Source organism: Myotis daubentonii, chromosome 14 (assembly GCF_963259705.1).
Source record: "Myotis daubentonii chromosome 14, mMyoDau2.1, whole genome shotgun sequence".
Lineage (NCBI taxonomy): Eukaryota > Metazoa > Chordata > Mammalia > Chiroptera > Vespertilionidae > Myotis > Myotis daubentonii.
In genome coordinates, this window is record NC_081853.1 from 52,302,499 (window position 1) to 52,424,394 (window position 121,896).

General features: G+C 43.5%; 1 protein-coding gene across 2 annotated transcripts; it reads right to left on the reverse strand.

Annotated features, from left to right (window-relative positions):
* Positions 1-22,282: 22,282 nt before the first annotated feature.
* Positions 22,283-112,526, reverse strand: SCN11A (sodium voltage-gated channel alpha subunit 11). 2 transcript variants are annotated; one of them, XM_059664435.1, is made up of 27 exons: positions 112,405-112,526; positions 88,883-89,156; positions 85,553-85,671; positions 84,251-84,349; positions 73,152-73,280; positions 71,497-71,597; positions 66,777-66,950; positions 65,932-65,995; positions 63,485-63,626; positions 62,736-62,933; positions 61,628-61,801; positions 58,910-59,039; positions 57,692-57,930; positions 54,045-54,212; positions 51,710-52,081; positions 49,292-49,717; positions 45,215-45,325; positions 44,356-44,470; positions 42,052-42,206; positions 38,164-38,337; positions 37,239-37,340; positions 36,504-36,776; positions 35,771-35,824; positions 33,992-34,133; positions 28,865-28,965; positions 27,117-27,387; positions 22,283-23,877 (listed from the first exon to the last, which is right to left on the reverse strand). In XM_059664435.1, exons 1-27 carry the CDS (start codon positions 112,470-112,472, stop codon positions 22,841-22,843), a joined length of 5,412 nt encoding a protein of 1,803 aa, XP_059520418.1. In that variant the 5' UTR covers positions 112,473-112,526; the 3' UTR covers positions 22,283-22,840. The 2 variants fall into 2 exon arrangements, with proteins under 2 accessions (XP_059520418.1, XP_059520417.1); XM_059664434.1 differs by lacking the exons at positions 73,152-73,280; positions 84,251-84,349; positions 85,553-85,671; positions 88,883-89,156; positions 112,405-112,526 and adding an exon at positions 66,419-66,496 and having other exon boundaries at positions 28,865-28,969; positions 33,996-34,133; positions 71,497-71,591.
* Between the last annotated feature and the right edge of the window lie 9,370 nt (positions 112,527-121,896).

Genomic DNA, 121,896 nt, shown 5'->3' on the forward strand with positions numbered 1-121,896 from the left:
TGCAGCGAGCTCAGCAACCGTGGAACTTGGGACAGGAGACAGGAAGGATTGGTTCACTCTGGGCAAGTTTTCTCCAGGCAGAACGGCCTCCTTCCTCATTGCAGCTTTCACAGCTGAGCCGAGGCCCCCGAGTCGCAGGAAGACTTGGGGGATGACCATGTGACTATCACGGGAGCGTGGGTCTGTAAACAAGGCTCCTCCACCTGTCAGGAGCCCCATGTACCAGGGGTGAGGCTGGCGGCAAAAGTGGGAGAGAGATGGGGCGCTGAGCCTAGCACCGGAACGTTAATTCCTGTGGTTGATCTTCCTCCAGTGCCACCATCCCCTTCTCTTCCCTTGTGAGTACCCTCGGGAGGTAGACTCTGTTTCTCCCTCTCCACCTCCTGACGGCTCATGGCTTAGCAGCCAGGACATGCCAGGCATGTGCCAGGACCTCATCTCAGTCCTGCCACAGCCCTGCTGCCATCTCCACTTCACAGAGGAGGAGATCGAGTCTCAAAGGCATTAAGGCCTGTGCCTGGATCTCAACACCATCGTAGGGCAGGACTTGAATTAGACAAGTCTATCTCACAACCAGGATGTCAGGAGAGTGAGGGAGGGTCTGGAAAAAGGGACCAGGATTACAGATGGACAGAAGGACAGTCTTGTGGGCTCCAGCGGGAAGGAGAGGGAAGTCGCACAGAGCCAGGGGGATGTTGGGCCTGGTTAAGCCAATGGCAAGGGGAGTTCCTGAAGCAGAGTCTTGAGAGGGGAGGTGGAGTGTGGAGAAGGACAGGGTGGCTGAGCTGGCCCAGTAACTGTTAGAGGGAGTCTCGGAACGGGTTTAAAGGCAGTGCTGAGTGACACTCCACCGGGGACCAGGAGACCCCATCTGTTGTCTCCTGGGTCTCAGGGTCAAAATGGCTGGGGTGTGGGTGAGGAGAAGGTGAGAAAATGGTTTGGAACAATGGTTCTCAAACCTCGAGTGCATGAGAATCACCTGGAGAGCTTGTTAAACACAGATTCCTGGGCCCCACCCTGGGATTCTGACTCCAGAGGTCAGGGGAGGGGGGAGGTTCCTCCATTCCTGACAAGCCCAGGGGATGCAGGAGGAGCAGGGGCTCACGGCCACCCCAGCTTTCTGAGGCTTTGAGATGAGCTTCCCCAGCAGACTCCTCTCCCTGTGATGGGTGCTGCTGACTCCGGCGGGGAGAGGGGTCCCTCTCACTTCAGGAGCCACGACTGAGAATGGCTACCGCTCTCAGTCGGCTTTTGGTGCCAACTTTACAGATAATAGACCTGGAGGTCAGGGCGGGGATCCCAGAGGTTACAGCTAATAAGTGCTGAAGCCAAGACTAAACCCAGGAGCTTCACTGAGACCCAAGAGGAGGAGGCCCTCCAGGACCTGCAGTGCCCACTGCACGGCGGGAAGGTGGAACAGGGTATTTGGGAGGCCTGGCGCTCTGCAGGCATGAGAGGCACGGACCCACCTCCCACCCAGAACTCCTTAGACCAGCGGCTCTCAACCTGTGGGTCGGGACCCCTTTGGCGGTCGAACGACCTTTTCACAGGGGTCGCCTAAGACCATCCTGCATATCAAATATTTACATGACGATTCATAACAGTAGCAACATTACAGTTATGAAATAGCAACGAAAATAATTTTATGGTTGAGTCACAACATGAGGAACTGTATTTAAAGGGCCAGAAGGTTGAGAACCACTGCCTTAGACAGGAAGGTCACTGAGATGAGAGAGGCACTCTGCTTCGGGGACAGTCACCTGGGAGGAAATGGGTTCATACCACGACTTTTCCCCTTGGGGTTCAAACGTACCAGGCCACACACGGACCACGTACAGTGAACATCATTGGGATCCTTGAACTTTGCATGAGCAGGCGGCACTAGGAAAGAAAGACGCCCTCGCAGAGAACAGAACAGAGCTTGGAGCCACATGGATTTGAATATTAAAGGAGATGGGAGTTTATTCTCCACCTCAAGCTCCGGGTTACAGTAGGATCGGATGGGGGCAGTGCTGGCAGGAGACACGTGCATTATCGCTCACATTCTCTGTGAAATAGATTCCCACTCATTTAAATGACAATTGTTTTTTAGAGTCATAATTGATACCTGTTTTCATCATTTCAAAGTCAAGAGGGGGGGGAAATCAGGTAGAAGAAAAGATGCCTAAATTCAGCACGAGCAACGAGATCTGAAGGCCTCGCGCTAGACAATAGCTTTCCCTTTGCAGAGCGAGGTGCAAAGGAAAATGTGTCACCCGACGTGGATTCGGTAGAAGTTGGGCGAAGAGATTTTTATAAGAAGAGAAAGCATTTGGGATCTCAGACCTCTTAGCCCGGAGCTGAAGGAAGAACTCCAAGATGGCTGAGAGGCAGGGAGTGCTCTGAGAGCAGCATGCCCAGGAGAATCGGGAGCTCAGAATACAATTCCATCTAAATGGACAAAGGAAATTCAGAATGGCTGCTAATGGACATTTCAATCCAAGATGAAATGTGAGCCCAAGGAGCATTTCAATATAATATATATTTAATTGAAATCAACATGTAGTTCCATGCAGAGTGAGAATTGCTCTGGGACCTGTATTTTCTCCCTCTCTCATGCTTATTTTGGGAGAGAACTGTTAGCTCAAGTATTTGCTGAAGGATTGATTGATTGAATGAATGAATGAAGAAGAGATTTTTGAAAATATACTTTGAATAATGCAGTTTATTTCCTGTGTTCCCCAGGTTTTCTGCAATGAAAAGATATTATTTTGATAACTACAATAAGGTTAGAACTAGGTGGAGGACTGGTGAGGAGTGTGTTCCCTTGAGAGAGAGTTTCCTGAGGAGGGCAGTGAGATGCCCGAGCTCGCTGACCAGAAATGGTACCCTCCTGACCGGGGAAAGATGAAGGCAGATGCCGGTGGGCAAGGCTGGGGCAGTGGCTGGCTGGGATGGAGTCTCATCTCCCTGTACCAGGAGCTGTGCACAGAGCCGGATTCTAGGGGAGCCACTCAGACTGCCTCTCCCTCAACAAGCTCATGGTTTGGGACGTGAAGGTGCACGCACTTAGCGCGTGTAATGCTAAGACAACCTGACTGCGCCAGTGGCCAGTAAAGACCGCAGAGCCGGGACGGAGCTGAGGGGCTGTGTGGATGGTGGGAGCTGTGTCTACTGAGAGACTGCAGTTGGTGCAAAGGAGAAGTGTGTGTGCTGGCCACGACCCCTCTCACGGCTCAGAAATGACTGGGACAGGGCAGAGCATCTCAGACCCTCCCCCGGGTACGCTTCCTCCACTCAGAGCAGAACGTTCACCTGAGGGCTTCACCCGGGAAGTCGGGGAGGGAGGTCAGGGTGAGCTGGGGCTGTATCTGGGCTCCTCCAGATGGGGAGGGTGGAGAGGTGGGATGGGGGAGACCCAGCAATGGATGGGCAGGAGGGCAGCCAGATGTCATTGGCAAGGTTATCCTGGCCAGCAGCACCTGTGAAACCCCAGGAGTTGCCTGGTGTGGTTGTAACATGCACAGTCCAGACCCCCTACTCCTGTCTCTTCTTTCGGCAGGTCTGGAATTAATTTTAAGAATCTTCCCTTTTCACGAGCGCTCTGGATGACTGGCGATCAGATACATGGTATCACCCTTCCCTGCTGAGGACAGAGCCACTGTGTCAGCCGGAATTTCCCCCCAATGGCTTGAAACAGAGGCCCCCTGAAGAGTCGCAGCCATGCCCTAGCCCGTTTGACTCAGTGGGTGGAGCGTCGGCCCGTGGACTGAAACGGTCCAGGTTCGATTTGGGTCAAGGGCATGTACCTCAGTTGCAGGCTCCATCCCAGGCCCCAGTTGGGGTGCATGTGGGAACCAACCAATCGATGTGTGTCTCTCACATCAATGTTTCTCTCTCTCTCCCCCTCCCTTCCACTCTATCTAAAAATCAATGGGAAAATATCCTCAGGTGAGAATTAACAAAAGAAAAAGAGAAGAGTGGTAGCTGAAAGGCTTGGGTCCGTGGTCAGCCCCTTAAGTGTGGCTCTTCCACAAAATACCACGTGCGGGCACGCACGTACAGTGCGATTGAAACTTCGTGGCCCATGTGCATAAGTCTGTATTTTGTGGAAGAGCCACACTCAAGGGACCAAAGAGCCACGGTTTGCCAACCACTGGCTTGGGGGATTCCTCTGGAGCTGGCTGGGGACCTGCAGACGGAGCAGGAGTTGCGGGCGGGCCCTGGGGATGGCTCTGGACCACGCTCTCCTCCTCCCCTTCTCTCTCTGCAGCGGGTGGGCACCCCTGCGGTGCTGGGGGAACACTGAGCACACCACTGAGTCAATGCCACTGGCTTTCAGCAGCAGAAGGGGGCAGAGCCTACCTTACCAGTCTCCTTGCCACTGAGCACTTGGTTATTGAAAAGAACCCTTTCAGGGTGGTGTTTTGGATTAAATAAGGCTGCACTCCCATTCCAGCTGAGCTCATAATGGAGTCTAATTGTATAAAAAGTCCAATTAATGGCTTTGTAAACATAAAAGAAAGGATCCCTGCTTTTTTTCTTGACCAAAAGGCCCCAGAAGTTCGTCCTGTAAAAATGTCAAATCTTGCTTTAAAGAATGGCAGGATTTCTGTGAGCAGAGCAACAGGAAATGACTCACAGAGGGTACCCCGAGGCCACTCCGCTGTACAAAGGGGCCCCCTGCGCAGTAATGGGAGGCTGCTGGCCCACTGCGGGGAGCAGAGTGCCCCACCCCCGGAGGGCGCTGTCCACTCCCGGCTGGGGTCCTCCGTGGGCCGAGCACTGCTGGCACGCTGGCTCAGGGGCAGAGCACACGCTGAGGCCGGGAGCACGGCAGTTAGGAACTGGCGCTTCATGGAAAACTCACCTCGGAATCAAGCTAAATTAACCTCATAAAACTGTCAGTCCGGGACTCTCCCCGGTACTGGACTCTCAGGATCTCACCTTGACTCCTTCGGTGAGCAGGTGGAGACTGGCAGGTGCCTCTCCTGGATTCTTGTGGACTAACTCGGGCCTGAATCTCCTATCCCGACTCCCTATCAGCCTCCCCTCACTTCCCTTCTCCTTCTCCTCCCTCTCCTCCCGCTTCTCCTATTTCCTCCTCAGTCCCTAGGCTTGTCCTGTTCAAGGCCCCAAGAAGGACAGCGGACCTACCCCAAACCCAGATCTTCAGAGGGGGACCTGTCAGAAAATGCTCAAATGGAACATGCCAGAACAAGCACAGCATTGTTAAGATAGCAAACTTTCTCTATGTCAGGTAAGTGGCTGCTGCCTGGAGCCCTTGTTAGTCAGAAAGCAGAATGGATGTGACTGTGTTTGTTACCTACTGCTGTGTAACAAGTTACCCCCACAGTTTGCCACTTAACCACCAGACACTTATGACCTCACGGAGGTATGAGCATCTGGGAGTGGCTTAGCTAGGTGGCTGGGACGCCGTGTCTTTCATGAGGTTGCAGCCAAGCTATCCATAGGGGCTGCAGATCTACTTCCAGACTCATTCAGGGGATTGTTGGCCAGCCACGATCCTTGCTGACTGTGCGAGATGTCAGTATTTTGCCCTGTGGGCCTCTCCATAGGGCTACTCACGACCCAGCAGCCTGCCTCCCCCAGAATGAGTGACTTAAGAGAAAGAGGCAGAGGGAACTCAAGACTGAAACTGCAGACTCTTGTGACCTAATCCCCAAAGTGGCATGCTGTCACGCCTGCTGCGTGCTGTTGGGTGTGCCGAGCAAACCCAGGACAGTGTAGGAGGGGTCACCAGGAGGCAACGATGCCTGAGGGCTACCCTGCAGGCACCCAGCGACCAGCAATGGCAGCCACATTCCAGCCCTAGACTGGAAGGGGCCGGGGGAAGGATGCTAGCGGGAGCTGTGTGGTATTAGAGGAGCATGGCACTGCTGGAAACAGCCCCCAAGCAAGCAGGAGGTGGGGCCATACCCTACTCTGCCTCTTCCCTCCCTTCAGTCTCCTGCTGGCGCCTCCTATCGGTGAACCCAACTGGAAGTTAGGCAGCAAGTGAGTCCAACTCGGCTCTGTCTCCCTGGATCCCAGTCAGAGAGGAGACGGGCAGGAAGGGATCTCAGGTGAGGGTGTGGGCACACGGATTCTAACCAGTCCCCCCAAATGTTCTCCAGCTGCCCAAGCTCCTCCCCTGTGGACTCCCTCCCCCCAGTATGTCTTGTGGCCCAACAACTGAGGAGTCGCAGTGGCCGTACCTCTAATCCCCCCTTCCTACATCTCCTTTGGCCACTTCCAAGGACTCTCTCTGGGAGTCAGTGACACCCATCCTGTCCGGTCAGTGCCCACGCCTCATCAGGTTCAATGTTTTCAATACCATCCTGTCAACACACAGCAAAGGAGGTCACTGGGGTCAGAGTGGAAAACAAGAGTCCGAGGAGAGTCAAAAGAGGGAGTCCTGTCTAGAAAGAGGGGACCCCTGGTTCACACACTGCTCACCTTTCTGAAGCAGCCTCCACCCCGAGCAGAAACGGGGTCCTGTGTCCCCGGGGGAAGGGCTCCCCTATCTCAAAAGAGCCACCTCTTTTTGCACTTGGAATGAACCTCCCGGGGCCCCCAGCATTGGACCTGTGGGGGGTGGGGGCAGGTACAGATCACAGGCAGCAGACAGAGCCGGTGTTCCAGACAGAGCCTCCTCCACGCTGGGTCCACCCTGCTTCCCGCACAGGGATGGGATACATGGAGACGGGGGAGGGAGGGCCAGGAATCCTAAGCCATCTCGGAGTGAAGCAGAGAAGCTTCCAGAGCTCTTTGGGAAGGAGACAAGAAGGGGAGGGCACTCCAGGGGAGGGAATTGAGGGAGGATGTGAGAGCAGGAGCCACCAGAAATATGCAAAGGCCAGCCTGGGGACTGGCAGGGCCTGGGCGGGAAGCAATGAGTGGCCAGAGGAGTGGTGGATTGTGCCTCACTGGCCTGCACAGGACAACCCGGCCGCCTTCCTTCCTTCTCTCCCCAGGGCCTGCCTGAGCCCGTAGCCAGTGCCCCAAGCCAGCAGTCCCGCATCCAGGGCACATCTGGGGCCGGCTAATGAAAGGGGCCAAGCTGTGGTGGAGCTGGACGCCACGCAGGAGAGGCGGCCAGGCCCCTGTAGCCGGGACTGTGTGCTGGATGACTCTTCGCATGTCTCTTATAAGGTGTTTTCCCACTCGATGAGCCAAAGCCCATCCAGAATCTCTCCCCTTTAACAACAACTCTGCTTTTTGGCACTTCTGCCCCTACAGACCTCGAACGTGGATGTGTCCTCCCGCTCCTGCTCGGCTCCCCCAGAGATGAGGGGCTGGAGGGACGAACATGCCGAGCACAGGCCTCGGAGAGCATCCACGGCAGCCCTTCCTTTTGTTAAGGTCAAAGCCAGGCCCACAGAGGGGATGGGATGGGCCTCGCTCAAGGTCAGCAGCAAGCTGGGGGCCCGGTGGAGCTCAGGCCCCTGCTGCCCCCAGGAAGGGCAGGAAGGGCAGGACGTTTTCTCAGCAGCTGTGGGGGGAGCGGGAAGCAGCCGCAGGCCGGAATGGCCCTGAGAAAAGGCTGCTGTGGGGCTCATCAGAGCATCCTTAAGTGTAATTGACTTTTAGGCATTAAACTTTTACCAGAATGAGCTCACAAGGTCTGCAGGGAGATGGAAAGTGCCTGGCATTTACTGCCTCTCGGGGCAGCGTCTGGGGTGCAGAAAGCCCATCCTCCACGTGGCAGGATGGAGCCCGCCCCTGGGGGCCAGGAGAGGGGTGAGGCCCCAGGCGAGTGCAGGCCAGGATACACTGTGCAGCAGCCACAGTTCTCGCTCATTCTGGGGGGGTAGAGGCGAGGGGGAGGGGCCTAAGACCACCCGCCCAGCAGCCCTCAAGCAGTCACGCCTGTGTGTGAGTGGCTCCTGCAGGGGTAGGAGAGAAGAGACAGAGAAGTCCATCTGTGCTCACGGGACCCCTTCCCTCCCCTGAACACGCTCACGCACCATTTTGTCCCTAAACCTGTCCTTGGGCCTTGTTTAAATCACCTCCGATCTCTGCGCATCAGCTTTCTTTTCTGTATGAGGCTGGACAAGGCAATGTCTTGAATGTGCTTTGAGCTTTGTCATTCTTCAATGAGGGAGTTATTTATCCCAGTTCTTAGTCCAAGGGCTGCTTTCCAAGTGTGGGGGCAGCCACACCTTTGTTTGGGGATCACCTTTGTTTGAAGTGTCTCCCCAGGTAGGTGGGCAGGTGCCTTGGCTTAGAATAGCAGCAGCCTCTCCCTTCAGACCTTAGTGCTCAAACAGAGATCCAGAGGCTTGAGACTTCCATTAAAGAAATCAAGAACTGAACTTTTTTTTAAAAAAAGGTGTGTTGAATGATAATTGACATACCATAAACTGCACATATTTAAAGTGCTCAATTTGATAAATTTTGACATGTATTAGTCACTTGTTATATAAAAAACCTATCAGCACAATCAAAATGGTGAACATATTCATCATCCCCAAAGGTGTTTTCTCACTCCCTTTTATCCTCTCTTTTAACCCTCTCCCCACCCCCAGGTTACCACTGGTTTACTTCCTGTCACTACACTTTAGTGTACCTTTTATGTAAATGGAATCACACAGTCAGTACCTGTTTTTATTTAGTTCCTTTCACTTATCAGAAAGTTTTTGAAAATCTTTCATATCATTGCATGTGCCAGTAGTTCATTCCTTCATACTGAGTAGCAGAGCATTAAATGGATAACCACAATTTATTTGTTATTCACCTGTTAATGGACATTTGGGTTATTGGCAGTTTGGGCTGTTAAAAATAAAGCTGCTATTAATATTTGTGGACAAGTCTTTGTCTGGGCATATACTTTCATTTCCATTGGATAAATAGGAGTGGAATGATTGAGTTGTGTTATAGGTGTGTGTTTAACTTCATAAAAAGTAACTACACTATCTTGCAAAATATCTGCACCAATTTTCCAACCAGCCATGCATGATGGTCCCAGTTGCTCCACATTCTCACCCACCTGGATGCGGTTAGTGATAGTCTTTTCTCTGTTTTTCCCTCTTTTCTTTTCTTTTCGCCATACTCATAGACATGTAGTGGCGTCTCATTGAGGTTTTAATTTGCGTTTGTCTAATGACTAGTGATGCTGAACATCTTGTCATGCACTTGTTTTCTGCCATCTATTCAAACCTTTTACTATTTCTATTTTTTTTATTCGATTGCTTTCCTTCTTATTATTGAGCTGGTAGAACCACTTGTATATTCTAGAAAAAAAGTCCTTTGTCTGATATATGTTTTGAAAATATTTTCTCCCAGTCTGTGGCTTCCTGTTCATTCTCTTAATAGTGTTTTTTAAGAGCAAATGTTTTAATTTTGGAGTCCAAGAATACTATATCCAGTAAAACTGGGCTTTAGAAATGAGACAGATAAAGACATGCCCAAATAAACAAAAGCTAACAAAGTTTATCACCACTAGGACTACCTTACAGAAAAAGCTAAAGGGAGTTCTTCAGGTTGAAATAGAAGGATGCTAAGTCCCAACATGAAAATGTATGAAAACGTAAAACTCACTGGTATATATAAAGTCAAATTCGGAATACTCTAACACTGGAGTTGTGTGTAAAAAACCTTTTATCTCTAGTATAAAAGTTAAAAGTCAACATTATTAAAAATAACTATAACTATAATAATTTGTTAATTGGTGCACAATATAAAAAGACAAAGTGTGACATCAATATCATAAAACACAGAGGAAGGAAAAGTGAAACTACAGTGGGGTTTTTTGCGATTGAAGATAAGTTGTTATTAGTTTAAAATAGACTGTTATAACTATGTCTTATGTAAACCCACAGAAAAAGAAACCTCTAGTAGATATAGAAAATATATGAGGAAAGGAATTAAACCATACCACAACCAAAAACAAACCACAAAGGAAGAAAGTAAGAGAGAAAGAAATGAACAAAGGAACAACACAACAGTGAAAAACCCATCAGCAAAATGGCAATAATAAATCCTTACTTACTAATAATTACTTAAGTGCAATTGGATTAGTTCATTAACTTCTCTAATCAAAGAGTAGATTAAGAAAACATCAAAAGATATGCTGCCTATAAGAGACTAACTTTAAGGACACCCACAGGCTGAAAGTGAAGGAGATAGTATCTGCAAATAATACAAAATAGAGCCAGCGTGGTTATACTTATATCAATAAAATAGACTTTCATCAAAATTGATCAAAGAGACAACGAAGGTCACTATATAATGATAAAGTGGTCAATTCGTTAGGAGGATATAAGGAGCGTAAATACATATGCGCCCAACATTGGAGTACCTAAATATTTAAAGCAAATACTAACAGAACTGAGAGGAGAAATAAATAGCAGTATAATAACGGTAGGGGATTTTCATACTCCACTTTTAACATTGGATAGATCATCTAGACAGAAAATCAATAAGGAAACAGAGGACTTGCATAACCCTATAGTGCAAATAGACCTAGCAGACGTACACTGTATAGGTCACATTCTATCCAACAGCACCAGAATACACATTCTTCTCAAGTACACACTGAACATTCTCCAGGATATATTATATGTTGGGGGGCAAAGCAAGTCTTAACAAATTTAAGAAGATTAGAATCATATAAAGTGTCTTTCAAACCATAATGGCATGAAACTGGGAGTCAATAATAGGGGGGAAATTAGAAAATTCACAGATAATGTGACTTAGGAAATTAAATAATACACTCCAGAACAACCAGTGGGTCAAGTATGAAATCAAAGTGGAAATCAATATTTGACTAGAGACAAACAAAAATGGAGGCAAAACTTATCAAAATGTATGAGATGCTGCAAAAGTAGTTCTAAAAGCAAAGTTTAGAGTGACAAATGCCTACATTAATAATAATAACAAAAGACTCAAGTAAACCACCTAGCTTTGCACCTCAAAGAACTAGAAAAAGAATAAACTGAGCCCAAAGTTAGCAAAAGGAAGGAAATAAAGATTAGAGCAGAAATTAATGAACTAAAGACTAAAAAGTTAATAGGAAAAAAAATCAACAAAACCAAGAGTTGGTTTGGTGAAAAGATAAACAAAGCTGACAAGTGCTAGCTGGATTCACCAGGAAAAAAGGGAGAGGACACGGATGAACATAATTACAAATGAAAGAAGAGACACTACAAGTTTACCACAGAAATACAAACCATCCTAAGAGACTGCTGTGAACAATTATACATCAATAAATTGGATAGCTTTGAAGAAATGGATAAATTCCTAGAAACATGCAACCTACCAAGAATGAATAATGAAGAAATAGAAAACCTGAACAGACCAATAATGAATAAGGACATTAGATCAGTAATCAAAAACTTTCCAACAAAGAAAAGCCCAGAATCTGGTGAATTCTACCAAACATTTAAAAAAGAATTAATGCCAATCCTTCTCAAACTCTTCCATAAATTTGAAGTGGAGGGAACACTTCTAAACTTATTCTATAAAGCCAGCATTATTATGATACCAAAGCCAGACAAGGACACTTTAAGAAAATAAAATAACAGGCAAATATCTCTGATGAAAATAGATGCAAATATCCTTAACAAAATACTACCAAACCAAATTCAACAGCACATTAAAAGGGTCAAATGGGCCCTAGCTGGTTTGGCTCAGTGGATACAGCGTCGGCATGCAGACTGAAGGGTCCCGGGGCAGAGTTCAGTAAAGGGCACATGCCCGGGTTTCGGGCTCGGTTCCTGCACGCCAATCAGTGATTCTCATCATTGATGTTTCTAACTCTTACTCTCCCTTCCTCTCTGAAATCAATTAAAAAAAATTTTTTTTAAAAAAGGATCAAGTGGGATTTATCCTTGGGATGCAAGGATGGTTCAACATATGCAAGCCAATAAACTTGACACAGCACATTAATAAAATGAAGGATACAAATCATATCATCATCTCAATAGATTGCAGAAAAAGCATTTGAAAAATTCAACATCCTTTCATGACAATAGCTCTCAACAAATTAGGTGTGGAAGGAATGTACCTCAAGAGGATAAAGGCCGTATATGACAAGCCTACAGTTAACATCATACTCAATGGTAAAAAGCTGAAAGCTTTTTCTTTAAGATCAGAAACAAGATAAGGTTTCCCACTCTCATCACTTCTATTCAGCACAGTATTGGAAGGTCTACCCAGAGCAATTAGGCAAAAATAAATAAATAAGAGTCATCCAAATCAGAAAGAAAGTTAAATCGTCTCTATTTGCAGGTGACGTAATCATATAGAAAATCCAAGAAACTATTAGAACTAACAAATGAATTCTGTAAGTTGCAGGTTGCAAAAGTAGCATAGAAAAATCAGTTATGTTTCCATACACTAACAACAAACTGCCCAAAAAAGAAATTAAGAAAACTTCATTTATAATATTACAAACAATAAAATAGGAATAAATATAACAAAGGAGGTGAAAGACCTGTACACTGAAAAGCATTAGACACTGATTAAATAAATAGAAGGAAACACAATTAAATGAAAAAAATATCCTGTTCTCCGATTGGAAGAATTAATATTGTGAAAATGTCCACACTACCCAAAGTAAGGTACAGATTCAATAAAATCCATATTAAAATTCCAATGGCATTGTTTCCACAGAAACAGAAAAAATAACCTTAAAATATGTATGAAACTGCAAAAGACTCCAAATAACCCAAGCAAGATTGAGAAAGAAGAACAAAGCTGGAGGCATAACACTTGCCAATTTCAAGCTATATTTCAAAGTTATAATAATTAAAACAGTATGGTACTGGCATAAAAACAGTCACATAGTTCAAAAATTCATGTGGGAGAACCAAGATGGCGGCATAGGTTAACGCCGGAGTTTGCTGCTTTGAACAACTACTTCAAAAGGGAAACCAAAAAACGGAAGGGACATCACCCAGAACCACAGGAATGCTGGCTGAGTGGAAGTCCTACAACTAGGAGGAAAGAGAAACGCATACGGACACTCAGAGGAGGCGCAGTGCTGAAGTCAAATTCTGAGGTACAGAGTGCGCGGAGCGGGCTGGCGGCAGAGGGCGCGGTTGTTTTCAATCGGGAGGGAGTCAGACTCTGAGCACCAGATCCGGGCGAGTCTTTAGGGACCCAGACTCAAACGGGAGAAGCGGGACTGTCTGGCTTCGGTCAGAGCGAGTGCAGCTTTCTCTCCGAGCTTTGCAGCGGGTGCTGGGACTCAGAGAGGCAGAGCCCCCTGCGACAGGACTGAGAGCCGCCATAACTGCTCTCTCCGGCCCACCCTGTTGATCCTGTGCGACCCGCCCCGCCCAAGCCCTGCACAGACGCATTTGCCGTATAGCCTCAGGCAAAGGCTAGATTAGCACCTCCCTAGAGGACAGAAGTTCTCTCACTGCTGACACAGCTGATTCTCATAGCCACTTGGCCTGGAGGTCAAACCCTCCCTGGAATTAGCTACAACAATCAAGATTTATCTATAAGACTGCGAACAAAGACCACTAGGGAGTGCACCAAGGAAGCATAACAAAATTCGGAGACAAAGAAACAGGACAAAATTGTCAATGGAAGAAATAGAGTTCAGAACCACACTTTTAAGGTCTCTCAAGAACTGTTTAGAAGCTGCCGATAAACTTAATGAGCTCTACACGAAAACTAATAAGACCCTCGATCTTATATTGGGGAACCGACTAGAAATTAAGCACACACGGACTGAAATAACGAATATTATACAGACGCCCGACAGCAGACCAGAGGAGCGCAAGAATCAAGTCAATGATTTGAAATGCGAGGAAGCAAAAAACATCCAACCGGAAAAGCAAAATGAAAAAAGAATCCAAAAATGCGAGGATAGTGTAAGGAGCCTCTGGGACAGCTTCAAGCGTACCAACATCAGAATTATAGGGGTGCCAGAAGATGAGAGAGACCAAGATATTGAAAACCTATTTGAAGAAATAATGACAGAAAACTTCCCCCACCTGGTGAAAAAAATGGACTTACAGGTCCAAGAAGCGCGGAGAACCCCAAACAAAAGGAATCCAAAGAGGACCACACCAAGACACATCATAATTAAAATGCCAAGAGCAAAAGATAAAGAGAGAATCTTAAAAACAGCAAGAGAAAGAAACTCAGTTACCTACAAGGGAGTACCCATACGACTGTCAGCTGATTTCTCAACAGAAACTTTGCAGGCCAGAAGGGAGTGGCAAGAAATATTCAAAGTGATGAATACCAAGAACCTACAACCAAGATTACTTTATCCAGCAAAGCTATCATTCAGAATTGAAGGTCAGATAAAGAGCTTCACAGATAAGGAAAAGCTAAAGGAGTTCATCACCACCAAACCAGGATTATATGAAATGCTGAAAGGTATCCTTTAAGAAGAGGAAGAGGAAGAAAAAGGTAAAGATACAAATTATGAACAACAAATATGCATCTATCAACAAGTGAATCTAAGAATCAAGTGAATAAATAATCTGATGAACAGAATGAACTGTTGATTATAATAGAATCAGGGACATAGAAAGGGAATGGACTGACTATTCTTGGGGGGGAAAGGGGTGTGGGAGATGTGGGAAGAGACTGGACAAAAATCGTGCACCTATGGATGAGGACAGTGGGTGGGGAATGAGGGCGGAGGGTGGGGCTGGAACTGGGAGGAGGGGAGTTATGGGGGGGGAAAAAAAAGGAACAAATGTAATAATCTGAACAATAAAGATTTAATTAAAAAAAAACAAAACAGTCACATAGACCAATGGAAGGGAATCTATTGTCCTGAAATAAACCCACACATGTTCAGTCAATTAATCTGATAAGGGTGCCAAGAATACACAATGGGGAAAGGGTAGTCACTTGAATAAATGGTTTGGGGAAAACTGAATATCCACATGCAAAAGAATGACATTACACCCTTATCTCACACCATATACCAAAAAAAACACACACAAAAAACAAAAAACAGAAAAACAAAAACCTCACAATAGGTTAAGGACTTAAACCAGGGGTCCTCAAACTTTTTAAACAGGGGGCCAGTTCACTGTCCCTCAGACCGTTGGAGGGCCGGACTATAGTTTTAAAAAAAACTATGAACAAATTCCTATGCACACTGCACATATCTTATTTTGAAATAATAAAAAAAAAACGGAACAAATACAACATTTGTATTTGCATGTGGCCCGCTGGCCGTAGTTTGAGGACCCCTGACTTAAACCTAAAACCAGAAACCATAAAACTCTTAAAAGAAAACAAAGGGGCAAAGCTGTTTGACACTGGCCTTGGCAATAACTTTTTTGGATACGACACCAAAACCAAAGGCAACAAAAGTAAAAATAAACGGATGGCACTACGTCAAACTCAAAAGCTTCTGCAAAGAAAAAAAAATCAACAGAAAGACAACATATAGAATGGGAGAAAATATTTGCAAACTATATATCAGATAAGGAGTTAATATCCAGAATATATAAAGAACTTATACAACTCAATGGCAAAAATCCACATAACCCAATTAAAAAAGGGGCAAAGGACCTGAAGAGATATTTTCCCAAAGAAGACATACAAATGGCCAACAGGTATATGAAAAAGTGCTCCATCTCACTAATCATCAGGGAAATGCAAATGAAAACCACAATGAGATAACTAAATGTGATACCATTCGCATGACTATTGCAAAAAACACAAGCTATAACAAGTGTTGATGAGGGAGCAAAGGGAATCTTTGTACCCTGTAGAATGGGAATGTAAATTGATGCAGCCATGACGAAAAACAGTACGGAGTTTCCTCAAAAAGTCAAAAATAGGACAACCATACAATGCAGCAAACCCACTACTGGATATAAATCCAAACAAAATGAAGTCGGTATCTCAAAGAGATATCTGCACTCCAGGGTTCACTGCCGCGTTATTCACAATAGACAAGATATGGAAACAACCAAATGTCTATCCATAAATGAATACATAAAGAAAATGTAGATGGCAGCTCGTAGGCAAATGTGGTGCTCGAACCTCCCTCAACCACATCAAAATTACAACTAAATTCCTGAAAAACCATCATTCAGAAGGTCTGAAACCTAGCTAAACAGAAATCCAGTAATCAAGGATAAAGAAGAAGCCAAAATGGAGACTGGAAGGAAGGGTAGAGACCCACATCCACGTGTGGACGATAAAAATCGAGAGGAATATCTCTGCTGAGGAGACTCCCCCCCTAAGGAGCCAGGGGTCCCAGCCTCTCATCAGAACCCCACCCAGGTTCCAGTGCTGGGAAGAAAAGCCCCCATAACTTCTGGAAGTAAAACCAGATTGTGGGTGAGTGAAACAAAGGCTGCTGGCCTACTAGGCGTTCCTCCGCAGGGCCCACGCATGGACTTACTCCGACTCACTTGCTCTGAGCTCCAGCGCTGGGATGGCAGCTCCAAAGGCCCCAGGGACACGGGGGAGAGACTGAATTGAGAGCCGGAGGGGCAGCTTTCTCCCAGACAGAAGTGCTGGCAGAGGCCATTGTTGCTTTGCTGAGCCCTCCGCCTACAGAGCCGGCAGGCGGACGCCAATCTGAGTCTCCGTCGACCTGGCTAACACAGTCAGCCCCACTCTGGTGATTACCTGAAATCCCGCTCCACCCAATTTGCAGGCCCACCCAAGTGTTTCCAATTGCTTTTCCATACAGACGGTCTCTCGTGCCTCATGCTTTGGACTTTTCTAAAAGTCTCTCAAACAAGCAGCACCTGCCCTTGGCATACCTCAGACCTCTTGCTGAGTGATCCCTCCAGAGCCAGTGTGCCCAGGGGTCAGCTTCAGACCATATCAGATTATAACCCATCCACCTCCTTGAGCTATACACTCAAGGGGCAGACTTGGTAGGCACCAAAGCCCCACTGAAGCAAGTCCTGCTCCTGGGGTTGGCCCCGGCACAGCAGCTCCTCCTGTGTAGTAGCAGCTGATCCTTGTAGTTGATTGGCCTAGGGATCAGTCCCTCCCAGTGATGTGCCAACAGCAATCAAGGCTCAACTACAACAGGAGGGTGCACACAGCCCACACGGGGGTTGCACATGGAGTGCCCAGCTTGGGTGACCTGGGAAGCTGCACAACTGAGCCCTGCAGGACACCAGCTGCATAAGGCCACTCTTCCAAGTCCAGGAGGTATAGCAGCTCTACTTAATACAAACACAGGGAAGCAGCCACAATGAGGGGACAAAGAAACAGGTCTCAAATGAAAAAGCATGAGTAATCTCCAGAAAACTAAATTAGCCCTGACCGGTTTGGCTCAGTGGATAGAGCGTCGACCTGCAGACTGAAGGGTCCCAGGTTCGATTCTGGTCAAGGGCATTTACCTCGGTTGCGGGCACATCCCCAGTGGGGGGGGGGGGAGGGAGGGGGTGCGGGAGGCAGCTGATCAATGTTTCTCTCTCATTGATGTTTCTAGCTCTCTATCCCTCTCCCTTCCTCTCTGTAAAAAATCGATAAAATATATTAAAAAAATAAAAAAGTCGGATTCATGGAACCAGAGAGTAGAATGGCGGTTACCAGCAGCTAGGGGATTGGAAGGGGATGGGAAAAATGGGGAGATGTTGGTCAAAGGGTACAAACGTTCTGGGGGTCTAATGTGCAGTACAGTGACCCTAATTAATACTGTATTATATACTAGAAATTCTCGAAGAGAGTAGAGCTTAAGTTTTCTCAGCACACCAAAACCCAAACTAACTATGGGACACGGTGGATGTGTGGACTGGCATGATTGCCATACTTATTTCACAATGTATATGGATATCAAACCATTACATTGCGCACCCTATACATATACAATTTTTATTTGTCAATTATACCTCCATAAAGCTGGGGAAAAGTAGAATATGAGCCATCGGTGTGATTTGGCTCCAGAAGTGATTTTAAAATATGGAAAGAGCTTACTCGCAGTGATTCTCAACCTTCCTAATGCCGCAATCCTTTAATCCAGTTCCTCATGTTGTGACCCAACCATAAAATTATTTTCGTTGCTACTTCATAACTGTAATTTTGCTACTGTTATGAATCGTAATGTAAATATCTGATATGCAGGATGTACAGGATGGATTTTCATTGTTCGCGACCCACAGGTTGAGAACCGCTGGAGGGGCAGGGAAGGAGGGAGGGGCTTGCAGCTGCGCAGGCACAGCACACAGTGCTCTTAGTTAGACTGTGCTCGTCCGGGGTGACTTGGGTTGGGGGACTGGTGGAGATGAAGGGAAACTAAATCAGCTCCCTCGTGATACCTCTTGGAACCACCTGTGTCAGACTAGCATGTTTGATGTCTACATTGATGGACGTATATTGTCTGAAAGGAGAGGTAGCCCCTCCAGTCCCCAGGGCACCAGGTGCTAGAGGAGAAACATGAACCAGAGTTTGCCTGGAGGAAGGAGAGAATGGTCAAAGAACAGAAGCTACGTCAAACTATTGGGGAAGTGAGTACGTCGACAGAACAGACGTTAAATTTGGAGACAGAGCACAGCATCTCCCCAGGCAGAGGAAGTTTCCACAAAGTCAGAACTTTGAGGAAATTAATGCATTACCTCCAGAGGAGAAGAAATGGGTGGTGAAAGGTTTGCAGAGAAAACCAGGAAAACTCTGTACCCTCTCTCCAACCTCAACTGCCTGTGAGCAGTGTGGTGCAGTGGTGCATAGCTTGAGCGCCGAAGCTAGACGAGTTGAGTTCGAGTCTTGTCAGGGCCATTGGTTGGCTGTGTGGCCTTGGACAAGCCTCCGGTTCCCACTACATGCCTCAGTGTTCTCATCAGAATAGTGGAGATTAAACATAGTTGGTCTTTCTTCAAAATAGAGCTGTTGTGGAGATGAAAGGAGGCAATACCAGTAAAGTGGCTACCGAGCCCAGAGTAAGTGCTCAGTAAATGTTCGCCCTTGTGTTCTCGCGCCTCTCTGATTACTGCTTGTGCAGTGAGGAACAGGACTGCCCACTGAATGACCCTGGAGTTTCTACCTGGGTTGCCAGGCAACAAGCTATCTGGGACCAGTGGCCCCCCCTCCTTGAGCCAGAGGAGCTGTACAGGATTTCAACTTCCTTAAGAGCACTGGTCAATGGTAGCTGACATTCCAGGACAGCTCCAGTGGGAGGGGGGCGGGGGGGGGGGGTAAGGGGGGAGGAGACGGGGAGCAGCTGCCTCCTGAGCCCGGTTGTTTATGAGGCAAGCTCCCATGCTGACTCAATAAAGAAGTAGAGGAAGAGAGAGTGGGAATTTTCCTGGAACATGGCCTGCTGTGCCCAGGTTGCTTGCACACTTCTTGGGGGAAGGGATGAAAAGGGGGGACCCTGATCTCATCTTGTTGGCTGTGAATTTCTAGTGAAGCCTGCTGTGTGCCCACACTGCACGGTGTGGTGCTTACCTTCACCTACCTCCCCACACCCGCCTCTGAACTGTCTCACTCCTCATCTGTGGTCCCTGAGTGTGTGCCCACAAGATGAGCCCTCTGCCTCCTCCTAGGCCTGGCTATGCTTGCTTCTCCTTGATTTTATCTGCTGCTGGGGGTTTCTTGTGTTCAGGACTCCTGTCCATGCCTTGTCCTCAGGTTCCAGGCCTGGTTGGACATTGTCATGCGGACCTGGCATATGAACCATTTCTATGCCATAAACGTCTACAGCCGTAAGCTGGGGGCCTTTTTTAATCAAATTCAAAATATCGTGGTAGTTAATGGGTTAAACCTTCAACATGAATTAATTTTCCCTTGAACATAAAGGTTCCCCCTGGACGCCTACCCCCAGGCCAGTCATTGGGCACACGCACCCCAGTCACAGCAGTGCCCCTGCCTCCCTCCTCACTCAGCCTCTTCCCCACCGGGATCAGTGCTCTGGTCTCTCCTCTGCTCTGCCCTGATACTCTGTCTGATTTTCCTCCCCCGCCCAAACACCGTCAGTGCCCCCCTGGTACCTCAATCTGTTGTAACGCCTCGCCGGCTGTCCAGGCTCTCCACGAAACAGTCCATGGCTAAGCTAAGACTCAGCTCTGCTGATTCCCTGTCCATACTCTGCAGCTGCACTTCCTTCACGTTCTACACTCCTTCCACCCTGCACTGTCTCCTCCACTTCAGACACGCCCCCAAACCCCTCCCCATCACAGTCCCCCACATCTACTGAGCTCATATTGATGCCCCTCTCTCTGGTGCCCCCATGAGCCTGCCTCCATTCACACTCTCAGTGGTTGATGGCACTGGTCATACTGCATTGTATTATCATCCCATGAATACTTGTCTAAGTCCCCCATTAGCATGTACGCACTTGAGGTTAAGGACCAGAAGTGAGAAGCAGTTTACACAAGGTGGTACCCACATGGCCCTCAGGCACGTCTGTTGATTGGATGAGCAGAGGCTGATGTGCCTGGAGAAGAGCAGACTCAGAGAAGAGACTGGCTTCAGGGGCTGTAGGGGTTTGCAGGGCCCTGCAGGGCAGAGCTCAGCCCAGCCTCTCTGCCTCCTGGGGGCATCCTGGGTCCCAGCACAGTGAGAGCTACCTTTGGGGAGTATGCGCTTTCTAGCACCCATCCAGGGTTTGGATAACTCACATTTCCTGTCCCCTTGCTCGGGCTCTTTGACCGCCAGGCTCATGGTCAGGCGTTTGCTGCCCTCTAGTGAACAAAGCATGGCTCAGCCTCTCGCAAAAGCCAAGCAGACCCTGTGCTCTCGCCAGGAGCTGGCTCCAGGAATCCAGCCATGGCCAAAGGTGATATCTGGGGGTGAACAGGTGTCCGAGGGAAGGGCCAAAGCTTCTGCCCAGAACAGATCATATCTAAGCCCCTAAATTGTTATCTGAATAGCCAAGACCGTACCTTCCCAGATCCCCCCCTGCCTCTACCCAGCAGGTATCCCTGTTGGAACGATGGCCAGCCATCTCTTTCAGATAACTTGGTAGGGATCTGTAAGACACCCAGAGTTCGTAATCCAAGGCAGCTCTTATGGAATACAAGGGCCATCCCCAATGCTGCAGGCAGAACTGGCCACATTAGAACGGTGATTTCCACGGCCCTGTAGCCCTTCATGAGGGGCCTGTGGCCTTGCCTCAAAGGTTTACTGCTTCTGGGACACCCCTCCCCCTTCCCAGCACAGCACAAAAGCTCAGGCTCCACCAGGGAGTGACCGCACACTCCCCGGGTTATTGTGAGGGTCAAATGAGATTACTCATGACAAATGCTTAGCCAGTGCCTGGTGCACAGCAGCCACTAAGTAAAAATTAGATATTGACCATGATTAGATAATGCGATTATTGGTTTTGCCAACGCTCCGGAACACAAGGCTGCCTACAAAACTCAGGAAACCCAGGCCCATGAATTCCCTGTGTCATGGTGAGATCTTGCACGCGTTGAAAATGATCGCCCCTCGGTGTGCCACAGCGTCCGGCACTGGCCTTCCCTCCATGGGACAGAGGCTCAACCCTCAGACCCCAGGCTGCTGGTAGAAACATCAGCTCCTCCAGGCTGTGTGAGGCACAGGGCTCCAGGGATATTTCTGCAGGGGTTCCCTCCACACTTAGATGATCACAATGTAGGTTCTTTGCCCCCAGTCCAGGTTCTGGGAGCTGCTGGCCTAATGTCTTGTTGGCCTCGGGGTGTCTCCAGTTTTTAGGGAGGTCCTGAGCTACCCCTGGGCCAGGCCCTCTTGATGGGCCTGGGTTGTTCTCTGGGCTGCTTTTCAAGCAGACATTCAGCCAGAGCTAAGTGTAGGGTCCATCAGGTGGCTAAGGCCACCAGCTAACCACCATGTCTCATGGCGTCTGCACCCTGGCATCCTGCTGCTGAGAGGTGCTCTCTCCACCGAAGGGGCACACTGCATATTTGTTACCAAAGTCACAGGAGCCTTTCTCATTGGTTCCGATGTGCTGGAGCCAGCTCGGGCCAGCCTGTGAGACCAGATGCTGGACACTTCTTCCCAACTCCATCTGCAGAGACATCATGTCAGTAGCTTGAAATCAGCCAGGATGGAGGTATTTGCCACAGAGATCAGCAAATACTACAAATCCTGGCTTTTATTTTTTTTTTCTCCTGAAGAGCCAACCGTTAGACCCTTATCAGTATACCACTTGTTTCCACCTTTAATTTTTTTTATTTTTTAGTGAACTGCTTATTTATTTTTTTTATTGATTAAGGTATTACAAATGTGTGGTTATCCCATTGCCCCCCCCATCCCCCAAACCTGCCTTCACCCTCACCCTTTGTTTCCACCTTTATTCCAAGCAAAGCACCACACTGAAACCATTGCTGACACAACCACTGAACAATAGGCTTTTTAGTGTAATTCCTGAATAAAATGCAAAATGAAAGCCTCATTTGTTTGTTTGTTTATTTATCCAAATATATATATAACAGAGATTGCAGCTGGTGAAAGATATGGTGGTAATTGACAAGTCAAGATCATGCTTTTGTGTTTGACATAAACTCCAAATATCTAATGTTGGTAAAAATATCTTCAGTGACCTATTTTTTTTATTGGCAGGTTTTGAATTTTCACTTAGCATGCAAAAGAGCTCTATGTGATAAGCCCCATACTTGCATTGGGGAAAACATTAAACGCAGATATTAGATAATGTACCTCAAAACATATGGAAAAACAATTAAAAATTTTAATGTTTTTTGCTTCTTTTTTATTCTTTTGTTTTGACATGATTCGAACTGTGTTTCAATCCTAACATTAATGTGTCCTCTACAGCCCTTTCTAGTTAAAACAGTGCCAGTGGTTACAGTCAGGCAGCCTCATCTTATAGCACTGTAGAAACCATTTGAAGTGAACCCTGAAATAGCACTTCTTTCATCCAAGAAAATGGAATAACTATGAGTCCACTGTTTGCTCACACCCGGGGCTGTGAGTCCCTGGTGCTCACAGACTGTGAGGCTGTAAGGTAGGGGTGGCAGTGAGGGGCTCAGTCACAGTGGACCTTGCCCTCGGCCACCCCGGAGCTAGACAAGTCTCCGTTGCAGAGTGTCTGGAGAGGTGAACGAGGCCTGTCTTCCAAGGCACACTTGTTCGTCTTCACCATCACTATGTACTTTCGAAAGGCCTTTTGAATGACAGCAGCGCACCGCTCCTCTTCCGTCCTCTTGGTGGTGGTGACTATGGGTTCGTATAACTTCTTCAGAGGGTTGGCTTCCATGAACTTCTCCTCCATCATCGCTTTCATGCTGTCCAGGCCAGTGGAGTCACCCAGTACCCTCGTGGTGAACGCGAAGAGAATGTCCAGGCAGTGGAGGCGATCTCCACTTACCATGGGCAAGTCCATTACTAGGAATTGGAATTTATTTGGCTTTGCCACACGCAAAGGCTCAGGAAGGGCATCGGCAAAGTCAGAAAGGGCAGAATATTTGATAAACTGTGTGGCTTCTGGGTCAAACTTTTCCCAGACTTCGTAGAACATTTCAAAGTCATCTTCACCCAAAGGGTCCTCACTTTCTTCAGTGGCTGTATTGAAGTTTTCTAAAATCACAGCAATGTACATGTTGACAACAATGAGAAAGGAGATGATGATGTAACTGACAAAGTAGGCTATGGCTATGGTAGAGAGGTGACAGTTCTCTTTCTTGGGGTCACATGAAGCTTCAGATTTCAACATGGGGTTGAGGAGGGTGTCCCAACCAGCTGAGGTGGTTATTTGGAAGAGACAGAGCAAGCTACCTGCAAACGTTTCGAAGTTGAATATGTCATCAATTCCAGAGTCTTGCTTCACTCTACAGAAAGAGTTCATTCCAAAAATGGCATAAATAAACATAACCAGAAAGAGTAGAAGACCGATGTTGAACAGAGAGGGAAGGGACATCATCAGAGCAAAAAGGAGAGTCCTGATTCCTCGTGCCGCCCGGACAAGCCTCAGGATCCTACCGATCCGAGCCAAGCGGACAATTCTGAAGAGTGTTGGAGGGAAAGGAATGTGCTCCTGGTGTTCCAAGAGAGAAATCATGGTACCTGAGGAAGAGAAGAGTCAGTCCATTTCTAGCAGGCCTCGTTTCAGACCAGGCTGTCTCGCCTGCCTTGGAATCTTAGTGGGACTGACTTTTATCAATACCTTTTAATTTATGCACAAAATTAAGAATTTTCTTTACCCATATAAGGGGAAATATCTATCTGTACCTTAACTTGGAAAATAATTTCCAAGGGCCATACAGTTTTAGGTGGGACCTTAGATGGGATAGGATGTCTAAAATACTAAAGACTCAAAGAAAGGAAAGAAATGTAGCTTATGAAAGGCTATTTTGTGAGTTATCTCATGAACTTGAAATATATTATCTATGTTGGGCATTTAAAGTCATTTGTGGGGTAATAGTATAATAGTTTTCCACATTTATTGGATGTATAGAGTGGAAAACATGATCTATAGATGGAGTTTTTTAGATTAGAGTATAAAGAGAAATTTCTGCTAATGAAGGCTGGCTTGAGCCTGAGTTATCAATAGAAATTGTGGGAAACCTAACCTCAAAATTCCTTAAAGAAACAGAATCTTATTTGTATAGAGCAGTGGTCGGCAAACTCATTAGTCAACAGAACCAAATATCAACAGTATGATGATTGAAATTTCTTTTGAGAGCCAAATGTTTTAAACTTAAACTATATAGGTAGGTACATTGTTATTAACTTAATTAGGGTACTCCTAAGGCTTAGGAAGAGCCACACTCAGGGGGGCAAAAAGCCTCATGTGGCTTGCGAGCCGCAGTTTGCCAACCACGGGTATAGAGGAATTTGAGCACAGCTTGCCATAGGTATGGTCACGAGATGGTAGTGTCAGAATGCTCATCTTTGGGCTAAAGCTGCCATGGATCTCTCATATTTGTTAATATGTTAATTCTAAGGACGCCTGAGTCCAAACTCAAAAAATTTCAGGGACTAAATTAGAGATACTCTCTTTGTTGTGGTAGACACTCAGAAACGGCGTCTCAAGCAGAGGTTTCTGAAAACTGCCTAAAATGTCACTCTCTTCTCTCACTGCCTACTCTGTGGGCAAGTGAAACAAAGATTTAAGACAACTCACATTTTGGCCCCGGTATTATAGAATGGTTGGAATGTGTAGACATGGCCTTGCTATGGTGGTCCTCTAAGGTCCTTCAGGGTGATAGGCAGCCAAAACTATCTGCCATCGCCTACTCACTAAATGAGCTAATTGATGACATGTTTCACTGACTGCCCAATTGTGCCCAAGAAGTTTAATTCACATGTTAGTTGGGCAGCCAACCCTGGTGAGATGTGGAATTCATTAAGTACCAATTTAGCAACCACTGGAGGAGGTCCATCCTTTAAGGCCCACCTCCTCCAGGAATAGTTCTTTAAGTAATCAAGTCCACAGTAATCTGTCCCATCTCTGAAATCAATCATCTGTGTACCATGTAGTTTGGTGTTCAATTAATTTCTCTGTTTCTGACTCTTTAAGGCAGCGGTTCTCAACCTGTGGGTCATACAACCCTTTCACAGGGGTCGCCTAAGACCATCGGAAAACACATATATAATTACATATTGTTTTTGTGATTAATCACTATGTTTTAATTATGTTCAATTTGTAACAATGAAATTGGGGGTCACCATAACATGAGGAACTGTATTAAAGGGTCGTGGCATTAGGAAGGTTGAGAACCACTGCTTTAAGGCGAGTAGGTCTTAACAACTGGCTTGTTATCTCCTAGAGAGAGACTCACTGTGGCTCACTCTCATTGTATATTTCTCTAAAAGCTTAGGAAAGAGCTTGAGAAAGTGTAGAGGCTAAGAATTGAATGGCAGACCTACTGGCAAAGGAATAAAAAATGCTGCCTTTGGTGAGCAGGATTTGGCTCAATGTGCATATTTCCTCAACCACTACAACAAAATGTTATCCAGTGCTATGCAGTGTAACTGCAATTGCCTAATATTTGTTTAAGGAACAGAAATCAGAGATGTTTCCACAAACTGTACGATGCCTGGCACCGCCTGGAAGGAGTTCAGTAGAGAGTGGAGTGAACGAGCTGCTCTCTGCATCCTGGAGAACGGGCTCTGTCAGCTACAAGAGGGCTGCCCCAGAATCATCCAACCTCCACTTTCTAACACAGTTGCTTCTGTCAATTTTACCAGGATTTATGATTGGAACTGACTAATAAAAATTAAAGATCTATGTAACTGCAAGCACATGGAAGGATCTATTGGTACACTTTATCTACATGGCTTAGAAGCCAGAATAGCCTATGAACTTGCCCTCTGAAAAGTGGCACTGCTGCAGTGATAGGAACCAAAATATTTTTATCCAAAATATCTGTTTAATGCATCCTTTCTGAAATAGCACAAAAGCTTCCACCTGTGAAATCCATTGTTATTGCTCCCACTGCTTTTTGAACTATAAGAAGGGGCCCTGGCAATTTTACACAATTATAAAAAGTCAAATTATTGGTTTAGTTAAAAGCAGACTTCAAAAACTCAGAGTAAACTCGATGGTTAAGCATGAAGAATAAAGGTATATGGCAAAAACCCTCTCCCCCAACCCATTCTTCTTTCATAAACCTTATAGTTAATCCTGCCAGTGGTTAGGGAAAATAAGCTGATTATAGAGTGAGCCTAGCTGGTGAATGGGGTCCAAGCAGTAGAGACAAGCATAGTTCATGCTGTGGTTTAAGGTAACATACGATACAGGGTAAAGAGGAAGTACTGCTTGGCCACAGACACACCTGTGGAAGCCCAATCTAGGATGGGTCATAGAGGCCTTGCATAGGAGGTGAGGGAAGGCCTGACAATGTCAAGGGGCATAATAATTGTCATCTGACATCACATGGATTTTGAACTAAAGAAAAATATGGAAACTAAATGCCAAATCCTTAAAGTTATATAATGTTCATTAGGGCTTATAGTTAGTTTCACAGGGAAGGTAGAACTCAGACTCAGTTACCAAGATTAACCAGGTAACCCCACCGAAACTTTTAAGTCACCTTGATTTTGTCTATCTCCATTGACTAAATAACCTACATTATTATTTACCTCTCTACTCCAATTGGGTAGACAGTCGAGGGAGTGGAAATTACTCTATCACCTAGCAACTTCCCAGTAAAGAGTGGCATGAGCACACCTATGTTTTCAGAAATCACATTAAGCCTCATTTGTTGCTTTATGGATAGTTTGGACATACTTCCAAATAATAATACCAATTTACTCCTGGCTCTCAGATTCACATCCCTCTGGCTGCTGATTTTACTTACTAACGATAGAAATGACCACGATCAAACAGTCAAATAAATTCCAGCCATTGGTGAAGTAGTATTGCCTCAAAGCAAAGATCTTGATGAGACACTCAATTGTGAAGATGACCACAAAGGCCAGGTTGAGATTCTCAAGGATGGATTTCATGGTCTTAGACTGGTCATATGACTCAGCCATCATGCTAATCATGTTGAGGAGAATGAAGATGATGATGAAGACATCAAAGAACTGGTTTGTGACCAGGTCAAATACGAGACCCTGGCATTTGTTCTGAGAGAGAAAAAGAAAGAAATCATAGTTCACTTTGAGTTGTAAGGATGAAATAACAAATAAAAAAGGCATATACAGGAGGTGGTCAATTGGGGGAAAAGGAGAGATATGTAAACTTTAGACAATAAATAAATAAATAAATAAATAAATAAATAAATAAAATATAATATGAAAAGCAAATACACACACACACACACACACACACACACACACACACACACACGACACACTTGATGCCAGGCTCTCTTCTGAGTGCTGGGAATAGCAGTAAATTTAACACACTTTTGATACTTTGGGGTCTATGTTCAAATGAAAATCTCAAAATCCTCCACACACTTCAATTCTCAAGCCCTTCTTCCATTCTGCTGCCCTGGCTGACCCTCTCCACCTTGAAAGCCTTCAAACTCACTTGTCAGAGCTACCAACGGTGCTTGCTGTATTACTTTATCATTGAATGCTCTCAAATCCCAGCCCTTCAATTAGCCTGTGAGCACTGAGCAGCCCTTTCATACCAGTTAAAGCAGGATCAGCAAACTACGCCCATAGACCAAACTTGGCCCACCGCCTGTTTTTTGTATAACCTGGGAGCTCAGAATGGATTTCATGTTTTTAAATGTTTGAGAAAAACCTCAAAAGAAGAAAGTGTTGACATATGAAACATATATGAAATCCACGTGTCAGTGTCTCTACATCAAGGTGTACTGGAATACAGTCATGCACGTATGTTCTGTGCCGTCTGTGGCTGCTTTTCTGGCACAACGGCAGAGAGAGCAGTAGCAGCCGAGACCATAAGGCCTGCAAAGCCGAAAATATTTACTGCCTGACCTTTTACAGGAAATGTTTGCCAATGCCTGACACAGAAAGTCTATCATAAACATTTGTGAAGTGAAAGGGAGTATGCATGGCCTCAACTTCACAGCAGAAAAATTTGACAAAATATATTATAAATACATTTTAAACTAGTCAAGGTGAAATTAAAACAGTCGGCTAACAGACACAGACAACAGTGTGGTGACAGCCAGAGGGAAAGGGGGTGGGGGTAGGTGGAGGTGGGCACAGGCGGGAGGAGATAGAGACGGAAGGAGTCTTTGCTTGGGGGGATGGGTGCACGATGCAGTGTGCAGATGATGTTGTGTTGAGTTGTACACTCAAAACCTGGATGGTTTTGTGAACCAATGTAATCCCAATAAATTCAATGGGAAAAAAAGTCTGCTAACATCTCATCACTGCAATGAGTATATACTAAGTGCCTGTTGTGTGCTCACTAAAAAGCTACAGTTGTTACCCAGACTCTTACTACTGAATATGTGTCTAATTTTCCTAAGGACTTGAGCCATACACCTATACATCTGGGTTTTTATTGTTCTTGGAAAAAGTCTGTAAATTTTAAAAATTAAAGAAGAGCAGCAGTGTTGACATCTGAGATCCTCATAACCACATAATGAGCTGTGTATTTAGAATCAATGACTTCTCTTACCAGAGGTCTTGGAATAGGCTTTTGAGGTTTTTTGGATCCTAACTTTTTCATTGCATTATAGTATTTCTTCTGTTCTTCTGTCATAAAAATGTCTTGGCCACCTAAGTATATGAAGAAGAGGAGAGTTAATTATTAACAGAGTTTTAGAAACACATTCTAAATTGTCAGAAATAAAAGTATATCCCATGTCTATCATTAATTCCTACAATTGCAATGGGAAGCAAAAGAGGCTGGACTCTAGGGGAGGGCTGAAAGGAACCCGGGTTTAAATTAAGGAATAGGAGAGAAATATTACAATTACATTTCATTTTTTAGAATATAAGCAAAGGTAACAAATTATTTGCAAACATCTACAGAATCTTTACAAAACTGGAAATATTTCAGGTTGCATAAATCAAACCACAGTGCAACAAAAATATAAATGAGTGACACAATTTAAACAAAAAATTCCACTCAGTGGCAATGAAAATTCTCCTAAATAAATGAACATATAGATCACTACTAATAAAATTTCACAGAATCTGTCCAGAGCCATTTGCAGAAATCAAAATTAGACAGCTTTAAGGGTTTTCACTACTGAGCAAGAAAGAATAGGAAAATGAACGAGATTTTTCATTTCTGATAGTTTTAGAGGACTTAAGGTAAAATATCTAGACATCCTGGATAAAACAGAAGAGAATTCCTTTAAATTGTATGGCTGAACAATACCATTTTCCTTACCAAAGTAAGGAAAATCTCCAGGGTCTGAAAATCAAGAGAGATTTTAAAAAATAAGACAGAGCAGTAAATTAGTTCTAAAGCCACAATTGGTCTAGGAGCATTTTCTAATCTCTGTAAAACAAACTAGAATCGTGGGCTTTAATAAACACAAAGGGTCATGGGTGAAAAGGCAGTGGGCTTCTGCTGAAGTCCCTGGATGAATCTGGACTTTCAAAGTGCTGCCAATGAAGAGGTGAAGACGACAGAATTTGTTGGCAATGAAAGACAACTAGGAAGCTGTCTCAGTGTGCACTATGGGTAAAAACCTAATCTTCCCTGATAATTTGTGAATCCAGGCCTGCCATGATGTGGGTATGGGATTTGAATTTACACCACCAGTATGGACCAAATATACAGGCCTAGGTCAACCTTTTCAAAGACTGGGAAAACCGGCACTGGGAAAATGGATATCTGCATGCAAAAGAATAAAGGTGAATTCTTACCTGACACCATATATAAAAATTAACTCAAAATGGATCAAAGACATAAATATAAAACCTAAAACAGCAAAACTCTAAGAAGAAAACAAGACAAAAGCTTCATCACATTGGATTTGTCAATAAATTCTTTAGTATGACACCAAAGGTAGAAGAAAAAATAAATTAAACGTCATAAAAATTTAGTGCATCATCAAAGGATGCTTAGGTTGTTTCCATGTCTTAGCCAGCATGAATAATGCTGTAATGAACACAGATACATATATCTTTATGAATAAATGTTTTCAAATTTTTTGGGTAGGTACCCAGAAGAGGGATTGCTGGTCATATGGTGCTTTATTCGTAATTTTTTTAGGAACCTCCATGCTGTTTTCCATAGTGGCTGTACCAATTTCCATTCCTTTGATGGATGATTGGATAAAGATGTTTTACATATATATAATGGAGTACTACCCAGCCACACAAACAGATGAAATACTGCTGTTTCCGACAGCATGGATGGATCTTGAGAATATCATGCTAAGCGAAGTAAGTCAGATGGAAAAAATCAAGAACCGTATGACTTCACTCACATGTAAATACAAAACAGAAAGCAACAAATGAACAAATAAGACAAATAAACAAACAAAATGAACTCAAGGACATTATGCTAAATGAAATAAGACAGTCACGAAAAGACAAATACTGTATGATTTCACTTATATGAGATACTTAGAGCAGTCAAAGTCATAGAGACAGAAAGTAGAAGAGTGGTTGCTAGGGGCTGGGAATGAAGGATGGGAGTTATTGTTTAATGGGTACAGAGTTTCAATTTTACAAGATGAAAAGAGTTATGAAGATAGATAGTGGTGATGAATGTATTTAATACCACTGAACTGTACAATAAAAAATGGTTAAGATGGTAAATTTTGTGCTATGTGTATTGTACCAAAGTAAAAATAAAATAAAAACAGAGCCCCAGAAGTTAATCAGGTTGTTTCAGGATGCCTGGCAGACACAAGTGTCTTCAGTAATCATATGCATTATGATAGTATTAACACTGTTTTTCTGAGCCTGTCCTAGGTGTGTGTTGTGGGATAAAGAAAATGAGTAAGTATGGAAAATTATACTGCTATCATCTCCTGTGCCCATGAGAACCAGGATCCTCAGTGTAGAGGAGAGGAGGTACAGCTGTATCAGTTAAATGAGAACCTTAGGGTCCTGAATTTGAATGATCAGCATTCATATTTCCACGTATATCTCCCAGGAGTGCTAAATGTGAAGTAGCTCTGTCCACTGAGGAAGCCTTGAAGCAAAGACAATGAGCATTCCCAATGGCGGTCTTGGAACACCACCGCACATAACGAACCCAGCACTCCTCAGAGAAATGGCTGGTTCCAGCTCGGGGACAGGAAGGGTCTGACTAGGCCTCGCACATCTCATTATTCCAGAGAGATGTCAAATGGGAGGACCTTATTTGAATCCTGATTTGAAAAGAAACAAACTTTAATACACATGATTTAATCAATGAAAGAACAAATAAGTATTTTAAGAAAATGAAAGACTGGAGGAAATTTGAACATGGACTGGGTATTTGACAAATTTAAAGAATTCATGTTCATCTTTTTAGGTGAGATAATAAATTTGTGGTTATGCTTAAAAAGAGCTACGTTCTCAAATATCTGTGGATGAAATGATATGATGTGTCTGATTAGTTCTACCAAAAACCAACAACCCAGTGGCAGGTTTGGGTGAGGCCACAGATAGCATACGGATGTTCTTAAAGCAATAAATGTTGTGATGGGTGATAGGTAGTTTGGGTTCATTTTAGTATACTCTTGTGCATGTTTGAAATTTTCTATAATAAAAAGTAAAACAAAACAAAATTGCTATAGACTAATCAGAATAGTGATTTCAAATGTAAGCTGAAACCTAAAATCATAAGGCCTGACACCCAAATTGCAGGTATTGATTGCAATCAAGTTGCACATTACAGAGGTGACTCCACATAGCACACTCCCGAGTAACAGCAGTGACTAGTAGTTGCGTAAAGGTAGTGACTGGCTCTCTCTGCAGACACTAGGAGGGCTCATCAGTATCCAGGTATATTCTAGATGGGTTAAAAAAGTTCAACAGAAAAATAAAAAAAGAGCGTCCCAAAACTGGGAAAACCAAAGATGAATAATATTTAGTTACCTGTTTTTAGAATTCAGAAATGCAAGAGAAGAAGTCAAAAAGGTCAAGAGTGGGAGTTTGACTCCATGAATATGCTAAATGTCTGTAAGTCAAAAAGGTCACTACAAAAATACAAGAAGCAAGTCACAAATTGGACTTACTATATAAAAATATAAGAAAAAGATGACAATCTCAATTTTAAAAAGAGACAAAGTCTAAAAACATAACTCTTAAGAGAAAAATACTTATGGCCACCATCCTGTGAAACCATGTATAACCTCACAAACAATCAAGTAAATGAATATAAAGCAATGAGATAACACTGTTATCCATCAAGCTAGAAAAGATTTAAAAAATTATAAAAACCAGAATGATGAGAAAAGAACAAAGAGGCATTTTCATATCTTGCAAAAGGAGTGTACCCAGCACTGTCTCTAAAAGGTTATTTGATAGTATATCTTTAATTCCTTAAATTTAAGAACTTATCCTGAGGAAATAATCAGATACACAGAGAGAAATTCAAGAATGTTTGTGACAGTGTTAGAAGAGCAAGAAATTTAGAACTGAACTAAATATCTAGGCAAGGGGAAAATGATCAGGATAAATTATGATCTATCCATAGTATGGGATGTAATTCAGCGCCCAAAATTCTAACAACAAAGATGATTTCATGACATGGGCTCATGACTAATGAGAAGGGGGTGGGGGCTACAAAATTAAAAATATCATGCATGTAAAAGGAATACATATTTAGTTGGGAAGTAACTGGAAGGGATTGTACCAACGTGATGAGGCTTAATCCCAAATGGCTATCATTTGGTGGTCACCTTATGGATGATTTAAATTTTCTTTTTATCTTCCACATTTACTATGAACAGTAAAAATCAGGAAAAAAAGCATGTTTATTACAATGCATGGGGAACCTCCCTATAACAATCTGCCTCTTCGCCAACCATCTTCTTTTCCAGTTGTTCCAATGAATCTGCTGAATTTGGGTGTTGGGAGCCAGGACACAGTTTGCTATAGGGGAGAGTATTTTTTTCTTTCCTTTCTTTTTCTTTTTTTCTTTTCCTCCCTCCCTCCCTCCCTCCCTCCCTCCCTCCCTTCCTTCCTTCCTTCCTTCCTTCCTTCCTTCCTTCCTCCCTCCCTCCCTCCCTCTCTCCCTCCCTCCCTTCCTTCCTGTTTTTATTGATTTCAGAGAGGAAGGGAGAGGGAGAGAGATAGAAACAACAATGAGAGGGAATCATTGACTGGCTGCCTCCTGCATGCCCCCTACTGGGGATCGAGTCCACAAGCCAGGTATGTGCCCTTGACCAGAATTGAACCTAGGACGCTTCCAGTCCACAGGCTGACACTCTATCCACTGAGCCAAACCAGCTAGGGCTTTTAAAAATTATTTATTCATTCATTTATTTGTTTGTTTGTTTTTATAGAGAGTATTCTTTTTATTCTGGGTAACAACTTACAATTGAAAGATTACTAAAATATCACTGTAGTGTCATAAATACTGATCCTGGTAATTGCCTTTTTATCAGGGTTCAACAATGTCCTTTGTGTTAAAGAGTAGAATGGAGAAATAAAACAATGGTTTAATAAAACCCAGTTGTTTTTAGTCCCTTTTCAGCCACATCTTCAAGCTTTGTCTCTAGGTGGCCCCCTCTTTGTTCTCATGCTGATGATAAAGGCTACTTTGCACAACCATCTAGACCAGAATTATGTTTCACTCAAGTGCTTTGGAGAAGAGAAGTAAAATACCAAACCAGAACAACCCCGATACTTATCTTTTTCTGCTGATGATTGAAGTTATCAATTATAACACCAATAAAGAGATTTAGAGTGAAGAATGAGCCAAAGATGATAAAAAATACAAAGTAAAGGTACATGTATATGTTCGTCTCAAATGCTGGCTGGTCTTCCTTCTAGGAATTTTTTAATGAGAGAAGAAAATAATTACTGGAGAGAAATATAAGCCATATTAGCTACCTCATCTAGAAGACCAAGTATTTCTCAGCAGCAGCATTAACTCCTCAGCCCACTCCAGACAGCCATGGCGCCTGCAGAAAGCCCCTCAGTTTCCCCTCGCTCAGGGTACAATGCCGTGGGAGGAAGTCAGACTGGAGGTGAGACTACCAGAGGCAGACAAACTGCCAACTCTTGTTGAACAATTACATCCTTCATACACAGCCCACATCGTATTTAGTTTATGCTTATGTCCTGTTACTCTTAAATCCCTGATGCCTAGCATACCTTGTGACATGTAGCATATCATGAATGAATGAATGAATGAATGAATGAATGATCAAGCTCCAGAATGGTCACAAATGAATTAAAACCAAGCTCCCCAGCTCAAAGTGTGACTCAAAGCATCAGACACTAGGGATAGAGAAAGGCCATTCAAACTTTTTTCAGTTCTCATGTGACGTAGACATGGGGTTGACAGCCATGTGTTTGCCATGGTGGGCTTCACAGCAAGGAATGGAGTAGACTGCTGGACCAGGAAACCATGTGGGGAATATGGCAGCAAGTCAGTATTTGAGACCAGGAAGAGTTGAGGGGGTAGAAATGCCCATTGTTAACCACTTATAATTTTAATATTTGAGACTAGCAGGATTCTCCACAACTACATAGAGAATGGCCATGATGCTAGAAGCCAGCACACATCAACTAGAATGTCCCAGGACCAGCATCAGGACAGATATCCCTCCACATACTTCCACCCACATATGTGAGCCACACACCTTTTCTATCACGCATCTGCATAAGATTTCCTCCCCATCCCCAAGCTCCACCTCAAGGCAGATGGATGCTCAAAGTAAACTAGGAGGAAGGCCATTTACTCAGACAAAAAAAAAATGAGCACATTAATATTTTTAAATATTTCCTTGGTTACAAATTGCCTCTACCACTCATGTAACTACCCATAGCACTTCTAGTGCTACTACCAGCTCACATGTAAAGAACACCTACTATGTGCCAGACATCAACTCTAAAGACTCTCAAATGGAACATCAGACACACACGTGTGTGATGATAGAAAAAAACTAACAATGCTGATTCCATTCTTGATTCAACCATCTGTTCACAGTATGACTTTGGACAACACTCATCCTTTTAATTCCTCAATTTTCCAATTGAGAAATAGAAATAAATGAGATCGCTGAGTATTCTTCTAACTTTTGGAATCCATGACCACTTTCTATTTAACTAGAATTCAACGGCTGACAATCACCAGAAACCCCTTTAGTCTTGGGAGAGCCTGAAGCCATGAGAGGGGTTGTTGTGCTCACACCTAGTCCCATCTTACAATTTTCCCACAGCCAAGGGCAGGACCTTTGAAAAGTGGCTCTGCCTACCCACTCATTTGGAGAAAAGGTGAGAGAAGAAAATCAAGGCATCCTGTGATTCTGTTGCTGTTTCTGGCTCCATGTCCTACATGAGTGGTTTCTCCTTGGCCACTATGGAGAAAGAGGACTGGACTTTGGAGCATGCTAGGATGTAATCATAACATCCCTGTTTTGACCCCGGCACTCGAGAGCATGGTAAAACACAAGCTCACCTCTCTGGCATCGACAGCTGCATGCATAATATCTGTCCAGCCCTTAAATGTTGCCTGCAACAAAAAGTATATAAACATGAACACAATTACAGACTTGCCATCAACAGACAGATGCCAGGGAAAAGCAAGCAAGGCCAGTGGGCAGATGTGTGTAAGGTGATGCAGCACCCTTCCAGGACAGAATGTCCAAGTAAAAGGACAGTAGGAAGGAATGCAAGGATGGGTGTCTTGGATTTTTCTTATTATTAATTTACACAAAATATAAAGTTTATAAACAAGAAAGTTCTGCCTTAAAAATTGCTAGAAAAGCTACCAATCAATTGTTGGAAAGAGGCTGTTTAAGGCTTCTCCTGGTGCTATGTTTGTCTGCACTGTCAGCCCAAGACCTGGCAGCTGTGGCTTGACCTGGGACTGACTTCCAACAAGAAGCCATTTCTAATGGCGCAGCCAGGCCTCCAAGGTTCCTCTCCTCTCTGACTGGAGCTCTGAAGAACAAGGCACCACCCATGGCAGAGTAGGAGGGACAGACCCTACAGGGGCACCACCTGAAGGTTGAGGCTCAGTAGACAATAAAGTTGGAGATGCTTAGTGAAGAGCAATTCCAGAGGGCCCTGGCTCTCACATGAGGGATTGGGATTTGATTCTCTTACCTAAGGGGAGTCACTGTATTTTTATTCGTTGAGAAATAATTTATGGTTTTCCTAAGAGTGACAAACATGCTGACAGCACTTACCACTTGCAGCAGGGCGAGGTAAGCCATTCCCACATTGTCAAAGTTGACTTTCAGGTTGTCCCAGGTGAAATTTTCACTTATACATTGACTTCGGTTTGCAATAATGGTGTAATTTATAAGTAAAGCCGGGCTAGCTGTTTTATTCATGCATCTTCCAAATTTTCCGGAAAACAAGTTTACTCCCAGGATACAAAATATAAGCCAGAAAATGAGGCAGACAAGCAAAACATTGAGAATGGCAGGTATGGCACCTATGAGAGCATTAACTACCACCTTAAGGAAACAAAACAGAAGAAAAACATAACAGATATAAGACTCATCATGCTCTTGTTTGTCCCAGGATAGGCCTGGGGCTCATAGAGCTCCTGTCTTTACCTGCCACTCTAACCCTCCCCACACTCCACGACAAGCCCTGCTCTCAGCTGCATAGGTAATGGGTCCTTTCAGGTGCCACTGAGGATCTCTTGAGAAGTGTCCTCTGATGACGGTGTTGGGGACTCATGGAACACCTGCCTTTGGATTAAAGGGAAGCCATAGTCCATGTCACAGCAGCTCTTTTAGGATGGTGGCTTTCTCTTACACTTTTCTCCATTTCTCAAATTCTAAGCAATGGGCTGGATGAGGAGTCCAAGGAAAGCTTGGCCATTTAAGGAAAGCCCTCTTAGCCCCGGGAGAAATGCTCTGCCTTTCCCTGCTGGCTGAAGAAAGTCCCTCCTGTGCACCTGAAGAATGTACCTTCATTCCTTCAAACTGGGACAGAGCTCGCAGGGGCCTCAGTGCACGAAGAGTCCGGAAGGATTTCAAGCCCTTTACGTCAATGAGAGTAGTCACAGACACCTGGTGGGAAGAGAAGCCTGCTGGGTAGTATGCCTGCCTGGATGCCCAGAGAAGATAATGTGAGGGTGAGAGCCCTCATTCTAAGAGGCAGGTGGATTATCCAGACACACAGACACTGCTGGAAGGGGAAGAACGGATGGAGAGGATCTTTCCTCCTTGTCTGGCAAAACTATAGTTCGTGCAGGTAAGAACGAAGCATTTATGTTAGTTGTTTAACAAAAGACAAAGGAAAGCTGAGAAATTGTTGTGAATTAAAGGAAACCAAAGAGTCATGTCAATGATATGTCATGTGGGGTCCTGAATTGGATACTGGATTGGGGTGTGGTGTGTAATGGATGGGATACAGAAAATAAAGGACTTTGTTGCAACAATTGACAAAATCTGAAAATAGATTTTTTTAGTATTGGATCTTGTTAAATTTACTGTCAAAATTGCACCATGACTATGTGAGATAATATCTTTGTTCTTAGAAATACACACTGATGGCCCTAGCTGGTTTTGCTCAGTGGATAGAGCGTCAGCCTGCGAACTGAAGGGTCCCTGGTTCAATTCCAGTCAAGGGTACATACCCGGGTTGTGGGCTCTAGTGCAGGAGGCAGCCAATCAATGATTCTCTCTCATCACTGACGTTTCTATCTCTCCCTCTCCCTTCTTCTCTGAAATCAATAAAAATATATTTTTAAAAATAAAAGAAATACACACTGATGATTAACATTTCACCCCATCAGCTTTGTCATTTTCTCTCTTATTTTTTTCCTAAGTTGCTGGAGATAAAGTTGCAGACACCACCCTCCTTTACCCTTTAAGAGAGTTGTACACTTACAATCACAATGGTGAAATCAAGCCAGCACCAGGCACTGGTGAAATATTTCCGAAATCCAAAGGCCACCCATTTCAAACCCATCTCCAGGATAAAAATGTGTGTGAAAATATTGTCAGTACACTTAAGTAATTCTTGGATTTTGGGTTGTTTACCAAGGTGAATATCTTCAAATACCTGAAATGATAAAGCCATAGGCCAGGTTGAATATTTGCATAGGTCTCCTTGATGACTTTACTTTTTCTTTTTTCTTTCTTATTTGAATAAACTAGTATCTCTCTTGGTGATAAAGTTTTGCTCAACAGGTATTAAGGCTGAATTTTTCCAATGGAAAAATTCCTTAAGTAAAACTGGAAGAAGAAAAATCAATTCCTTAAGTAAAACTGGAAGAAGAAAAATCCTATTTCTAGACTTCTGTTGCCACTATGTTCCCCAGGCTCTCATCACTGGCCCCTGGAGTATAAAAACATCTTCCTAACAAATCACCATACCATTTCCTGGTCTTCCTAATCCTTTCAACTCTTGCCAACAAAATCCTGCTCACTTTTCTAAAACCACTGAATGGCACACACACACCATCTCTTTTGTCCTCCTAGTTACCTTAGGGGCTCTATTCAGTGGCTCTCTGTTGCTTTTAACATCAAATCCAAACACCTTAGTCCACATTCTTGATCTGGCCCACCCCGAGGCCCATCATCTCCTACCACAAACAGCCTTATCTATTTGCCTTAGTGTTCCCTACACACCTGATCATTTTGAATGTGCACCATGTCATGCAAAAGTTCGAGACACTATGGACTAGAGCTCCCAGTATAAATTACTTTGAAAACTAAACATTCATAAATTGTGACTATGAAAACGAGACACCCTAGCTTTCAGAGAGACCCATTTTCATGCTACGTACAAACATTTCCTTCAGCCCAAGTGTGTGGGTGCTGCTTCAGGGTCTATAGAAAGAGGGTGCACACTGTTTATTTTTTTGGCCTTCACAGAGTTACTAAAGATGAAAGGAAGGAGAAAAGGGGCCTTGACACTAAATCTGCCAGGACATTTGGGCAAACACCGAGAGCAAGAAAGCAAGCAGCCCTGCTGTCTGGACCAAGGTTTCCACAGCTCCATGGCTCTGGGGGAAAAGAAAGCAAAAGAGTAAGTTTCGTTTCCAACTCCCCAATGGGATTGAGTAGGGAAGGACCTCCATCTCTGCTCTGCCTCCACCCCATAGGCTCCTTGTCAGCCCTCCGATCTAAAAGATTAGCTCATCTTTTCTATAGGAAACTGTCCTTCTTCCATCAAGACTGGGTTAGCCGCCACCCTACACGGCCCCATGTCACTCACTGCTTCTCTGAGTATATCACTGTGGTCCTGGTCTCCAATTGCCAGACTCCTTTAAGAGGAACAAGCATGAATGGCTTTGGAAGCTCATTTTCTCTCTCATTTTGGAAGCTTGGCAACAAGCCAGCTCCGCAGGTCTGAGTTAGCGCAATGGAAGAGCAAGCTGATAATCAGCAACTGCTCTTTGGGGGCTCCCACATTGTAATGAGGCCATTTACTAATCCAGGGAGCTCCCATTATTACACAGTTTCCCAGACCAGAGCTTCTCAAACTCTGGTGAGTCCCAAATCACCTAGGTTCTGATTTAGCAGGTCTGGGGTGGGCTCAAGACTCTGCATTTTTAATAAGCTTCCATGTGATAACTAAGGCTGCTGGCAATCAACGAGGTGTTTCTTTTCTCTATTTCTCTGCAAATAATGTACAGTGAAACAGGGCCTGGATCCCTCTCCTGGAACTCCCTGCTTGTGTGTTCAACTCACTCTGCCCAGCCTACACTTGCCTCAGCTGAAGGCAGATGAGAAAGAGGATTGTGTGTCATCTGCTATTTCTCTGATTATACTTTTTCTCACATGGTGCCATGGGGCATGTGCGGCCTTTTGATAGCACCACTGCTTTCCCACTGACTAGCACAGGGCTTGGTAGACACCAAGTACCATTTGTGGAGTAAATTAAAACCCCCTACCACTTGAATGAGAGTAGACAGCCAGTAAGATTGTAATCACCAGAAGACTATAGGAAACCAAAGGCCAAGGACTAGCAATAGAAATTAATCAAGGAACTTCTCTTGATAGTTTTAGAGAAATCTGCTCTTTTGATGGAGGAATCATTTACACTGTGGTGAGCAGATAAATGAGGAGTCTGTTGGTCATAGCCTCTGATGGGCCCCAGTATGTGTTCATCTCCTTTCCCCCAGAGATTGCACGGGTGTAGAGCACTAACCAGAAAGGCAGGGGTAAAGAAGCGAGACATTTCCCTGTCCCCTTCTATTTGCTGGGAACATACTGCAAGGTGTTCTGTGACTCCAAATTCAAAAGGAGGAGCCCAGGGCTCCATTCACTTGACATAACAAATAGGAAGACAATTTAATTCTATAGTATGGCCATTTTAAGGGAAGACACAAGAATGAGGGATGAAGGGAGGGAGGGAGGGAGGGAAACAGGGAGGAAGGGAGAATGAGAGAAAGAATGAGAGAGAGAGAGAGAGAGAGAGAGAGAGAGAGAGAGAGAGAGAGAGAGAGAGAGATTGGTGATAGGAGCAAAGGGGGCGGTGAAGTGGGGGGCGAGGGGGGGGCAAAAAGGACCAAAAGGTGAGGATAGAGAGCTGGAAGGAGTTTATGACTATGTGGTTCTGGAGGCTGATGGATTCAGTTATTTCCAAACCTCACTGGGACACAAGACACCTCGGTTTGGAAGGATCTGCCATGCACATAAAGTGGCATCTCTTTGTCTCTCCTCTCAAGGGATTATAAGTGATAGAAAACACCAAGGCAACTTAGTATACCCTCATCCGGTCCCTGTAGCCTTCTCCTCACATTTTATCTTTAACACTAGAAAGACTGAAACTTAGTATATACCTATATTGCCCAAAAGCAGTCAAAATGACTGCATTGTGAATAATAATATCGGAGCACTCTTCACTTATGTTCCTTAGCTTTTCCAATAACTCACTTCTATTCGACATTTCTTTCATGAATTTAGGGCGCAAAAGAAATAAAATAAACAACTTATTAGAACAAGTATCACTGCATAAAGATTCGAATAACAAGTACTAGTTTAGCTTATTGAGCAACTGCAACTTATCAAGTATCGACAATTTATCATGTACTTGTATGTTATCATGTGACGGTCATCGAAAAAAAATGAAAACTGTTATTTCAATACAGAGCCGAACTGGTCATATAAGAAATTTACTCAATTCAATAATAAGAGTCATTTGATTATTTAAAATTTCCCCAAGCAGTCGAAATGACTGCTTTTGGGCAATATAGGTATAACACATATATATACCGGAAATGAAGGAGGGGGGAGGTAACTACAATTATTAATAAACGCATTTATATGTTGTACAAAAAGTCACAAAATTCTAAGGCATTGTGTCCTTATATACATAATTGTTTTTCTAATTGAAATTAAAAAGCAGTCAAAATGACTTCCTTGGGCAATCTAGTGTTAAGAAAGCAGCATTATGGTCTTCAAGAAAAAAGAGAGTAGGAGTGCTGCTGTCTAAAGGAGGAAACTGGTAGGATATAGTGAAATGTCTAGAAATCCTCCAAGAATGACAGACAGACCTGAGGTAAAGGGCCAGACTTCAGGGGCCACTTTAGAGTGCTAGGTTGGGTCATGATTCCCTGTGGGTAAAGTGCCTTTGGCCCGGGGGCTTCCCACTTGCAGCATGAATCCAGAAGTTGTTCTGCAAAATCCTATCCCCAAGGGGAACCAGCAGTAAAGATCCCACTTGTGCCTATTCTGCCCACGTTCACAGCCCCATGAAGGTAAAGTCAGAATGCAGCTCCCCCAGCTGCCTTGTTCCCCAATGTCCCCACAAGATATGATCATTTACCAATGCCCCACTGCTCAGCAGAATCACAAAGATAATAAAGCTCTCAAACCAGCTGTGTTTCACTATTTGGTAGCAGGTTTTCCGCAGGTTCCACCAAAGGATCCAGGGGGACTTTCTCTTGTTCACAGCACAGCATGAGAAGCAGCAAGCCAGGCCTACAAGGAACGCCCATTAGTGTCTGTAGTAAAGTACATTAACAACCCAACTCTTCACCCCTCCCTGTACACATGCCCCTTGCTGTGTGATTTTGCAATTCCTTACACTAAAGAGGTAGAGTCTTTTCCCAACCCTTTGAATCTAGGCTTAGCTGTGTCACTTGATTTGGCCAATAGAGCAGAGTGAGCCAGTTCTGAGCCTAGACCCTATGCAGCCTTGCATGTTTCCATCTGCTCTCCTCCATCTACATAAGAAAGGTGTATATGCCAGGCTGGCGTGGCTCAGTGGTTGAACATCAACCTATGATCCAGGAGGTCACAGTTCCAATTCCTGGTCAGGGCATATGCCAGGGTTCTGGGCTCAATCCCCAGTGGAGGGTGTGAAGAAGGCAGCCGATCAATGATTTTCTCTCATCATTGATGTTTCTAACTCTCTCTCCCTCTCCCTTTCTCTCTGAAATCAACAAACCCACCCCATTTTTTTTTTTAAAGAAAGGTGTATTCAGGTCAGCTAACTGGTTCCAGGAAGAGGACAGACACGTTACACGAAGCCACATTGCAGTTAAACCCAGGCTAGATCAGCCAACTTCTAGTCAGTACCACTCACATGAATAAAGCAGCCAAGATCAGCAGAGACAGCCAGCCTAGATGAGCTGAATCATGTTTATCACTGTGTGCTACTGAGGTCTTGTGGTTGTTTGTTATGCAGCAATGTTTTTGGCAATAGTAATCAGTGTCCTAAGAACTGCAGGGAATGAGGCATGGATGGACACAGGCTTTGTCAACCACCCATGGAAGAGTTTGATCAATTGTCAAGATACTTACAAATAGCTGAGCATTTGGTCCCAACACACACAAGCCATCTAGATGAATCACATCACCTTTTCACCTTGTCTCCTCCTCCACTCCTCCTAATTCTGTGGATGCTTATTACTTCATGGTGACTACAACATTCCACTCCTTTTCTCGTCATCTTCCTAAATCACTGTGAGGTCTCCTCAGTCTGCCCCTTACCTCTCTCCATCTTTCAGAACATCAATAAATTAATTTTCCTAAAATAGTATTTCTCTTACCCTACTCCTCTCTTCTTCTAGAACCATCCCCCCCCCCCTTTTGCCTCCATCTTCATTGCTGACATCCTCTCCATACCTCAAGGACCAGTCCAAATGGAAGTCAAGAGAATAGCAATCTAGCCCTAGCCTGACCTCTGACCCCCTGGGCAGCTTTAGAGCTGTCAAACACTAAAACCCATTCTTAGTATTCCTTTTGAACCCAGCCTAGCCCAAAACTGATGGGAGAAATTTTTAATTTTTAGATTCATTTATTCATTTGTTAAGTTACTTATTTATGTGCTTAACATTTATTGAGCCCATAATCAGGGCAGGTTCTATTCTCACAATAGAGATACAATAATATTGCTTTTGTATTTAAGAACCTCATGGGAGAGACGGACAGAAATAAATTCCCCTCAATGAATACAAAAAATAATGAAGGCACACAGGGAGAAACCATTACATCCACTCAAGGAATCAGAAAATGCTGCATTTGTTGATTGCTTATTATGTGCCAGGCACTCTTCTAAGTGATTTATATTCATTCATTTCAGACCTATAACAACCCTTTCAGCAGGTACTATTATTATACCATTTTGTAAATGAGGCACAGAGAGGTTAATGAAATTAAACATAGAGAAGCCAGAATTTGAGCTCAGGCAGTCTGGCTCCAGAGACGAAGCTCTTAGCTACAATGTTATCCTGTGTCCAGAGAAGAATTTTGAGGAATGAGTTGAAGGCCTGGCAGGGGTTTTAGTCAACCCTAAACTTATAGTCAAGTTCTTTTACTCTATGACTCAAGTATATCCTGACAACTGATGTACTGGGGACTCTACAAAGTGGTGGACATATTGGCTCACTGGGTTTTCTGGAAAGTTTTCTGGAGTTTCTACCCTGGTTGTTAGTCTCTGTAATCTGAGCCTACCCAAATCAAGACTAGACCTGATAATGACCCCAAGAACCTATGAGTGACCTCTCTTCACTTCTGTCTCCAGTAGAAGTAGAAAAAATGAATATATCAAAACCACCGAACTTCAAGAATAACAGAATCCCATTCAAATACTCTGTGAGTTGGATGCAGGAATACTACCACTTACCTTTGGGAAAACATCTCTCTGGTTCCTTTTGGGGAACCATTTCAGGCATCCGCCTAAAGGGATCTTGCAGGTCAATGGTGCTACATTCCGAGAGCACACTGATAGCATCAGACTTCTGTGCATCAGAACAAAGGAAAGGGAGAATCATTTATCAACACCCTCTCTCACCGTGGTAGTACCTAATACCTTATTAAAAATATGACTTTTTAGGTATGAAACTAACCAGGCAAGAGCTTCTAGGTATGAGGGGAATCAAGAAAGTATCCCTCTTATTGGGTCCTTTTCCAAATTCTCTGACCAGCCCTGACTTCAGGAGAGAATTCTCTAATTGCTCTCCCCTGGTGGAAGAAAGGGAAGGAGTATAAAGACATAGTATCTCAACCTTTTCCTCTCTTCAAATCACACCCCTGGTCAGCTGCCTAACCCCAAACAGGGAAGCCAGGTGATGAGGAGAAGGCTACTTACTGAGACTGTAATATTCAGCTATCCCAACTCCTAGAATAATAGGCCTACACCAGTGGTTCTCAATGATTTCCCCCTCCAGGAGATATTTTGGCAAAGTCTAGAGAAATTTTTTATTTTCACAACTGGGGAATGCTACTGGGATCTAGAGAGTAGACGCCAAGGATGCTTTTAAGCATCCTAAAATACACAGAACAGCCCACCACAACAAAGAATTATCCTGCCCCAAATGTCATAGTGGAGAGGCTGAGAAACCTTGGTATAGACCTTTGCTTAAGATGTGACCCCAGAAGTTTTCTCTGCACTAGTCTTGATATTTTCCACAATGGCTCTCTTAGAGAAGGTGAATGGATGATCATGCCACATGTTCCTTCTGGAAACATGCTGGGGAAATTACCTTTCGGGTATTCTGTACTGGTATATAAGCATCCTCTTCAGAGAACACCTCAATTTCCACATTCTGAACTCTTAGGCTGGTGGACTTGTCCTTCTGATCGAGCTCATAGGCCTGAATACAGAGAAGACCAGAGTAGAATTAATATTCCTCCTGGAAATCTCGCTTGAGATGAAACAAGACTGCATTTTCTTTGGTTTTCTATTTGTTATGAAAATTGTGACATTGTTATTCTTTTTCTTTTCAGTTTTTAAAACTGTGGGAAAACTCAACATAAAACAAATCTGGAGAAAATATAGGGTGTCCCAAAATTCACGCAAGAAGTAATTTTGATAGAAAACACAGGTTTATAATTAAAAATTGTAACTTTTTAATTGGTTCATAAAGTATATAGTATAGGGTTATGTATGGAATAGCACATCGGGTAAATGGCCTCCACGGCTTTGCTGGCACATACAAAAAGCCGTGGTCTTCATTGGTCTTCATTGTCCCTGCTCCTGGGCCATAATTGGTACTTGGTAATGCTTATCAAATTGAAGGGATTGACATCAAAGGGCAACAGATATTAGAATCTGATTCAATAAACCAAGTAAAATTAGGCTTTTATTTTTTGTTGTTGTTGTTGTTAATGCTCACGCAAAATTCAAATCTTGCGTGAATTTTGGGACACCCTATACTATAGAAAACAGATAACAAAATTTACTCAGAAGTAATATAAACATAATATGGTTCTGGCACAATATTCACCAAAAACTTCAGAGGTAAAACTTATTGTGGCCTTTCAATTCACAGCTAAATAATAAATTATTTAATAAATGGTATTGGTATAATTAGCTACCCCTGAAAAATTAATACAATACCAGAGTATAGTAAAAATAAAATTCATCATTTGATGTAAAAATAGATGAGCAAAAAAGAAGAAATTTTTGGAAAATAGGTTAGCTTATCAAAATCAAAAGGCATAAAAGAAAATATGAAAATGTATTACTACATAAAAATAAATTATAAAAAATAAATTTAAAAACATTGTGTCTGATGACTTGCAGGGATATCCAAAAAGGATGTGAAGTCACACTTTAGGTGAGGGTTTTATCCAAAAATCTGTGTGAGAGTTCCAGTAAATCTGACACTGCAAGGTCATGATTTAAGAACACTTCTCCTTTTGAACACATGTAATAACACACAGAGACACACACCCACAAACATACACACACAAAAACAGGTAAATATACCTATGGACCAGACAGAGAACAGAAATAAAAAACAGTAACAATTTAAAGCACATAGTAGGTAAATGGCTAGAAGTGCCCCCTGTGAGGATCAGAATCATAACTACATCCAAAGCTTGAAACTTCAACTGCTGGGTTGAAGTTCTTGAACTTAAGAGAGGGAGCCAAAATAAGCTCTGGCCAATGCTTGGAGTTATGATTATACAGAGCTGCATACCTAAGGAGGCCTCAGAAATAGGACCTGAGCAAAGGAAACCACTGGTCAGTGACTGGATATGCAATATGCTTAGTACCACTATTTGACAATAATCCAAAATTGGCTATATAAGACTTGATTCTGAAATGGATGACCTATAAACATCCATTGAAGACATCAGAGAACTTAAAGTGAGTGACAGATCTTCCCACCAAAGATGAATTTTTAAACTAACACTCCAAAATATGAGATAAACATAAAATAAATAGCTGCTCCCCACCCCCCCCCCAAAGTAACTACTGGGAGGTGAATTTACTCAAGAAAAACAACACTATATGTCAACAAATTAGATAACTTTAATAAAACAGACATATTTCTAGAAATAAAATTTAAAAATCTTCCACAACAGACTCCATAAGAAATAGAAAATCTGAATAGCCCTACAGCAAGTAAAGAGATTGGATTTATAATTTAGAAACTTCCCAGAGACTTCCAGTTTCTAGGCTGACACCTGGAGGTTTTAACACTCCATCCTAACAAGTAAAAAGCTGTACAAAATGGAAAATAAACAATTCTTTTTAGATTCATAAGTGAGGTTGAGCACAAATGCTGACCCCAGCCCCAAATACAGAGAACCACAATTCATCAGAGCAGAAACCCAGAGGCAAAAAACTCCATAGGAACAGTGCCAGAGTAGGGAAACCTGAACTGTAATTGACAAACTGCTGCAGGCTAAGTGTGGGCACGTTTAAGAGACACAAGCTCGTAGGACCATCTTCAGGTTTTACCGCTTGGCTGGGAGCTCTACCAAGTTCTCAGGGTGAATACTGGAGGAAAATCCCCTCATGCTTTCAGCGGGGGCAGGGGAAAGATACCATTTTGAACGGTATGGGAGTATTCTGTTCTTCCGAACAAGCCCTGCCCCCAAGAGAAACTAGTTCATCAGAACCTAACCTGCAGGGTTTGATCACGTTCTTACTGACCTGGGGGAAGGATAATCCCCTATCCAGCCAGCTCTAGGTTTCCACGTGGAAGGAAGGAAATAGCCAGCTCCAGCTAGTCTAGCCATTCTCTCCCACCTAAGGACAGGGCTACTGAGAATCACTGTGAAGTCCAGAGTCCAGAGGCTCAGGCTCCCTGAAAGCCTGAAACCTCAGCATAGAGCAGTGGTTCTCAACCTGTGGGCGCGACCCCTTTGGCGGTCAAACGACCCTTACACAGGGGTCGCCTAAGACCATCCAGCATATCAGATATTTACATTACGATTCATAACAGTAGCAACATTACAGTTATGAAGTAGCAACGAACATAATTTTATGGTTGGGTCACAACATGAGGAACTGTATTTAAAGGGCCAGAAGGTTGAGAACCGCTGGCATAGAGGAAGGAGAGGGAGAAAAAGAGGGAGAGCAGCCAACTGCATCCAACAATTTTGGCATATGGTATTTTCATTTCTATTTATCTTTAAGTATTTAAAATATTTTTGTGATTTCTCCTTTGACTTGGTTATTTAAGAATGTTTTGCTTAATTTCCATATACTTGTGAATTCTTCCCTCTCCCTTTTCCTCTCTGATAAATCTCTTCCGTTCCCCGCCCCCTACCCCCACCTCACCAACATATAACTAAAGGCCTATTTACAGCAGTTTCATTACCAATACATCATGTCCAAGTATGAAAAAAAAGCCACAACACATACTAAAAGGCAAAAAAAATGTAGTTTGAAGAGGCAGAGCAGGCATCAGAACCGGACTCAATATGGCAAAGATGTTCAATTTAATCAGACCAGGAACTTAAAACAACATGATTAAAATGCTAAGGGCTCTGATGGATGTGAGACAGCATGTGAGAATGCACAGGCAATTTAATCAGAGCAATGGAAATTCTAAGAAAGAACAAAAAACAAACACTGGAGGTAAAAAATGTAACAAAAATGAAGAATGCCACTGATGGGCTTTAGTAGACTGGACACAGCTAAGGAAAGAATCTCTGAGTTTGAGGATATCTGCACAGACACCTCCAAAAGAAAAAAGCAAAGAGAAAAATATGGAGGAAAAATAACTCAGAAGGGAATACCCAAGACCTATGGAGCAATTATAAAGATATTATATGGGTAAAAGCAATTGACAGCCCTCATCACCCACCACTCCTCACCCATGAGCACCACCACTGATCCCTGCATCCATCAGCAAGGCAATGAAGAGGCTGAGTACCTGGGAGAGGTTGGAGTAGGGGCACAAGCAGAATGGACAATTTCGCAAATGAGAGGATATCGTAGGCTTCCAGAACAATTTTCCCCAAGACCCTTCTGAGTTTTTTCCTATCACTGTCTCTTTTTCTATGCTATTCACTTCACTTTCCACATTCTTTCCTCATCTTTTATCCAACCCAAATTCTTTTAGGGCTCAACTAAAGGCACTTGATTCTCAAGTTGCCCCAGCGTACTCTGATCTCGCTCCCCTCTGAGCTCCTCCAACACCTCTCATCGGTGCCACATGTACAGGGCCATGATCAGCACAGCCCTGGGATGGGCACATGGCATTGAGGGGCAGCTACCACATATTCTCCCCTTATTATCCATGCATAGTGCACCAGTGCCCTGTAGCAACTCTAGCTCCGCACAAGCTCTAAGGCAACCTCTGTGTGAACCTTCATACCTGCTCCCCAGACTCGGGTTGTATGACAGGCTGTTCACTGTCTACAGGAGATCGAATATCTTCTTCCTCTGCAAGTGGAGCCAACCAAGTCCGATCGAGCCTAACACTCAAGGGCTTTGGTGCAGGAGTTAGTACACTGGACTCTTCCCAGGTCCCTGGGCCTCTTTTAATCTCTGTGACCAGGGGAATGACGTCTTTGTTCTCTGCAGAAGAGCTTTCTGTCACCTCTTTTTGCTTTGGTAACTTCTGCCTCCTGCATCGTTTGCGACAAAATTGCTCCAGAGTACGTATCACAAAACGGAAAGCCCGGTGGAAACGATCCAGGGCTAACTGGACTTTGGTTTTCCTGGACTCTCCCTCCAAGTTTCCATCCCTCTCTTCATTGCTGAAGGAATTGAGCAGCAAGGCAATGAAGAGGTTGAGTACCTGGGGAGGGGTTGGAGTGGGGGCACAAGCAGAATGGACAATTTAGCAAACGAAAGGACACAGTAGGTTTCTAGTACAATTTTCCCCAAGACCCAAAACCAAGTCAAATGAGATTTCTATGTCCTTCTATTTCTCAAGAAATTCCATCTATAAAATGAATAAAAAGAGACGAGATTGAGGAGTAATTGAGATAGCAAGATAAGACAAAAGAAAAACTGATGTTAAGGGGTACAAACAGCCAAATCCAGCTTATCTACATATAAGCAATACCTATTGTAGACTCTGGCCAGAGGAAAGCAGAACATTTTTACCATGTGGTATAATCAAAAGTATATTCCTTATGAATCAGCCAGAATCATAATCTTGGACACTTATGTTGGAATTGCCCACAGGGATATGGGCCTGATGTCTAAGATTGCTGTGGGGTCCTCTCCTGTTTGCAAAATTTGAGACTTGGTGTACTTTGTGCAGGCTCTTTAGATCCCACTGCCTGAACTGCAGTAAGTACTGGCGCTGAGGCAGAAGGGTTTGAATCAAATCTACAACTCTTCTATTGAAGCACATATCACTTTAAATTCAGATCATCTCCACAGCGCCCTGCTTGGGATTTTTGCTTACATTTACACACCCCAAATTCATCATCTTTACCTCCTCAAACTCCTCTGTGGCTCGCACCAACTCAAAAATATACATCCTTCAGGGAGAAGTGTCTGGTGGGTGTGAATGGGTCTAGCCAATATTTTTCAGCTTCACCGTGAGAATTTCCAACTCTGGATCTTTGCTCAAGCTCTCCTCTATCTGCTCAGTTCTCCTTGCCTCTTAAATGCCATTCTCAAGTACCATATCTTACACAAATCATTTCTTAATGATCCCTTCCCCATTCCCATTGGTGGTGTCCCGCTCTCCCGAACTTTTGTATCACTCACTGTCTATCTACACTCTCCTTAGGTTCCTAGGATAAACTACCATGTGCAGATACCTAATTATATTTGCACCATAGCCCCAACTCAGGTGTCCTTGGGTGTCTCCTGTCTCTTCACACCCTCACTGGTAGATGCCTAATTAGCCACTCCATAAATACCTATGTCTCCAACTGCAAGTAACAAACTCAAGTCAGCTTACACAATAAGGAAATGCAATATAGCCAGAAGTTTGAAAATAAAACAGGGAACTAGGTATGACAGGTAGACATGTTGTTGCATCTACCTTCCTCAGTGCTGGTTTTGCCTTATCTGGTTGTTCTGGTAGCTGCATGTTTACAGTTCTATCCAGAATCCCTGTCATAAAATGGCCCAGAGGAAGTAAAAATACCATTTGTTCCCTTGTCCCCTTTTCTTCTTCTTTAAGAATAAGAAACCTGCCCTAGCCTGTTTAGATCAGTGGATAGAGCATCAGCCTGTGGTCTGAAGGATCCCAGGTTTAATTCTGGTCAAGGAAACATGCCTGTATTGCGGGCTCGATCCCCAGTAGGGGGCATGCAGAAGGCAACGCATCAGTGATTCTCTTTCATCATTGATGTTTCTATCTATCTGTCCCTCTCCCCTCCTCTCTGAAATCAATGATAGATAGATAGATAGATAGATAGATAGATAGATAGATAGATAGATAGATAGATGATAGATAGATATTTTTTTAAAGAATAAGAAACCTTCCTCAGTGGACATACCTTTACATCATATTGACCAAATTTAGTCACAAACCCCTCCCTGAGCCAATCACTGGCAAAGAGAATATGATGATTATCTTAGAATAATCATCTGGAATAGAATAGCTATTGGGACATCAGTCAACACAAGCACTATTGTGACAAGGAGGTTTTGTTTCATGCTTATCATACTTTCCTTAAGCCAAATTCAAACACAAATTATTAATATTATATAATATCATAATATTCTGTTTAGAATAAGAATATCACTAGTGAAATGTTGCAAAAGAAGCTAATGTGTTTCTTTAGTTCATGTATTTTCATGTTAAAAAGTCTAAGACACTCACCACGAGTTTTCCTATCACCATGATCAACAAGAAGACAACAATGCACAGGTATTTATCAGCTTCCATCATACATTCCCACATGTTCTCGATCCATTCCCCGCAGAGGATGCGGAACACGACCAGGAAGGAGTGGTAGAAATCCCCCATGTGCCAGCGTCGAAAACATGGGGATGTTGTAGAATCACAGGCTTTTGGATTTTTCTTTTCACAACTGAAACTAGAGCCAAACAGCTGCATGCCAACTACTGAGAAAATAAAGATCACAATGGCCAGGACCACAGTCAGGTTTCCAAGGGCTCCAACAGAGTGGCCTATGATCTTAATCAGTGTGTTTAAAGTCGGCCAAGATTTGGCTAACTTGAAGACCCTCAGCTGTAGATACAGACAATGAACAAAAATGAAAGAAAAGCCAGTTAAGGACAAATTCTATCTGTTCAGTCACAAAACAAATGACATGGTCTCAAGCCACAGCATTTATGACTTTCAAAAACCTTTTCAAAGTCAATCCATACTAAACATTGCCACCAACTCCATATACCAATCAGATACTCACCTGTATCTATTTGGTTTTAAAAATGAAAATATTTTGTTCTAGTTATTTTTAAATGATAAAGACTTTGGGGGCATGATGATGGAACTGAGCATACATGCTTATTATATAAAATATGTATCTGAGGCAAAAAAAACCTCAGGCCTAAGGATCATATCCACCCCATTGCCTGTTTTGTATGGCCTGAGAGGTAAGGACATTTTCTACATTTTTAAATGGTTGGAAAATAATCAAAAGAAGGATAATTTTATAACACATAAAAATTATATGAAGTTCAAATTTCCACATTTGTACAGTTTTATTGGAACGCAGCCGCGTCCATTCATTCTCGAACATCTAGGACTACATTTGTGTTACAATGACAAAGCTGAATGGTTTTCACAGAGACCACATGACCTGTAAGGCCTGTAAGGCCAACGATATTTACCATTTGGCCTTTTAAAGAACAAGTTTGCTAACGCCTGCACTATATCGTTCAGAACACAAGTCTGAATCTAAACTTTATGACAATGATGAATGTTATATGATGTTTTTACTCAGGAGAGGACAGGCAATCGGTTACTCAAAACACACACACTTTTTTCCAAAGAGGATTTTCCTCCATGAAACCTTACAGATATGTTAGAGACAATAACCTTGGAGAAAACACAGCAACTAGTTTCATAGGTTATTTTTTATATTAACTTTCAATATAAACTGTGGTTTAAGTCCAAAGTACAATCTCGTTAGGTATCAACTATCTGGGGGTGGAAATACTGCAGGTCGGGAAGTCTTATGTCCCAAGAGAAAGACCACCACCGTCTGCTCAGGGTGGAGCTGGGAGAAACTGTATCTCATATGCGGACAACGCCAGAGTTCCTCGCTAAGCGTGTGGGTGTAATAAGCCTAAACAATAGTAAAAAACACATATATAATTACATATTGATTTTGTGATTAATCACTATGCTTTAATTATGTTCAATTTGGAACAATGAAATTGGGGGTCACCACAACATGAGGAACTGTATTAAAGGGTCGCGGCATTAGGAAGGTTGAGAACCACTGCTCTAGAGGCTTAGAAATCCTATCCATGCCAAATTAACCTTTGAGAGAGGACAAAAGGCCACCTTTTTATGGTTCCCTATTTCCCGCTCAGATGTGATTTCTCAATAGATTTCTGTCCGACCTCTTGTGGGCTTGGTCATACTCTGCTTCATGGCCATTTCTGGGCCTGTCTTGTATCATCCCTAAACTATAGCTCCTTGAAGACAGTGCTTTCCTCGTCTCTGAGCATTCCCTGTGTCAGTTAACATTAGGTACTCTGCTAAGGTTGCCAGGATGCCTCCAATGGCTGTGACATGTGGAATGTGGCACTGGCAGCCCTGAGGAGGGACTTGTGAGAAAGCGCCTGCCACCAGCAGTACCCATCCCTTTCCTGGGCTCTGGGGTCTAAACGCACTTGATGAGTCCTGAAGTGAGGATGCCTGGCTCAGAGCTCCGTGGAGGAAGAGATCATTGGGGTGACAAAGGGCAGAGTCCTGACACCATAAGACACATTTTGCAACTGGTTGCCTAAAGGCTCATCTGCGAAGGGCGGAGGGGAGAGTAGGGGTTCAGCTGAGAGAAGGCCCCTGGGACTCCCAAGGGCATTTATTAAAGACCTGAGTAGGAAGAGTAGTACGTTTTGGGTTCTCTGATTAACGTAAGATGAACTCATTAACCCAAATTAGCCACTGAACTCACTGAAGACTCTTTTCAATCCTGGCTGCTAAGTTATTCAGCAAAATAAGAAAGTAAGTATCTTACCACTCTGAAGGACCGGAAAACTGGCAAACTTTGTGGCATCATCACATCTACAAAACTCAGAAGAGCAACAATGCTGTCAAAAATGTTCCAGCCTCGGCGAAAGTAGTGGTAGGGATCGAGCGCAATGATTTTTAGGCACATTTCTGCTATAAAAATGCCAGTGAAAACCTACATTGAGACAAAGAAAAGTGGGAAAAGGAAGCCACCTCTTTTTGCACACACACGTTAAGAATGGTTCCAGGGGAAAAAAAAGAATGGTTCCAGGGAATTACAGGAGTTAGAGAAATACAATGCATTCTCCTGGTTGCACAATATTCCCTAAAATCCACGGAAAATAAATATTTAACTGCTATAGAATGAACCTTACTCTACCTTTGCTCTCTCTCCACCCCCTTCCATGGTGCCCAGTTCAATGTTCTCAAGCTCGCAGACATCTCAGAATGGAGAAAAAATATTTCTCATTCTGTTGAAATTAAAGCAAAGCTGGCTTCTTGGTAGATGGCAGAATGATAGGAAGTATCAATTAATTCTGCTAAATTCTTTAAAAATACCAAAGGGCAAGAACTCCACAAAGGGGAACTACAGAACAGCTCTATGAATTAAAGAAAGACACCCTCCATAAACCAGAATCCAGGAGGAGCTCACCTAACCACTCAATCTTAGTACCTTGATCAGAAAAAAAATTTAAAAGGGGCCCAGAGCAGAGAACTGAAAAACATTACTAGGAACAGAAAAGTATCTTTGAGCAACTCACAGGATAAACCTTAGATTGATTATAGCTGAAAGGAGGATTGATGAGTTGGAATATAATCCTAAAAACTCACTCAGAATGCAGGGCTCTTCATTCCAGAACAAAATATCAAAGAATTAAAAGGAGAGGTAACAGTTTTTTAAAAGTGCTAAATTATAGCACCATAGGCAAAAATAATTTTTGCCTTGTTTTTGATAATCAGGTAAATACAGGCTTAAGAAACTTGCACAATGTTGAATAAGTAGTAGCTAAATTCAAAACTATCTTTCAGAAGATAATCAAAGCATATCCTCATAGCAAACAGCACATTCTCCATCACACACACACACACACACACACACACACACACACACACACAGAAATAAAAAGGAGAAAAACAACAGTATGAAAATGATAAGGTAATATAAAAAGGGTTAAAGTCTTTTAAAATGCTGTCAGTTATAAGACTCTCTCCTCTACAATTCTGGGAAAAACAACCACCCATTATTGATTAATTCTCCCTATTAAAAGTAACATGATCTGTTTCTTATAAATAATTACTTATGATTTATTTTTTAAATCCCTAAAATAAAGTGACATAAGTTAAAAGGATAGGAAAAAGATAAATCCATAATAGGCAAATAAAAAGAAATCAAGGGTGGCAAATAAAATTCAAAGCTTATATCTATCTTTTCCCTTTAAATATTGCTGTCTACCCCTGCCCAATGCCACACCCAGTGCCTAAAGGCAGGCAGTGTTGCCTGTTCTAGTTCACTGTGCTGGACGGATCCCTGTCCCCTTCTGACACGCTCCTCTTCCTCCTGTCGCCTTCAGGCATTACCGGTAGGTGACTAGCCCTACAGTCGCCCTGGTGCCTTGGGACCATTGGTTTTGCAGTCCAATTCCACTGCTATGGATGGCCTCTTGGGAGCTTAATGTACTCCCCTTATTCGAGCAATCCTGGAGCCTAGAGAGCCCATTTCCAAGTCCAGTCCTATAAATCCACCCATCAGAGGAGGGAGGTTTGGATGTGTCCTTTGGAACTCAAGGCTCCCATGCCTCCCCTCCATCAGCAACATAGGGACATAATAGATGGGTGGCTGCCACCTTTGTGTTGTGTGTCTAGGGCACGGTGCACATGGAATGGAAGCACAGGCTAGGTGGTCAGCACTACAAGTTTCTCATCAATTTTCAGGAGTTGGGGTGCAGGTGCTGCCTGTGTCCTCAGACACCAACAACGTCCCTGTGCTTTCTTTCTGCCTCTGGCGAGAGTGAAGAAGAAAGTGATTTAATGAGCCAGCTTCTGACTGAAAAATGCAGCTTTATCTCAATATCCAGGATGCCTTGCCAGTGGGAAATCTGAGAGGGGGCTTTTGTCACTTCCCACAGTTGGACCGGCTGATAAAGTGGTGGACAGACCACCTTTGCAATTGCAAAGCCCTGTCCAGGGGGGTGACTCTGGGTTCTTTGGGCATTCTCTGGAACTTATCCAATAACTCCATCCACCAGGAGGAGGTGCTGAAAGAGGGGTCTGCCGACTGTTGAGGTAGGAAGCATGGCCATGAAGGTACAGCATTCAGCTTCCAAGTGAAACAATACCATCAGCCCATTTCTGGAGTACCCGAGCAGGAAATAGCTGAATACACTAGCCTGGAGCCCAGAAGACCTCACCTGTCAGAAGGTACAGTGTGTGTTGGGTTTATCATGTAGCATGGAATCGAATGCGATTCATACACACCCACAGGGCATTTCTTCTGAAAGGCAGTATGGGGAAAGGAACTTAGACACAGACTGTCTTTAAGGAGAACCACCCTGACCTTGCATTGTGGTCTCACTGGAGCCCTGGTCCTCCTGGGAGGAATGTGGGACTAAGGGTGAGAGGTACCCATCTCCAGTTCTACCTCATCCTAAACTCAATGCATAGAAGCAGCTCTGTGGACCAACTTCTGATTCAATAGGTACAGTGGGTTCTCATCAATGTAAAAAAAAGAATAAAAATACATGCATACATATATACATACATACATACATACATACATACTGCCTGGAAACACTCAGCAATGCTAAATAATGATTATCTTTGCTCGTAGAACCATTGGAAAGGACTTTCTTTATATTTCCTTTCTTTGTATTTTCCCTTATTTTTAAAATTTTAAAAAGCATGTATTGATTTTTAAATTGGAAAAATAAAGCTTCAAGAAGAAATGACTAGACATTTTGGTAAGATTTTTAGCCTATTAACTCATGAGCTAATTAGGTTAGAACATTCAATGAGTAATTATTTGTTATTTATGATATTTGGAAGATTAATTTTCCTTTGGGGAAAAATGCCTTCTGCAGGAATTATGCAGTACACTCTCTTATCTCAGTTTACCCAATCTAACTAAGACTATATCCATCCAAATGGAAACATATGAAACCCTACCCCCACTCCAACCCTCCAGCTCCAGACACCTCCTTCCCAGAAAGCAAACCCAGGCCCTGACTCATCTTTCCAGGGGAATAACACCTAGTAATGGCAATCACATTATTTTGTGACAAATGATGTCATCAGTATCACCAGGGACCATGCTACTCATTACAAAGGGCCTCTGGATATAGTTAATGTTTTCTTAATTATCCCAAATGGTTGACATTTTAAGATGTTTACTTGCTTCTGGCTTACCACTGAGTGATTCTTTAGTCATCTACTGGATGACTAAAAAGACACTTTAATATACTAGAGGGTCAACACAGAGCCCATGGGAAATTACTGAACTGGGTAAATGCAAAATCCTAAAAGTCATCCTTTCACTCTACTCCACATAAGAGTACCAAAGACCTAGGTTAGGTTGGGCCACTTACAAAATGTTTAGACTTCGAAAGAGAGAATTCAAAGTCTGAAATGTATTTTATATTGTAAAAAACCTAAAGTTACCAAATTTCCTGTTTGCAACATAAACTCAAAATCCTTGTTCATGTTGTGATGCTCCATGGCCAAGAAGAGAGTGTTGATTATGATGCAGATGGTAATGACCAGCTCAGTAAACGGGTCGGTCATCACGGTTCTCAAGGCCTTCTTAAAGCGTAGCCACTGGGGACTACAGTTCCAGATGAGGTATTTGGATGCCAGATTTTTCCCACATGGGAGGCAAGGCTCCTGGGATTTTTCTTGTTCTGGAGAAGGAGAATGAAAGAGCAGTTGAGAAGTGATCTCTGAACTGGTCTGGCTGCTTTCTGTATTCCTTCCTCCCTCTTCCCCAGGGTCTCTTGTGACACATGACCAGCCAAGAAGGGCACTGACTGGTGTAGCCAGAAAGGTTTTCCACATACAACTTGCTTGTGGTATAATCAAGTACATCAAGTCTTTATGCTTGTATACAAGTCATTATACTGTGAACCCCTGGGAGAGGGAGACACAAGCCCAAGCTATGTTCACTCGAGGCAGACAATGCTGACAGCTGTAATAGGGGCACAAGAGCTTTCAGGGTTCAGGGGCAGGAGAGATATTCAGACAAGAGCATCTTTTCTCAGAGACAAGCAGCACTCTATAACCTGGTTGAGTTCAGGTCTGAAAGCAGCTATAGTTCTGATTTTCCTGGAACCATTTCAGAGACTCATGCAGGCCAAATGAGGTAATTCAATAGGCCCAAAAGTGCTAAATGATCCATTTAACCCTCTCCTTACAGTGACGAGTCCTGTCCTTGAACACCAACCCTTGAGTTGGTCCTTATTACTTGCTGTTAACCGGGTCCATCAGATGGATCCAGCCTGCTTACACAGGTCTCCTATGTCCATGCCACATTCCTAACTCCAACTTCAATGACAACTGCCACCTACTAGAAATTTCTATGTCTTCTCTTCTAGGCTGTGTATCATTGTCACTGAGACCTCCTGTGACTGCCTCGCCCAATCAAGAGATTCTGTGTGTGCTCTTGTCCTATCCAAGTGCCAACTCAGGGTGGGCCTACAGGGAAGACCCCTTCTTCCAAACCACTTTGCTCACATGCTCCAAAAAGGCACAGGAAATCACTCTGCAAGAAGTATGCGGGTTGCAGAGGGCTTTGGGGTGGGGGGAGGAGAACACCGAAGAGAGGAAGAATGGAAGGATATGATTGAAGTTAGGCCCTCCCTTGGGCTAGGAAGCAGAACTTACCCTGCATGGTGATGGTGAGGATGCTAACAGCACTCAGCGCCCTCTGCCTTTGAAAGGGGTCTCTATGCTCGTCACAGAAATCCACTGACAGGTTCTGAGACAGTCGTTTGGTTTGCTCTAGGAGGTATGGCTATAAAAAAGGACATGGTGGCCCTTCTGAGGGAAGAGGCCACCTCTCTTCAAAACTTCACAAACTACTGAGTTTCAATGCCACATACAACAAAGACGTTCAATATTTTACATAGGTTGACTCATTTCAAGATGATGACAGATGTTCAGTTCTCTTATTTCATATATAATAAATAAGAGAAATATGGTTTGACCACTCATGTTTCTTATGGGTGCATGTATCTATAGGCCTATCTACAGAAATTTTTTTTCTCTGTGATTTATTCATTGTCAACAGAAAGCAAACAAAAATTTACAAAAACTAATCAACATACCAATGATTGCTGGCAACCCATCAAAAGCTCAGAATGGGGAAGGAAGAGTTTGCCTTAGATGCTCCAGAGGAAGTTTGGGCCTACCAACAACTTTATTTTGGATTTCAAACTCAAAGAATTATATAACAATAAACATTTGCTGTGTTTTTTTCAAGCAAAAAAAAAAAAACAATAATGAACAGTGATTCAGGGTATGAAAGCAATAAAAAATCTAATTTGGAATCAATGCTTGAGAGGGAGAGATAAATTTAGAAAGGTGGATTAGAGCCAGAGAGTGAAGTGCCTTAAATGCTACCTAAATAGATTTGGAAACAGTAGCTGAAGAGAACAATCAAATATCACAAGATCTATGTATTGACCCTCAAGCACTCTCTCAGGCTGTGCTCAAGAGCTTACTTACCTATAATTCTAAATTCTCTGGAGATTAAAGAACATAAACCTTCAGCTATCCAGGAACCTCGAGTATCCATAATGATTTATTTCCCAAAAGTTCTGACCAACCAGAGTCCCAGAGGGAACTATTCCTCTGTGATCACCTGTTCAAAAGGCAACCTGTAATCTTTATATAGCTATCTCCTGTTTTAATTAAAGGGCAAAGACACTTTATATTAGGTGTCTGGGTCTTTGTCTTTGTGGAACAAGGAGAAACTTTCAAAATACTAAAAAAGTATTTGCAGATCTAGCCAGTTTGGCTCAGTGGATAAAGCATTGGCCTGCAGACCAAAGCTCTCAGGTTTGATTCTGGTCAAGAGCATGTACCTAGATTGCAGTCTCCTCCCCAGCCCGGGCCCTGGTCGAGGCTCATGCAGGAGGCAACCAATCAAAGTGTTTCTCTCACATTGATATTTCTCTCTGTCTTTCCCTCTCTCTCTTCTACTCTCTCTAAAAATCAATGGAAAGATATTCTCGGGTGAGGAATTTTTTTAAATGAAGGATTTGCAGTCTCTTCCATATGCTGTGTTCTGACAGGAAGCCTCTATACTCTGTCACTCCATCAGAGAACTATTCACAGCAGTAGATGATATCTGTCCATCTACTTCTGCAAAGGCCCCTCAACTCCATCCCCCCAACATTCCCAGATCCTCAGGCATGCACACACACCTGCTGCCCACATCCTCTCCCTCCCATCCCAGGAAAGTGGCTCTAGTCATTAGTCCATGGCCTTATCCTCAACATTTTCCCTGTTTCTGACTCCTTTGTCTACAAGTAAAACATGTTTCAACATCTCCCACCTTAATGATAAAAATAGCTTTTTACTAGTATTTCCTATTGCACATTCCCCAGTAACTTCATTTCTGTACATCCAATTGGCTTCTCTGCTTGGATGATCCATAAGTACATCAAACTTGACAGTCCAAAACTGAACTTGCTATCTTCAACATCCCCAGGACAAGTTCCTTTCCTGTCTCCGTAAATTACCCTCCATCAAGTCAACCACCAAAGCTATAAACCGGGCATCATCCCTACTCTCTATATCTAGTCAACTGCCAAATTTTACCTTCTGCAGATCACTGTACTCTGTCAATCTGTTCATCTCTCTTCATCCTCCCTGCTCTCACCATAGTTTAAGCCACTGTCATTGGGTTGGTTATCTGAAGCAGATGCTGTTGTTGGCCTCATCCATACGTCCTTGGGCCTTACCTGAATGCTTTCTCTTGTTACCTGAACCCCTTCTGCCCTACTACACAGCAAGTTAGAAATACAGAAAAATTATTGTCTTTTCACCCTAGCAGTCTTTAACCAATGATGGACCAAAGTTGGTGTATACATATCCTGTCGCCCCCACTCTAGGGAAGTTAAACTACAAGTATCGTCAGTGGCAAATGGCTTGATATTGCACTTCCTTTGGCTACCCTCTCTTCCATGTATTGCTTCTCTCCTCCCCTCTTAGTGCTTCCTGGGATCACTTTCTAAGTAATCTACTTGCACTCTAATGTCTCAGGGTTTGCTTGGGAGGGAACACTGTTCTCCCACAGCAATCATCACGTCAGTCATCACATTGCACAGCAACTGCCTCCTTTTTAGTGTATCTTCATCATTAGTTGTTTGTCTTATATATCTCATGTATCCCTGTCACCGACCCCAGTGCCATGCAGATAGTAAACACTGTCAACATTTTAAGTAGATATTTGGAAATAATGGGTAACTGAATAGACACATGGGTGAAGGAAAGTGTATGCAAATGGAGGAGTGGATAAATGAGTAAATAAATGAATGAATCCTTTCAATTAGATTGACAACTTGACCCATCATTAATTCCTTGACCAACACTTACCTTTTTTGGGGAATCTTCGTCAGAATCTGATCCTAGAACCTGTTCTTTCCCAGGCTCTCTGAAAAAGAAGGACTTCCTTTTCTTATTACCAAATAGCTTTCTCTTCTTTGGGGAAAAAGATGATGCTTCAAGGGAATTAAGCGAACTTCTGTCAATTCCCATGGCAACCAGAGCCTTAGAAAAGGAACAAACATAATTAATAAACAGGTTATACCTCCCTATGAAACACTACAAATGACCTCAACCTTTGTGAGCACTCTCTCCCTGTTTCAGTAGCACTGTGCCATGCAGATTGCTCATCACCTAATTGGAATTGCTAGCTTTGTCATTATTTTTCTGGGGAACATGTCCTGTCTGCCCACGGAGATTGCAGCTCTCAAAGGCAGAGTAGACTCTTTCATATCTCTGTATCACTAACCTTAGCACAGTGTCCAGTATGTGCTAGGAACTCGATAAATGTATGTGCCTATGATGTAGATATTAAGGACATACAATAGGTTTCCCCCTGAGATATATCTATGGAAGGTGAGGAGTATAAAAAATGGTCCCTGCCCTGAAAATCTAGAATTGAACTGGAAAAATCTAAAGATACCAGCAAAGCAATGAGGATGGCCTATCTCTGTGACAGGAATTTTAAGAAGGGAGAGATGATTATGCCTGTTGTCTCTAGAGCCACCATTATTGACTTCCCAGACTCTCTCAAGCAAGGCCCTGAACATAAACATCTCCAGATTCCCACAATAAAATCTAGAGCAGAACCTGGAGTATCTATCTCTATCTCTATCTCTATCTCTATCTCTGTCTCTGTCTCTGTCTCTGTCTCTGTCTACCTCTTCTAGCCAGCAATTTGGAATCTGTCCTAGAAGATTCAAGTTTCAAAAGGTCAAAGAGTAACTAAACCAAGGGTTCCTTGTTCCCAAGAGCCCTGTGCCTAGACATCTTAGTGAGAGATAGCAGCAGAGCCAGTCTGCAAGGGGTTTAAATTCTCAGAAAAGCACCAGTATGTCGAGTGCTATGATCAGGCCTCATACAGCAGCCTGAGCCTCAGGTCCCATGGCCCTTGGGGTCCCCCAAAGTAGAGCCCACAGTCTGACCCCATAAGCCGTACCTCCTTTTCCTCTCTTAACAGTTGCTGAGCTTCCTGGAACATCTTCTCCTTGGCCTCCGTCTCAGCAGTTACGTTCCTGTTCTGTTCCTCATAAGCCATGGTGACAACAGCCAGGGTTAAGTTAATCAGGTAGAAAGAGCCCAGGAAGATGACCACCACGAAGAAGAAGACTGCAAAGGGCCCCGAGGTACGCAAGGTCTGCAAGGGACAGAGCACACGCTGGCAGCTGAAGCCTTCTTCCACATAGCGGTGACCATCATTTCAAGTAGAAATTGTACAGTACCAATTGGTCTTCCCCAGCAGCAGTCGGCTCAGCTGCCCACAGCCTCATCTACAGCCTCCCCAGTTACCCAGGGACTCCTGATGCCCTATCTCTCAAGGAGAAGATGCCATCCATCCATTCCCATGGAAGTCTCAGTGAATTTCCTATGAATTTCTCCAGAGTATTTGCATTTTAAAATTAAAGAGGCAAGAACAACAGTAATGCTTCATGGAAACTGAAGCACTAGTGGTGGACCTTCAGGCAGGAGGGGATATGGAGAACTGTCATATTTCTAGGAGGAGAAAGGTGTATGCATTATTCTTTCATATATCATGTTTATCATTTTTATGTTCCTAATAGAATTTATAAAGCATAATGTAACAGTACCACTGTTAAGGTGGGGAATAGGGGACAAAGGTGAAGAACAGATGGTAGGTTATAAATAAATGATAGATATTCGAGAGAGAAAATAAAAATAATAGATAACCTGTCGATAAAGCTTCTCCCAGGAATCTTGGGTCATAAGCCGGAACATGGCAAGAAAAGACCAGCCAAAGTTGTCGAAATTTGTAAAGCCATAGTCAGGATTCTTTTTGGTGTGGATGCATGCAAACTGGTGGGAACAGGCACTAGATATGGGAAACAAGGGAACAGAGAAAGAATAACAACTTCACCCCACCCCATAGCACTGGTTCATCTGAGGGCCATGGGCTCACACCCAAAAGTCTTGGGTGAATTCAGTATTTGTAGAATGGCCATCCCCGTCTGTCAACCCTCCCAGCCTATACCTTATTGTGGGTACCCACTGACTCTTTCCAAATAGGTTGGTTAGGAAATTTATATTAGCTAGTTTTTCATTAAAAATTTAAGTGCAGTGATATAGTGAGCAACTAACAGTAGCAAAGGTCATACAATAAATATCAAGTCTCCCTCTCCCTCTCCCCCTCAACCCCCAGTTCTACTTCCTAGATGCAACAGTTTAACTTATTTTGTGACTTTCTAGAAGTGTCTATGATTATAGAAGCACATATATATCAATACATATCTTCTATAATACATATATGGAAGCATTCTTTAAACACTCTCATGCACCTTGCTTTTTTCATGGAGCAATATAGCTTGAGGATCTTTCCATATCAGCCTACAGGGAGATACCCCATTCTTTTCATGTCTTACAACCCCATGATTTATCTAACTGCTTGACTAATGATGAATATTTACATTTGTTAACACTCTTTTGCCTTTACAAACATTTGGGGTTTACTCTACAAACAATGGATATCTTGTACACAGGTCTTTGCCCACATCACCAAAACACACATTGTTAAGTGTATCTTTATGATATACTAAGGATGTGCACTTCCTTTTTTGTTTTAACCTCATCCGAGGATATGCTTTTATTGATTTTTAGAGAGATAAGGAGAAGGGAGGAAGAGAACGAGAATCATCGATCAGTTGACTCCTGTACTCACTCCAACCGGGGATCAAACCCACAACCTAGGTATGTGTGTGCCCTGACCTGGAATAGAACCCACAACTTTTTGGTATATGGGACAACACTAAACCAACTGAGCCACCCAGCCAGGGCATGCGCTTTCTTAATTTTTAATAAAAATAGTATTTTTATCAAAGTAAAGCATATGTGGTTTACAAATCACATGGCACCTATGCTTATAATAAAAACCATGCCATCATTCTTTAATCATCACTTACACATCCCAAATTCAACAACTTTTAAACATTTTACATCCACATCTCTAAATATAATACTTATACTGATATTGAATTGATCGATTTTAGCCCTTGTTGATTAAGTTTCTGCTATGCTGGTTGATCCCATCCTGCTTCATCACTATTGTATCGCTCTTCATAGAAAAATGCTGTGGTCCATGTCAACGGCTCTCTTGGGTCGAATACATTTTTTTTCTTGGCTCACGTGTTTCTCTTTCCAAGTTTTACTTCCTCACTTTTCTGGAGCAGATCTCAAGTAGCTTCCTAAGAAGACTGGGTGGCTTTGCATATATGAGTATAACTTTATTCTAGCTTCATAGTTGATTGTTTGGCCAGAAATCGAATTCTACGTTGAAAATTATTTTTCCTTAGAAATATTAAGGCACTGCTCAGCTACTATCCTGTATTGCTAGTGGGAATTCTGATCTCATTTTAATTTTTATTTGTCGATTACCTTTTTCTCTTTGGTTTTAAAATCGTTTCCCCCAAAGATTCTGTAATGCCACAATAATGCACTTGGCATGGTCCTTTTTCATATGTTGTGTTGGGCACTTTATGGGACACCAATGGAGCTGCATTCTTAATCGCAGGGAAATTCTCTGTATTATTTCTTTGCTAATGTCTTCCTTTTTGTTTTTTTCTGTGCTCTATTTCTTGAATTCTTTTTCAAAAGTTAGAACTTCTGGATTGGTATTTATTGTGATATTTCTGTCTCTGTCTTTTGTTACTACTTTCTGGGCTATTTACTCAACTTTATCTTTTAATTCTACTAATGATTTTTGTAATCATGTTAATTTTTTAATTTAACAATGCACATCTAAACTTGCTTAGACATATGAAAAAAATCAGTACTGTTTGAGAACTTCCATCACTGCCTTCCACAATCATTAGGTGAAGACTGCTTGCCACATCACTTTAAAGCAGTGGTTCTCAACCTGTGGGTCGCGACCCCTTTGGGGGTCGAAAGACCCTTTCACATGGGTCGCCTAAGACCATCGGAAAATACATATATAATTACATATTGTTTTTGTGATTAATCACTATGCTTTAATTATGTTCAATTTTTAACAATGAAATTGGGGGTCACCACAACATGAGGAACTGTATTAAAGGGTCGTGGCATTAGGAAGGTTGAGAGCCACTGCTTTAAAGGATCTAGAGTTGCTCTGCTTGAGAGAGAAATGGAGAATATAAGCTTCTTACCTTTTACCCAACCAGGTGCCACACAACCTGAATTCAGTGGAACCTTTCTTTTCAAAGCAATAGTCTGAGAAGAAAAGAATCATAAGTTCAGATTTTTTTTTAAAAAGAAACCACTGAAATGAAAGAGAACAGCAAATATGCCAGGTTATACTTGAAACAGATGGTTCAAAACCCTCTACAGTGATCCAAGTGGATGTCCAGAGAGGAACTGGAGGGGACCTAGGCCATCAGAAAGGAGCAAAAGAAAAGGAGGGAAAGGAGAGAGGAAGAAAGAGGAGGAGGGAAAGCAGTGACATCACCTCCGCTTTGCCTCTCGAGACATAAAACTGGTGAGACCACCCCATGAAGTGGACACAGACTCAGCCCATGAGAAGCTCATAAGCCCAGACAAATATGAAGAAAGCGGAGCCACGTGAGATTCGGCACGTGAAATGGGAATAGGGTCACCTCTAGTGTGAAGAGGGCGCAAAGCAAAAAGAAATGATACCATCAGAGAAAATACTCGGGACTGCGGACTGGGCACTTGCTGGTTTGCTTTGGCCAAATCCAGGCATTCTGAAGACTTCTGTAAAACATGTCAAAGAAGTGGGCAGAAATCTCTGTGGAAAAGGATGGGAGCTGACACTGTTCTTATGGATGTGACTTTGGGCTTTTTTTCTCTCCATAGAAACCCACAGAATGAGGCAATTCTCTAAGACATGCATCTGCCTGCAGGAGAACCCTGGACAGATGAGGTTACCCCCTGCTCCTAAGAGACTCTGTAATGCACACATATAAATGGTATGAGTGGGAATAAAACAAAATTAACTATGCACAAACTAAGGAATAAAAAGTAGGGTATTTACCATCAGGGTTACTGATGTTCTCGCAGTCCTTCTTGACACATTTCAGGTTCAGACTTCCCATGAAGAGCTGCTGACCTACCAGGGCAAAGATGCTGAGGCAAAAGAGAGTCAGGATCAACACGTCAACAAGCTTCTTCACAGAGCGCAGCAAGGCCCCCACAATGACCTTCAGACCTGAGGAGGAGGACAGGTGTGGAGAGAAGCCCCCACTCAGACACAGGCTAGAGGCAGACACAGGAGGGAGCAGCCACGGCCTCGGAAGCTATCTGATTGCAGGCTGGAACTGGAAACAGGCCTGGCCTAGGATTCTGATGCCAGGAGTTCTAGTTCCAACTCTGTGCCTTAGAGGTTGTGTGTCATCAGAGTACTCCACATGTCTAGGTCTCAGCTCCCCATCCCTGCCCTACGTCTGCCACAGGGGTGCTCTGAAAAACAAATGAGAAGACCTTGAGCAGAAACATGCCATATGGGAGTAACCATGACAACTGTGTCGGCACCACCACAGCTGAAGGGGAGGCACATATATCATTAAGGTTAGAATGAGGCCATCCAAGAAAAGGAGCCATGGTTATATTTAACATTTAGCAGTCACTACCTACTAAAAGAAGCTGAAAGAGGAGCTTTGTCTAGACCAGGGGTGGGCAAACTTTTTGACTCGAGGGCCACAATGGGTTCTTAAACTGGACCGGAGGGCCGGAACAAAAGCATGGATGGAGTGTTTGTGTGAACTAATATAAATTCAAAGTAAACATCATTACATAAAAGGGTACGGTCTTTTTTTTCAATAGTTTTATTCATTTCAAACAGGCCGGATCCGGCCCGCTGGCCGTAGTTTGCCCACGGCTGGTCTGGACTCAAATAATAAGGATGTCCTAGGGAAAAAAACTCTCAGATTACTAGTTATAATATGGTTGCTTTTTCATTCATTCAAAAAGAATTTACAGAGCACCTACAGTGTCCATGGCACACTGTTAGAATGCCAAAGTTACCAATAAGAACATAGTCTTATAGTATGCTGGCAAATATTTAAAATCAGTTCCCAGGGAGGGCAGAGTGGGAAGGGGGGAAGGAGGGTATGGGAAACTCTTCATTTAAAGCATTTATAGATTTCCTTGTTTGCTGAATTCCATAGTGTAGATTCCTCCTCTCCTTCCATATACCCCTTCCCCCTGGTTTCAAGTTACCAGCATGATGTACCAGCAGAGTTGGAAAAGATGTGCACAATCTGGTGAGGAGCCACAAGTCAGCCTAGCTCACAACTGAGTCATGGGCTCTGATCTCAACACAGCTGGAAAGATAACCAGATGTGAACTATAACAGGTGGGATGACACTACCCAACAAAGTTTCAATTGATTCATGTAAACCATATATGGTAGACTTGAGAACACAAGGCAGAAGCAGCCCTACGTAGATAACCTTCCCACAAAGTGTAATGTCACATGGGGAGAAGCCAAGCCTTGAGGCCAAGCTGGGGCATTTGCTATGTCCCCAGTTGCAGTCAAACAAGAAATTGCTACGACCTCATCCAAGTCCAAATTTCATCTATAAGAGACCTGAGTCTTCTCCAGTGCAAGAAGAATTGAATGAAAGAAGATGGTTGTGATTCCTAAATAATTTTTACATAGTCCCTTAAAAGATTGTGCCTTACACCTTCACTTCCAAAAAACATCGAGATCCCATGTGCTCATGAGTCATACGGGAGACTATAATCACCTGCTTAGAGATGAAAAAGGAGACAATAAAGCCACTAAGTGACTGCCTCAGTATATATTTTACCTGTATGATACTACAAGGGACTCAGCTCATTCAGAGAGCCCCTAAATCTACCTGGGAAACCAAGGTCCACTTTGCAAAAGAAGAGGAGGAGGAGGAGGAGGAAAGACAAATTCTACGTAATTGTCCTCTGACTGCCAGTTTCCTATCACCGTGTAGTTACTTTTATGGAGATTCAAAAAATAACCCATTGCTCTGTTTGAAAAGACCCAAATTGCCTATAGTTCTGATACAGTAGCTCAGCCATTAATATAACGGATAGAGGGGTAGGAAAGATGGAAGGTGGGAAAGAACTCCAGAAAGGGAATTTTTTATAATGATTTTTTTTGTAGAGGAAAGACGAAGGAAAGGAGAAGAGTGTACCATAATAACCTCGTTTTTAATAAACTGGAATTCATAGTTACCACCCATCTTTGTCTTCATCCTGATTCACGGAGCACCTTCCTTACCTGGCTTCCATGAGACCACCTTTGCTTTCCTTCCTACTTTCCTGTGGCTCCTGTTCATTGCCTTTCCTGGTGACTCCTCTTCGCCCCTCCCCTTAGGTGGCAGGCTCCAGGACTCAGACCTTCACCCTCTTCTAGTCTCCATCTGTGCTTGTTCTCTTGGTGATCTCTCAGATTTTATAGCTCTCGATACCATCTATAGGCTCATGATTTCAAAAATTATATCTCCAGCCCATACTGTTCCCTGAAACTCCCAGCTCATATATAACCGCCCACTTAAAACTTTCATTTGGATGTCTCACAGCCATCTCAAACAGAACATGTCCAAAATGAACTCCTACCCTGACCGCCAAGACCTGCTCCTTTCATGGTCTTCCCTGTTTCAGTCAATGACGACTTCATCTTTCCAGTCACTCAGGCTAAAATCCTTGACCCACCCTTGACTCTTTTTTTTTGTTGTTTACACCACATACAATCAACCTATCAGGAAATTCTATTGTTTCTACCTTCAAATGTATACAGAATGTGACTGCTGTCCACCAACTCCTCTACCACCAGCTGATCTGAGGGCACCACCATTTCTTGCCTGGATTGTGGCAGTATCCCCTTGTGTCAGTGTGGGTTTTCTGGGAAGCAGGTACTATGGGATCAGATTGCAAGAGATTGGTTGGGTGAAATGCCTGTGAAGAATAAGCAGGAAGGAGTAGAGTTGGCAGGGAGAGCCCGACTGTGACACAGGGCTGACACATGGGAAAGGAGAATAAGAAGGAAGCATGATTGGACAGGACAAGCCTCAGATTAGTGGTGATGTGACAGTCTCAACCAGGTTTCTGGGGAGCTCCTAAGCTAAAGTCCCCCAATAGGGGAGTCCCACATCCTTCCTCTAGCCCAGCTGGTATGGGTCAGTGGTTGAGTGTTGACCTGTGAACCAGGAAGTTACTGTTTGATTCCTGGTCAGGGCACATGCTTGGGTTGTGGGCTCAATCCCAGTAGGGGGTGTGCAGGAGGCAGCTGATCAATGATTCCCTCTCATCGTACATCTTTCCTTCTCTTTCTCCCTCTCCCTTCCTCTCTGAAATCAATAAAATTAAAAAAGAATAGTGTTCCCAATACGTAGGGAAAGCACAATCTTGGCATGAACATGAATGCAGTGGTGAATCCAGACAGATGGCAGCTGAGACCATTAGTCAACTATGGTCCTTGCAGTAGGAGATCTGAGTGGCACATTTCCATGGCAACGACATGCCTCCCACTGGGTTCCTGCTTCTACCTTTGCTCCCCCACATTCTAGTCCCCACACAAAGTAATGTTTTCAAAACCTGAGCCAGGTCATGCGACTCCTCTGCTCAAAGCCCTCACCTGGCTCCCATTTGTTTCAGAGCAAAGCTCAAATCTTCCCAGCACTTACATGCCTCCCCTTCACTTCTGTGTTCCCATCTCCATCATCTGGCTCCTCACTCTGTCTGCTCCAGGCTCATTCATATCCTTCCTATCCCCAGTCTTTGGACTGTTTCCTATCCCCAGAATACTCTTTACCATATATCTGCTTGTGAAACTATCATGTCCTTAAAATCTGCTCACATCTCACCTTCTCAATGACACCCATCCTAACCACTCTATTGAAAACTGCAACCTGTTTCCCCTACTGTGACTTCCAGTAGTTCTCATGTTGTTTACTTTTCCTTTTGTTTGTATTTTTTTATGGCACATATCACTTTCTAACATGCTGGATAACTTATTTATTACTAGAGGCCCGGTGCACAAATTCATGCACCAGTGGGGTCCCTCGGCCTGGCCTGCAGGATTTGGGCTGAAACCAGCTCTCCAACATCCTCCAAGGGGTCCCGGATTGCAAGAAGGAGCAGGCCAGGCCAAGGGACCCCACCAGTGCACAGTCGGGGCCAGGGAGGGATGCAGGAGGTTGGCCAGCTGGGGAAGGACCGTGGAAGGGCTCCAGGGTGTGTCCAGCCCATCTCACTCAGTCCCAATCTGCCAGACCCCAGCAGCAAGCTCACCTACTGGTTGAAGCATATGCCCCCTTGTGGTCAGTGCACGTCATAGCGACTGGTCAACCAGTCAACTGTCTGCCCCCTGATGGTCAGTGCATGTCATAGAGAGCCATTGAGCAGCCTTAGCATATCATTAGCATATTATGCTTTGATTGGTTGAACGGCTGACTGGCCGACAGGACACTTCGCATATTAGGCTTTTATTATATAGGATAATTATTGTTTAGGGTCTGTCTCCCCACCGCCCCACATACAATGTAAATTCCATGAGGGCAGGGATCTTTGTTTGCTCACTGATATATCCCAAGCAGTTAGCATAGCACCTGCACAATACATATTTGTTGAACAATCAAATAAAAAGTAAAAGCAGAATTGGTTGGTTGGTTTGTTTGTTTGTTTGATTTTGGTTTATATGACATTTGGAGAAATTTTAAATATAAAAGAATGTTCTCCCCCACTAAGTGTCAATGTTGAAAGTTAAAGTGACTTACCTGAAACTACTGAAATTGCTTTCAAAGCCCTGAACACTCGGAAGGTACGCAGGGATGACAGACTGATGCTGTTGGCCTTCATAAATGGTAATGACACAAACCTACAAGACAAGGCACAGGAAAAGCTCAGTCCTGCAGCTGCACTGCACACCATCATAGGCACAAGTAAGCATAGCCTAGGCCAGGGGTCCTCAAACTATGGCCTGCGGGCTACATGCAAATACAAATATTGTATTTGTTCCCGTTTTGTTTTTTTACTGCAAAATAAGATATGTGCAGTGTGCATAGGAATTTATTCATAGTTTTTTTTTTTAAACTATAGTCCGGCCCTCCAACGGTCTGAGGGACAATGAACTGGCCCCCTGTTTAAAAAGTTTGAGGACCCCTGGCCTAGGCCCTGGGTCCACAGAGGGGAAATCTGGGGCCTCACCTTCCCAAGCCCACTTTCATCTCAGGGTCTCCAAATATTCTATTTTGCTATGGACCAGGGATTGTACAGGTGGCTGTTCTCAACTAATCTTTATATTTGGACAAAGGTAAGGATTCCTTGAAATAGTTGTGGCTACATCCATGCTTAATATAAATCAATTGAAATGTTTATTGATTGGCCCCAGGCACTTCCCTAAGGTCTCAATATGTGGCCAAGCCCATAAGGTACACAGGTGGTCTGTCTCCTGGGCCCACACTATTCACTGCTATACTACACCATACACCACCTTTCAATAGCTAAGAGCACCCGATTGTAGACCTTCAACTCTGAAATGAATAACAACTACCTCAAAGGGCTTTTGGGAATATTAGGTATGAAAATATATGCAAGTGCTTAAAATAATGGCTGGCTTGACAACTTAATTAAAGGTTTGCTGTTACTGTGTTGGCAATAGACCGTTTCTTTTCTTGCTTCTTATTTTGCTGACTCTGCCTCATCATTCAGATGCCAAACTGATGCCCCTTCCTTCAGGAAGAACTTCAGTTTTCACCTGTCATATACAATATACACAGTATTGAACCCAAAATGGACCATGGACTTCAACATGAGAGCCAAAACTATAAAAATTCTAGAAGGCAACATGAGAGAAACTCTTTGTGTCCTTGTAGTAGCTAAAGATTTTTTAGACTCCTTGGTTCCTCCTCCATGCTTTGGCAGCCCAATACATACTCTGACAGCCCCATATATGCTCTGGCAGCCTGATTCATACTCTGACAGCCCCATATATGCTCCGGAAGCCCAATACATGCTCTGACAGCCTGATACATGCACAGCTCCTATCTCAACGCTCACCGTGCCAGACTGTAATGGTCACTGATTGTTTCTCTCTCATCTGGACTGAGAATGAGGTATGTTTGTTTGTTTTGTTTTTTCATTATCACAAGCCCTGTATCTTACACCGAACCTGGCTCATAGTGTTTGGTGAATTAATGACTGAAGGAATGAGAACATGAGGGTTGGCCTAGAAATGGCTTTGTGCATGGACGCCTCTGGCCAACTGACTACATGGTACTGTTCAGGGTCAACCAACACTGCCCTCAGAGCTCTAAGGCATTACTAGACCACACTTAGCTACTCATGTGGATTCACACAGAGCCCTGATGTAAGCCAAAGGGGCTTCTTTCCCACCCCAAGTCTCTCCATTAAAAATCTTTAACATTCTTACGCTGTTGCAATGACAATGGAGTCCAGCCAGTTCCATGGATCTCGAAGAAAAGAAAACTCATCCAGGATAAAACCTCTTGCCAATATTTTTATCAAAGCTTCAAAAACATAAATCCCAGTGAAGATATACCTACAAAGTAAATCATTCAGAGCAAGAAGGAATATAAGTGATGTGAAAAGCAGAGAGCCTGCCTGTCTTATCTGGCCTTGATTAGGTTTTATCCATTTTAGTGTGACATTTAACATTCTGGTCTTTAGCAAACCAGAGTTCAGAAAGACAAGCTCCTCAAGCAAGTTCCAGTAGTTAGAATTTCTGAAAAACAGGCCCATGCTAGAGTTGTAAAGCCACTTTACAATGCCTAGCTTCACAGCGACATCCTCGAGCAGAGTTTCAGCCAACATGGGGCCCTGAGACTTGGGAATATAGTTTGTCACTGCTTTTCTGCAGTTGTCACTCATGTACAGAAGGAGATGATGGCAAAGGAAAACGAAAGTAAACCTAAGGCTAAAAGCTAAATCTTTCCACATCCCATGTTCATTGATTGGAAGAGTTAATGCTGTTAAGGTGTTCATACTACTCAAAGGGATCTATAGATTCAATGCAATCCCTATCAAAATCTCAATGACATTTTTTACAGAAATAAAAAAAAAATGTATCCTGAAATTCATGTAGCTATCTCAAGGAACCATGAATAGCCTCAACAATCTTGGAAAAGAACGAAATCTGAGCTAAAAAATCAAAATTGGAATAGAAAGCCCAGAAATATGTCCTCACATATATGGTCAAATGATTTTCAACAAGGGTGCCAAAACTATTGAATGGAAAAATAACAGTCTCTTCAACAAAATGATGCTGGGAAAGTTCAATATCCACATTCAAAAGGATAAAGTGGGATCCTTATCTTACATCACGTACAAAAATTAACTCAGAATAGATTAAGAGCTAAACTTAAGACCAGAAAGTATAAAACTCCTAGAATAAAATATTTTCAAATCATTTATCTGATGAGAGGTTAATATCCAGATTACATAAAGAACTTCCATGACTCAACAACAAAATATCAAATAATACAATTTAAAAATGGTCAAACTGCCCAGCCAGTATAGTTCAGTGATTGAGCGTTGACCCAAGAACCAGGAGGTCCCAGTTTGACTCCTGGTCAGAGCACATGCTACGTTGCAGGCTCACTCCCCAGCAGGGGGCATGCAGGAGTCAGCTGATCAATGATTCTCTCTCATCACTGAATTTTCTCTCTCTTCCCCTCCCTTCCTCTCATTAAAATTAAAAAAAAAAAAAAAACTTTAAAAATGTGGTCAAACTACTTGAATGATATTTCTCTAAGGATGATATACAAAAGGCCAACAAGAATATGAAGAGATGCTCAATATTACGAATCATCAGGGAAATGCAAATCAAAACCATCATGATTTATTACTTTGAATCCATTAGGATGGCTACTTTAAAAAAAAAACAACACAGAAAATAACAAGTGTTTATGAGGATATGGAGAAACTAAAACCCTTATGCAGTATTGGTGGGATTGTAAAATGGTGTAACCAGAATGGAAAATAGTATGGAGGTTCTTCAAACAAATTAAAATTGAATTGCCATATGATCCAGCAATCCTACATCTGGGTATATATAGAAAAATAGAAAGCACAGTGTTGAAGAGATATTTGTACACCCATGTTTATAGCAGCACTATTCACAATAGTCAAGAAGTAGAAGCAACCCAAATATCCATTGATCCAGATGAATAGATCAATAAAATGTGGTATATACAATGGGATATTATTCATCCTTTAAAAGGAAGGAAATCCTGTCACATGTTACATGGATGAACCAAGGTTCAACACGGATGAACCTTGAGGTCATTATGCTAAGGGAAATAAACCAGTTACAAAAAGACAAACACTGTATGGTTCCTCTTATATGAGGCATCTAGAGCAGTCAAATATCACACAGAGATGGAAAGTAGAATGGTGTTTGCCAGGAAATGAGGGGGAGGGCAGAATGGGGAGTTATTATTTAACTAGAGGCCCAGTGTGTGAATTCGTGCACCAGTGGGGTCCCTTGGCCTGGCCTGTGGGATTTGGGTTGAAACCAGCTCTCCAACATCTTCCAAGGGGTCCCAGATTGCAAGAGGGAGCAGGTCAGGCCAAGGGACCCCACTGGTGCACAATCGAGGCTGGGGAAGGACACAGGAGGTTGGCCAGCTGGGGAGGGACTGCTGGAGGGCTCCAGGGCATGTCCAGCCCATCTCACTCAGTCCCAATCGGCAGGACCCCAGCAGCAAGCTCGCCTACTGGTCAGAGCGTCTGACCCTGGTGGTCAGTGAACGTCATAGCAAGCAGTTGAGCGACCTTAGCATATCATTAGCATATTACGTGTTGATTGGTTGAACGGACGACCAGACAATTAGACACTTAGCATGTTAGGCTTTTATTATATAGGATGGGTACAGAGTTTCAGTTCTGCAAGATGAAAAGATTTCTAGATATGAATGGTGGTAATGGTTGCGCAACCATGTGAATGTAACTTAATACCAATGAACTAAACACTTAAAATGGTTAAGATGGTATATTTTATGTAATGTGTATTTTGCCACTTTTTTTTTGTTAATCCTCACCTGAGGATATTTTTCCATTGATTTTTTTAGAGAAAGTGGAAAGGAGGGGGAGAGACAGAGAGAGAGAAACATTGATGTGAGACAGACACATTGATTGGTTACCTCCCGTACGAGCCTCTACCAGAACTGGGGATAGAGCCTGCAACCAAGGTACATACCCTTGACTTGAATCAAACCAGGACTTTCAGTCCAAGGGCCAACACTATATCTACTGAGCCCAACCCGCTAGGGAACCACTTTGGTTGTTAATTCTTATCTTTTCTTTTTATTGATTTCTGAGAGGAAGAGGGAGAGATAGAAACATCAATGATGAGAGAGAGTCATTGATCGGCTGCCTCCTGCACAGCCCACACTGGAGATTGAGCTTGCAACCCGGGCACGTGCCCTGATAGGGAATCAAACTGTGACCTCCTGGTTCATAGGTCAATGCTCTGCTGGCAGGCTAAACTACTAGTATTTTCATTTTCTCCCCTGAGTCCTTCACCATGTCTATCCTCTAATTTATTTCCCTAATTCCCCTTCCTCCTCCTCCAAAACAGAACATAATACCTTATTTCTCTTGTTATAATCCCAAGCTGTGAAAAATACTGGGTTTGCACTTTTTCTCTCTCTCCTCTCTCTCTCTCTGCCTCTCTCTGTCTCTCTGTCTCCCTCTCTCTCTCCCTCTTCCTTTTCCCCCCATATCTCTCTCTCTCTCTCTCTCTCTCTCTCTCTCCCTCTCTCTCTCTCTCTCTCTCTCTCTCTCTCTCTCTCTCTCTCTCACACACACACACACACACACACACACTAGTTTCACTTTTGGAGCCAAACAATCAATGCAAACAATCTGTTTGTTCAGATTAAAAGTGGTAGAATATCCAGCCATTGTTAGCCCTCAAAGCTATAGATAGAACTAAGGTCTTGAGAACTTGAAAAATCCCAAAGCAGCCAAGTCCAAAGAAGAAATGGTTATGAGGTTGCCACAGGCAAGAGCTCCTCTCTGCTTCAGCCCCTTTCTAAACTGATCACCTTTTAGGTGACAGATGAACACAGAAGATTAATTAATGTCTGCTTTGAAATACCATTTTTTAAACTCAGATATAATTTATGAACTTATAGGTATTTGGGGGAAAGGCTATAATTGCAGATTTGAGGGATTTTTGAAAATCTTCATTTAGATCTCAAGCAAAAGAGACAGCAGCCCATGACTACCACTTCGGCCTGACTATGTAGCCTCCCACCTCCCAATTCCATTGTTCTCTCTTTTTCTGCAGAAGCCTGGCCAAATGGTGGGACAAGCAGACCAACATGTCATGTGATGTGGAGTAAGAGCTATGCTCACCAGTAGGGAGCAGGGCTTAGGAGCTCCTTAACGGGGAGACCCTAACCCATCAATCCCCTAGAGTGTGTCACTGTCAGTTCAAGCATAGCTAGAGTATCCAGCAGGGCCATAGGTGGTGTCCAAGTAGGTTAACAGAATACCATCGCCTGGTCCTGGAGGACTTCTGCATTCATTCTCTGAGAGCTATTAACTTGGATTTAATTTTCCCCATTTAATGCTTTTCTAACCAAAGAATGCTGAAGAAACTCTCCCCCCATTGGCCTAATCACCCAACTGCATGCTTCCTTTTATGAGGACATCTTCAACAGCCTCCTCCCAGCCTCACTTTCATGCATCCACTACGGCTCCAAGTGCCACCTGGGGACAGCAGCAGCTTTCCCCATCTTCCACCCCTACCTCCAGCCTCTCTGCTTCCCTAGACAAGGTTTGTTTTTTGTTTTTCCATATCTCTGCCTTATGGGTCTTTTAGTAGTGAAAATGGCCTTGAGCAAATTAGCTTTCAGTTGGGCCACTACTTCTCCTTAATGGGAAGGGAGGATTCATTACATCTCTCCAGAAGTGCTGGGCTGGGCAAACCACTGCTAGGCTGGGAGCAATTCCACCTCCTGGGTCTGTCTGCTCACAAGTCCCACTCTTTTCACCACAGAAGCTTCCAGGGACACTGCTGTAAACAATAAGCAGTAGCCCCCTGCATTCAGTTAGCTTCTCACATGGAACAGCAGCTCTCAGAGGAGAAACCATTTTCCCCAGTGATACTGCCAGGGGTGTACATGCCCCCTGTTCCAAGGCACAGCCCCTGAGCTGGCTGGCCTTAACCAGATTCCAGTTTCCACCCACCAACGGAGAGGGCACAACCACTAAAAAATAATGCAAAGAAGTAAAAAAGCCAGTAGAGAATTAAAATGACATACTAAACATCCCGATTAACACAAAAGAAGATTGGAATAGAGAACAGAAGAGAACAAATGAACAACGTACAAAGTGAGACCAATAGAAAAACAATAGGCCTAAATTCAAGCCTATCCAAAATTGTGTTAAATGCAAGTGAACTAAATATTCCATTAAAACACACACACACACACACACACACACACACACACAGATTGGCCAGTTTGCTCAGTGGCCAGAGCGTTGGCCTGCAGACCAAAGGGTCTGGGGTTCAGTTCCTGTCAAGGACACATACCTTGGTTGCAGGTTCCTCCCCAGCCTGGGCCCTGGTTGGGGCTCATGCAGGAGGCAACCAATCAATGAGTTTCCCTCACATTGATATTTCTCTCTGTCTTTCCATCTTTCTCTTTCTCTTCCACTCTCCCTAAAAATCAATGGAAAAATATCCTCAGGTGAGGATTAACAAAACACACACACACACACACACACACACACACACACACCAAAAAAAACCAACAACAAACAAACAGAGATTGGACTGATAGACTGTTTAAAAAACTCCACAAAACCAACTATGTGTTCTTTACAAGAGATATACTTTAAATATAAAAACACAAAAGCGTTGAAAGTAAAAGGATAGAAAAAGATATGCCATGCAAACAATGAGCATAAGAAAGCTTAAGTAGAAGAATTGGCATCGGAGAACCAAGATGGCGGCATAGGTTAACGCCGGAGTTTGCTGCTTTGAACAACTACTTCAAAAGTGAAACCAAAAAAAGGAAGGGACATCACCCAGAACCACAGGGGCGCTGGCTGAGTGGAAGTCCTACAACTAGGAGGAAAGAGAAACGCATACGGACACTCAGAGGAGGCGCAGTGCTGAAGTCAAATTCTGAGGTGCGGAGGGCGCGGAGCGGGCTGGCGGCGGAGGGCGCGGTTGTTGTTTTCAATCGGGAGGGAGTCGCAGACTCTGAGCTCCAGATCCGGGCGAGTCTTTAGGGACCCAAACTCAAACGGGAGAAGCGGGACTGTCTGGCTTCGGTCAGAGCGAGTGCAGCTTTCTCTCCGAGCTTTGCAGCGGGTGCTGGGACTCAGAGAGGCAGAGCCCCTTGGGACAGGACTGAGAGCCGCCATAACTGCTCTCTCCGGCCCACGCTGTTGATCCTGTTCGGCCCGCCCTGCCCAAGCCCTGCACAGAGGCATTTGCCGGATAGCCTCAGGCAAAGGCTAGATTAGCACCTCCCTAGAGGACAGAAGTTCTCTCACTGCTGACACAGCTGATTCTCATAGCCACTTGGCCTGGAGGTCAAACCCTCCCTGGAATTAGCTACAACAATCAAGATTTATCTATAGGACTGCGAACAAAGACCACTAGGGGGTGCACCAAGGAAGCATAACAAAATGCGGAGACAAAGAAACAGGACAAAATTGTCAATGGAAGAAATAGAGTTCAGAACCACACTTTTAAGGTCTCTCAAGAACTGTTTAGAAGCTGCCGATAAACTTAATGAGATCTACACGAAAACTAATAAGACCCTCCATCTTATATTGGGGAACCAACTAGAAATTAAGCACACACGGACTGAAATAACGAATATTATACAGACGCCCGACAGCAGACCAGAGGAGCGCAAGAATCAAGTCAATGATTTGAAATGCGAGGAAGCAAAAAACATCCAACCGGAAAAGCAAAATGAAAAAAGAATCCAAAAATGCGAGGATAGTGTAAGGAGCCTCTGGGACAGCTTCAAGCGTACCAACATCAGAATTATAGGGGTGCCAGAAGATGAGAGAGAGCAAGATATTGAAAACCTATTTGAAGAAATAATGACAGAAAACTTCCCCCACCTGGTGAAAGAAATGGACTTACAGGTCCAAGAAGCACGGAGAACCCCAAACAAAAGGAATCCAAAGAGGACCACACCAAGACACATCATAATTAAAATGCCAAGAGCAAAAGATAAAGAGAGAATCTTAAAAACAGCAAGAGAAAGAAACTCAGTTACCTACAAGGGAATACCCATACGACTGTCAGCTGATTTCTCAACAGAAACTTTGCAGGCCAGAAGGGAGTGGCAAGAAATATTCAAAGTGATGAATACCAAGAACCTACAACCAAGATTACTTTATCCAGCAAAGCTATCATTCAGAATTGAAGGTCAGATAAAGAGCTTCACAGATAAGGAAAAGCTAAAGGAGTTCATCACCACCAAACCAGGATTATATGAAATGCTGAAAGGTATCCTTTAAGAAGAGGAAGAGGAAGAAAAAGGTAAAGATACAAATTATGAACAACAAATATGCATCTATCAACAAGTGAATCTAAGAATCAAGTGAATAAATAATCTGATGACCAGAATGAACTGGTGATTATAATAGAATCAGGGACATAGAAAGGGAATGGACTGACTATTCTTGGGGGGGAAAGGGGTGTGGGAGATGTGGGAAGAGACTGGACAAAAATCGTGCACCTATGGATGAGGACAGTGGGTGGGGAGTGAGGGCGGAGGGTAGGGCGGGAACTGGGAGGAGGGGAGTTATGGGGGGGAAAAAAAGGAACAAATGTAATAATCTGAACAATAAAGATTTAATTTAAAAAAAAAAAAAAGAAAGCTTAAGTAGCTATATTAATATCAGACAAAACAAATATTAAAAGGAGTATTATAGAGGCAAAGAAGGGCATTTCATAGTGATAAAAGAATGCATATACCAGGAAGATCATCATAAATGTTCATGTGCCTAATAACAGTGCTGCAAATACATGAACCAAAATTTAACAAAAAAGAAAGGGAGAATAAACAAACCCATAATCATAGATGGAAATGTCAAGACTCTCTTCAGTGATTCATAGAAGTACTAATAGGAGCAGGAAAGTTATAAAAGATCTAAATAACATATTGACCACCCTAACATAACCAGCCATTTACAGAATATCAGACCAAACAACTCCAAAATCTACATTCTTTTCAAGTGCACATGAACCATTCCCAAGGTTGACCATAAAACAAGTTTCTCAAAAGACTGAAATCTTAGAGAAAAGTGTATTCTCTAACCTCAACAGAGTTAAATTGTAAATCAATAACAATAAGACAACTAGAAAAACATGAAATACTTGGAAATTTAAAAACACACTTCTAAATAACACTTTAGGACAAAGAAGAAATCACAAGACAAAGTGGGGAATATTTTGAACTGAAAGGTAATAAAAACATAATTATCAAAATCTGTGGGGTATAACTAAAGCAATGCTTACATGGAAATTACAAGTTCATACAAATACACAAGAAAAGAAGAAAGATCTAAAACCAAGTATTTAGCCGAAACCGGTTTGGCTCAGTGGATAGAGCGTCGGCCTGCGGACTGAGAGGTCCCAGGTTCGATTCCGGTCAAGGGCATGTACCTGGGTTGCGGGCACATCCCCGGTAGGAGATGTGCAGGAGGCAGCTGATCGATGATTCTCTCTCATCGATGTTTCTAACTCTCTATCTCTCTCCCTTCCTCTCTGTAAAAAATCAATAAAATATATTTTAAAAAAATAAAAAAAATAAAACCAAGTATTTAATTTTCTACCTTAAGAAGCTAGAAATAGAAGAGCAAATTAAAATAAAATAAAATTGATGGAGGAAATGAATAAAGACTTTAAACCTTTCATATATTGCTGGCAAGAATGTAAAGCAGTGCAGCCACTTTGGAAAACTGTGGCAGTTTTTTACAAAATTACTTAAAATATGCTTATTTTAAGATTCAACAATTCCACTACTAGATACTTATCCAAGAGAAATGCAAGCATATATCCACAAAAGACTTTTATACAGAAATATTCATAACAACTTTATTTGTACAAAAACTGGAAACAATCCTCAACAGGTGAATAGGAAAACCAATTGTGGTATGCCCATACAATAGAATACAACTCAGCAATGAAAAGAAAAAAAAACTAGTGAAACATACAACAACATAAATGCACCTCAAAACATTACACTAAGTAAAAGAAGCCAGACACAAAAGTATGGTATCATACATACTATATGATTCCACTTATATGAAATTCCAGGAAAGGCAAAACTAGTCTAGAGTGACGGAGAGCAGATCAGCATTTGCTTGGGATTGGAAGTGGTGGGCAGGAGACTGAACCTCAAAGAGACATGAGAAAACTTTGGGGCATATTTGGAATGATCTACATATTGACTGTGGTGGTTTCTATCACATAGTTAAATATGTGATACAAATAAGTGCTCTTATTATTTATTCAATTTATTATTCAGTATAGTCCTGAAAGACTAAAGCAGTAAATATGTCAAACCCAGAAAAATTAGGACAACATATAAAAGAATATTTATCAAAATACAGAACTTTCTAAGTTTAAAAAAATTAACTTTTATGTCTGAATAACCATTTAAAAAGTACAAGAAGTTAATATTTTAATTATACAAAGAACTCACTCAAACTGACCAGGAAAAAAAAAAGACACATGTGCAAAGATGGAAGTACAGAATTCATAAATTAAAACAAAAAAAATCCAACCCATCTGGTAACTAATGAAATGCAAGTATTTTTAACTTCATAAATTAATGAAGAAAAAATGTAATGCTGGCAAGAATCCTATCTAATAAAAGAGAAAAATGGTAATTGGCGTACGACAATACCCTTTTCATTGGCTAATCAGGGCTATATGCAAATTAACTGCCAACTAAGATTGGCAGTTAACTGCCAACTAAGATTGGCAGTTAATTGCCAACTAAGATTGGCAGTTAACTGCCAACAAGATGGCGGTTAATTTGCATATGTAGGCACAATGCAGGGAGGCGAAAGGGAAAGCAGGAAGAAGCCCCCTGCCACTGACAGTGATCAGAAACCCAGGGGGGAGCTAAGAGCTGGGGGGCAGGGCAAAGGCGGCCCTGGGGCCGCCTTTGCCCTGTCCCCCAGCCATGATCGGAGAATCAGGTGCCTTTGCCGCCCTGGCCAGTGATAGCAGGAAGTAGGGGTGGAGCCAGCGATGGGAGCTGGGCACGGTCGAAGCTGGCAGTCCCGGAAGCTAGGGGTCCCTTGCCTGGGCCTAAAGCGAAGCCGACGATCACGGGGCCGCTGCAGCTGCGGGTCCCCGCTGCCCGGGCCGGACGCCTAGGCCAGAGGCGTTAGGCCTGGGCAGGGGCGGAGCCTGCAACCGCGGGGAGCTGGGGGTCCCCTGCCCAGGCCTGACACCTCTGCCAGAGGCCTCAGGCCTGGTCAAGGGGCCGATCCGGTGATTGGTGATCGGAGGGTGATGAGGGTCAACTCCTCTGGCCGAGGCATCAGGCCTGGGTGGGGGGCGGAGCCGGGGATTGGGTGGGTAGGATGGTCCCCTTGCCCAGGCCTGAAGCCTGGGTCAGAGGCGTCAGGCTTGGGCGGGGGGTGGAGCAAGCAATCAGAGGGAGATGGGGGTCCCCTGCCCAGGCATGATTCCTGGGCCAGAGGCCTCAGGCCTGGGCGGGGGCCAGAGCCAGTGATCAGGGGGAGATGGGGGTCCCCTGTCCAAGCCTGACACCTCTGGCGGAGGCGTCAGGCCTGAGCAAGGGGCCGATCAGGCGATCGGAGGGTGATGGGGGTCAACGCCTGAGGGCTCCCAGTATGTGAGAGGGGGCAGGCTGGGCTGAGGGACACTCCCCCCCACACACACACACACACACCCAGTGTACGAATTTCGTGCACCGGGCCCCTAGTATAGTATAACTGGTTGTCAGAATATACTGCTGATGGCAGATTAAATTGCTACGAACTTTTGAGGAAATATTTTGTCAATACATATTTTTAAAGCGTTATAATGTACCTTTTGATCTAGTAAATACATTTCTAAGACTCTACGCTAAGAAAATAACTTCTGAAAAGTAACTTTATGCAAAAATTGCTTGTTGCAATACTATTTATAGTAGCAAAATGCTAGAATGGTTAAGTAATTTATGGTTTATTCACCTGGCTTAACATTATATAGCTATCAAAATAGATTCTCATAAAGCCCTTGTAAGACAAAGAAAACCACTTAAAGGCTAGATATAAAATTCGTATGTGTGCTGTTAATTGCCAATGTATTTTAAAAGGCCTTTAAAGACAATCATAAAAACATACATACAAAAATAAAATGGACTCTTCCAGCACTGTGTTGGGGAATTGGGGTTATGGGTAACTTTTTCTTTCTCTATATATCTAAACTCTCTCTATAAATATAGCTAAAAAGTTATAACTTTTTGTTAGATGTACTTGTTTAAAAACAGGGCAGATACTTACTCAGCAAGGTCAGTATCTATAATGTTGTCTTTCCCATGAGCTGTGGCCATGAATATGCAGTTGATGATGACAGTGCAGATGATGAACATGCTGAACAATGTGACCAGCATCTGTTAAGGCAGGTACACTGCAGATGGCAAGTGTCAGTAGTTAACATAGTGGAGGCCACGGGTGCCCCTCCAGGTCCCCTTCCCTGCAGGTGCACCTAACTGAATGTTGGCTGAGAACAACTCACAGCTATCCTTAGGGGAATGGCAGCCTCCACACATGGAGGGCTACAACCCCCTTCCACATGTCTGACTGACTTGAGACTCACACAAAGCTGGGCCTTGCCTCCGGGCGTGGCAGTTCTGGGGTACAATTTGTGCCCAGAGCTCTCAAACTCAGCTGAGACCCCGTCCTTATTTGACTCCTCCTTTTGCTCCATCCTGCTTCCCTTTCTCCTTCTCCAGAGGGCATTCCTCTACCAAAACACCTAAAAATCCCTGTCTCAGGCTCTGCTTCTAGGGAAACCAACCTAAAGAGTTATTCCTTCTCTTTCTCTTCAGCACTGCATTCTGTCTACCAATCCATGTTTCTTACACCGCCCCTAGTCTAAAACTGCCTAGCATCTCCCCCACCCATACACACACATCAGTAATGCCAATGATTCCTACCTATCTTTATCCTTAAGACTGAGGGTGCAAACTCAGTCTCCAGAGCCTGGCAAGTCACATAACTAGGTGAAATGGGCTGATGTTGGGCCGCAGGGAGGGGTGAACATGTGGTGAAATAGAGTGCACACATCCCCTCTAAAAGAGGCCCCAGTTTCTCACTACAACGTCTTTGACAGACGGGAATGCAAGCCCAGCCTTGACAGGTTCCATTGTTCACAAGAAGCTGGAAACCTGGGCATTTAACATTAGAGAGTGTTTCTGAGACGTTTTAAACATTGTGTAGGTGCAACACGCTCATCAGCTAAGTATGATGCACAGGTTGACAGTTTACAACCTTTGTCTGGGTCTCAACGGAGACGTTCCTTTCTCCAGGAGGTCATCCTTGGTGCCTCCAAAGCGCAGCAGTGCCTCTCCACACCACCACTTCCAACCACCCATCTCCCTAAAGAAACAGACTGCCTTTGGCCCGCCTCCTTCCCAGGGCAGGGGCCACGCCTTGGTCACACCCAACACTAGCACACTCCTGCCCTCGGCCAGGATTTATTGACAGAATGAGCTGTTTCCACTCAAGAAACATGTGAACATCCTGGGGCGCATGCACTTTTCACTTGACCTGGACTTCATAGAAGATGCAACAAAAGGATATGAATGGACTGAGATTCTAATGGCTAAGCTTCGGACTGAATTGAAAGGGCCCAAAATGAACAAGGCACGTTTGGCACTGAAGCGGTAGATTGTTCTCTTTTTGTTCAACACCATAAATGTCTGCAAAAGACCAAACACAACAGGAATTACAAAGCTGTGACAAAACAATATTTATCATGAGTTCGTTTCGAGAAAATTCAGTGGAACCATGGATTGAGGTATAGCTTAGCTTATTATTATAACTGGTGCTCTGTGAAGTCCAAAAGGTTGGCGACCACTGGTTTAAGAAAACTTTGGGAGCAGCGGTCGCCAACCGGTGGTCCGCAGACCAGTCGTGGTCCGTGAGGTCCGAAAGGTTGGCAATCGCTGCTCTAGGGCATGTATCTACAGCGACAAGAATTAGAAGACAACTGCAAGAGATGGAAACAGAATTGAACATTCACATTAAGCAGATGATTTTAAATTCTTTTGATTACTAATAAAAACTTTGTAATGAATTTTAGAATAGTCAGGGACCTAGAGAGTCCATATTGTTATGCTTGAGCAGTTTGACATGAGATAGTCTGCCGATCAATTCTAACCTTGAGAATCTTCAGTAAAGAAACACATCAAGGTTCCCAGACTTGTTCTTCAATTCCCTCCATGGACATAGGGACAAATCTGCCTGTGGTTCTCAACTGGCAGGGGAAGCCCCACAGAAGGCATCTGGAAAGGCGTGGGGGTGTTTCTGGTTGTCTGTCACAATGACGAGGGGCCCCACTGGCCTTTAGTGGGATGCCAAACCCACACAGACCTGCCCCGTGGTACACTGTCCCCCGCACAGCCCCCAGTTGGGCCCCACTACAGAATACCAAACCTGTACCCATTTCCTCCTGGCACAGCTTCCTGGGCTCTGGGAATGAAGCAGCCCGTGGACAACAAGCTTTACTCGCAGGTTTCTAACATCAACACCAGATCTCCCTCTTTCCATTGAATTGTAATCTAGCTGTTCCTTTATGTGTCCTTAAGGCTGTTAGTTATAAAAGTATTCACAGAATATGGGGTCATTCCTGTCTCCCCATGTCACTGCCCTGTTCATATTTGACAGGTAATCCAGCATGTTCTCAGACAAGAAAGACAGGCCTTGTCACCAAGGCCCCAGACAGCAGGGCAGGGGTGCCTTGGCTGAAGTACCAGAACTTCAGCTATTTCACCAAGTTGCTGGAACTTACTTGTCTGCTGACCATGTGGCATTTTCTGTTTCCTCTAAAACAAAATGAAATGGGACGCAGGGTTCTTGAAAAGTTATGAATGAGCTCAGGAGCCCCAGACCCACTTGGGGATTCTGTGCCCGTCCTTTGGATAGAAAGACAATTTCAGGGTAGAGAGCAAACCTATCCTTGAGGGAAGTCACCCCAAATTAGTAGGTGGCATAATATGGCTCTGTGTCTGTGCCCTTTGATTTTGATATTTTATTACTGTCTCCTCTGGCTACTTTAAGTATTTCAACTAATGGTGTATTTAACTACACTTGCCAGGGTTTTAATGATTAAAATGATATATACTGACTCCTTCTGCCTGCTTGCTGACACATCTCCACCCCTTTCCCTGTAGCTCTTCAAAATAGAAGCTCCTAGAAAGGAAGTGGCCTGTGACCATGGAAAGAGCCCTTGGATTTGAGTCCCAGCTCCACCCCTCACTGGCCGTTTGACCTGGCATAAGCCACTTCCCCATTTGGTCTATGGTCTCCTCACCTGTAAGGTGGCATGTTAATGACTACTACACATACCTCACATGACTGCTGAGAGCACTGGTCATGTGAGGTCACCGTTCTGCAGAGCTCTAAACAAGGATCATGTCTTCTGATTTGAAGGGAGGACCAAGGCTGAGAAGAGACACTTCCAGAACATCCATTCAGGCTAGAACAGAGCCTGCCCTCTAGGACTGTCCACAACGCACCAAGCTGCTGCCTGCCTCATGGGTCTCCTATCCGTCCTTGAGGCAGAAGGAGGCAGTTAACTCACATCCAACAACTCTGCCTTCAAGAAGCCCCTGAATTCAGGGGCATAAGGAGAAGGAGAAATATTAGACTGTTTTGCTCCTTCATTTATCTTCCTCTTTCTTTTTTCCATTTATACCCTACTTTCCTCTGTACACACAGTCCTCATTTTGCCTGGTAAACCTAAGTCTATCCCAAGGACATATGAACCAGGCAATATTTCTTCTGAGAGATGACTTTCTCTTGGTTGCTAGTGGAGGATGCTCTCAGCATCATGTGTTTTCTAGGACTTCCCTCAAACTCCCCATCCTCCTTCCTCCCTGACCTCAGTCTGTGAGGTGGGTTTTCCACACTTCCTTGGATCCCACAGTGAGGTGATAATGGCAAGGTCTTCTGGCACTTTCCCAAAAGGGGATGGTCTGCTAAGAACTGTCCTTACTGCCCACCCAGGCTTTTCAAACAGCCAGCAGAGGAGTCTAGAATTCACATTTCCTCACCTGGGAACCCTTTTAAGGAACTTTTACTAGAATTTTCCTGCAAGAACTACATCCAGGTAGATGAAACAGCAAGTCTTTCACATATTGGCATGGGGTTTATATATAGAGTGTCCCCCCAAAAATGTATATACACTCTGAATAATTAATTGCAATGGGTTACATCTGAAAAGAAACATCAATTGAGCTATCAGAAAAAAACTATGTAAACATTTTTGGTAGATAACCTGTATAATCTGCATGTGTCTACTCGATGACGTATTCTTAGACTTCACTTATTGAGCTCTGATTATATGTCAAGTGTTGGTTTAGGGCTTTCCCCTTCATAAGGTTAACACTAAAAAGTAAACTCTAAAAAGTTTTCAAAGTAAACTCTTGTTGCTGAAGTGGACAATCTTAGAGAGCAATATTAATCCTTCACATGGGTATGCTTTACAGTTTATAACGTGCTTCCATAGCGTGTCTATGCTGTAGGGTAGAGAAAGCAGGCATTATTCCTATTTTACAGATTAAAATGGGGATCAGTGAAGTGATTTACCTAGTCATAAAGCCAATCACTGAAATGGCCTACACCCAACTTTGCTAACGGCTAGCCCAGTCCTCTGTCCTGACATTTTAATCTGTTCCAACTTTAACCTTTCTGCTGCTCCTAGTTTTCATGTTCTTCTCCAAGACACACATTACACAGAAAAAAGGGGACTGAAAGGAGTTCTCTGGGTTGTGAAGGCAATAATAGGGGGTGATAGCAAAGGGTAAGTACAGCTTGCTCCCTACAAACCCCAAGATTGGTGTTTGGAGTTCCTTGTAACACCAGTTACAACTGCATGGTTAGAACACCCCAGGCTCCCCATGGAACTACCTTATGATCTCTGTAGAATGGGTCCAAGTCTTCCAGGGGTTTTGCTATCAGCTCACGGGGAATGTCACCATAGAGCTTGGGCAACTTCCTGGAGGCCTTTAGGTCAAGCTGAGGCCGAGGTTGGGGTTCTGCCGCTGTCTTGTCTTTGAGCTTCTTTTTTTCCTTTTGGATGGCAATCCGCTTCTCAATTGCAGCCAGAGAATCAGAAGTGAAGGGGCGAAAGTTCCGCGCATCTGGGAAAATTACTGGGTGGCACCAGTCATCCATCTTCATCCTTGAGGCAACGACAAGTAGGTCCTCAGAGGGCTCTGGAAGGTAGAGATCATACAGCCTGCCCTGGGATTCCTCTCTCCAAGGACAATATCAATGGGTCTAGAAGAGTTGAAACGGAGGTGAGGGGCCTTGGGAGCTTATTGGTGTGGGACAGGTCGGAAGAAGTGACCACCACTGTGAATAAAGTAGGAACTTTGGGCACAGGCATGACCAAAGGAGGGAAATATTCCTGGAGAGTCTAGGGATAAGTGGGAGGTTGAATTCGGAACAAGAGGCAGAATAAGCCCAGTCTCTAAAATTCAGACCAAGCATAGAGTACTAAGACAATAAGATCCAACCAGCAGAACTATTGAAGTGAGGCCTGAAGATGGCAGACAAGTGGCCATTGTGTAAATGGGAGAGGAAGGAATAGGGAATCAAGTGGCCCATAGCTGTGGGTTGCAAAATCAAAACTAATTACATGTGTGTTTTCTCACATCTGATCAGCGTGGAACACAGGCATGAACATTTATACTAACATCTATGATCCTACGCCAGCTCCTTTACTTCTGAAACCCAGATCTGGCAGAAACAAGAACCCAAGAAATCAAGATTTGTCAAACAAATAGGGTCACTCTACCATGTGATGATAGCTTTCCCAAATAGCCCTATCCCTGATAGCCCCTTCTATAAGGACTTTCTCTTCAGCCCCAATCTTAAAACTAGATTCTGAGAAAAAGCAATAGTGTTCAGGCTGAATGCCTTTATTCTCCATGCCAACCATTCTCTCCTTTATTTTACTGAATGCCAACCTAGGATTGACTCACAAACTACTCACAGGAATTCTGAAGGGGAATTCAAGATCATTCAACAACCATTGTGCTCAATGTCTGTTCTGGGCATAGTGCTAGGCACCAATGGTGAAGAAAAACACAGTCCCTCCTCCTGGTCCTACAGTCATGCCATCCTAGTGCAAGGGAGAAGACAGATAAAGACAGGAAGTTACAATAGAGTAAGACAAATGCTACTATAGTGAGAAGTAGAGGGTAATACGTCTGCATAGGATAGGCATCTAGCTTTGAGGCATCAGGGATGGCCGACCTGAGCTTTAACGTCTCAGTTAAATACTGAAGGAGATATAAGACTTAGACCCAAAAAAAGGGAGGGGGAACCTAAGAGTTTTGCAGGAGGAGCAAATAGCATGAACAGGGACCCCTGGGTGAAAAAGAATACAGTGTCCATCAACAAGTTCTGTTTGCCAGAAAAGGAGAGTTTGTGGAGTGGCATGGCCAGAAAAGGCTCTAGTCAGCACTGTGAGAGCACGGGGGCCCCTATAATCCTTAGTAAAGATCATGGACTTCATTCATCCTAATGGAGAGTTGCTAAAGGGTGGGTTGTTATCATTATTGTTGTTGTTATTGTTATTATTAAAGAGGAGTACCACCATCAAGTTTTTTTAATATCCCTCTAACTGGTAAGAATAAATAGGGTTCAGGATGAGGAGAAGGAGGGAGGCTAGAATCGGAAAAATCAGCTTGAAAACTATTACAATAAATCACAATCACAGACGATGACCTAATAGAGTGGATGGACTTGACAATCACTTAAGAAATAGCCTTGATAAGTAATTAATGGGGAGGGAAGGATCTGAGGACAGTAAGGAACTAAGGTTCTTGGCTTGGGCAGCTGGGTCAAAGAGTGGTGCTATTCACTCTGATAGAGAGACTAGGGAAGGAGAAAGCTTTGCAGGAATGGATTCGATTTAAAACACATGGAATTGAAGCTGCTTGTGAGACCTGCAAGTGGAGAGATCACGGAATGCAAGTATAAGTCTATGGCATAAAATTATGCAGGGAATTGAGTGTGAAACCAAATTTAAAATAACAAGAACTGGAAGAATCATGAGAACAGCAGAAGGATTGCTGTCAGTAAGATAAATTCCTCATCTCACACAGGGACAATTCAATAACTCCTGCCTAAACTTTATAAATCAAGAAACAGAAGTTAAGAGAATTATTTATTAACAAAACAATGACTAGAAGACTGAAAAACTGAAAGAGTTAAAAGTGGGAGTGAGTAGATAGGTGAAGGCTGAGACATTGTATTTTTCATGTAATATCCTTCCAAACATACTTTCCTCCTGAGCTATTTGATTTAGTGCATGTACATGTTACTTTTATAAGATTGTAAAAGGAATGTAAAACTCCTTTGAGGTCTCAAAACATCCTCTGATTCAAAACAGAGTCGAAATACCAGGTATAGTGACATGCTCGAAATCTCCTTGAGTTGTAAAGGAAGCAAGCATAATCTCAACTTGCCATCCTAAAACATGTGAATTGTGATTTGACATGGGAAATCACAGGGACTGGAAGGGCAAGAGAAAGCTCTGTGAGACCGCCATGACGTGGGAGCTGCCTGTCAGTGAGGGCTCTGCTCATACTCCTCTGAGGACTGACTGGCCCAGCCAGCTCATAGGCCTGCTCTCCCTGAATAGACAGAAAACAAACACTTAGGAAAGAGGACCAAGGCCTCACTTCCCTAAGCAGAGTTCCTAAATTCCTCAGGAATTCACTTGCAGTTAAGACTAGGTAGCTTCAGGCCTTACTTCACATCTATAAGCTTTATAGAGATACTAGAGGCCTGGTGCATGAAATTCATGCATGGGTGGGGTCCCTAGGCCTGGCTGGTGATCAGGGCTGATCAGGTTTCCCATCTCCCTACCACCCCATCCCACCTCCTCCTCCTTCCCTTGCTACCAGCGTCTGCAGCCTCCCACCCCTTGTTCCCCATCCCAGCCCAGGGCCCCACCCCAATTGGGTGATCAGAACCTGCTGGCTCAGGGGAGGGGCCAACCACCACCAGGGCAGGTGGGTGGTGGGCTGATTGGGATCTGCCAGCGGGGGGGGGGGGGGGAGGAAGGGGGAGGGTACGAAGGAGAGACCAGGGAGTTGGCCACAGGCCCCAAGGAGGGAGCTGGCCCTCGACCCCCCTGGGAATGGGGCCATGTCTGCTGCCACCCACCCCTGGTTCCTCATCCCAGCCTTGACACTGGGGCCTGTGGGCTGGGGGAAGCTCCTGCATTGAGTGTCTGCCGCCAGGTGGTCAGTGCCCACCATAGCGACCTGTTGTTCTGTCATAACAGTCATTTAGGCTTTTATATATACTAGTATAGATATAGACCTTAACTCCAATTGTTCATTCATTCCTGTGCTAGATACTGGGGTTTTGAAGTGATATAAAACACCATCCCCAGCCCTCAGGGTCTTGTAGTGGTGTGTGTGTTGGGGGGGGGGGGGTCAGGTAAGTCAAGGATGCAGAATAAACCACACGGTGAGTGTGGGTGCACTAGGGGGAAGCATTGGGTACTGTGGGGGTCCAAAAGAGGCACAGTTATGAAGAATCCAAAGTCACTGAGCTGGGAGGAGAAAGGGAAGTGTATGCAGGTGTGAAAGCACTGAGCAAAGCAAAGGGTTTCTGTTTCTTACTTATGACTTTTCCTGCAATTATAAAAGTGACATAGCCATGTGTGCTGGACATTGTCAGTTTGCCCTCCAGACCTCTCCCCATCCTTCTCCACCCTGCTCAGTGCCCATGAAGCTGATACATATGGAACTCTCTTTAGGGTCCCTTGAACTTTGGCTTCTGGTTGGGTTTGGTCAATGGGAGGCACCAGCAAGGGACCAGAGAATGGTGGAGAGTGAGGTCAGGCTTTTCCTCCCCAACTCTCTCCCTGACAGTGGCCATGGGCCATAATGGCTGTCAGATGGCCCACCCACGCAGCTCTCTCCCAGGTTCCATAGCACCTCCATCCCCTTGCCCTGCAAATGTGGGGTGTAATGGCACCCACTATCAACACATTTGAGAACTGCACCCTCAATGATTCTGTTACTGAGCTCTGCCCATACCTTTGTAAAATGTCCCTTTAATAAAACATCCTCGAAATGCCCAGTTTGAATGTGCCATCTGTTTCCTGCCAGGGCCCTGGCTAATAGAGTCACCCATTAAATAAAATTTAGAAAACTAGAAAAGGAAATGATTACCCACACACCAAAGCCACCCAACATATGCAAGTTTTGACATTTTGGAATATTTTTTTCCATAGTCTTATTGTGTATAATTTGCATAGCTTTCATTGTAATACATATGCAATTTTACATCATGAACTTTTCAATCAATGCTTTATCACAAACATTTTTACTATAATAGGAATCATCTAATGGCATCAACCCTATTCCAGGTAAAATTTAATTCTCAGGACAATCTCATGAGATAAAAATTATCCTTAAGGTATTTCTGAAAGGAAACCTTCATCTGGAATTAGGGTGAATTATCTGTGACCTTCTCTTAAGAGGCAGAGATTTTAACCTTATATCTTCCTGACTAGAGTTTCCCTCTAGGTTTCTCTCTTGGTAAGGAGCCAAACTGGTTAACCTGACATTCACACTTACACTAACCAGTAAGCGAAGTCACTGAGGAAGTCATCAAAGGTTTGCAACTGCATGCCCAGAACATTCCAATATGGACCTGGTCCACACAACTCAAAATGCCAAAGGTCTACCTTGAGGTTCATACAGCTATAAGCTATAGGCTAAGCCCTGTGTCAATGCTTTAAATGAATTAAGAATTTCCCTCTCATAATTTCCCAAGAAATGTACAAAGTGGATATTATACCATCCACATTTACAGAAGAAAACATTGGAGTTTAGAGAAATTGAGATACTTGCCTGTGATCACATACGTAAGTGCTGGGGCATTCCTGCAACCCACCTACCTGCCTAGTTCTTCAGACTCAAAGCTAAGACATCCCAAGGAGGTGAGAGAAGGGAATCAGGAGAAGAAAGACACATAGCTTCCAGCAGGGCTGGGTCTACAGCATCCTCACTGTGTGTGACATGCTTCCCAGGACATCAGCCTCACTGCCACCTCCCCAATCACATCTCACTCCCAGAGGCATTCCACTGCCTCCACCATGAGACCCTCCCTCCCAACCAAGCAGATAGCCCAATGATAAACGTACCCAGTAAGATGCCTCCTTGTTTGTTTTGGGTGGTGGTCTGAACAGCAAGTTCTTAGCTTTGGTGACCATGTTCATTAAAGTGGGTTACAAAAAACAATATCCCCTTCCTCTTGCTTAGATCCCATAAGAAAAGCAGAAAGCAAAGGAACAGGAATAGACTGTAGCACAACTGATCTCAATCTAAAATGAATCCCAAGATTAGTGTGCTAGCTCTTCAGAGAAAAGAAAAAGTATACATTAATTTCTGATTAAGTTACCTGGCCACAGGAATTCAGAAACTATCTGGACGATTTGTACCACGGCCTGACGGAGACAAGGCTTGAGCACAGCTTTACTAACGAAGTCCAATTCCTAACACCAAGTCCATGTGGTGAGCCCCTCCTGGCACCATGCCCCGCTCAGAGCATCTGATAGACCCCACCACTGAGTCACCTGGTCTCTGCCTCTAATTTGAGCAGGAAATAGTTACAGAGACCTATAATCCAACCTGATGGGAACACACACACACACACACACACACACACACATACACGGCAGGTTCCATAGTGGCAAGTCCAGACTTGAAAGAACAGAGGATAGGGCTGTCCCCATCTCACACTTACCTGCCTTCTGGAGAGGTGGCTCTAGACAGCAGCCCCAGTGGCCCCTCTCAAAGCTCTCTCCTCGGAGCAAGTCTCTCTCTGAGTCTGAGCTCCTGCTCCCAGCAGTCGGAGCCCTTCTGGGAGGAGCGGCTCAGAAGCTGGGTGGAGAGCATGGAGGAAGGCAAATGGGAAGAGAGCCAAAATGATTTTAAAGAATCGTGTAGGAAACCCTGTAACAGGAGAAGTGACTGAGATGGTACTTACATTTATACTTTGGAAGCATCTGCCTTTAATCAGTGCTTAATCTAACTCTGCAGAAAGCATCATTAATAAAGAAACAGCTTCTTGTTTTTTCCTTTGGCCCCATCCAAGTGGGTGAGAGAATACAGAAAGGTCTATGAAAGCCATGCTGTGTTCCTGAATCCAGACTATCCTGCAGGCCACCTAACCGGGGGACTCGAGGTCTCGCCCCCCAGGACCTCCTGAGGCTCATCGTGTGAGACTGTTTACAAGGCACCCAATCTACTCCTCCTCCTTCCTTGTCTCTTGTGCCATCAACACTGGGGGTTCAGACCCAGGAAAATGCGTGCTTATTATGTGGTTGTCATAAGGGACGCCAAGAAGACCCCTTGGCCTCAAAGCATCTCCACAATCGATCTGTCATCAAACTCAAACTCCCCCACATAAACTTCTGTTTTGTTAATTCTGGGGGGAAATTTAAATCTCTTTGGGAGGTGTCACACCATAAGCTATTTTCACCATTGTCACCTTCCAGAGGCTCGCTGACAGCTGTGATAAAGGATACAAGATGGGTGTTTACAAAGAAGAAGGAGGTAGGAAGCAGGTGTTTAAAGGAGTGGTGGATTGGCATCACAGGCAGATTCCAGTCCTGTCAGAAAGGACACTAAATACTAGTCCCAGAAAACCTGGCAGGAGTCACAACTCCATCACTATAAGCTGCGTGATAGTGAGTGGATCACTCAATATCACTGAACCTTAATTTTCTCCCTATAAAATGGGATAATTCTTTCAAATATCCCTTAGTCTTAAGAAGCAAATGTAACAATGGCTGTGAAAGCACTCTGCACACACTAGATGTAAGTATCTGTTAATTTTTAAGAAGGAAAAGACCTGGCTGCTTTGCTGACTCAACACCTAGATCCCACAGAGAGGAACTGAAATCAGACATGGAGCTAGTACCAGCCTGGCGCACTGCAGACATGACCTGACTTTTTGAAGCAGTGGTCAGAAATCTAAGCCCTTGTCTAATTTCAGGGTGACTCTCAGAATAAGAGAAGACCAACAAATAGGAGAAGCACTTGGAGTTAATAAGCATTTTTTTACATGAATAAAAAAGTATGTATTTGAAGAGGTAAAGGAGACCTCTAAATCCATTATTTTAAAAGGCCCTGGTCTTTTCAAATATAAACTCTTTGCAAACATTATTTTTCCTAAGCTATTTAGTCATATTCAGACTTCGAACTCTGAAGTTTCAGAAAATCTTTCTACATCCATCTTCAAGGTAAATGCAAATGATTCCAAATGGAAGAACTTAAGTGTCAAAGAGTAATACACAAACAGACCACCCAAGCAGTATGGGGTTTGCATTGGGACATTCCCAGATTCACCTCTCCTTGCATTTGACAGACAGAGCAGAACACCTGAGTCCTCATAATAAGAGAATACTAACATCAGAGCATGGTCAGGATGCCCCCACTTTTGCATCCCTGGAGCCATACAGCATTGTCACCACTCTTGGTTGCTAGCGGGCAGCAAGCCCTGCCAGTTTCAGTCCTGCCATCTGACAAGCTGACCAGCTTCGCCATCAGTGGCCAAGTATGGTGCATCAAAAGCCACATCTCCCATCTGTTTATTTAGCAAAGATAACATTGAACCTCCACAATTGCAGAGCACCTAGAAATACCAAAGACCTGAACCCCTAAGGAGCATGCAGCCCATTGATGATAAAGGTGTACAAAGAACTATAAAACAAGAACGAGAGTATCAAAAAGCTGCAAGCAAGACTCAAACAGAGCCTCCACAGCACAGAACAGGGAGCAACTCATTCTGGAAAGATTTCCAAGAGGAGATGGGATTTGGACTAAGGCTCAGAGGATGAGTAAGAACTCAATGTGCAAATAAAGTAGAGATGGAAAAGTATGAACAAGGACACACAGGCATGTGTAGAAAATGTCAAGTGGTCCCATGAGGATGGAATATTGGCAAAAGGAGGAGCCTAGAAGAAGAGGATGAAGGGATGCTTTGCATGGCCTTGCATACCACTTGAATATCACTAAGGAGTTTGAACTTGAACTTGTACTGAGTAACAGGCATGGAAACCGGCACTGTCTTAAGCTTTTCATTTATACTTATGTGTAACTACCAAGTCTTCTGTTTCCCTAATGTGTATCACTGCTGATATCTAATTGACAATTAGACATCCACATAAACAAACAGATGTTATTGGGTAATGCTGAGGGTGTGATGTATGTCACAGCGGCTGTGCACAGCCAAACTGAACAGAACATCTTGTGGCAGAACTAGCTGGGACTGATTTTGGGGACGCAGCTCTGAGGAGGTACAGAATCCACTTCCTAGGAATCATTTGCCTTCCAAGTTGTAAGGGAGATTCCTTGGTAGAGCCTTATGGAAACATGCTCATTGAGGACACAGTTTCATGATCTTGTTCACTACTATGGCCCCATTATAACAATACATATCATTTAATAGGTGCTTAGTAATTATTTGTGAATGAATAAAAGAACTGCTAACCTCCTCACAGTCCTTTCTGAAACCCAGCCCTGGCTCCTCATTTCTGTACCAGGTATGTCTGGTTCTGGGAAGGAAGCCCTAGCAGGTCCCCCTTTGTGAGATCTTGTTCTTTACTCCCATCCTTCATTTCAAGTCAATCTGACCTTGTACAAGCCCTTCTCATCTCTCACCTAGACTGTCACAATGGCCTTCTTAATGGACAGCCTGCCCCAGCCCCTCCCTGGTAGACTGTCCCACACATTGACCACTCCTGCCCCAGCCATATCTAGCTCTTCTCTGTGCCCTGCCCTGCCTAGGCCCTGCGCCCACTCTGAGTATTGCTAAAGTGCCCTCCTCTTGCTCTTTTTTAAAAATACCTTTTTTATTATTGATAGTACTAGAGGCCAAGTGCACAGATTTGTGCACATTGAAAGAAAATTAATTAGAAGAAATATTTTAGAGGCCGAGGAGGGACCATAGGAGGTTGGCTCCAGGGCGTATCTGGCCCATCTTGCCCAGTCCCAATCAGGGCCGATGGGGGCTGTCTTGCCCAGTCCCGATTGGTCAGGGCAATCAGGGTCAGGTGTCTGGCAGGGGAGGGACTGCCAGAGGGCTCCAGGGCATGTCCAGCCTGACTTGCCCAGTCCTGATCGGCCAGACCCCAGCAGCAAGTTAACCTACCGGTCGGAGCGTCTGCCCCTGGTGGTCAGTGCACGTCATAGCGACTGGTCAAACAAACGGTCGGACACTTAGCATATTAGGCTTTTATGTAGAGAGATTATAGATATCTCTCCCTCCTCTTGCTCTTTTTCTCACTTTCCCAATTTCTCAATCCCTCAATTCCTGCTGTTTCTATAAAGCCTTTCCCAACTATGTCATCCTTGTACTAGTACATGTGAGCTCCCTCTACATGAGTAATCATCAATATTCCAATAGCAGATTGTGGCATATACTTTTATGATCAACTACACACCATTTCAAAATTATTTTGTGTTTTTATTTGGGTTTCTCCAAAAGCATTACTGGTAGACAAGCACTTTGATGCAGGAGTTTATTTGGGAGTGATCCCAAGAAACAGGAGTAAGGGAGAAAGAAATGGAAGTCTAAGGAGGAGGAGAAGCCACGAAAGGGTGTGCACTTGAAATTATTACTGTTATTGCCAACTGGAGCTCAGCCTCTTTGGGGAGCCCCTGAGGAACCATGTAGAATGAATGCACTTGAGAATTAGGAGGCTGGGCATTTATCCTCTGGCTTCCATCCTCTATCAGCTGAGGGTTGTCCACAGGGACATTAGCAGCCTCCAAGATGGCCCAGTGACCCTTATCTCTGATGTTAGAATGTAAATACAGTGGTTGAGAGTAGCCATTTTGAGACTACATAGTCTCATCCCAAATTGAACAGGTGTAACCAACATGACATTACAGAAGTGACAATGTGCAATTTCTGAGGCTCAGTCAAAAAAGGTAAGGTGGCTTCTTTCTTGCTGTTTTGAACAGCCACCATGCTGTGAAAATACTCAATCAGCCATATGGAGACTTCATGTGGAGAGGCAATGAGACTTCTTGCAATAGCCAGAATCAATTGATCAGCCATAAATCATCTTGAAAGCAGATCCTCCAAATATCAGTTAGGCAATCATTTCCCTTCAACCTCCAAATCTCTGGGCTATGCTTGCTCATGGGCTGAGAGAGCTCTGAGGGCTTTGGAGAAAGCACTGAGACAGAAAAGCCAAGAGAAGCAAGACAGCCCCTCAAGGTGGGATGCTGTTAGCATGCAGGAACTGTCCACCACAGCTTTAGCTGAAATCAGGGTTCGGCTGAGGAAATGTGACAGGGATACCAAAAGTATCTACTATATGTACTTGGAAACTTCCTAATAGATGGCTCCTGTGTATTCTCTATTCTGTCCAAAGAGTTTACCAAAGGGCTTCACATACATGTAGGTACTAAGCAAATGCTTCAATGCCCAGCTCATGAGGTCTCCTGCAACCCAACAGTGAAAACTGCTCCATTCTCTAACATCCACATTTCCTTCCTTGTACCTATAGTTAACATTTAGTTCACTTAGCTTCTACTTTCTGATATGTATTATTAAGGATTATTTTGGCTGCAAGTAATCAAAATCCTAAACTTAGCACACAGTATTTGCAAATAAAAGAGACTTTATTAGCAGGAAACAGGATTCATACAGAATCCAAGGAAAAAGAAACTATAGACCCTCATGGACTAGAACCAAAGACTGAATATGGGTAGGAACCTCATAAACTTCTATCCCTACTCAGTTTTTTTGTTGTTGTTGTGTTGGGAGTTCTTTGCTGTTGCTATTCCCTAGCCTCTTTGCTCTCTCATCTTACTGTATACTGGCTTCCTCTGGTCCGCTTTGACCTGACCCAAAATGGCCACTCTCAACCACTGTATTTACATGCTGATCCCTTTCAGTCTCAGACAAAATTTCTGGAGAAAGAGCTGAACCAATCAATGGATTCACGCAGCTCCCACTGCCAGCCTGGCGATGGATGCGGGAGGAAGAATTCCTAAAGAACTCCGGAATGGGGATAGCACCAACATCACATTATTTTCAAAATAAATGAGGCAATATGTCTGAACGTCCCTCTGAATACTCTTAGATTTTATTCAAAGGCACAACTTTATTGTTATTTGGAAAACAGTACAGTATAGAAGGAAAACACGAACACACACAGGACTTACAAATCAAAGACCTAACCTGGAATTCTACCTTGTTCTCTGAGCCTCAGTTTCTTAATCCATAAATGGCCCTGGTAACACTTACTGTACAAAATATTCACAAGATTTAGATGATCAAGGATAACACTTTGTAAAGTACAAGCTAAAATAAATGCATACAGCTGTGGTGAGAGTTAACATTTACATATGGTCTCCCACTAGCAACCATGTCCCTACCCCACACAAGATACAAATAGATACAATTCCAAATTCTTCATACCCACCATAGCCCCTACCGAGTTTAAGCTCCAACAAGAAGAAGCTACAGTGAACTACTGACTTGTCTGTGCAGGAGGGATGGGGAAAGGGATGGTGGGAAAGAGCAAGGCAGGCAGAGGCATGCTGCCAGCCTGAGGCTGGAGAGATGGCCAAGTCTATATGGAAGCTCAGCGAAGGGACTGGCTGGGAGTCAAAAAGGATATAATTAACTTAGGAATCACAATAAACTTGTAGCCACACTTAATAGGCTTCAAATATTTTCTCAATTTACTCTGGCTTCATTCTTCTCAGTTTGCCCTTGTTAAGGAGGAAGGAAAGGAAAAGGCAAGGAAAAGTCTTAAAGGGGAAGCACCACGAAGCTTATAAGAGAGAGGAAAAGGTTTAGATTTTGAAGAAAAACTCAGTGTCCTGATGTGACATCAGATAACTGTGCTGCCACTCCTCAGAGGACACATGGAGGAAGAGAGTTCCAACAGGAAGCAATGCGTCTGACCTGCCCGTGAAGCTGCCTTCCCCAGCTCCTCTCTGTCCTCTGTCCCTGCCCTCCTCTTGCCCGTCCATTAGAGGCTGCAGGTGTCCAAAGGCTGTGTGTCAGTGACCCCTGAAGATGAATGCCCCGTTGTTTGGCCATTTCAGCTTTTTTTTTCTCTGTTTTTACTGATTAGAGAGAAAGCAGGTGTTTGTATTTTTGAAGCAAATGTAAATGCATACAGAAATGCATTCACACTGTGCATAGAAGAGAAGCAATAGAGAAACCAAGATGGCGGCATAGGTGAACATCTGAAATTGCTGCCTTACACAACCACTTCAAAAATACAACTAAAAGACAAAACGGACATCATCCAGAACCACTGGTAGGCTGGCTGAGTAGAAATTCTACAACTAGAAGGAAAGAGAAAAGCACACTGAGACTCAGAGGAGGTGTGGAAGTAAAGTGCAGAGGTACAGAGGCACGCGCAGAAAGGGCTGGCAACTGAGGATGTGGTTGTCATTTTCAACTGGGAGGGAGACACAAGCTCCCGACGGCCATGACTCCTATTCTGGGTGAGTTTCTGGGGACCCAGACTCATACGGGGAGAAACTGGACTGTCTGGCATCGGTTGGAACTCGAGGACGGCTTTCTCTCAGAGGTGCTTGCAGTGATTACTGCAGGACACTGAGACCTGGGACCTCTTAGGGCAGGACTGAGGATCAGCCATAGCTGTTTTCTCCACCCTGCGGATTCCCTGAGACCCGGCCCCACCCAAGTTGTGTGCAGAGGCTTTTGAATATGAATGACCTGGCCCTTTGCAATCTAAAATTACCTAACAAACTGCAGCTGGGTCAGAGAGACCCAGAACATCCAAAAGAAGGCCCAAGGCCCCACAGCAGCTTGCACTGCTTCACAGCTGGGCCTCATCTAGGCACCTCCAAATCCCAAACAAAGAAGAGGAATCTGCAGATCTCTCCGTAGCTCCTGCTGGGTAGCCTCAGGCAGAGGCTAAATTAGCACCTCCTTAGAGATCCAAGTGCCAGTGTACCCAGTGGTCAGAGTGGGACCATCCAGATTACAACTCCTCAGATCCATAAGGCACACACTCAGGGGGCAGACTCAGTGAGCACCAAAGCCCCACTGAAGCAAGTCTTGCCCCAGAAGGGTGTCTCCAGCACAGAAGTTCTCCCACTGTAGACACAGCTGTTTCTCACAGCCAACTGGCCTGGAGGTCAATTCCTCCCAGTGATACCAACTACAATCAAGGCTTAACTACAACAAGACTGTGCACACAGCCCACAAAGGGGTGCACCAAGAGTGTCCACCTCAGGTAATTGGGGAGGCTGAGCCACTGGGCCCTATAGGACACCTAGCACAGAAAGCCACTCTATCAACACAGAAAAGCAGCCAAAATGCAGAGACAAAGAAACAGGTCACAAATGACAGAAATGGAAAAAAGAAAACTACTGGATTTAGAGTTCAAAACCACAGTTATAAGGTTTTTCAAAAATTTACTAGAAACCACCGATAAATTTAGTAAGACCCTCAATAAGTCTAGTGAGACCCTCAAGGATATGAAAAAGGACCAACCAGAAATTAAGCATACACTGACTGAAATAAAAAATATTATACAGAGATCCAACAGCAGACTAGAAGATCGCAAGGATCAAGTCAAAGATTTGAAGTACAAAGAAGTAAAAAACACCCAACCAGAAAAGCAAAAAGAAAAAAGAATTCAAAAATACGAAGATAGTGTAAGAAGCCTCTGGGACAACTTCAAGCGAACCAACATCCGAATTATGGGGGTGCCAGAAGAAGACAGAGAGCAAGATATTGAAAACCTATTTGAAGAAATAATGACAGAAAACTTCCCCTACCTGGTGAAACAAATAGACTTACAAGTCCAGGAAGCGCAGAGAACCCCAAACAAAAGGAATCCAAAGAGGACCACACCAAGACACATCATAATTAAAATGCCAATTGCAAAAGACAAAGAGAGAATCTTAAAAGCAGCAAGAGAAAAACAGTTAGTTACCTACAAGGGAGTACCCATAAGAGTATCAGCTGATTTCTCAATAGAAACTATGCAGGCCAGAAGGGAGTGGCAAGAAATACTCAAAGTGATGAACAGCAAGAACCTACAACCAAGATTACTTTACCCAGCAAAGCTATCATTGAGAATTGAAGGTCAGATAAAGAGCTTCACAGATAAGAAAAAGCTAAAGGAGTTCATCACCACCAAACCAGTATTATATGAAATGCTGAAAGGTATTCTTTAAGAAGAGGAAGAAGAGGAAAAAGGTAAAGATAAAAATTATGAACAACAAATACATATCTATCAACAAGTGAATCTAAAAATCAAGTGAATAAAAAATCTGATCAACAGAATAAACTGGCAAATATAATAGAATCATAGAAAGGGAGTGGACTGACAATTCTCGGGGGGAAAGGGGAGTGGGTGTGCGGGAAGAGACTGGACAAAAATCGTACACCTATGGATGAGGACAGTGGGGGGGGGGGTGTAAGAGCAGAGGGTGGAGTGGGAACCGGGTGGAGGGGAGCTATGGGGGGGGGGGGAGGAAAGAGGAACAACTGTAATAATCTGAACAATAAAGATTTAAAAGAGAGAGAGAGAGAGAGAGAGAGAGAGAGAGAGAGAGAGAGAGGCAATACCTGCTGAAACTCAAGCTCAGAATGAGAATGGCTGGTGTCACAGGGGAAATTGGAGGACCTTGCTCCTCATTTTTCTATGTGGCCTCAGGTTAATTGCTTCCTGCCAAAACCTGAACCTGATGAGCTCAGTTCTCTCTCTAAAACCTTCCCCTGGCTACCTCTATAGAAGGTGATCCAACCAAACCCCAGGCATGCTTGACCCTGTGGCCATCGGTCACCATTAACAGAATGTATCCTTTTGCCCTGACTGGTGTGGCTCAATTGGTTCAGCATTGTCCCATGCACCCAGAGATGGCTGGTTCAATTCCCAGTCAGGGCACATGCCTGGGCTGGGGCTCAATCTCCAGTAGGGGGAATGTGGGGGGACTTCCTTCTTGATGTTTCTATCTCTCCCTCTCTAAAATCAATAAAAACATTTTTAAAAAATAATAACAATGTGTCCTTTTATCTGCCCTCAGGGATCTCTCTTAGCCTTCCCTAAGCCCACTGGACCCCCAGTTTTTCTATTCACCTCATTTTCCTACCATCTTGCCTCTCAGGAATGAAGCAAATTTCTTTCAAGGCCTTGAGCATAACAGTGTCAAAGATTCCCCTCCCCGTCTATTTTTTTACATGTATGCCCTTGGGGACTTTCCCTCCATCTCAAGCAATTTATCTGAGTATTTCTTTCAAGTTAATAATATACTATCCCCAAAAGAAATTTTAGTAAATAAATGTGCTTCCACCTCATGGGATTGCCATAATTTAGAATTAAAGGTAATACTGTCTTATTTTTTACTGTCAACTTTATATTTAATTTTGGAAATTAAAATGGACCCCAGAAATCTTAGTTAATGCTGTTTTTGTTGTTGAGCCTCATTTTTAAGACATTTTGGTCAAATGACATCTTGAAGTGAGCATGTGTGTACAGACCACCTGGGACACCTTCCTCACCTCACCTTCTCTCACACTAGATGGTGGCTCACACTGTGCTTCTGCCAGACCACTTCATGCACTGCCCTCTCCTCTCCTTCCTCCCCAAATTCACACCAACGTTCAGGACTCGGTTCAAGTCCTCTCCTTCAGGGAGCTTTTCTCACAGAAAGGTCTTCCTTTGCTGGAACTGACAAACACTGTCCCCTCCTTCCTCCTCTGACCATTTCATGTTGGATGAGCCTCATCACCTCAATTAGATTAAAAGACGGGCCAGGGCAAAGACCATATCCTCCTCCCTTCTGTCTCTCAGCACCCAGCCTGCAGCTGATGCTCATAAATTAACATCCAAGTTCCCTATTAGATGGGATGAAAGATGCTAGATGGGAGATGCTCAACTGCTTCCAGAAAGACACTCATGTTTCAAAGCCTAAGGAAAGCAGGAGGAGGAGAAGGGAGGAAGGGAAGGCGCTCACTAAAAGCCTGTGGAGTACACCGAAGAGCTGAGCGGCAGAACAAAGCCTCATTTAAAAGGGCAAAGGAAACACTAGAAGGCTGTTAATGGTGAACTGAATATGATAAATTATTACTTAATTCACTTGTTTTCACTCCTTATTGTTATGCACAGTTAATTGGAGGGAACAAAATGCTGGGCCTTGAATGGGGTGGGAGGTGGGAGCAATCCCAGGCTGGGAGCTTCTCCAAGACCACAAAGCCATCATGTAGGGATGACAAGCACTGGGCCAATCTCCCTCCCGCCTCCTGGGTGGCCAGGTCCCATTTACCCACATTCTGATCCTCCTCGGGCTGGATCTGATGGCAGCCAGGGGCCTAAGGGAGGGAGAAGCGGAGAGGTGGGCTGAGTGGCAGGAGGTCTCCCAGGCTCTGAACACCAACTCTGCCTCTGCTGGGCCCTGCTCCATGTCTCCCACCCTAAAGAAAGCCAGAAGGCCTCAACAGCAAATTTTGACTGATTTTTTCTTACATTTCTATTTATTCCCTAAATTTATCCTGCGTTCCTATGAAATTATAAAAACACTTAGTGGGGGAGGGAGGCAAAGGAAAAATGGAGAAATGAGTAAGACAGAGCTTCTGCCTTCACTCAGTGGGGAGGACAGATACAAGCACATTGAAATCATTGTGGGCTGCACAGAAAATAATCTAACACTTAATTTAAGACTGAGAATCTGATAGAGTCTGGGATTTTATTAATAATCCTGTGGCCAAAGGGAGAAGAGGCAGGCAAAACAAGCCTGACAACACCATCAGCAGAAAAAGAAATTTAGAAATATACAGAACTGCCACCGACCAGGATTTGACAAGTAATGTTTGTATGACAATTAGTTAGCAAGACTTGGAGAGTTATGGCTACATGGCATGAGAGCCAACATTAAAATGCTGAAGTCCACCTGTCTACAAGATAGTTTAACCAACAGTATCAAAAGACATTTTCCTAATTATAGAATCAGAAAAGGAGGGTTACAAGATATAACACAGGTCTAAGTTTGTCCCTTTTCCTAAACATGCAATTAAATTTATATGTAATGTTACATTTAAGAACTCTTCTCAACCTTCAGTTTTATCACAAGAAAAAGTTTTTAATTGCTACACTCCTTTTAGTGAAGCTTTTGTGTAAACAAATGTAATCTCAAGAGAAAAAAACGTTTTCACAAGCCTGTTAATTAGAGGCTCACGGTCTCTCCTTGCATATATATCTTAAAGAAGACCCTGGAGTGACATTTCTATCAGTACAGGGAGCTGAGTACCTTGGATAATTCTTACAGTTGAAACAACTAAAATGCTGTATTAAAAGCTGAAAAATTAAAACATTTAAAAATCTCTGAGGACTCTACGGATAAAGAGAAAACAGAAACCCTTGGATGGAAGAAAGTGTTAGAACCAGGTTTTACCGGGAGGCCAAGCCCTGGAGACCTCGTGCTCCATTTGGATGGCTTCACGGGGTGTGAGGCAGGACAGAAAGCCTGGGCCCATTGAATGTGGGATGTTTAAGAGGAGTCTACTGGGTAAAGTTGGAGTACCAAGGGCTTGAACCCATAATATAAGGTGAACAAGAAATAAAATCAGTTTCTACAATCAGGCTGGTGGAAGCAAACACAAATCCTTTCTAGAGGAATTCCACTCTGATCAGGCCATAAGCAGTTCCCACAATAAGGTTTTAATAGCACTTAGCAGTTCATAACCAAAATCACAAAACATACAAGGAAATAAGCCACCATGAGTGAGAACCAAAGCAATAGGCAACAAAGATTTTAGGCACTAGAAGTATCAGACAGGAAGCTTGAGAACTAATAGAAATGCTTAAAAACATGAGGAACAAGAGACTATAAAGAATGATCTTAGCAAATTTTTAAGTGAAACAAATAGAATATCTGAAAATTAAAATATTTTTTAAATATATTTTTCTTGATTTCAGAGAGGAAAGGAGAGGGAGAGAGAGATAGAAGCATCAATGATGAGAGAGAGTCATTGATTGGCTGCCTCCTGCACACCCGACACTGGAGATTAAGCCCGCAACCAAGGCATATGCCCTGATTGGGAATCGAACTGTAACCTTCTGGTTCATAGGTCAATGCTTAACCACTATGCAACACTGGCTGGATTGGAAATTAAAATATTTAGCAACTGCAATTAGAAATGTAAAACAGCAGAGTAAACACATTTGAAGAGAAACTTTTTAAACTGGGTAATAAGTATAAGGAAATTAGACCAGAGCGCATCACAGAAACACAAAATGATACAAAATAAGAAGTGTGAAGAGACTTGTGGGAGACTAAGGCCTAAATAAATCCAATCGAAGTTCCAAAAGAAAATAGAGAGAAAGAGGAGAAAAACATTCCAAATATATTAAACAATGGGGAAATTCCCAGAATTGTTAGAAAAACATCAATCTTCAAGTCCAAGAAGCTCTGTATATCCAAAGAAAGATTTTAAAAATTCTTTAATGAAAAAAATTTCAGAACATCCAAAGCAACCAGATTCTGAAAGTTGCCATAAAGAAAAGGCAATTTAATTGATGGTTGGCTCCCCAACATCAATAAAGGAATCCAGAGAGGAAGAGAATAAAGTGTCCAATGTTCTGACAGGGGGGAAAAGTCCGTCTAAAGTTCTATGTTGAGAAAACTATCTTTTAAAAATAATGGTGGGATACAGACAATTTCAGACAAAGCCTAAGAAAAGTTTATCACTAAAAGATCCTCACTAAAGAAAATTCTAAAAAATATACCCCAAGCTGAAGAAAAAATTTCCTAAGTGGAAAGGCTGAGACCTATGAAAGGAAGGTGAGTAAAAATATGTTAATGTCTGGGTAAAGCTAAGCAAACATTGACTTCAAAATTAATAACAGTAATGATAATAATAATGCCTAATTTAAGGGGTGAAAAAGTAGACTAGAAATAGAATACTAGATAACAGAGAGATTCAAGCATCCTTAGGTCCTTGTAGTATCTGATTCAGCAGGATTTGAGTGCTGATTGACTTTTAACTAGTGTAGGCATGTTAAACAAACTCGCAAAGAAATAGACATCTGCCATCAGCACGTTACAGCTTCCAAGATTATAGTTTATTTTACACAGCTCCTTGTTTTCCTCGTTTGGAAAAACTCTAATCTCATCAACCACATGTTTACAAGCCTTCTGTGGAGCTGGCAACTGTTATTGTCCAGGAATGTCACTCCCTGCCTGGTAGACAGCTGCAAAGAGTGTAACTCTCTCCCCTCGTACCTTAATGATTTCCAAGAAGTAGTTCAGAAAAGCAGACTGGAAAGTGGCTTCGAGTTATCTCTGATACCAGCTAAGAAAACCAAGGGGAGCCAGTGCCTCCTGGGTCCAGGCTATGGTGGTCGGTGTCTTTAGGGATCAGTCTTCAGTTCCTTTTTGTACGCTTCATCCACGGTCCCCAGAAAGGGCAGCAGGCCATCTGACTTAGGGCAGATTTATGAGGTCAAGTGCCATAGTGACCATCCCGAGGTAAAGGATGAGGCCTGCAACAGGGCAATCTTCAGGGAGAATTCCAGCTCAAAAAATGAGGGACCAGGAGCAGCCCCATTCAATGTCAGACCTTCCAGTGAGTGGGATGAATCTGACAGGAGGTGTAAAATGAGAGAGCATTAACTCAGAGCCATGGGAACAAGGGTAAGACAAAATTACAGACTGAGGCCAACACTAGGCCCTGTGTGGGGCTCCAAGGGTCAAGAAGCCAAGTGCTCAGGAGGAAATGGTGACCTTGCTGCCTGCTCTGTGGGAACAACACCTGGACCAGCTTAGGATGCAGAATTCCTGGAACTTTTAATGTTTTTCACAGAGCAAGAGGAAGTTAGCTTCACTCCCAACAAAGTGCACAAATTGTCCTGGCCCACAAAGACATCTTTTTTCTTAATGGTTTAATGGGCTCTGGGTAGATAGGTGAGCCTCTGACTTAAGTGGAAAAGTCTGAGCTTATATAATACAGCCCCACAGAGCTAATAAAGTAAGGTGAGGAGCTCCTTTAAAGTTGCTACTCCTTTATAAACGTAAAGGGAAATGAAAGAGCCCTGTGGTTTGTTTTACTGGAACAAACTTTCCAAAACGTTTAATTTATTAAGAGAAGGAGGTTTCTCTGAAAGTAGGGAAACAACAGAAATACTGCCTGAAAGATACAATGGCGAGGCATTATGTGGTTGCCTAAAATGTGTCCTGCTGCACAACAAAGATGGTTGATGGTTCAGGAGGGGATGGGAAAAGGGTAAGCAGCAGGAGTCAACGGCTCTGAGTCAGGGATCAAGCATTTTGGAAAGGAGCAAACATAGGCAAGGAGTGACTGAAATCCATACCAAATCCATACAATTCTGGGAAAACCCGAGTGGAGTCCTAGCAACCCTGTTATATTTGCACTGTGGCTCAGCCTCTTGCTAGGTTTGCACTGGTTCTCTGGAAGCTGGGCTCAATAGAACCATATGACATTTTCCAGATACGGAACCACTTCCCACCTCATGGTCAAAAAGGACTGCGGTCCCCTGCATTTCTGTGCTTCCTTCTACTTTCCTTCCCTCACCTCCACAAATATAGCAGGGCCGACAGAAAGGAGACACATCTCACCTCTGTCCAGCCCTATTCCAACTCCTCACCATTGTCCTCAATGCCCTCTCCCCCATTTCTCCCTCCACTGTCACCAAGCTTCTGTCAACAGCTGTCAAGAGTTCTGCCAACAGCTTGGGACTATTCCAATCCCTTGCAGTGGTCAGCAAACTGCGGCTCGCGAGCCACACGCGGCTCTTTGGCCCCTTGAGTGTGGGTCTTCCTAAGCCTTAGGAGTACCCTAATTAAGTTAATAACAATGTACCTACCTATATAGTTTAAGTTTAAAAAATTTGGCTCTCAAAAGAAATTTCAATCATTGTACTGTTGATATTTGGCTCTGTTGACTAATGAGTTTGCTGACCACTGCCTTATAGTAATCCTGTGCAGAGTTTGAAAGGACAGCTACATTTTAAAGATGTTTTATAAGTGATGAAAGGTAGCTAAGGGTTTATTTATTTTGTAATAAGTGATTTTTAGAAATGAGAAAACAGAACTTAGAATGGGTTAGACGGCTGGTTCAATGTCCCACAGCTAGTTAGTGGAAAAGCCAAGGCAGGATTCTAGCACCTGCTGACTCCAACTACAATTCCTAAAATAATTAGGGATCAATGGAGTCATAAAGGAATAAGGTTATAAAGGAATAAGACAACATAGTGGTGTTTAAAAGCAATAGCTACAGCCCTAGCCAGTTTGGCTCAGTGGATAGTGTCGACCTGTGGACTGAAGGGCCCCAGGTTCAATTCCCATCAAAGGCACATGCCGGGAGTTGTGGGCTCGATCCCAAGTAGGGGGTGTGCAGTAGGCAGCTAATCAATGATTCTCTCTTATCATTGATGTTAGTTGGTCCGACGGTTGTGGGTTATTGTTAAGCTGATTAACATTATCATTGATGTTTCTCTCTCTCTCTTTCCCTTCCTCTCTGAAATCAATAAAAATATTTTTTAAAAAATAAATAAAAGCAATAGCTACGTATTCTTTTGCACTACTGAGAGGTGGGGGCCTGTGTCCCTTCCCTTGAATCTGGACAAGCTTGTGACTGCTTTGATCAATAGAAGGAGTTGGAAATGGTGCTAGGTCAAAAAAGGCCTGCCTGGTTCTCTTGGGATGCTCACTCTGGGGAAAGTCAGCCTCCATAGAAGAGCACCAAGCACCCTGAGACTGCCATGCTACAAAGGCCACATGTGGTGCTCTGGGCAACAGCCCCAGCTGAGCTCCCAGCCAACAGCCAACATCAACCCTCAGCCATGTATGTGCAATCCTGGACATCTAGCCAGTGGTACCCTTAGAAGATTCCAGCCCCCAATTTTCAAGTGACCCCTCTGCATGCATGTCTTCCCAGCTGAGGCTCCAGATGCCATGGATCAGAGAAGCCACACCCATTGTTGCCCTGCCTGAATTCCTGACCTGCAGAACCTATGAGTACAATAAAATGGTTGTTGGAAGACAATCTGTTTTGGGGGTGATTTGTTATGCAGCAGTAACCGGAACAGACACATACAACCTGTGCATCTGTTTAAGTAATAAATTTCATATGACTTCCTCTAACAGCTTTTCAGGTTTCCCTTTACAGACCATGAGAAGGTGCCAGTTTTGGAGGATGTGCTTAGAGAAAGCAAAGCTTCCCCCTCCTCTTTCACACTCCTCGCTCCAGCCAGATCTGCTTTCCGGAAAGAAGTGAACAGGCTATGTTTTCCACTCCAGAGCCACATTAACTCCTCTGAACTTACGTTCCTCTTCTATAAAATGAGAGCCAGCGAGAAATTCTCACTTCATGGGTTTGATGGGTGATCCAGGAAAGTGAAGGTGTAAACCTGCTCTGGGAACTCGTCAGCACGCTCCAAGGATTCTCACTACGGCTACCTGCTGCCTTTCCCCCTGCCCGCTCCACAGTCCCTCCCTTGCCTTGCTGCCCAGTAGATATGGCCTGACTCTGCTGAAATAATTTTCCCAGCCCGAGCCATTAGCTCTACAGAGCCCACACAGCTGTCATCCTTCCCCCTCTAGTTTGCACCTTTCCAATAAAAGCATTGCCTCTTTTGATTACAGGAGAATTCTCCACTCTAATTGACTTCCATGCATTAAAGTTTTACTGAGATGATCTCAGAGGCTCCCAGGGGACAGGAGAAGTGCCTAGCATTGCCGCCCTTAGGGCTCTCGTTCTAGTGGAGAATTTCTAAAACTGCTCTAAATTTTGGCAAGGCACCTTCTGGGGGATATAGAGTATCTCAATGCAAGAGAAGCACTCAATTTCTCTCTCACCCTAAGCACGAGAGGGTGAGGGCAGCTGGGTCCCAGGCTCCCTGCTATATCTCACTGCCCTCTGCCACAGGGGACAGAACAGGTCACAGACTTGGAGATCCGGGTACCTGCATTCCTGCCCCAACTCTGTTCATGCAGACACACACAAAGTGAGAAGTGTGGTGCCTGCCCTCCATTGCAATATCCAACATTACGTGGTGTAATCAGCACTGAAAGAGGTAAATTAGAGGAGGAGAGGAGCTGGGATTAGGGATAATCAAGCAAGGTTTCCTACTAGAAAAGAAACAAGTATTAGGCCTTTGAGAACAGTCATAATAGTAAACACTTATATCCCGCTTGCTTTGTGCCGAATCCTGCCCGAGGCCCTTCATGGACTTGAAGGCATTCATTCCTCACAACTCTTCGAGGCAGATTCTACTTTAATTCCCTTGAACAGATGAGAAAATCATGGCATGAAAAGGCTGAGTAACTCCACTGAAAAAAGCTGAGTAACAGAGCTAGTAAATGATAGAGCAAGGGTGGGGAGCCAGAAAGTCTGACTCGCAGTCTGTGTTCTTTGTCACTCACTGTGTGGCCTTCCAATGAGAGGAAATGAGGAGGAAGAGCAAGGCCTTCGAAGCAGGAGACACAAACATGCAGAGATGGGATTCTGCTCTCTGCTTGGTGGTCAATCATGTCTTTCCTCTATCTGCCAGGTGAGGGGGAAAAAGAAATCATGCATATGGTTTTATATGCTTAAAACATTTCTAAAATGACAGGCTCAAAAATGTTATCAGTAATTACCTCTTAGAAATGGAAATGAGGACGAGTGGAAGGAAGGGAGGGAAGCTCTTATTTTTACGCTCTCCAAATGTTAGAAAAATTTGCCTTGAATTACTTGTAGAATACCATATTGTGAAACATGAACAAAGGAAAGACTCGCCTCCCCACACCCCCACCACGGTTCCCCTAAGGGAAACAGCTGTCAAGAGGGGAAGCTGACCAGTCAGAGACAGTCCTTGGGCTCCAGAAGCGTGCAGAGACGATGCGCCTCTGCATCCTGTCTTCTGCCCAGAGGGAGCTGGGACCTGCCCTCTGGCCAGTCAAAGGGCCCATCCTTCAGGCTCATGATGCCAGGCTGGTCGCCTACCTCTCTTTTCTCTTCTCTGAGCTTACCCAGCTTTCCACTCACCACCACGTGTTTGCAACGATCACAAAAAGAGAACCACAGAACCATGTCTTGAAATTTTGAAAAATTGAGAACTTACAAAAATTGTGAAATTCCATATAAACATCTGGATTTCTTAGTTCTTTTGACCAAACTGAAAGATGTGGGCAATTCCACGTGTGCATTCTTACCAGGCACCTTGGAAGCTGAGTTGAGGTTGCCCCTTTTGACAGGACACACACTCTGCTTGCCTCCATCTTTGCCTTTGCCGCGCCCCATTAAGGTCAATGCCATTTATACTGCTTCTGTGCTGTTGCTTTTCTTACAAGTGGCGGGCTTCCTTGGCTACATCCCCTGCTAGGTCCTGGTAAGTAGCTGAACCTGCAGTCTGTGGTTTAGACTGCAAATAAGCCCCAGTGGTCTCACAATTCTGTTCGTTCCAAGATCCTTGAGTGCAGGAACAAAGTTCAACACATCCTTTGCATTCCACACCTCCTCTATGGGTAAAGCTTTTCACTGACGGCCTGATAAATTGATCTGTCATGGTTCAGTCACAGAGTAAAGACTTGGATTTCAATCTATCCAGGACTGGCTGAGGCCAAATCCTCCTCGCAGCTGAACGCTCAATCCTCCTCAAGACTGCCCTGTGCTTTTATGCCTCAAAACACTGATAGGCAGGACACTGCTCTCCCCCAGGCTTATAGTTTTGCTAAATATAACTGCTGACTTCTGCTATCTGTCTTTACAGACAATCTGCATACCTCTGACTGATCTATCTTCCCCTCTTGACAGTCAACTTCCCATTACATCTTTCTCCTGCTCATGCATATTATATGAATAACTTGTGTATCAACAAAAGGGGAAATCCCTTTACCTTCTACCTGATTCATTTTAAATAGTAAAAATACCCTTAAAGTCACTGTGTCATGTAAAAACTCTTTCACACCTTTCATCTCACTTAATCCTTACAGCAACCCCACCAGAGTGGTGCAGTCACTGTTTTAGAGATTTGGAAACCAATGCACAGATAGGTTAGGTGACTTGCCAAGCATCACACAGCCCATGTAGGACCTGACTCTAATCCAGTGACTTTTAAGGACAGGTAGAGTTGACTGATTCTCAGGACCAGTGATTATGCTGCACTTGGCCCGCTCAGTCCCAGAAAAGGGTTGCAATGACAAGGGGAAAGAAAAATTCATCTCCCAAGGCACTTTTCTGCCTTAGATAAACTGTGACTGTGTTTGTTTGGGGTGATGTAACTCCTGAGTGCTTGGGGATCCACGTGTCTGGCCATGAGAGCAGAAGAAATATTTCTAAAGGACTTTGTGAGGGGCAACAGACCCCAGACATGGGACACTCCTAGGAGTCTTACTCATTGAAGAATTCAGAACCAAGACTACAAGAATCAGCAAAGGGAGCCCGACCAAAAGTGCATCTCAAGCCGAAACCGGCTTGGCTCAGTGGATAGAGCATCGGCCTGCGATCTGAAGGGTCCCAGGTTCGATTCCGGTCAAGGGCATGTACCTTGGTTTTGGGCACATCCCCAGTAGGAGATGTGCAGGAGGCAGCTGATTGGTGTTTCTCTCTCATCGATGTTTCTGACTCTCTATCTCGCTCCCTTTCTCTCTGTGAAAAATCAATAAAATATATTTTAAAAAAAAAAAAAGTGCATCTCAAATGTCACTTAAAGGCACTGAACCAAAACTGTGTCTCACCTTTCTCAGCCAGGTCATGTCTCAAAGTTATGCTGACTGTTTTAACCAGTTCAGCCTGCTATAACAAATACCATAGACTAAGTAGCTTAAATAACAATCTATTTCTTACAGTTCTAGAGGCTGGGAAATCCAAGATCAAGGTCATTTCTTACCGTTCTAGAGGCTGGTGAGAGTCTCCAGTGTCTGGTGAGAGCCCACTTCCTATTATGCAGACAGCCACCTTCTTGCCGAAGAGAGAGAAGTGGGGGCAGTAGGGGTGGGGAGATAAAGCTCTCTGGTCTTTTCTTATAAGGGCATTAATACCATCATGAGGGTTTCACCAAATTACCTCCCACCTCCTAATACCATCATTGTGGTGGTGGTTAGGGCTTCAACACACTAATTTGGAGGTAGAGAGACAAACATTCAGTCCGTAAAGCTGACCTTGGATTCCTTTTCCTCTCTCTAGAATTATTAGCATCCAAATAAATACTTTTATACTAAACAGGAGAGGAATTAATTTCACTAAAATAATCAAGTCATGCATTGATCATAAAACCAGGGCAATAGAAGCTTTTAGTCACTAAATGAGATTTCATAAAATTAAAGGGAAACACTCTAAGTCCAGAAGACATAGAGGTCTGAAAAAAATCTATATAATCAAAGAAAGAAAACCTCAAGTGTCAACACCTCTCAGAACACTATTAATCTTAAATTAATAAGATTCAACAGGTAAATGTGGGGATGAAATATGTTTGAAAAGTCAAAATGTCCTCCAGGACCACAGCAGGAATAACAGGAGCCGTTGCACCCTTGTTGGCAACACATGTAGTGGAGAGCAGGTGGATAAAGGGCAGATACACAGAGAAAACAGTCAAAGAGCAGAGCGCAGCAGCACCCAGATAGCATTATCCAGAGTAGGGGGTGCCTAGCAGATAGGATATTTTAATCAACTTGGAAAGTCTGACCTTTTCAAGAATGGGTGCATCCGGCTGTCAAGCTCCATGACATCAGCCATCAGTTATCCAATTAGATCCCTTTGTAGGAGTCCCAGACTTCATGGTTAGGTGGCTTCCAGGTGACAGTTTTCCTAAAGGTGGACTCTAGAAGCTGCCATACGGACCTAGTTCTCTTGGCAATTTTGTTGTTCATTATCAATGAATAAATCAACATAAGCCTGGCATGGGCTTTCAACATGAGACCTTACCTTTGAGAAAATTAAAGCCCTTAGAAGATAATTTCCCCAGAATCCCACAGTTACATCTACCCACCTGTTGGCATCTGCATTCATAGTCACTGCCTTCTGTCCTACAGCAAGTTGCAAAGATGGCCACAAATTCTTCCCCTCCCAGAACTCATGTCCCATTGCAATGTAATTATGCAGCTTCTCCCATTAGGAGGTGGAATCTATTTCTCTAACTCTTGAATATGGGCTTGGCCTTATGACTTGCTTTGGCCTGTAGGACATTAGAAAATGTGATGCAAATGAAGGCTTCAGAAATATTTGCACATTATGTTTTGCCTTCCCTTGCTAAGCTTGGAAATCAGAGACCACCATGTGAACAAGTTCAAGCTAGCCTTCAGCAGACAAGAGGCCATGTGGGAAACAAAGAGGCACCCCAGTTGGCAGCCAGATAATTGCCAGATATATGAAAGGCACATGAGTGCCAATCAGATGATCTGAGATCATTCAACTTCCAGCCAATCCACCAGCTGACCACAGCAAGCCCAGGAAAGATTAGTCAAGACAACCCACATAAGAACCAACCATCCCGCTAAGCCACTAAGTTTTGGGATGATCTGTTATGCCACAAAAGCTAACCATACACCCTTCTTTACTTTGACTGGACTCTCCATGGTCCTGTCTAGAGCCAGCCCCTTCACATGCATACATGTCTCATCCCCTCTTGTAGCTTTAGAAACACCTTTTCATCATTTCTCCCTTTTTCTCTTCTGCAACAAAAATGTTTCCCACTTTAATGAACCATTTCTATCTACCAGGTTGCAAACATGCTGTCATTTGCTCATGTTAAAAAAACAAAATAGAAAAACTTTCTTCTGACTCCACATCCCTGCCAGTTTCTGCCCTAATTCTTTACTTCTCTTTGCAGCAAAAGAGTTGTCTATTCTTACTTTCTCCCATTCCTTTCCTCCTGTTTTCTCTGAACCCATTCAAATGAGGCTTTTGCCTCCACCCCTGTAACAAAACTTCTCAGGTTAAGTCACCAGTGAAGTCCAAGTTATTACACCCAATGACTATTTCCCAGTCCACATCTTTGATAACTTAGCTGCAGAAGACACAGCTGATCATTCTCTCCTTTCATATACACCTTTTTTCATGTACACACCACACTCTTCTAGTTCCCTTCCCACCTCTCTGGCAGCTCCTACTCAGTCTTCATTTCTGTGTCCTATTCTCCCCAAGACCTGACCATGTTAGTGCCCTGAGACTCCATCCTGGGAGAATCATCCCTTACTCCTCTTTCTTTCATATCACATATCCAATGCATCAAGGTAAATGTTGGGTCTACCTTCAAAGACAATCAGTCTTAACATTTCCTTTGCTTCCACCTAGGGGTAAGTGACCACCCATTCCCACCTCAGTTATTGAAATGGTCTCCTAGCTGATCTTCTGCTTCCACCTTTGCCACCCAATTTATAAAATAAATACATTAAATGTCTATATAGGGATGGGAAGGGAAGGATTTTCATAATCCCCTTCCCAAGAAAGAGAAATTATTTGCTTTAACAACCTCCTCCCATAAACGAGGGAGTTTCACTGTGATTACTATGAACTTCCCACTTTCCTAAGAGTTGGTTCACTTTAGACATCTTTTATTTACATGTATTGCTTTTTGAGAAACGTGGCTGCAATGCTAAGGAGAGGAAGAACAGCCAGTTACATCAGCAGCTGGGTTTCTCACAAAGCCCAGAGAGCAGTTTCTGTGAGCCAGCCCAGCCTTTCCATGATTCAAGTCTGGGACAAGCAGATGCAGCTCTCATGAGGAAACCTCACTCCTCTTGTGGGAAGGAGCTGGGCCAATGATCTGGAGCCAGGGTTGCAATCGCTGCTAACGAAAAACACAGCATGTTCAAAATGTTTTCATGCCTAGTGGGCCCTATATGCTCTTCTAGAGTGCAATTAAGGAGTTCTTTATAAAAAAGCTTTTTGATAATTGGTCCTGGGAAAAGGTCACTTTAAGTGAATCTATTTAAATGGGAAGCAAGAGCTTATAGTAAATAGTGGGAATTAGGGGGGATGAGAATTGGGGCTTTATCTTTAAAAGAATTAAAAATTATCACAGTGAATTTCTTTTATATTTAACCACATTTTTATTATAACTACAACTGTGAACTCATTTTTAGATCACAACAGTGAATCAAGACATGTTTTGGGAATGCTTTTTTCTGGAAAAAAAAATTGTAAGATAGCAAAATATGACACTTGTCACTTCTCATTTGACCTTCACAGAAAGGTTGTAAAGAAAGGAAATTTTGCAAAATAGTCAAAGGCTTTATCTCTTTTCCCCAGGACCATTTAATGTTTTGAATTTCTGATCATCCCTTTCTGAAGCCTCCAGTATGTCATCATCTATGCTGATTCTCTTTCTCTCAGTTGTAACCAAACTCTGCCAAACCTTCATTTCTTGGAGATTTCCTAATAATTATTGAATCAGTCCTCCACCATCACTTTCATTACCTTAGTAAAATCCCACATCTTTTGCAAGATTGGCAAATTCACTTTGCAACTGGTTGGCATAGTAATCACAGTGAAACATCTGACAGTAATGTTGGGGGAAGATGGATGCCGGTGTTAAGCCAGAGGGAGGTGTGAAGGGGGGACTAACTTTATAAGAATTAGTTACTAAGCATTTCAGGATGGGTGACCTTCATTTTGGGGATTCCTATAGTAAGTACTTTGATAATGAGGCTCCCCTGTGCTCACGAACAGGAGCTAGCACTGCAGTTTCTGGGTAAAAGGATTATCCCGGGAGAAGTGTGAGTGGTCCATCCCTGCTAAAGGTGGTCACCTGCAACCTATGTGATGCTGGCTGAGAACCGAAAGGTCCATCCAGGCTGTGGTTTCCAGACCCTGTGTGTTTAAGCCTTAAGGCTGTGTTCAACACCTAAAGCTTAAGTACTGAAAAACAAACAAAGAACAAAACCCCACAAATATTTGCTTCGTGACTACTGCCATCTGCTGAGGTTAAGCTTCAGTTCTGATTTTACTGTCCACATTACAACCAACAGCAATGGGGGCGTTGCAGTTTCTGACTTGGGTAGGTTTTTCCGTTTATAACCAGCCTCTTCCAATCACACCTGAGTTTATGTTAATGGGGTGATTTTTGGAAAGTCCCTAGAATAGATAGTCTCAGGGTGGGGGATGGTTGACAGGGAGTACCAACCATGTGATTAGAGGGTTGGGACTTTCAGCCCCACCCTCTGACCTCTGGAGTCATCACTAAAGGCCAAAGATTTAACCAATCACGACTCCATAATGAAGCCTCCACAAAAAGCCAAAGGACAGAGTTCAGAAAGCATCCAGGTTGTCACCGACCGGAGGTGCTAGGAAGATAGTGTACCTGGACAGGGCATGGGAGCTCCACACCCCTTCCCCCATACCTTGTCCTATGCATCTTTTCCACCTGGCTGTTCTTTATAATTGCATGCTTTATAATAAACCACTAAATCCTCATCTCGTGCAGTAGGAAGTCAACAGATGATTACTAACTCTGAAAAAGAAGATAGAGAAATAATCATGTCATTTAGAGATATGGAATGAAATAAATCATAAAAGCCTGAGAAAGTAAGTGGAAGTGGTAGCCTCTGGGGAGGGGGAAATGGAGAAGAGGGGACTGGTGTTTCCCAGGAAGTCCATAGAGCTATCTGACTTTAATAATGTATAATTTTAAGATAAAAACTGAAAAAATAAAAAATATAATACAAATAGAAATTCTAGTATTTTTTTCTTGACCTCAATTTTTTTAAGTTTTTTAAAAATATATTCTTTTATTGATTTCAGAGAGAGAGAGAGAGAGAGAGAGAGAGAAACATCAAAGAGAGAGAATCATTGATTGGCTGCCTCCTGCACACCCCCTACTGGGGATGGAGCCCACAACCCAGGCATGTGCCCTGACTGGGAATCAATCTGTGACTTCATGGTTCATAGGTCAACCCTCAACCACTGTGCCACACTAGCGGGCTTGACCTCAACTTTGAAAACATTGCCCTGGCAGGTCTGGCTTAGTTGGTTGAGTGTCCTCCCATGCACAGAGAGGTTGCCAGTTCAATTGCCGGTCAGGGCACATGCCTGGGTTTGGGATCCCCAGTAGGGAGCATGCAGGAGGCAGGTAACTGATCAACATTTCTCTCTCTCCCTCTAAAATCAATTTTTTAAAGTTTTATTTCATAAAAGAGAGAGAGAGGGCAGTTTAGTCTTTTGAGTAAGAGACCACAATCACAGTACATTTGGGATTTCAAATTTTTATTTAAGAAGCGGAAAATTCTCAATCTGGGGAAGAGGCATAAAAGAATCATAAAGCAGGGTTGCTGAGAAGGGATACATGTGGCTTGAAGAAAAACCACTGTTCATTTGAGAATCACTAATATTTATAAGAAACAGAGAAGATAGAGTCAAGAGGATGGTTTGTGGTTCTAGGTCTGCCACTTACTCATCTAACAAAGCACTTGGTTTCAATTTCCTGTTGAATAAGAGGGCTGCACTTGATGGTCACCAAGATTACAATTAAGTCTGAAAATTATGTTATGTTCTCCCAATACTATTCTGAATAGCAAAAACAGGTCAGACTGATCTAGACAAGGTAACTCTTTTATCTTTAAAATAAAAATAAGAACATTTTAGAAAAAAATATTTGGTCTTTGAGATTTACAAATTAAATAATACATAATTCTATTTGTTGAATAAAATTAGTATACTGGCTATGGCTTCTTTACATGCAAATGCCATGATGTTTTTATTTGGGCTCCCTGCCACCAGCTTCCCGGCTTCATAAATTCTATTTAAGATGCTGTTTTCTCTTCCTGATCTCTATGTGGCTTAGAAAAAGGAAGTATGCTTAAGTAATAAGTGATGATCCTCATCTCTTACTTTTGCTTATGTTCATTTCTATGGTTTTTACTGCAATTATGTTTCTTTACTAAGGATGGCTAAAAATGTATCTGCAGTAAGAGCTTATAAATGCAAAGGTAAATGCTTGATTAGCTGCAATTAGAGACCCGTGAAAATAAATACCAGGTGACAATTTGCACTGATCATCAAAGAGCACTAATGGAGGTGAGAGGGAGCAACCTTTTCTTTTAAAAAATAACCAGATAACAGAAAGTTCTCAATAATGTCACCACTTAGAGAAAACCACCTTTGATAGACTGCATCATTAACAGTGTCTTCCAATTCTCCTTTTCTTGGCAGGTATCGCAAAAGTCGCTATATCTGAGACATGTTCCAAGGCTTAGCACACATACAAACTCACATACACCAACTCTGTATGTGCCATAACTAGACTATGAAGGAAACCCGGTCCCTGCCAGAAATGAGGCAGAAAGGAACAAGGAGAAGGAAGTTCCCTGGCTTCCTCTCTTTTTCTCCAATCCCCCAGGAGTGCCTCCCACTGGCTGAACCTGCCGGAGGCCAGCTGACATGGGGGTCTGGAAAAGGAAGCTTGCAGGGGGCAAGCCCCAGGCAATCATAGAAGGGACAGGGCGAGGCATAAAGCACAGGCTCAGCTCAGTCCACCCTTCGTTCTCATCCTCCAACCCATACCTCACGCTCACAGAGTCGCTCTGTGCTTCTACCTGCCTGACATTCAGGGCTCCAGTATAACTGACTTACCACCAGGTGTCTGGCTTTTCCCTCAAGGGAATGATGTCACAGAAGGGGCTAAGCATTGGCCTTTGCTGTTGGCATATTGTACACTAAACAGTGGCAATAGCCAGAACAATCTTAGTGACAAAAAGTCTATGCCTGGCATAAATTCCTAATGTCATGGCCACTTTATACATTCAGTGAGCAACTGTGTGGCTGAAAAAAGATACCCAACTTAGATCCACAGGACGGTCACCTTGAGAGATCAAATCTAAAGGGCAATTGTACATGTGCCCCAGAGAACCTGCGCTCGTTATCCACAGCAGAAAGCCCGCTCCTGTATGCCTCCTGGATGCGGCTGTCCTCCTTCCTGTCTCCCTGTCCCTGCTTTTTCT

What these genes read in the sequence shown, in the direction of transcription:
- SCN11A (XM_059664435.1), bottom strand. Translation starts at nt 112,472, where the DNA reads ATGTTTGTGTCTCCTGCTTCGAAGGCCTTGCTCTTCCTCCTCATTTCC. An exon ending in ATTAGAATCTCAGTCCATTC is followed by an intron (nt 84,350 to 85,552) that starts ATATCCTTTTGT and finishes GATGCTGGTCAC; the next exon opens with ATTGTTCAGCATGTTCATCA. An exon ending in ACGAAGATTCCCCAAAAAAG is followed by an intron (nt 59,040 to 61,627) that starts GTAAGTGTTGGT and finishes CCTTTTTTATAG; the next exon opens with CCATACCTCCTAGAGCAAAC.